At 41.3% G+C, this 144,179-nt stretch overlaps 2 protein-coding genes across 2 annotated transcripts; one reads left to right on the top strand and one right to left on the bottom strand.

Annotated features, from left to right (window-relative positions):
* The first annotated feature begins 46,062 nt into the window (after positions 1-46,062).
* NRSN1 (neurensin 1) lies at positions 46,063-54,324 on the top strand. The gene is made up of 3 exons (XM_065629232.1): positions 46,063-46,247; positions 51,541-51,738; positions 52,773-54,324. Exons 2-3 carry the CDS (start codon positions 51,550-51,552, stop codon positions 53,169-53,171), a joined length of 588 nt encoding a protein of 195 aa, XP_065485304.1. The 5' UTR covers positions 46,063-46,247; positions 51,541-51,549; the 3' UTR covers positions 53,172-54,324.
* A 17,179-nt stretch (positions 54,325-71,503) lies between these two features.
* On the bottom strand, positions 71,504-139,010 carry DCDC2 (doublecortin domain containing 2). Its single transcript, XM_065629625.1, has 12 exons — positions 138,718-139,010; positions 133,803-133,854; positions 123,177-123,179; positions 122,874-122,888; positions 117,413-117,489; positions 117,154-117,285; positions 112,469-112,615; positions 111,280-111,334; positions 108,600-108,801; positions 90,945-91,045; positions 72,848-73,195; positions 71,504-71,611 (listed from the first exon to the last, which is right to left on the bottom strand). The coding sequence occupies exons 1-12, from the start codon at positions 139,008-139,010 to the stop codon at positions 71,504-71,506; spliced, it is 1,533 nt and encodes a 510-aa protein (XP_065485697.1).
* Between the last annotated feature and the right edge of the window lie 5,169 nt (positions 139,011-144,179).

Here is a 144,179-nt window from a genome sequence, read left to right as displayed (position 1 = left end):
AAACTTTAAAAAGTAGCATCCAAGCCCATCAGGTTTTCACCTCCCTAGCCAAGAAAGGTAAAAAACTGTGGAAGATTCCCTCACAAGGCAAAAAAATGTCTTAAAAGACTGAGACAGACATTTTCAACTTCAGAAGGATGAACCAATTCTACCTAAAGAACTGTAACAAGACATCCAAAATTCAGGCAACTAACACAAGAGTCATGAAATCCTGAACTAAACATGTGGAGGTCTGGTTTAAGCCATGATAATACCTCTTCAGTGCTATCATCTACCCAATGCAAGGTCTCTCACACAATATATCATCTAAACCACTATCTTTATGCTGCCATTTACAGAATGGGAATGGGAATACCTTATCGGTTCTCTTATAGAGCTAGTGACTAAAACTGATTACACTTTTGTTAACATAATGATGCTAGTAGATTGGGCTGGGACCAAAAAAAGGACAATTGCGTAAACCTAATAGAAGTCAGTGCTAGCCAACATGCTTAAAAAGATACCATCCAAAAAAAGATTAGTAAGAAAATCCTGAAGTCTGTTTATTGCAACTACTTCTCAAAAAATTGCTGCTAATTAATGATTCAAACTGAAACTGAACATCCAATATGCATTTAATTGAACAACATAGTGAGATTATCTCCCTGACTCATCTGGACAGAGCTGTTAAAGAGCAATGCCCCCTACACCAACCTCCAAAAAAAACCCAAACCAAAACAAAACAAAACCCACCACCACCAAAAAAAACCCCACCTCCTAAAGAAAAAACAGATCTAAGATACGCTATAATATAGGAAAAGAGTTGAGGTCTTGATAAAAAATGAATCCATTCTGGAAACACAAATGAAGAAAATAGGTAATAAACCACATACTTGAAAATGAACAAGAAATGTGTAAAAAGTGGAATAATTCAGAAAATAACAAAACAGAGAATCATAGAATCACAGATTCATAGAATAGCTTCAAGCATCGTCTAGTCCAGAAACCCTGCAATGTACCAAATGAGACCATATGCTGAAAAAGCTGCAGGAGATGACACACTGGTGGGTCAGTGCAGTGCAGTGGGTGGCACTGCTGTCTGTGGGGATCAGCTTGACTCTCCAGGAGTGTGTGTAAAGGTTGCTGATGATTTTTTCAAGGAATTCTGCAGGCATTTAGTGAAAAGGAAACTTGTTGCTGACGATGCTGATGTGGGCGAGGAGTTGGCTGGCCGGGTGGCCATCCGACACTAAAAGGCAACTGCCGCTCTTGAAGAGTCCCTACGCGCCTGGAAGATCGCTGCAGAGAAGGGCTGAAGACATCTTGCGTTTTGTATGCCCACCTGAGAATGGCGTTTTCATGAAATTACTGGTGACATCATGAAGATAGAAAGGAACTTTATTAAAAAAAATAACAAAAGAAACCATGAAACACAGCTAAATCCTCCTGTTTGAGTTACACCCGAAAATGAAAAACTGGTAGCCAATGCATTTGAAGACCCTGTTTTCCTGTTTGCAAAGGGTCCTACAAGGCCAAGGAATGCAGAAAGAGCATGTCCTGAAAGAATTAGCTGGAGCTGTACTATTGGCATTCCCGTACCGTGGGGGATCCCAGTACGGGAATGCAATCCTGCCCATTGGGAACCACCATTTGAAAAGGATGAGAAGGTCCTTGAATGCATCCCAAGAAGGGCAGCAAAGCTGGGGAAGGGGCGGGAAGACGTGTCCTGCGGGGAGCGGCTGAGGACACTGGGTTTGTCTGGTGTGGAGAGAAGGAGGCTGAGGGAGGGTCACCTCACTGCTCTCTCCAGCTTCCTGAGGAGGGCAAGTGGAGAGCGAGGTGCTGAACGCTTCTCCCCGGCACCCAGTGCCGGGACAGGTGGCAGTGGCTCAAAGCTGTGTCTGTCAGGGAAGGTTCTGTCTTGACATGAGGAAACTTTTCTTTACTGAGTGGGTGGTCAAGCCCTGGAACAAGCTTCCTGGAGAGGTGGTGGAGGCTGCATGCCTGTCACTGTTTAAGAAGCACTTGCACAACACCCTCAATACCATGCTTTAACTTTAGGTCAGACCTGAACTAGTCAGGCGGTTGGACTTGACGGTAGATGTAAGTCCTTTCTCTTCTCTTCTTGGCCAGGCTCTGGGTACAGCTGCTGGGCCTCCCTGTCAATTCGTCTGTGCATTCTGATTGTTAAAGGAAGGGCACTATTTGTAAACTATATTAAGGTTCTTGAATGCAGGAGAACCCCAACTTTCAGCCTATCCTCATAGGAGAGGCATTGCAGCCCTTTACCATTTTGTTGGCCCTTGTCTTGATATTCTCCAACGGGTCGATTTCTGTCCTGTACTGAGGGATATGGGAACTGAAATGGTTAAGAATAGAAGTCTGTATCTTGAAGATGTTATTTGAAGTGCTTAGCAGAAAAATATTACAGCTTTTAAATTTAGATACCATCTTTCAAACAATCTTTTCTTATGCTCTGCAGTGCTTCTGATTGGAAAAGTTATCATGCTATAATGAATCTAACCATCTTATTTCTTCTATTAATAATGGACCCATAATACTCCCAAAAATAATTGGACTAGTGTTTTAGCTTCAAGTCTTGTACTATTACCAGTTGTTAACAGTAATGAGAATTTAACAGTTTACTTAGTATTAACATGAATACTCAAAGAAAATCTTTCTAACATACTGTTAAGTTTTATCAGGTATTAGGTGATTATCGTTCATTTCCAACTGTGATCAGCTGAGGCAATATTTTGGACCTGATTTATCAGAGGGAGAGGGTTTTAACCACTATATACTAAAAATCTGTTTTTAAATAGAGTCTGGTATCATTTACCTAGACTGCACTAAGCCAAACAAATCTCATTAAGGTTATCAGAATTTATATGTCTTCCATATCTAATCGTAGACCAAATCCTTACTAGCAAAAGGATTAAAACTTACTCTTCACATACTTGTTACCTAGACAAGTAAAAATGGTTCAGCAATGCTACCCGAAAACCAGATGTTGCAATAAGGCTTAAGTCAGCATTTGTGCAGCTTTAACATACAACAGTAAACCAAGTCATCCATCTACCTTAACATGAATTAACCTTTAATTAGCCATGAAATATATATATCCACAGTAGATTTCCGTTTTGCTGCCTTTCTTATAGGCAGTGTCACTCTCTCCAAGTCCTGTTCTTCCTTTGAATAACTGAATGCTTTATACCATACATCCGATCTGAGCAATGAGAAAATGTCTTTGAATGTCTTTATTTGCAATACACTTAATTAAGTCTAATAGTTTACATAGAAGCACCACTTTCCGGTGGATTTTTTAGTTTCTTAAGCACCCACAGGCATTTCAGGTTTGTATTTATTCAGAGCTCCTACACAAACAATCTGACATTGGCTGTGATTTTGAGTGTCACGCTTTGCTTGTTTGCTATAGCTTTATAAAAGCCCTGATTAAAGGCTCGTTATAAAAATGTTCCATGTGATTATTTTTCCCCTACCAGCTCTAGTAGACAAGATTCTTTACTCCCAGGTACTGTAACTACATTCCTCTGCAGCTATGCCTGCTAAAACACTACTCAACTGCACGTGATTTTACATATACAATCCACACAATGAACATTAAAAGCAGACTTCATTTCTACCACCTCTCAAGAAATAAGGGTTTAGGTCAGCCAAGAATTCTGATGGAAGCGGAATGACTCTTTTCATATTACCCATTTGTGCCTACATAGTACTTAAAATTCCACTTTCTGCATATTGGGAAATAATCATTCTACTTTAATGCTCCTATACTTAAAAAAAAAAAAAAAAAGAAAGAAAAAAAACCCAGCACACCATACTGACAGATCAAGATTGTTTATTCTGAAACAGTAAAAACCTTCTTTAAGAAGATTTAAGGGCATTTTTTATATCATGAGAAAAAGCAATTAAAGGTTTCTTTTCTCTTTTTAGCCTGAGGAGATGTAATTTGCTGTTCCCATTCTGACATAAAGTACATGTCTCTTGGAGGCAGCATGAAAATTTCCAAGAACTCATTTGTTGAAGAATACATTTTTTGTGTTTACTAGGTGCTTTAGCTAATGGAAAAATAAGTTCAGAACAGTGAAATTTAATTTTGTAATCAATGATCTATCACATCTATTCCTTTGAAGAAACTTATGCCTCAGAAGAACTTAAATACTCAGAAAAGTAAGGCAAATTAAACACCTAAGTTTTGAGGTACAATTTCACTCTGAAGATTTACAGAAGCTTATCTGTTATCTCATTTTTTTCATCAGTAAATACTAAAGTACTTAACAAAAGAGATCAGCCCTATTAACATCAACTTCAATATGGAGAAATTGAAATACACCATTTTGTCCAACGCATCAAGAGACTGACAGTCCCTACGCAAGCTATCATGTTGCATTCTTCCTTGCTTAGCTTTACTGGTTATAAGCTTGATACAAACTGCATCAACAGAGATGCTACATGCAAGAACTATGTGGAAGTCAACTGTGCCTCAAGCTTGTGGCACACTAGAATCATACCTTTTTGGATCAAGTTTATACCATTTCTGTAAAACCTAGTAAAGTTAGCTTCTAGTGTTGTCTTGACAGTTAACAGAAGACTGCATACAAACTCCTGCATCTGTTAACAAAGAAAAAATATCTGATTTTGTGCTGGCCAAAGTGTATTCATCCTTCATATTCTGGCATTGGGTCTAATGCCAACAGGAAATGCATGGCCAGTGCTTCATGTTTGTACATGCCCATGACAGTGCAATGTCAGGCACCTCTCAGGAGACACCTTTGCCTTTTCAATTGCTACAAATGTACAGGCACCTATAAACAAATGGCAACAGATGTCACCAAAGGATGCATTTATGCAATTGCTTGCAACATTACATGGTTTAATGCTCTCGAGAAAAGCTTTTATATCACCTTGAGGTTAGAGAATGAATTAAACACTATAAAAGTTAATTGCTGAGGAGTATCTAGCACTTCTTGCCTGTATAAATGTGTATTACACTCACAAAATGTTTCCAAGTAGAAACATCTTGATTTCTGTGGGGAAAGAGCTACTGAGGAATCGTCAATAAGCAAGCTTCTCCTGGTAACCTAAAAACATTTATGTGCATCAGCCAGTTCAATTGCCAGTCTTCACAGCACAAAATACAAGCTACCTTGGGAGTGTGGCAAGATTAAGCAGTTTGCAATACTTGTCAAACATTTCTTGACAAAATACTTCAACACTGATAACATTTTGTAATAGAAAACAAAGGCAAAAACCATCATCACATTATCTAAAATGCACTGTCTCATAAATTTCAGCTCCGAGAGCCATGACCTATTCTGTTTATTTCAGAAAGGACCATTAGGATAGTCTGTTGGAAAAAGCCTCATTTCATCCAAGTTACTCTGCAAACCATGTCCCTGATGTTCACAAACATGAATGAATCCTGACACAGTCTGAGCAAGAGCGCTGCATTCTCAGGCTGGTTGTATGGGAGCAACAGACTTCCAGTGCTCCTCTTCAGTCTAGGACCCAAGAGTGAGACAGCCTCCCGTTCTCCACCCAGTCTGTCTTTGTGCTCGGGATTGCCCCAACCCATGTGCAAGACCTTGCACTTGGCCTTGTTGAACTTCATGAGGTTTGCATGGGCCCAGCTCTCAAGCCTGTCAAGGTCCCTCTGGATGGTATCCCTTCCCTCCAGTGTGTCAATCACACCACACAGCTTGGTGTCAGCAGCAAACTTACTGAAGGCACACTCAGTCCCACTCTCCATGTCACTGAAGATGTCAAGCAGTGCGAGTCCCAATACCAATCCGTGAGGAACACCACTTGTCACTGGTCTCCACTTGGACATAGAGCCATGTATCACAAGTCTTTGAGTGTGACCATCCAGCCAACTCCCTATCCACTAAGTGGTCCATCCATCAAATCCATGTCTCTCCAATTTAGAGAAAAGGATATCACAGAATCACAGAATGTTAGAGATTGGAAGGGACCTCAAAAGATCATCTAGTCCAATCCCCCTGCCAGAGCAGGAACACTTAGGTGAGGTTACACAGGAAGGCATCCAGGCGGGTTTTGAATGTCTGCAGAGAAGGAGAATCCACAACCTCCCTGGGCAGCCTGTTCCAGTGTTCCGTCACCCTCACTGTGAAGAAGTTTCTTCTCACATTTAAGTGGAACCTCTTGTGTTCCAGCTTGAACCCATTACCCCTTGTCTTACTGTTGGTTGTCACCGAGAAGGGCCTGGGTCCATCCTCGTGACACCCACCCTTTATATATTTATAAATATTGATGAGGTCACCCCTCAGTCTCCTCTTCTCCAAGCTAAAGAGCCCCAGCTCCCTCAGCCTTTCCTCATAAGAGAGATGCTCCACTCCCTTAATCATCTTTGTGGCCCTACGCTGGACTCTCTGCAGCAGTTCCCTGTCCTTCTTGAACTGAGGGGCCCAGAACTGGACACAATATTCCAGATGAGGTCTCACCAGGGCAGAGTAGAGGGGAAGGAGAACTTCTCTCGACCTACTAACCACCCCCCTTCTAATACACCCCAGGATGCCATTGGCCTTCTTGGCCACGAGGGCACAGTGCTGGCTCATGGTCATCCTGCTGTCCACCAGGACCCCCAGGTCCCTTTCCCCTACACTGCTCTCTAATGGGTCATTCCCCAACCTATACTGGAACCTGGGGTTGTTCCTGCTCAGATGTAAGACTCCACATTTTCCCTTGTTATATTTCATTAAATTTTTCCCCGCCCAACTCTCCAGCCTGTCCAGATCTCGCTGGATGGCAGCACAGCCCTCTGGCGTGTCAGCCACTCCTCCCAGCTTGGTGTCATCAGCAAACTTGCTGACAGTGCACTCTATTCCCTCATCCAAGTCATTGATGAATATATTGAATAGTATTGGTCCCAGAACTGACCCTTGAGGCACTCCACTAGATACAGGCCTCCAACCAGACTCCACCCCATTGACCACGACTCTCTGGCTTCTCTCCTTCAGCCAGTTTGCAGTCCACCTCACTACCCGATCATCCAGTCCACACTTCCTCAGTTTTGCCATGAGGATGCTGTGGGAGACTGTGTCAAATGTTTTGCTGAAGTCAAGGTAGACCACACCCACTGCTCTGCCATCATCAATCCACCTTGTTACATCTTCATAAAAGGCTATGAGGTTGGTCAAACACGACTTCCCCTTGGTGAAGCCATGTTGACTGCCCCTGATGACCCTCTTATCCTTGATATGTCTTAAGATGACACCAAGGATAAGGTGTTCCCTCACTTTCCCAGGGATGGAGGTGAGGCTGGCCGGTCTATAGTTACCTGGGTCCTCCTTCTTGCCCTTTTTGAAGACCGGAGTGACATTTGCTTTCCTCCAGTCCTCAGGCACCACTCCCGTTTCCCAAGATGTGGCAAAGATGATGGAGAGCGGTCCAGCAATGACTTCAGCCAGCTCCCTCAGCACCCGCGGGTGCATCCTGTCTGGACCCATGGATTTATGGATGTCCAGATTGCTTAACTGGTCCCTAACCCAGTCCTCATCAACTGAGGCAAACTCCTCCATTGCCCTGCCTTCCTCTGGGGCCTCAGTGGTACGGGGCTCCTCAGGACAGCCTCCGGCAGAGTAGACAGAGACAAAGAAGGCATTCAGTAACTCTGCCTTCTCTGTATCTTCTGTCACCAGGGCACTCACCCTATTCATCAGTGGGCCTACATTGCCTCTAGTGTTAGTTTTATCTGCCATGTATTTGAAGAAGCTCTTCCTGTTGTCCTTGACCCCTCTCGCCAGGTTTAACTCTAAGGAGGCCTTAGCTTTCCTAGTTGCCTCCCTACATCCTTTAACAACAGCCTTATATTCTTCCCAAGTGGCCAGCCCCTCCTTCCATGATTTGTAAACTCTCCTCTTCCACTTGAGCTTACCCAGCAGTTCCCTGTTTAACCACGCAGGTCTCCTGGCTCCCTTCCTTGACTTCCTGCGCATCGGGATGCACTGATCTTGAGCTTGGTAGAAGCAGTCCCTGAATGCTGACCAACTATCTTGGGCCTCTTTACCTTCAAGCAGCCTTGCCCACGAGATTTCCCCCAGCAATTGTCTGAACAGGCCAAGGTTGGCCCTGCTGAAGTCCAGGGTTGCAATTCTGCTTGCTATTCTGCTCCCGCCACATGAGATTCTGTACTCTATACATTGTAGTTGCTCTCTCACATAATGAGCAACTCCACCACCACGCTTGGCTGGCCTGTCTTTCCTGAAAAGGACGCAGCCATCCATGACCACATTCCAGTCATGTGAGCTGTCCCACCATGTCTCTGTTAATGCCACCAGATCATAATCTCCTGACTGAACGCAGGTTTCTAACTCCTCCTGCTTATTCCCCATGCTGCGTGCATTGGTGTACAGGCACTTCAGGGAGTGAGCCGAGTACACCGATTTCACCCTAGGGCTATGGGGGGCCTCCCGGTCTTTATTGATTCCAGCATGCTGCCCCACTGATGCAAGCCCAGCTACAACCCCATCCCCCTTCAAATCTAGTTTAAAGCCCTCCAAATGAGCCCTGCTAATTCCTGTGCCAGCATCCTTTTACCCCTGTGGGATAAACCTTTCCCATGTATCACTGTCCGGACTGGTGTCTTATAAAACCAGCCGTTATCAAAGAACCCAAAGCTCTGCCTGTAGCACCAGTCCCAAAGCCAATCATTTACAGACTTAATTTTTCTATTCCATCCCACATCATCACCCAGAAATGGAAAGAGGGAAGAGAAGATAACTTGAGCCCCAGACTCTTTCACCATTCGTCCCCAGGCCTTGAAATCTTTCTTCATTTCCCTCAGACTACGGGATGCTGCTTCCTCCCCATCTGTCTGGAAGATCAGCAGCGGGTAGTAGTCCGTTGGGTGCACCAGGTTGGGGAGCGCCCTGGTGATGTCCCTGGTCTGGGCTCCAGGTAGACTACAAACTTCCCGATGATGAGGGTCAGCTCTGCATATCAGGCCCTCTGTCCCTCTCAGAAGGGAATTGCCTACCACAATTACCCTTCTTTCTTTTTTATCGGAGGCAGTCTTGAGTCGTGGAGTCAATCGCCTCTTCCTATGTAACCTTGTAGGAGTCCTTTGCACCACATCCTCACCTACCTCTTCTTCAATATCCAGGGCCTCAAACCTATTATGGAGGAACACCTGGGGAAGCAAAGCAGGTAGGGAGGGGATTGCCCATGACGCCTAACTGGAACTTGCTTCCAACCCTCCTCAGCTGTTTGGCCCCCTACCTCTGCCCGACAGCGACAGGTCAGGGGCTCTCTCAGGTCTTCCCTCTCTGCCAGACAGGGCAGGGGGTCCATCACCTTTTGGGGAGTTCCCCCTTGGGGCCTTTCTGCCTGGCACGCCAGGGAGTTACTCCACCAGTCGATCTCCCTTTCACACTCCCTGATGGACCTCAGTGTCTCAATCTCCTCCTTAAGTTTTGCAACCATGACGAGCAGATCTTGCACCTGCTCGCACCTCACGCAGGCTGAATGCTCATCTCCCTCCCCCAGCAGCAGCAGGCTCTGGCACTCCCTGCAGCCGGACACCTGGACAGCCACGGTTCGAGGCAGTTGCTCCGAGTCGACACAGTCTTTTTGAGGCAAGCTCTCTTCCTGGAGGAGACCATAGTCGGCAGCAGTCTGGGACACTAGCAGTAGTTGAGAGGGTCTAACAAGCGAGGAGTGATAATCTCTGCGCCCTACTGCACAAGCTACACCACCCGCTGCTGCAGCACAGTGTGGGTGATACTCACCCGTGTCACAAGCTGGTTGCCTCTCCCAGCGCCCGGTGGGCAGCGACGGGTCGCTGCCCTCCCTGAAGCTTTTCCAAGGCGAGGGGCGGGGGTGTGATCACCGTCACCGTGGCAATGCCCACGCCACGTCAGCCGCTCTCCCAAGGGCTGCCGGGGGCTGCCGGGTCCCGAAACCGAAACCCACCCACACACTTCTCCTTACCTCGAGATCGCTCTGACGGCTCCGGCCGAGCTGGTTCCGATCAGCTGATCTCGACGACTGAGAACAGTGTCAAATACTTTGCACAAGTCCAGGTAGATGACATCAGTTGCTCTTCCCTTATCCACCAACACTGTAACCCCATCATAGAAGGCCACCAAATTTATCAGGCACGATTTGCCCTCAGCAAAGCCATGTTGGCTGTGACCAATCACCTCCTTATTTCCCCTGTGCCTTTAAGTAGTTTCCAGGAAGATCTGCTCCATGATCTTGCACAGAGGTGAGACTGACCATCCCCTAGTTCCCCAAGTCTTCCTTTTTCCCCACTTTAAAAATGGGATTATTCACTTGTCAGTGAAGACAGGCAAAAAAGTCATTGAGTACCTCAAGCTCTTCCATATCCCAGGTAATCAGGTCTCCCTTTTCCTTCTTCCAGAGAGTGCCCACATTCTCCCTAGCCTTCCTTTTATCGCTGATGTACCTATAGAAACTTTTCTTGTTGCCCTGGATATCTGTGGCCAGATTTCATTCTATCAGGGCTTTAGCTTTCCTAACCCAATATCTGGCTGCTCAGAAAAGTTCTCTGTACTCCCCCCAGGCTACCTGTCCTTGCTTCTACCCTCGGTAGGCTTCTTTTTGTTTTTTGAGTTTGTCCAAAAGGTCCTTGTTCATCCATGCAGGCCTTCTGGTGGTTTTGCCTGACTTCCTCTTTGTTGGGATGCGTCACTCCTGAGATTGGAGGAGGTGTTCCTTGACTATTAACCAGCTCTCTTGGGCCCCCCTTCCCTCCAGGGCTTTATCCCATGGTACTGTACCAAGAAGATCCCTAAAGAGACCAAAGTCTGTTCTCCTGAAGTCCAGGGTAGTGAGGTTGGTGTGTGTCCTCCTCGCTGCCCTAAGGATCTTGAACTCCACTCATTTCATGGTCACTGCAGCCAAGACTGCCCTTGAGCTTCACATTCCCCATCAGCCCCTCCTTGTTGGTGAGAACAAAGTCCAGCATCTGTCCTCATTGGCTTCTCTATCACTTGGAGAAGGAGGCTATCATCAACACATTCCAGGAACATCCTGTATTGCATATGCGCTGCTGTGTTGTCCCTCCAACAGATATTGGGGTGATTGAAATCCCCCATGAGGACCAGGGCTTGTGAATGTAAGGCTGTTTCTCTCTGTTTATGGAAGGCCTCATTTGCTCAGTCTTCCTGGTCAGGCAGCCTGGAGCAGACCCCACTATAATTTCACCTGTCCCTGCCCTCACTTTAATCCTGACCCATAAACTCTCAGCTCCTCATCCATCCCCAGGTGGAGCTCCATGCACTCCAGCCAGACACTGACATGGAGGGCGACACTTCCTCCTTTTCCTTCCTAAAGAGCCTGTATCCTTCCATTCCAACACTCCAGTCACAGGAGCCATCCCACCATATCTCCACAGCTTAAATGCTCCATCAATTTCACCTTTTTTACCCATGTTATATATGGAAAGTCTCAGCTCCTGCCTGTCACATAGCTGCTGAATAATCAGCTCCTTACCAAGCAGGCTGTGGATGGATAGCAATGAAACCACTTTATGAATGTGACAAAGAGGTTTAAACAGACAAAATATTAATTTAAAGTATCATGTTTTTTCTTCAGCAGAAGACTACCTAGCCTGCATTATATGAGCCATCACCCAATTTTACCTTTTCTGTTGCAGTGATGGGGAGGCAATTTGCCGCTTCTGCTAGCATATCTCCAAATCAGAAATGAATAAACAGAGCTGTGAGGACGCAGTTAGTTGAACCTTCACCCATAATTTCACTGAGATTGACAGGAAATTTTGAAACCTGCTTTGACAGTCTGATCTGTTTTCTCTGTGCTCATAAAAATGCCGGACACCGTGCATGTGTGCCGGACACTGCACAGTGAGGAAGCAGGCAGCAGAGCTGACAAGATGCTCCTTCCCCAGGCACATCACGGTGGTATATGACAATCTTCAGCCAAGCACAGGATGAAGAAAAAGGAAGCCACAAAAGCCAAAGAAGAAACACCCCAGCAAATTACTCTGACTGCAAGGTGGCAGCTCCCAAAGATCACAGGAACAACAAAATGTGTCTGCTGGTACCTGGGAACCACTCATTCATCCAGCACAACGCATTTAAGGCTCTTATCAGTAAGAACACAGTAACTCCCATTTTTGCTAGGTAATGACTTCCTAAAAGGACAAAAAAACCCCAAACTTTTCCTGCTTATTTTTAAATCCACCCCTTTTTTTTTTCTTTAATAAAAAATACTTGAGAGATTAACATGGGAGATGCCTTACAAGAGAGCTGTTTTCAGGATCATTGCTCTGCTAATGGCACCTCTTCCCCAGCAGAACTGTTTGCTAAAAACAGTGGCTGCAAACGGTTTTAGACAAACAAGCTGTATATTTTTGCCACGCTTTGCCAGACTAGAATTCAATCCAAGTATGCTGTCAAAGGAAGGCTGATGGCAGGCAACTAACTCATTCCCTGTTCCAGGCTGTTTGCTTCCAACAAGCTCATTTCACAGGATAGTTAACAGAGCCTCTCATGATAGGGATGACTGCTCAAAGCACTTAGGGTGATGTTGTTTTAACACCAAATCTATATTGAGGTGGCTGACATGAGTAGTGGAATACAATGCTTGAAATTTAACATAGTTCCTAAGAAAAAAAATTGGCTTACAAATGTTAGTGCAGTGGAACAAGACACAAAATCTTATATCAACATTCCTCTTTTTCTCAAAGTCCAATTATATCTCTTGCTGCTGTGGCTATTTCACAAATATGATGCTTTCACACAGCATTTTGTTTACAGCAAATGCAACTACACTTGCAGATTAATTTGCTGGGAAAAGATTTGACATCCAAGATTAGCTAGTGTTCTTCCAATTCTTCTGGTCCTTGCATATGTAACACGTTTTCAGTGATATTTATGTGGTGTAAGGTTATTCCACTTTATTTCCTTGCAGAGAAACCACCTGAAAGGGATAAAATAAATCACTTGATGTCATCGGTTCAATGCATATGTCCTGATTTTATGTAGTATGTAATTTATATAATAAATATTTATTATATAAGGAAATTAAAGATTATACGCATCTACCACAGTGAAGATTTTTTAAGCATTAATGATGAAAACAGGAGATAGTTCATACAGAAGTCTCGAATAAAGAACTTTACCCTCTTGTTATCAAAAGTGCTTTTATCTTTGGACTATCACATTTGAACTTGTCCCAGCTAACTGCACAACTATTTCTGAAAATCTACTCTTTCCTGTCATAAAGGTTCTTTAACTAATGTTCATTACTGTTTGGGTCCTGTAAATGCTTTTCCAGGTCAGTAGGTATCTAAACAGAACAGAACACTCATGTGCAGTTTGTCCTTATTATCAGAAGTCACAAGTCCTGTGATGGTTGATTCATGAACCATACCTTTAATAGCACAAAAAAATATTAGCTTGGTTAATATGGTTCTAAGTCCTTTCTGCAGTCTTTATTTTAACAAAGATATACACACACAAACACATGTCACTTGGTCAACAGAGAATGAGTCATTTGCTGTTACGTTGCTCACACTTTCACCCTCTACTTCTGTTAGGCATTAAAAAGTATTAAGAGCATACAGATTGCATTGAAGGTCAAGATCAATTTTAACTCATACTTTGTGTCCTTGTTTTGGCTAGGATAGGGTTAGTTTTCTTCCTAGTAACTAGTATAGTGCTGTGTTTTGATTTAGTATGAAAACAACATTGATAACACACTGATGTTTTAGTTGTTGCTGAGCAGTCAAGAACTTTCCAGCTTCTCATACAGGCCTGCCAACAAGAAGATGGGGAGAGAACAAAAGGTTGGGAGGAGAACACAGCTGGGACGGCTGACCCCAAATGGCCAAAGATATATTCAATACTGTTGGAGAATGAATTGCCTTGGCTTGTTGGATGTGCTGCTGCTTGTACAACTTGTCTAACACATACCATATCATGTCATGCTCAGTATATATTTTGGGGGGCAAAGAAGGAATGGGGGAATGTAATGGTGTAAGCAACCATTACACCTGATGTAGCCCAGCTTTCCTGGAGGTAGCTGAACACCTGCCTGCTGATGGTAAGTGGTGAATGAATTCCTTGTTTTGCTTTGCTTGTGCACACTGCTTTTGCTTTACTTATTGAATAGTCTTTATCTCAACACACGAGTTCTCACTTTTACTTTTCTTATTCTCTGCCCCATCCCACTGGGGGTGAGTGAGCAAGCAGCTGTGCGGTGCTTAGTTGCCAGCTGGAGTCAAACCACAACACATAGCTTTTTGTTGGGAGAAACAACTGAATTGTACCATCACTACAGCATCTGTGCGTCAAATGAAAGTGTACATTAAGTACACAAACATTAGATCTATAATTTGCAATTCCCTGTAACTGTTTTTCATCCCAGTTCTAACCAGTAGAAAGGAATGAAAAAAAGAAAGGCTGCACTCAGATCTGTTGTGTCAAATTCTGCGAAAAACATCAACGTGGGTAAAAAAAGTGGAGGAGGAAAAAAAAAAAGTGTGGGGGATTAAATGTATACACAGTCATGAGAAGACTTGGTCATGATAAGTGATCAATGTGTATCCAATTAGATGCAAGTTAGTTGGTCTGTTAGATGGAAAAGAAAAACCTGCATACAGACATTCAGAATACTTCTACCTTATGTCAGGGTCAAAACATAACTATGGAAGAATGTCAGCTCTCACATAAGTTATTAAGAAGCAACTCTAAAATGTCTAGAAGACTGCAAATTTTTCCTCCTCCACCTCAGATCAAATTAAGGTAATGGTACTAAAATCATGTTGAACCACTTCCAATGCTTAGATTAGCAAAACAATGAAGACATGCCTACATTTTAAAAAAAAAATCATTGCATCAGTTATGTTGGAATATTAAAGTGCTCCACGGCCATCAGCCTGAGCTTCTGTCACAGCTACTTCATGGCAATATAGGAACTGAATCACAAAGCATCTGGGGGAAAGCAGAGTCCCAAAACAGCCTGTGATTCATCCTGCAGCATCCTGTTACTTCGGGGGGCGAGTACTATTACCAGCACTCATGACAGTGAGCAAGCCTGACTTGTCAACCTGATTTTTTCCAACTCTGAACTCAGAAACCTGCAAGAAATCTTATTCATGGTTACAATGCTCATGGGCTTAGAGACCAGTAAAACTAATACAGGAACTGTTGGAGTTTTGCAACAGTGGTCACCAGAACTAAGTGAAGCATACAGTGTATTTATTGTTTAATTTTTATGTTATCTGGTTAGCTTGGGTCAGTGCCCAGAGGAACCTGAGGGACCACTTCAAGATGCTTGATATAACACCCTTAATTATTTTATTTTAAGGATCAAAATGAACTTCAGCATCAAAACAATATTTCTGTCCATGCTTCAGGAGTAGCAGCCGAGGCAGTCATGTCTTCCTTAGTGCAACGACCATCTTCCATGCTGTATTTCTTGAATGCACCAGGTTGTCAGATTGAAGAAATGAAAATAACTATATGAAGAAAAAAGCCTTTTCCTGTAAACAGTTTAAAGCTTTACAGATAACTCACCACCACCATATCACTACTGCCCTCCTTGTATTTTGCAGTGAAATTGAGACAAGTAAGCCTTTCAACAGACAAAAAGGGACTTATGAAGTTGGTTTGAAGCTCCAGTAGGACTATAAAGAAGTCTCTCTAGGGGAGAGGAAAAAAAAAAAAGTAATAGACATTTGAAAGGAATACATCTCCCAGACTGATAGCCTTTCTTCACAAGTGGAGACTGCAGGACAACTTAGGTACATCAGCCATTTGCCACTGCTGTTTGCTTTCCGAATTTCTTCTTTAGGCAGCCTGCGAGTGACAGAAAACATGAACTACAGATCGTCACTTTGTAACGGAAAAGAACATAGGAAGCAGCAGCAGTACCTGGTTCCCTTTCCTCTGCCCACTGGAACAAGTCAAGGCATGACCTTGATGTTGCCAATTTGTAATTATTACTCCAAAAGTTTATGTCTACACACTCAATACAAGACATGAAAATGAAGAAGTGGTCCAGGGTGTGAAGCTCAACTACCAAGCTACTCACAACTGGGCTGAGTGGATCTGAGAATCCTTCAGAGCCAGCATCAATGATCACAGATGCACAAGCACAACACAATTTGAAGAGATTTGTGTTTAATCACATGCCTTGGAACTGATAAAATAGAAAGGACCAGAGAAAGAAATAAAGCTGGTCTGCAGACAAACAGATTTCAGCCTATCTGTATGTCTGTCTATAACTCTAGAAGGTGGTGCTTTTCTGTGCTGTTGAAACTGTCATTGAATTGATTGCCTCAGTTGCTAAGGAAACCAAAAGGATTATTCTAATGGATACTATTTAGGATACTGAAAAGCTTAGAAAATAAAATTGTTTAACATGAAAAGTGTGGAGTCACAAGTTAGTTAAAAGCCACCTTGAGTCTTAGCACAGAAAAGAGAACTAGATAGGAGGTTTTCTTCTCTTTTTTTTTTTTTTTTGTTGTTGTTGTTGGTCAGATACTTATAGTTTTATGCACTCCAACTGGTTTGGCCATCAGCATCACTTCATAGTAATTTTTCTGGGTTTATTTCCAAACACAGAAGTTCTAATTCTAAGCAGTGTAGTCCAAGCTTTTTAAAAGCATCGCATATGCTGCAAAATAGGATTTGACTCTGGGAATGCTCTCCAAAATTTAGAATTTTAAATTCAAAAGGCATTTGATTTAAGGTGCTTCCACCTTTGCTCTTATGAACTGTAAGTTATGGAAGATTCTCTTAACAGATGTGGCAGACCTCATAAACCAAACCTACATGACATAAATACACCTTCAGGAGCTTATGTTTCTATTAAAAAAAAATTACACAAACATCTAAATTAAAAGGTGACAGATTTCCTAAAAATGTAAGCAAGCATCAGGGAACTGTATTTTTCCCTTTCCCACAAGCTATATGTTCACCGCATGAGTCATATCTCAAAAGCAACCAGACAAGTCTGAACTTATACCAGTGAAGGATCAAACTCCAGGCACATATTTGCTTACAGAAGGCTTGAGGAGTTATTTCTGCACCAGAGTCATAGATGACCCATAGTCAGACACCTCGTTGCCATGGAAATCTCACACCACCACCCTCTGCCTTGCTGCCATCCAAGATGCCCTCCTTGCGATCCCTGCCTGCCACAGCTCCCATGGGCCCCTCCAACAGCAGCTGCACATTTAACCCTGCCTGGCACTTCCAGTTGTAGGACAATCCAGAAGGTGAATCTTTAGGCTTAGGATACTTGACTGAAAGTCATCCGTCACCTGACATTTTCATGCCCACAGAAGCCTCTAAAGTTGTGTCTTGTTGCTTAATTAGTGTTACACAGAAATAATTACAGAAACTAGTGCTCTTCTGTGCCAGGTATGGGGCCTGGTGAGATAGAAGAAAGTCCCAGCCAATTAACAAGAATTTATTCCCAGGAGAAGGAAAGAGAAACAATATCCTCAACATCCTACAGCTGCTTGTTCTCACGGGAGAGCCATTTATAGAGGCAATTCAGTGACAGAGCTCATAAGGTGCATCCAAAATAAAAAGAGAGAGTTGAAAGGAACAAGAAAGCACACACTCAATGAATCACACAATCTCTCAAGTTGGAAGGGGCCCATAAGGACTGAGTGCAACTCCCTGCTCTCACAAACCGTGTGACTAAGAGCACTGTCCAGACGCTCATTGAACTCTGACAGGCTTGGTGCTGTGACCACTTCCCTGGGGAGCCTGTTCCAGTGACTGACCACCCGCTCAGTGAAGAACCTTTTCCTAATGCACAGAATCCACAAATAATGGTTTGGGTTGGAAGGGACCTTCAAAGGTCATCTAGTCCAACCATCCTGCAGTGAGCAGGGACATCTTCAACAAGATCAGGTCCCTCAGAGCCCCATCCAGCCTGGCCATGAACATTTCCAGGGATGGTGCATCTACCACCTCTCTGGGCAACCTGTGCCAGTGTTTCATCACACTCATTGTAAAACATTTCTTGCCCATGTCTAGCCTGAATCTCCCCTCCTTTAGTTTAAAACCATTACCTCTTGTCCTATCGCAACAGACCCTGCTAAAAAGTCTGTCCCCATCTTTCTTACAGGCCCCTTTACCTATTAAAAGGTTGCAAAATAAAGTATCTCCAGAGCCTTCTCCAGGCTGAACAACTCCAACTCTCTCAGCCTGTCCTCATACCAGAGGTGTTCCAGCCCTCTGATCATTTTTGTGGCCTCCTCTGGCCCCTCTCCAACACATCCATTTCCTTCTTCTGTTAGGGCCCCCAGAGCTGAATGCAGTGCTACGGGAGTGTCTCACCAGAGCAGAGGGGCAGAATCACCCCCCTTAACCTGCAGGGCATGCTCCTTTTGATGCAGTCCAAGATACAGTTGGCTTTTTGGGCTGCAAGCACACATTGCCAGCTCATGTCCAGTGTTTCACCCACCAGTACCCCCAAGTCCTTCTCCACAGGGTTACTCTCAATCCTTTCATCCCCCAGCCTGTACTGATACCAGGGATTGCCCTGACCCAGGTGCAGGACCCTTGCACTTGGCCTTCACATGGGCCCCACTTCTCAAGTGGGCTCATATGAACCCAATAGGAGGGATGGTTTCCAGATTTCCATTGGGAACCTCAGAGAGCCATTTTGGCCTCCACTGGTGGCCACAGTCTACAGAGCCTGAACATGCTCACCATGAAGCTCTGCACCACCAACAGTCCTACCACTCAATGTTAAGTAGCACAGAGCAGCCTAATATTGCTTTCTCTCAGGAGAACTATTCTACACACCATCATTGCTGGCTGGCTAAGTACTTTCTACACATTATCCCAATCCAAAGCATTGGGAGGACTTTAGATGGTTTCTGCATTGTCTCTGCAGGTGCACGTATTTGAGTAATGGGGAATAATTATTCCTTTTTTGTTGCACCTGTGCCTCTACTCTAGACTCTTTAGTCCAGTATCATAGGTCTTATTTATACATAAGCTATTGTTGCTCTTTCCCAATGTAGCAGATAGGAACAAGAGCCTAAAATAAAAGTCATAAAACATAAGATTCAGCAGCTCCACTGGAAGAAATATGGGACAAGAGGCCATTGTACCATCCACACAGATACAGAACTTTAAAATCACATCTAGAGCACTTCCATTGGCATGGCCTGGTTGCAGACATTGGCCTTTGGTGATATTGAAAACATTCTAAAAATAATTGAATAATCTTAGTGATTATTCTCCAGACAAACACACAATTCCATTTCCAGAAAGATATCTTAATTTCATCCAGACTGTGAGCATTAAAACTGCAACCTACCAAGATATACATATTTGAAGCAATTTCAGTATGAGACAATTAGCGTCACTGCTTAAGTCAAGGAAAACTAATGACATTTTCAAGTTGGCTCTAAGAAAAGTACTTGAAGAAAATGCCTGCCCACTACTGCCCAGTGCTGCTGTTCACCTTTCAGTCTCTGTGGCCTCAGGAGTGAAAGCTAAAAACAGCGATCCTGACACTTTTACAGCTTGTAAAATCTAAATAGCTTTCTTCCTGGTTGAAACTGAAGAATTTTTTATTATTATTATTATTAGTCCCAGCACTGAAGATTAGCCACTCCAATTAAGGCTTCAACAAGAAGTAATGTGTCCCTTCAGGGAATACACTGACATTTTAAATTAAGAAACATTCCTGCTAACAAGCCTATAAATCTTCCCAATTAACTGTATTCTCCACTAGTTTATGAGTCTTCTGTTCAATTTGACAATCCTAATCTCCCAAGGGGAGCAGGGAAGAATGAGACCTCCATCAAATCTGCTTTCCATTTCTTGCAGCAGAACGGGATACAGACGCCCTCACTAACTACATTTTTTTCCTGATGCATCTGAGCCAAACAGCACCTCAAAAGACAGGAGAAACCTGCTTGTGCCAGATATCACTTGGTCTCACAACCCTTAAGGAGGGATCTGATAATCAGAAGGCTGTAAGTGCAGCATTTGACCACCCTAAGCAAAGCTTTACACAGGCAGCACATTCCCTGCATTCTGTCTATTATATTCTGACCTCAAACCATATGCTGATACCTCATTTTGTTGATCCATCCTTATTGAGGGGCTGAAAAGCCTGGGTACTTTTCATTGCCATCAGGTGCAAAGGTTTTTTAGTCAGCCAATAGCCCCCGTGACATATTCCTCACTCTCCATAAAGCAGCTCTGTGTCAGCACCTCTAGACACACATTGCCAAGTGACCATCCCAAAAGAGTACTTTGCACAATTCTCCTCCACAGATTATTCTTTTTCTAACAAAAGTTTTCATGGAACACAGTCGAGGTCTGTCTTAGGAAGCAGTGTCACACAACAGTGCTTGATTATGCCAGGGGAGGTGGGGTGGAGGAGAAAACCAGCACATCTGTCAGCAATATTACAATAAGTTTAACTTTTCTTTCTGTAACATAGATGGGTTTATTCCCTTTCAATATGTCAAGAGTGTAGCTGAAAAGAACAGCTAAGCAGGAGAAAGAAAAGAGCCATCTGAAAGAGTGATAAACAGTGAAGTACACAAGCAAAGAAGAGGGAAAAAATAAAGCCAGAGTATATGTAGAAAGCCCTGCCTTTTTTTTGAAAGACAGCTGTCAAAAGCTATCATCCTGAGTCAGATGAAACAAGCAGGGGTACTGCCTGACACACCTTAAAAACACAGCCAGTTGAAACACCACTTTGGCCGAGTGCGATAAGTCAGAGTGTAAGATGCAGTCATTAGTCTAGAGCACAACAACATGTCTTGATGTATGATGTCAGGTACAAAAAGAGAAGTGTCTCACAGCTCCCCAAGGAAGGTGGTTAGCACAGAAATGGCAGAATGGTTCTCTGCCACAATATAGCTTGTCACGCTGCTCTGTTAAAAGGAATGGGTGATGATGTTGCCAACCAACACCTTTACTTTGTTGATTTGCTTTTGGGGTTGTTGATTTTTTGTTGTTGTTTGGTGTTTTGTTTATTTGTTTTATTTTTTAGGATTCCAGAATAAAGCAGTGTCGTGGTTTGATTGCGGGGTGACAATAAAACCATGGCAGATGTATTGTTAACCTCCTCTCCCTCTCCTTTCCCCTCCAGCCCCTCCCTCTCCCCACTTCCCACTAAGGACAGGCAATTGGGAGGGAAAGAAGGACAGAGAGAAGAGAGTTGGAAAAAATTAAAAACGTTTTACTAATGCTACTAATAAAAATAGAGAAAATAATACAAAATATACAAAACCAATCTTGAAAGTCCCGGCAGCTGCTCCGGCAGATGTGGGGCCGGCACCCGAAGTCCTGGACCGGACTCTGCAGCCAGCCGGAACTGGATTCAGTCTGTCACTAGTCCTCAGTTCGCAGGGACGACTCACAAGGTCCTCTCCTAATGTTGGCCACAAGGAAAAAAGGGAATGAGATCCTCATGATCCCCCACTTTTATATGAAGTATCACGTGAATGGGATGGAATACTTTAGTTGGTCAATTTTCAGTTCACCTCCTGCTTGCACATCTCGCGGGATGCATCATTATCAATGACCTTGCATTCCACTGCTATGTCTACCAAAACATGTACCTAACTTTCAGGAAAACTGCAGTTAGTAAGAAGGCTTTAGCTGACAGGGAAATTCACTAAAAGAGAAACTTGTTTTTAACAAACCCAGGACAAGAAGTCAATAAGCTACTGTTAGGGAAGATGTGTACGAGGTTCAAATCTTTATGTCTGAGAGCACTCAAGAGAAAGTCATGCTGACTCCCTTAGCCCTACACCCTGGAATGCTACAGGCACTGTCCTGTATATTCAATCATTCATCTGCAAGTAACAGCATCTCTTAGCAAGCCATAAGCTTTGCACCCTACTATTTTGTTTGACTCCATGAGCTTCACATTCTCTTTTGTGTCTGGATTTCTCCTGCTGCACAGAGGCAAAGAGCTAATGTTGTTCTTCCACTACCAAAGCTGAAGCAATCAACTAACATTTAGACAACTCATGCATGAAACTTGCTCCTCAGGTACAAGATGACCTTAGAGAGACTCCTTACTCTATACAAACACTTGTATCTGTACAGTCCTGCAGTCTGTGGCTGTAACCCACTTTCTCACCTATTTAATCTGAGCCATGCACCAAGGCAGATGACTGCTCTGTGCCACCCCACCACACACACATGCTGGTGACAAGCATCCAGGGTGAGAGATTAACCACAGAGGCAGAAAAAACAGAATGGGACAGAAAAGAAACATGAAGCATTTAAAGCGACAAACATGCAGCAAGAGAGACACAAAAGACGAAGGCAACACAAGTGACAGTGCCTGCCAATACTGTCATGATGAAATCAAGATAACAGCATATGTATATATATAAGTACATATATACATACTCGATATTCTAACATAGTGTAGACATCCGCTTCCCAGCACCAATACCCAACATCACCCACACAAATTCCCCAGGGTCAGAGCAGCACAACCGCACACCAACCACAATGATGCCACAATAGTACACATCTTGCAGAGGTGACTGCACCATGCAGACACAAGCCCTGAGCCCGCATTGTCACCATACCTGTTCAGGGGGATTTGCCTTTACTGTGGTCATTTTCAGTGCAGAGCCACAGTACCACAAACTTGGCTCACAGAGCATCACATTTTGCCAGCGTTTGTTAACTCTGCAGTCTCATCTGCATTCTCCTTTTCTACCCATCTCCGGACCTTCTTCTGTGAGCAGCCCAGACCCTTTGCTACCATGGGAAGACTTTGCTAGGCTTTCCTTGGGTGCAAACTCTGCCAGTAGTAGTACAAATGCATGCAACCATTAATTTAAATTCTTTTATACTCATTAGAATAAATAATGATATCTTGAAAACCTGTCCCAGGAAATAAATCCTTTAGTATTTACATGTTGTTCTTCAAGTTGCATGTCTTCACAGCTCTAATCATATTTTGAGCCAGAACAGCCAGGAAGTTGAGAAAACAGATCGTGAGAGGTAAGGATTATCAAGACAGGCAAAAAGTGATGCTCATGAAACAGCATGCTCTGGAACTAGAAGCTGCTAGCACCTCTCCTGGCGCACAACACAGAAAGCACTAGTGTATTGACCCTCAGGTACAAGCATACAGGAGCAAACCAAACATTTCAAAGACATTTGAAAAATAAAATATTGCTGATTTAAAAGAAAAATAAACCAAAATAATTTCCACAAAGTTATTGTCCTGGGCAAAACTGAGGTGGGGGGCTATGGAGAGATGGAAAAAAAATACAATACACCACAGGTCCCCCCACTGAGAATGCAGCAAATCACTGCCTCTCTTAAGCATAATATGAAGCTGAGTTTCTGCAGTGCGACCTTTGCAAACCAAATAGCATTAGTCTATCACAATTTAAGGCAGCCCTGTGCTGCTAGATCTAGGGTGACTGCAGCTGACCTCAGACTATGAAGTGAGAAGAAGACATCCGTTCCCAAGAAGCTCAAGGTTGCTAGAAAGGCAGGTAGTAAAAGAGATGAGTACTTCTGCAAACCCTTTAATCCACATTCTCAATCTAGTAGGTCTTAAGACTATCTGTAGATCAGGGTTGTGCTGAGGAGCACCTGTATTTAGAAGATCCTGGACACACAGTGGTAGAGACATAAACATTAAGATCTCTCTCTCAAAGACAACTAAAAAAAAAAATCTCATTCCAGTAACAACAGAAATGCACCACCAGCTAAGTGGGTCTGTGTTTATAAAACCTCTAATGCTCAATTAGGTCTGTTTATCACCCTGCATAATTGTTGATCTTAATGCAGCTTCTTCTATTGATCACACTGCAGCACCTGCTATTGCTGCTGTGTAAAAATTTGTACAGTGATAGAAACCTTTCCACATATGAACTTAAATGAGAGCATTTGCCTCATTAGTCAGGAAACACTGTCATGCTCCAATTAATTCAGAAGATACAGAAAATGGATAACATATGGCTCCACTCTTACAGAATCAGTTAAAGAAAAAGAAAAAAAAACCAACACAAACAAGTTTGCTTGTATTTCTACTACTAAAAGAATATCTCTACATATGCTAAGCATTTACCACCTCTCCTAGAGGTACAGACAGCATCTTTTATAGGTACAGTTCACTCTGATGTTGAACACAGTGAAATCTCAGACCCAGAGGCAGACCATGTATGATTCATTACTAGTTAAAACAACTATGGCCATTATAAATCCAAATAGGAAAAAAAAAAGAAGAATTCAGAATATAGGTTTCTAATTAATCACTACAGTGATTACAATACCAAGAGTTGTTTCATTAACCAAACACAATGCAAAGATTCAGTAACATTCCAGCATATTTGTCCTTCATAAAAACAAACCAAGAAAAAACACATAAGAGATTTAACATCTTCAGCAAGACATGTCTGGAAACTACTTCTCGGGTCAGAGTCCTACCTCCTCTTGCTAAATTTTAAGCTTCATTTAAATAAGTAAATGAAGACCAAAAAAGCACTTTCAAAGCAATTGCAGTCTGGGTTAAGTTTTGGAAGTGTAGGTTTGCAAGTGTGGTTTTCAAAACACTAATTTTGTCTGCATAGGGAAATCAAGAATACTAAAGTCTGTACAGACTCTGGACAATTGCTTTGTGAGACATTACCCAACATCCAGTGGCCAGGGTGAAACACGGGTTCCCACCACTCCCTCATGCAAGAGGGAGGGAGCCGTGGTACATTGCAGAAATGCTTTGCACCCGCCCAACAGGGGAGAGAGGCAGCAGGGGCACGGCACACCTTCCTCTCAATGGCTAAACCAATTGGACACTAAATTAGCTTAAGACCACGTCTTTTGAGAAGGTTCTCCCATTTTCCTCTTGTCAAGCACCCTTGTCTTGGTCTGAAGAGGAATCATAAAAGTGTCACTTTCTCACTCCTTGCATATGCTCTCAGACACACCTGGGCTCTTTTCTCTTTCCATGCATTTTTATGACCATTGAGGACTGCAAGTTGATCTCAATATTCATTGTTATACAAGGGATGATGAGCATATGTACCAGGAAAAACAAGAAGCAATAAAGCAGTAAGAGTGGAAGTAAAAGCAGCAAACCAAAAAGAAGCACTTCACATGAGAAGTTTTCAGTTCTCCTGAAATCTTGAGAGAAACAACTCCATCTTACACCAGCAAGTATGAACCTTGCTACACCAACAGTTCATACCTTCATACCTTTCAAGGCAAAGGTGTTCACTTGCCCAGTTTCCCTTAGACTGAAATGTAGCAAAAAAAAAACCACAACACACACACCTTCTTTGCCCCAGCACGCAGAGAACTGTACCAACATGTTTAACAGGAAGGCGCACTAAATCTTACTATTTCTTGCAAAAACCCTGACAAGTAAACATGAATGATATGTTGATCTCCTTTGGCACATTAAGATGCCACTATAAAGCTTCCAACTAGAAGAGCAATCTTCTCTCCCTCCTCCTTTCCTCAAAATAAATTAGAGAAAAGCTGTGAAAGGAAGTACTGACTCAATTTCATCAGGAAAGCATTGCACTTGTCCACACTGACTAGCTCCTGATATAGAAATTTTAACAAGAAAGGCAGCAGGTCACAAATATTTCTTGTCAAGAGTGAAAAAAAAAATGCTACACTGAAGGATGCAAAAGTTCTGAGATTTTACATTAAAATCTTAAGAAATACTGTTTTAATCTAAAAGTTTAAAGCAAGAGTGCTGTATTATTAAGTTTCTGAAATCAATTCACCATTGCCTTGGGGCTTGTTTATTAAGTTACAGAAGTGCAAGATAGATATAAAACGTCATTATAAAATGTTACCAAATCTTATGTTAATTTGCATAGAAACCAAAGTACCACAAGGAATCAGGTAGGGCATAAGTGACATGATGAACAAATTCAGGATTCTCTACCCTAAACAAAAGGAAGCTTAATTTAGGCTGGAGAGAAGTGGAAGAATGCAAGCTCATGTGTGCAGTATGCTTAAGAGTTAGTGTAAGAATAGTAATACTGAATATAAAGTAAAAAGGAGTATTTACACTTTATACACACACTTTTTCTTGGCATTCAAAGAGACATACCATTAGTTTTCTCACTTTCACACTTCTATGCTTCCCTTTCTAGGGAATGAGAAGTATTGATATTTTTAACATATTTTTAATGGCTGTTTTTAATAATTAATAATTTTTAATATTTTTAACATATCCAAAAAGAGCTTAGAAAACTACAACTCTGAGTCTTACAAAATGACTTTTTTCCCATTAACATTTATCAGGCCTTTGGCAGTAGGCCAACTGCCACTCATGAAAAGCCAGTAGACAGTCAAGTACTCAAGTAGTCACAACAAATAAGGCCCACTTTGCTCACATGGCAAGGTTTATGAGCTGCTCAGAAGGAAAACAGAAGCCAGTACACCACTCAGGTTTCTTCATTGTGAACAAAAAGAAGGTGGTTGAAGAATGAACGTACACAAGGAGGATGAAGGATTGTCTCCTGTCACCTCTTTCCCACACAACACACTTACCAAAAATCCTCCCAATATATCATCTCCGAATCTCATTCCAGCTTTTCCTCACATGCACCTCCCACGCTGGCAGGTGCTTCCAGCGTTCTCCTCTGGACAGATCATGTTCTTCATAGCAACTCAAAACAAAGGTGCTCAAGAAGGAAACACTAACAGTAGCTCTCATTCCTGGCACATCACAAAAGAGCAGTCTGATTCTGAGTCAGGTAACAAAGATGGAAGTGGAAAAGATAAAGGCAGAAGAGATACTGATTAAGACAGACAGGGTCAGTTTCAAACTGCAACTTGGGTCACAGGAACTTCTACCCTTGAAAATGAGCACATCAGAAATCCTAGTCAGATGCCTCAATCCTCCCATTACACCCAACCACATGAGGATCACTTGCAACTAAGGAAATCACCAAGGTCTATGGTCATAAGGTTTCTACATCTTATATCCCAAATACTAACAAAACTATGTGGGATTTAAGTTATATTGGGAAATCAACACTGCATAGCAGCACCAGGATCAAAGGAACATGCAAGAAGCTTCATAGTTGTTTGGGGGCTGGTTTTTGTTTTGTTTGGAGGGGGTTTTTTTTGGTTCGTTGGTTGGTTTGTTTTTTGTTTGGGGGTTTTTTTGGTTGGGTTTTTTTTTGGGGGGGGGGGGGCGGGGGGAGGAAGGGTGGTGGGGTTTTGTTGTTGGGGTTATGTTGTTGTTTTGTTCATTGCTTTTGTTTTTTAAATATTCTTCCTCAAATGTGCTGTCCTCATCTCAGCCAAGACAACTGCTCACATCAGTGAGGCTGCCAGGGTATTGCAGTATTTCCAAGATGATATGCTCCATGCTGCACACAAATGTGATTTTATGTATATATATATATAGGCAGCATGCTCCTAAAGGAGTGTGTTACGGATACATGCTCATTCTGTGTTTTCTATGGAAAACGACAGGGGGTTTGGTTGTTGTGGGGGTCTTTTTTGGTTTCGTTTGTTTGGATTTTTTTTGTTGGGAGTATCGGTGGCGGTTGGGTTTTTTTTTGTGGTGGTGGTTTGGTGGTTTTTGTTGGTTTTGTTTGGTTGTTTTTTTGCAGTCTAGCACTATGAACTTAAGAATCACAAGCTCCTATTTATTAAGATGACAGCCATAGATTTGCTCTTAGGCTTGAAGCATTATTTCTTCCCATCCTCCATAGTTGCAGCAGCCATACACTGAATATTTCTGTGCCATACACCACCATTACAGCTTCACAACTCCTTCAGTTACAAGACCATCCTGACCCCTAACACAATTACCACTGTTCCTCTTTTTCTGCCTCCTTTTTCCCATCATTGTTTTCCGTTCAGTATGAATTTCCTTCCATCAGTGCCCATGGTAACATCCATAGAAATAGCAGCAGGCTAGACAGTGGCCATGAACAGCTCCCTAAGCATGGAAACCTGCCAAAATTAACACAAATAATATGTGCCACAGAAACAAAAAGTAAAACAGCACTTCTTATACTCTTGCACATTCTTGACACATTGTGGTTGCCAGAGCAATTTGTGAACATTGTGAACCACCTGTCTGACCTTTTTACATTCATAAGCACATGGATGCACCTTACTGGCATGTTCAGAAATTCTAGGACTAAAAATTCAAATAAATATATACCTTCAAATTAGCCATCAAAAATACTTGAGTCACTATGCTGTCAAATGTGCTATTGTGATAAAGATGTACCACAGTCTGCCTCATGCTGAAAGAAATGCTGGAACTGTTTTACATTGGAAAATTTTGAAGATGCACATTGAATATTGAATATTATCAGCAATTAGGGATATGGCTTTTGGGCATGGGGGGGTTGGCTGTATTCCTTTAAGTAACTTTTTCTTATGAGATTGTGATGGGAGGGTGACAAAATCATATCGCAAAAAATTAATGATGATAGCCTGGAATCCTGCAGTGATTTCTTCAAAAATAATCACCAATTGCCTCCCAGAGTATCTGTTTACTGAGAACACCAAATGATTAAGCTTACAGTGGTGAATCAGAATGAGTAGCAGACCCAGGCTTACTTGGAAAGCTATTAAATTGTATTAAGACCAGAAGATGTTGAATACAATAAAATACAGATATGCACGCTGTTAGAAGGTTCCACACACAGACTTTCAACATGCAGCAGCGAAGTGGTCCATCAAGACCTGCACAGGAATCAAGTCCAGATCTATATGTACTTTAAAGCACAAAGGCACAAGAAAGTCCATGCCCAGCTGCCATGCGATGCTCAACTACTCAGTTTTTCTTCTCTTTCAATCAAAATAGCTTATGCCTCAGAGCACAGAGGTTAACAATCAAGTTCAGATCCTCAGCTGACATTTAACAGTCCTTGCCTTTGGGTTACATATTTTCATTTGAATGCTTTCCACTATTACTTGGGATGCTTGGACAACTGTAAAAGTGCTTCTCCTTTCCATATTCCTGTCAATTTACAGGCTATAAACCTGAGGATGCAGCAAGCCTTGCACAAAAGTTTCTAACATGTAGACTTGCTAGTAGCTATATTTCAGCATTTCTTTATACAGGACTGCTTACTAGAACATGAAGATGATTACCATAATCAGTAATACCATTGATAATCCTGTGACAGAGTCAATCAGGCTTTATACTCCTGCAAAATCACAGGACTGTTTTGCTTGGTTGGCTATTCAGTATTCCCAGGTATTTTTCCTCAGAGCCATTCCTAACAGCCTCCAACTCACTGAGGAGGCCTAAATACAACTTAGACTTCATTCACCGTTACTATTAATACAACTGTGTGAAAAAGCCCAAGCACAGGCATCCTAACCATACCACCCCCTCAACTGGCAAGCTTAACATACACCACACTGGTTTCCTCTAAATGCCCAATGAGTTAAGCACCACCATCCTAGGAATAACTGTAGAATCAGTAGTATGAAGTGAACTGCAAAAAGTGGTATTTCTGTAGCTTCTAGCACTTTACTAATTACTATCTGGGTAAGAGAGCTGAACCTTTTCACATAGGTTGATGTTACTGCAGCAATTTGGCTAATGTAGCCTAAAGACTCAAAGAACATGATATTTCTTTATGACTTAAAAGGGGGGTTAATATCCAAGTACAAGTTAAAGGATATAATTAAAATCTCACTTTCATGCTTTTCTAAGAAACTAGTCTCTTATGATTTTGAAGAACAAAACCTAACCAGGGAGATGAGATAGATTTTCACTAAGTAACAAAGCTGGAACATCAAGACAGAAATTAATTCTGTATGCTACCATACCCAAGAACAGAAAGTAGCAATAAATGGAAACTGAGAATGTCACTGTAGGGCTTGAGAGAGAAGACCTTATGATTATATTTTTCAAAACTAGCAATGGAACTGAAAATTATCCTAATGATTTAAATATTAAAAAAAAAAAACCACCACACACACACCACCACACCACAGAAAAAGTACTGTTCTCTCTGGGTTTCTGTAAAAACCATATCCTTGGAATGAGACTCAGTGGTTATGGAAGATTCCTCCTTGATATTCCTTCTCAAAAGCAGTTGGGAGTTCAATGTAACTCCTAAAAGAATTTATTTTGTATCTGTATATATAATGGCAAATATATAAACTAGATAGCAATTTTTGAACACCTGGACTTGGATTTTATGTACTAGTTTATGTAAACCAAGTGAATTACAAGTTCTTGATATATGTGTGTAGCTTGCAATCTGCCTTTTCATCAGGTTTAGGCTGTATGCATTTGTTTTAGTTTTAGGAAGCTGTCCACTTAACCTTGAACCCAAGGAACAGCTATCACACGGATAATTGCTTTTTGTTACTTTCTTAATTTTCTTTCCAGTGAATACAGCAGGAGTGAGTGCCCCTTTGACTTTCAAAATTCAAAATTCCAAGTTAACATCTTTCCTGTTTCCGCCCTTTCCTGTTAACACCTTTTCCATTAAAAGCATCTTTGATGGAAACAGTCAGGGTTGAGGCTGACTCAGGTACACATAAGACCAGTGAATCACCCAGAACACAGACTACCAGCACAAGTGACTTTGATGAAGGATGTGCACACTTCTCACTGTACAGTTGAACTGTGCTGCAAACTGCCAGGGATGGAGACAGCATGGTTCGTGCTACAGAAAGTGAGAGTATTGCTATATGAGAGAGAAAGCTTAAATCCAGTATCACCACAGTTCAGACTAAGCTATGGCTACTCTTACCATGGCCTTTGGAACAGCATTCCAACTTGAAGTACCCATAGCACCCACTGTCACCACAACATCCATCACTTGATTTTTGGCATCTTTTATCTCAAAGGCATCCCAGCTGCATGCCCACAAAAGCAGTGCCTCACATTTCCTTCGCTGAGGAAAACTACATTCTCACTTAACTTTCAAAGCTTGTTGCTTAAATGTGTATTCACAGTGACTGAGATAGTGCACAGTCAGATTCTGGTGCCAATCCTAAATTTTTAAAAGGGCATAGCTCTGTATCCACTTGCACTTAATAGAGGAAGGACAGTAATTTTACTACCTGTTTGTGAAGTGGGAAGCTTATAGCATATAAAGCAGATGAGCAAGCATGACTTTTGAGGGTACTGGTGGGATACAACCTTCTGTCAGTGAATTTGTTCAAGGCCTGCTTCCAGATTTCACTTATGTTGTTCAGTGGTCTCATAGATAAGGACCAAAGCGAGGTACAACTCCCTGCTTCACAGGGGCTCAGCATGCACGCAGTCATGGAGTGCTCTCAGAACATCATCCATCATTTTCCAGGTCCAGTGAGCACCAAAAGCCTCACATATTACACAGTGAAACCATGTGCAACTTTGTTTCTTATGCTAGATGTTTCTAAGCTCCAAATGAGAAGCCTGTGCATTTTTAATTCCTGCATGACAAAGCCTACCCAACCTCACTGGAAGGAGATGCACAAAGACAGACTCTGCAGAGGTGAAGGAACAGAGACATTTCGAAGAAATCCTTCCCTCATATAGAACATGCACTTGTAAGAAATCAGTATAAGGAAAGAATCTAGTTCAAACTCTTCACATATGGAGATCTGTGAAAAACTACAAAAGCCTTGCATCTAGCTTCAGATTCCTCCCAAGCCCTCTCCACACAGCAAGCAGTTTGCAGAATTGCAAACCATTCACTCTGTGTATGAAATAAGTAATCTTCTGGTGCAGAGGGGCTGAGAGGGCTGGCAAGATTTACATAGAAGTGCTGAGCAAGTTGAATGCATGTAATGAAATGCAGAGGTTATGTGGTATTAGGAGGGCATTGGTGATGTTGATTATAGCTGTTAATGAGGCAATGGGAAAAAATAGAAGAGAAGCAAAGGTCACAAGCTTTAAATATTAAAATGATTGAATATCAACTCAAGAAAACCTTTGCAGTGAGCATCAAAATGATCTCACTGCAGGAGAGATGACTCTAAAAGCTGACTAATCAGCAGAGGAGGATGATCATCTTATAGCTAACTGGGTATTTTCAAAACCAGTCATTTGAACAGGAGCTGTGGCATCCTTGACAAATCTGCTAACATCCACTGTGAGAAGCAAGTGAGAAAATATTTTCAGAAGGCACCTATGAAGTGTGAGAATTAGTGGATATTAACTTTTATATACACCACAGTTCATACATCAGTTTATACTAGTACATGGGACTGAGAACTTCAGATCAGACATGTTTAGGCACCAGTCCCACAGAAAGGACAGCATCTGATGAGGGGGATCTCAAGGGGCTAGAGCAGCCTGTTGAAATATTCAGCTCTTTATGAATTCTATTTTCAGAAAACATAGGAACAATATATGCTCAAATTCAGTGCTCTTCAGTCATTGTTTTAAAGCCTTGAAGGCCCCATGCTCAGATTTCTCAGGGGTATTTTAAGTATTTAAATCCCATTATCATGCAGGGGCTTTCACAGATCAGCACCTCAGCATGTAATTCAGGGGATTTTCAAGTATGCCTTTCTCCCATTGGTTCCTGTGGGAGTCAGTCATTTGGAAAAAAAAAAAAGTAGGACAGGAATAATTATAGAATAAAACCTGACAGAGGTGGTTTATCTTAAGGAATTTCTTTGGCATAACAATTTTAAGAACAGCTATATTTAACAGTATGGCTGAATTCAGAGTTAAAACAAAAATAGTCCCTATTACTCAAGAGACATTCTTGCTGTGCAGTATGTCCTGTTCTCTGCAATGTTAGCAGGCAGCTGATTATCTTCATTTTTGTAGGGGTCTTGAAATCTTATGCCCCATCTTCAGTTACTTTTTTTAAACAGAGCACAATTCCTGTATACGCCCTCTGAAGGGCATATCTCAGTAAAACTAAAAGCTTTCAACCTCTGAATCTTCAAACACACTCTTTCTGGACATTTCAAAACTAAACAAGAATTCAACAATGCCTCAACATTGCCAAGAGAAACATCATCTTGTATATAATTATCCTGTTTAGAAGCTCTGGAATGGTATTTCCTTCATGCAATAGCATCATATTGATGATTAGTTACATTTGTAGTTTCTCTTAGCTCTTTTCCAGATCTGTAGTAATGTCTGAACACAACAAAACCTGAATAGGAGGGGTGCTAGTCCACAGTGTTTAGATATTCTCCCCTCATGTATCTAGGGGAGAAAAAAATGTTAACACAACACAGTATATGCATTTTCAAAAGAACCCCACATTTATTGTATGTTATCACAAGATTTATAAATGGGTATGCCTGTAAATGTATTTGCCCCCATCACCAAAAATTCAAACATGCAGAACCCAAGAACAGAGACCAAAGATAGAGGAAAGCAGTGAGAAATGCCACATTGTGACCTCACTACCTGAGGAAGGTGTTAATGTCTAACGGAAGACATCTCTGTAGGAATCCAGTTAGCTCTTAAAATGCAATTTAACTTCCCAGCAGCCTGGACCAGATAATTTACAATTTCAATAGTTCCAGGATTCAGACAAAGTCCTGGTACAATTAAGCAATTTCTTGATTAGCAATTAATTTAACAAGCACAGGTGACATGGAAGACAATACAGAAGTGTAGGCTTTTGAAAAGTGAATCAATTGAGGAGTTAATTATTTTATTAATTTATGTAGTGAGTTGTGCTTAGCTCTACTGAGCCAGACCAGGAACCCTTTGCAAGTATCTTGAGGGAAAGGTGATCCCCTTTGTGTGACTGGTAAAGTAGTCAAATATGCAAATGCCTCAAGTGACAAATTGTCCTCTGGCTGTATGGCCAATACTTCAAACACAAAATGCGGTTGGAGCCATTCAAGGCTTCTTCCAATACACCCCGACCACGAGTTCTGTTCTCTCCCAGCACAGCTGACTGACAAGCTCTTCTAGGCTCAGAACCAAGAGAAAGTCAAGTTCCTTCAGATTCAGACAGAAGATCTAGATGTGAACACAGGAGGGGCAGAAAGGGGACATCACTGAAGAGATGACTCTGGAGCATGAACCTGGAATTTCATCACCATCTCCCACGGCCATGTCTGGACTAGCAAACCAGGCAGGGTGCAGGTATGAGCACTGTCTCATGACACCACTTGTTGGCACACTGCCCAACCCCATTCTAGCCCATGTCACCCAATGCAAGGACATGGTCACAGAGCACGCTTCTCATGTGCAGCATGGATGGTGGGGAAAAGTGGTGACAGATATGCATGTAGCTCTACAGACAGAAGCCATGCCATGTTGCCCTCAAAACCACAGTAAGGGGCCTGGCCCATTGTATTTACTGATAGATATGTAACTTATAGAAGTACTGAGAACTGCAGAAACAATTGCTTCTGTTTCTAAGAGATGCCAAGTACTAATAAAAACTGTAACAGCTTCCTTGGTCTAAAAAAAGCCTAACATTCATTTATTTTTGGGATGGATGAGTCAGCAGATAGGAAAGGCAATTCCCAAATATAGTTCCTTATGCCAGAGGACATAGCAAGAAGAAACTGCAGTCAGGCCTCCTGCCTCACACAGATCACAGCAATACATTGCTTGTGATGGGCCCCATCAGTCAAACCACATTGCCCATCGCCAGCTCTTCCTTAAAATGTCCCTGAAGCATTCCAACAGTGAGCAGAAGAAAACAGTATTTTGATTGATACGAGGTGAGGAGGTGACTTCCACAGCAGGTAGTTGGGAAAGTTTCTGACACACTTAAGACTATGTGGGTTGCCCAGTTGGAACAAGAACAGTGAACAAACATGTAGCTCTCTGTATTGTCACATTCCACCTGATTTTAGGTGGATTTCTTACTAAAAAGCATATTCCCTGGATCATTTTGATCTCTCCCTGGCAAAGGCTTCTTAAACGGGCACTCCAGACAAGGTACTTATTATATATACTACCCAGCATCAACACCAAGTGCTGAAATTTTTGTTAAACTACAGGTCTGTCCTAACTGTTGGCTGTATTTTAGTACTGTGAGAGTTAACAATCCCATAGCAGTCTAATAGCCAGTCTCTGACTTTTTCAGAAGCAATACTCAGAAAATCCACACATCTTGAAACACAAGCCTCTCTACAAGATGAAAATTACTGCAATGCAATTCAAATTTCATAGAATTCCTGGTTTTATGACCACAGGTGCCAGAAGATGAAACTCACACCTCAGATAACGTAGATGAAGCTGCCAGCCACATTCCACTCCCTAATTCATTGCCTGGTCTAGGAACATAAAAATCTTGAGGTATTTCCATGAATTTCAAAAGGATTTGAGCCTTCAATTTTGGCCGTTGTTTCTCATTCCTTCAGGATAAAGTTTATACCTTTCCATAAAGCTGTACAGCTGCTAATATGTAATGAGAAATCACTAGAGTATACAAATGCAAACAACCAGACAGTTTAGTAAATTATAGGTTGATTCAGACCTCCAAATCCATGGGCCTGAAACTCTTTGCCAGATATCAAGTTACTTAGTCTCTATCACTGCCTCTCTATTTATCTTATCTCAATCAAAATATACCAGACACTGAGCATATTTATATGCCAAATGATTGTGCTGCAGAAGGATGGAGTGGGTTTTTGAAGGACATGTGCTAAGATACCCAAAAAGCTAAGAAATAAGAACTCATAGCTGCATCTTTTTCCAGTTTGTTCTCCCAAGTCACCAAGTACATTATCTGTAGCTATTTGTTGAGCTAATTATCTACTGTGAGGTATGAACACATCTTTGGCAAGACATCCTCCTTCTTGGGAAGTACATTAATTACCTCAGTATCACCCAAGGTTCAGGATGTTCTCTGGTGAAAAAACAGTGAGTATGAGAACCCCCTACCTCAAAAAACAGGCCCTTAATAAATGAAGCAATCAAAACAGTTCTCAGACCAAAAGCCAAGAACAACAGGTTCTTTTTTTCCCCCATAGTAACAGAGCACAGCACCCAATATCTCTCACAAAATACATTTAAGGTCTGCTAAGTAAAAAATACAAACCAACTGGTAACATGTTCTAGAGACAGAAGACACCAGAAGTCTATAAAATATCTGGTCCAATTAAACAATAACTGATAGCAAAATCTGGTTTGTCTTGACACTAATGGATTTAAATAAAGTTTTTTCCTAATTTACCTTATCGTTTCCAAGATCAAGATCACAGATAATAATGTGGTGTAAGAGAAGACTGCCCACACATTAAAAAAGCTAACAGATACACATAACAAAGAGCAAGCTCCTTGCTGGCCTTTCTATATCAACTTTTCCCTCATTGACTAGAACATAGCAGAAATATGATTAATACACAAGCAGAATAAGAGTCAAAACAAATTGGATCTCAAGAGAAGAAAACATAGCAGAAGCAGATGGAAGCAACAGTAAACATTAAAGATTCTGGCAAGACCCAGTTCTCTCCTCCAGGATTTGTGAAGAAATATTTATTCAGAATTAAGCCTATGTACATAACGGTCAACTTAAAACACAAACGTTATCTCTTCAGAAGTACCATTGTCAAGTGCACAAACCCAACATAGAAGCACACAAAATTATAGCCAACTCACACAACTAGCAGATGAGCTTCCTTCCACCCAGCAGTCTCAGAGACAACACTTGTTCTTGAAAGTAACTTTACTCTTTTGCAACACGCAATTTAAGCCAAGGCTTGTGAAGCTAATTAGCGGCCATTACACACACCAAAGAATGGAAAGAACTAGTACCAACTGTCTCACACTCACTACTTGGCAGATCTATAGCCCTTCTACTGACTTCACCAGGAAGGAAGTAGACCTTGTCATCCCCTTATAGCCCAGGCAACAGGTGTGAGTCAACCTGATTATAATGCCCTCCTGAAGCTGGGTTTAAATAGGCTAATAGATTAAATACCTATTAACTGGAAGTCAAAGAGCACAAGAGTGTTAATCAGGCATTCAGGAGGCCCTTAAGCCATTGTGGCAGCAGGCTTTAATTGGGTTTTCTGTCCAGCCAATTCCTCCTTTGTGATTTATCATGAAGAAACTAAAGTCTTATTTTGAAATGCTAATTCATTATCTAGCACAAGCTTGATTAAAAAAAAAAAAAAAAAAAATCACCAAAACCCTACTCTGGGTAACACAAAAGGTCTGGAGACTGAAGAAACTACCTAATCTCTCTGACAAAGAAAGTCTGGAAGACCTCCTCACACCACTTTATCTCTGTATAGTAATTCTAAATGCTTTATGGTAACCTGCCTAGGTACAGTAGGTATTAGAGGCACCTGAAAATGCCCCTGGCCTAAGGCTTGAAGGAATGTGAGACTGAGAAGTGGTACAAAGCTATTCTTTCACATAACTGTATTGAAATTGCATTTGGATGCCATTGCTACAGCAGCCAAGTAGAAAGTCAAACATCTTGGCAAAGCACTTTTATCACTCCCACCCATACAATTAAGGTTCATACAAAGAGAGCCTCGGATTTTATTCCATACAGCCATCTAAGCTGAGGAAGCACTTACTGCTGATTCAGTGAAATGTGAACTCTCTTGACATTCTAGGGAATTTTGCCATTGACTTCAATGAAGCTACACTATTGCCCAACAGGTGATAAGAAGTGTTACTCTCTTTTAAGATAATACTGAAAAGCACAAAAGTGTCTTCTCATCTTTGGCGTGATTCAGGTTATATGATTTCAGATGACTTATGAATGGAGCCTGTTATTTCTTGGGGACTAAGGCATCTTCCAAAAAGACTACCAATCTTGATTAAGAAACAGAATGAAGAAGAATCCAGCAAACTCCTAGTCAAATTGTTAAAAGAATTAGTTAGCCTTACAGTTAGAATAATGTTCCTCATTTCTAGCCTGCATTAGCACTGCATTAGTTTTGAATCCCTTTATCACAATACTTTATTTTCTCTTAGATTACAGTCATTAACTACCAGAAATTGCCTCTACTACAATAGCCACAGTATTGATTACAGAAATGAAAATGCTATAAATCAACTAAAAACCCTTCCCTATAAAAGCCATAGTCTAGTTCAATGTCATTAAACAAATTATGACCGAGATGCACCTTTACAACGGCAAGACCATCTAACCACTGGAATAAGTAACCAAGAAAGTCATTACCCCCACTACAACTACAACTGGAGAAATGAAGGGTTCATTGGTTTGGCTGCAAGATACAAACATTTATTTTGGTCTGACACAAAATGAGAGGTTTTGTTTCACTTTGGGACTATTCCATTTCTTTGTGTCACCTTTTCTCCCTCTGTCTTGGTCATTATTAAAATGACTATTTTAAATGGAAGAGTCAAAGGATTAAGTTTCAAAATAGAAATATTTTGACATGTCAAATGTCACTTGAAACACTTCATTTTGAATAGTGCTTTATCAAAATTTTTTTTCAAAATCTTTCCTTTCTCCTTCCATTTTTTGTTTTCCCCAGTGAATCAAATTTAAAAAACCCTTCCTTTTCCCAGCTGCCCAGAAACTCTTTTTTTTCAGTCAATTTACAATCCGTCAAAATAAAATTATATGTTCTACTTATGTAATAGGTAAAACTAATTCCAAAAGTTGGAACAGAATTATTGTCCTTGGTTACGAGAGATGTTGAATAGAAAATTATAATGGCATCTTTCAGTCTTGAAATTGATAACATAAACAAAGAGAATTGGAGATTTTTCTTTGAATGTCGGTATATCTATCATGAATGGAAGATGATAGATTTTCCACTTCTAGCTGTAGAGCATTAGGATTGCATTCAAAATCCCTAAAGCTGCCTAAGTAAAAAGGTATAGCTGGTGATCCACTGAAAGTTCCAAGCTGTGTCAGTACCCACCTAACCATGTCAGTGACATCATGACCATCTTAGCACCAAGCAAAAAAATATTGGGACATTAACAAATTGTAGAGTATGAAGTGGCAAAAAAATACATTTATTAATGTCCTCAGATTAAAAAAACAACAAAAAACCCCACAAAACAAACCAAACCACTCAAATGTATTATTTAGGCAACTACATCTCATCGATTTCTAAGGATTTAGCTCTCTTCAATGAGATCCCTGAATAAGTAGATCCCAGAGCAGATTTAAAGATCTGGGCCTTAATCTTCAATCTTTGCTGCACAAAACACCTGGAGCAAGCAGTTGTCCTGAGCATGTTATTAAACAAGGATGCAGAAGTAACCAGTGACTTCCCAGTGAAAAATTCATTCTGCAGAGATACCTGGAATGAGATTCCCTTTCACAGTGAATTAAGACCATAACCCATTGCAGCTGTTGCCAAAAGCAAAAGTGGATCCAAAAAGCAGCAAGGCTCCTAATTTCACTCGGGAAGGTTCATTAATGGCTGTTAAACACAAAGAGGTGGCTATGACTCCCTCTAGTCTCTATGTCCCTAAGCTGCAGGCTGTCAGAAGCTGGAAGCTTAGAGAACCTCATGCAATTGCCCTGTTTTTATAATCCTTCCACATGCACTCACAACTGGCCACCATCAGACACAGGTGGCTAGAGGGACACAGGACTGCCCAGTACTCATAACTGACCCCTGACTTCAAAGGAATTACTCCACTTTCAACCCTTAGGCGGCCAGCAGATAACAGCATATTACACGGAGCAAGCAAACAGCAGGAAGGAGACAGTGAAACAGATTTTATTAGGGAACATGTGCTATTTCCTCAAGAAGTCTGCACACAACTGTTATTCTACTCTGTTCAGATAAAGAATGATTATTACACTCTCTTTGTAAGCGAAACAACAGTAGTCAAGTGCAGGTAATTCACCCATGGGGAGCAACAAAAACCAATGAAATCTTTTTGGCGGCAATGCAGAAACAACTCTAGAAAAGGTCCTCTGCTGAGTTAGCTCTACCAAGCGGAGAGCACCACACTCCCAGCGAAATACAGTTATAGAAATCAAAAGGGTTTAAAAACACTATAGGCACAAGCAGAATATCTACATCAATCTATTCGTCTTTGTGACATCTTCACAAAGGCAGCAATATTTTAAATGTCCCCCATGCAAGTCCAAGGATAACGTCAAAAGCATGGTATTCACATTGGAACCTTGCTGGTTTATGCATCAGGAAGCACACGGTTACTCTTCTCATTCTCTGGTGTCCACAAGAGTGGGACTGGGCTGCCTATGATTGTTGCCTATTTACTTTGGAACATCATCAATTAATTAAGGTGGACAATGTCACCACAGAACTTCAATTATTTTTTAGTTCCAAAATAATAGACTGTGTTCCGCTCTCTTGAGAGTACCTGCCTGTAATCCCACTGGTGCCATGGCCTCCGAAAGTGCCTCAGGGTCAAAGGCAGAACAGCAATTTACTGGACTGGTTAAAAAGAATATAACATTTCCCTTGTGTCTCTGTTCAAACAAGTTGGACAGATTTGACACATTTATTTTGTCGTAACATCTACAAATCATGTGAACAATTAATGCATGCTCTCCTCAGTTTGGGGTTTTTCCTTCCAAATAGAGGTTAAAAGTTCCAGAGAGCCTTGTAGTAACACCGACACTGTCTTTGGGTTGCAGTTGGATACGAGTTCTTTTGACAGTAAATATGCAGTTGGCTGCAAAAGCTGAGACAGCATTCACCTAATCCTTCTCACTGCTCTCAGGGAAGCAATTATTTGGAGAGACGCTTTCATCACTAAAATTCAGCAGTGTTTTCTGAACAAGAAATATGGATTAACAGACAATCAAGACAGCCTGGCAACTGGCACTTGATGTAGTGGCTAATTACATTACAAATACAGTGTGTTTACACTGCTTTAGACAACAAAAACAAGTAACTCTCTGAAACAGAAGATGCTTCTGCACAGATGTTTGTAGAGCATCCTCCAGACAACATGGTTCCCGTCTGATAACCGCCATTCGCAGACACTGCCAGTATACATGGGCAATAACAACATCATGGTGTTGTCCTTCCCACCTTCGGCCTTATAATCAAAATATGCCTTTTAAAACTCCATTAACATTGATTACACTGTATTTGTGTACTACCTGCACTCTGCTGTGTCGTTAACATTTGGATTACACATAAAGGTATATGAGAGACCAATCACAGTGTAATTGCATTATAAATTTACAATGACTACATCATAAAAGCCATCCAGTTTATCAAAAGCTGACAGGAAGCAGTATAATGATTTCTGGGATAGTGATCAGCCAGACAAAATGTTAAGACTCTAGGGCATTTTGAGAGCAGCTATTAATGTTGCCCTCATGACCTTCAGCAATCATTGGTTGAGGTCAAGTTTTCAGATGCTCCCATTTTCATGCAGGCACCAAAACACCAAAGAACTTGGCACGTGGCATGTGCAGCATCTCTAGCACCCTCACACATGGGAACAGAAAGCACAGGCATGCAAGAGTTACCGAAAGATGCTTTGGTTCACACACTTTCCCTCACAGGTGCAGAAGGCAGGAACACAGCAGAGAGAGAAATTCATCTGACTTGGCCTAAGCCACTCGGGCACAGTAACTCATGCACGTGGCAGCCACAGCTCAGCACACCTGGAACCTCGTCCCTGGCTGTCTGTCCCACCGGGAGCTCAACACTCTGGGAACTCCGCTCTTGATGGGGGTGCTCAGCACTCGAATGTACCTTATACCATGTCTCCTCTCAAGAAAACTGAATTTCTTAGACTGATTCTGAATCGTTTCCCCCCGCCTGCCCTTGACTTTGAATTATGCTTCCCTTGAGAAACCAAATTTTATAGATTAACCCAAGCTCCTAGGCACTGATCTTCACAGGCAATGTATTTTAAAACAACACAGCCGTCTAGCGGTAGTAGTAGCTGCTGCAAATAAAATACTCACTGCTGCACACTTTTGCTGTCCAGTGCTTGACACTTCTAGAAAATGGTGGTTTTGACATTTTGCCGTTTCATTTGGATATAAATTAAGGCTTTTTGCCTTTAACTCCTGCAGACACACTGTGTCTGCAAAGGTCTTTTGGAGACAACCTGGTGTAAGAGCAAGGAATTTTCTTATTAAAGTCTGGAAACACAAATGTGATGAACGGAGACAGTCTCTGGGTGAAGATGGGTCACCACAATACTTCCAATTCTTCCTTCCTAACCCCCTTTTTCCGGCATCCCCTCACAGGCAAATGTTTACTCCTTCATACGAACTCCCTGTCGTTGCCACATTTTCAATCACTTGTCTATGTGTTTTGGATTAGATAGATCCCAAATATTCCCTTGTATCATAATATTCAAATTCACCAGGACCAGCAAGGATGAAAAAGTGAAATAACAATTCCTACCACATATATTTTCAGGGTAAGAAAGAAAAAAAGCATGTAGATTCATGATTTTGACTGTGAAGGAAGTATATTCTCTGTTTCTGGCTCAGGGGACAAGGACAAATGTATATACAAAAATGGTGATGGCAGATTATGATAAATTATCACAATCATTTTTGCTAGCTAGAATGTTCTGAAGAAAGCACTGGGAAATATAACAATATTTCAAAAACAAGTAGCCAAGCACAGATTTCTAGACAATACCAACAGGAAAATCACCTTGGATGAAACAGGAATGGAGCAGCTGGCAGTGTCTGCCTAGAATCTGAAAAAAGTACTCCTTCCATTCATAAGCCACCTTCTGCATCAGAAGTTTTGAAAAACAAAAATATACCCTCTCTGGCTACTTGATTCAAGCCAGTATGCAGAGCAAATAGCAACAGCTGCCTCCCTCAGAACCGGCCTGTCTCACCAGATATCTCTCCAAAAGTAGCTGGAAGAAGACATCATTCTCATTTCAGGCAGGAGAAAGGCAGGCAAGAACCCAATGTGTTTGCAAAGGTATTCACATCTTTTAAGCTAGCACGTTGAATCCGCACTTGTGACAGCCATGGATTTCTCCTCCAGGTTCTGCTGTCAGAAAATAGTGTGGATAGCAGGCATCGTAAGAGAAGCGTCTGCTCTGAAAGTCCCAAGGGAAGGGACGAGAAACTGCCACCTTCCCCCTCACAGACTCCTCTAGTCATTTTGAACTGCCACAGTGGCAGCACAAAGAGCACCAGGAAAGCACTACAGACCTGAACTGACCTCTGCCTTTTTGCCCCATTCCTCTCCACTATTTCTGTCCACTTAGAATGTCCGCCTGAATGGCAGTGACAGTTTCTGGAGGAGACTCAAAGCCAGAGGCAGGGCAGATGACAGCTACTAGCTCCTACTCCTTGTGGCCCCCTTCAGCCACTTCTGCAGTGGAAGGAGCTCTTCCACCTCTATCTTGCTGCCCTTTAAAGTGTAGAAGATGGGTGGGATCACCTTTAGATGCCCAAGCTGCTCTTTGTGGTTCCAAGTCAACAGAAGGTTTTCCAGGATAGTGGGAATGTTATGGACCTTGCTCTCCAGGTGGTGAGCCAGGCACTAGGAAAGAAAGGACAGACAGCCGTGTCAATAATGTCATTACCACAGAACTATTCAGGCCACAGCTTTCTGCAACACATGAAACAAAACAAAACAAAACATAACAAAACAAAAAAAAAGAGCCTTTGGAAGCTTGCCATCACCATTAAGCAAAAAGGGACAGACATCTGCAGCTCATGAACATGAGTCTCATACCAATTGCTGCATTTTGCTACAAGAGAAATGTGTTTTCTAAAAGCTGTAATTCTTCCTATTCAGCACAGGCTCCCTGAAGCTAAGTAAGCTGGCTGATATAATCACTTCACCTCTCAGCAAGAGAGAAGCCTGTAAAATCTATGGCAACCAACACCACCACCTTCAGAAGTTCTTGACAATATATGACAATACATGGTTGCTCACTACTGTCTATCACAAACCTTTAGCACAGCAGGTGGAAGATAAGGAAAGCACTAGGCTTGGGTTCCCTCTCCACAAAGGAAAAAAAATCAAGAACATTTATGGCTTGAGGTACAATACTATGCTTGCTCTCCATGACACTCCCAGCTGAAGCCTTCAGCATAAACACAATCTAAATTTCATTAAAGCTGAGAACTGAGGAAAAAGTAAAATCTGGAAATCCCTTAATATAACAGCAGATCACATCATGAGTCACATCATGACCTACAGGTCCCGGTATTCTAAAATATCTTTGCATTGATGTTACCAATTTCAAGGTCAAACAAGACATTTACGTTCTTCTGTTCAACACCCCTCATAACCAAGCTCAGCTGTACTTCAAGAACAGCTCTGATCTCAGACTGAGTTTACAGTTTTTCTAATGCACTAAAACTGCACTGAAAGCCATTTCTGAGATTATCAACCTTCCAGGTTGTTAATTTGGAGTTTACAGATAACTTTTAGCATTACTGCAAATGTCCCCATTGCTACAATACTAATTTGTCTTGGTTCGCTGAGCATATCAATTCTGTGTCAACAAACAAAACCATACCGGGCCAACACAGGTATTTCATATTCCTTTTATTTATTCCCTTTGTCAGTAGGTAACTAATCAAAGGAAGCTAGCTTTGTGAGTAGAGAGAAGACAGCTCATGTATTTTAATTGCTTTTTTTATAGAAAACATCTTCCCGATCTGGGATAAAGCAGCATTCAATCCTAACTGTGATACTACATGTAAATCTGGTGTTAGTCTTACAGGACAATCAATCAGGAAATCTCTTTAAAGACTGATACTCCATCTTGCTTTTCAGTCATTTATCACTTCACTGTATTTTCCTGGTTTTTCACAAATAATTGTCAGTTTATTGCCTTGTTAGTTGCCTTGGGCTGGGGTATGCCAGTGCTACTCACTGAATAGCACACCGCTGTGGAAGTAGCTCTGCTCACGTCAGGAGAACCACTTCTGGCATCACTCATTACTTGAAACAAGAAAGGCTTAACAGCTTTGGAAGGACAGGATGAAATCCTTTGAAACCAGCATTTCTTCCTCCAAATGTAGTCCCTTACTTGCTCTTTTTAATAGCTTTTTTAATGATTTCTAGTTTCCAATTGCCCAAATTTACTGTTGTCATCAGATGCAGGGTTTTTTCAAAGGAGCTTGGGCATTGCTATTAATTAAACCACCATTAATCTCACCTTCTTCATATACTATATCAATTTAAGCACATTAAAAACACCTAGGTTTTCCTTTGGCTAATGCTACCCCATTTTGCTTTAATGCACCTTCATTTTTTCTGCATGCAGCAGTACTCTATTTTTGTGTGTATTTCAGTACAGGGCATTAAAATGACTCTTCAGCATTCTTGCCCTTTACATTCTCATTATTTTCTCAGAGGAACTGCACATCGCCTCTTCGTGGGATACCTTTTAGCATCCCCAGCTCTTAATGCCTTGTTATACTAACTCTTCCCTCACTAGCTTCCTTAATTCTCCAAACTTGCTTACTTGAAATCCTTTCCCACTGAACAATGAACCTGTTGGTATTAGGGCAGACTCAAGACATCAATGACAGGCTGGGAGAGGTGGGGTTGTTCAGCCTGGAGAAGAGAAGGCTCTGGGGAGACCTTGTTGCGGCCTTTCAGTACTTCCAAGTGGTCTATTAAGAAAGATGGGGACAGACTTTTTAGCAAGGTCTGTTGTGATAAGACAAGGGGTTTTAAATTAAAAGAGGGGAGATTTAGACTAGATAGAGATTTTTACAATGAGGGTGGTAAAACACTGGCACAGGTTGCCCAGAGAGGTGGTAGATGCCCCATCCGTGGCAACATTCAAGGCCAGGCTGGACGGGGCTCTGAGCAACCTGATCTGGTTGAAGATGTCCCTGCTCATGGCAGGGGGGTTGGACTAGATGACCTTTGAAGGTCCTTTCCAACCAAAACTATTCTATGATTGTGTGATTCTATGAATGCTTTGCCCTCAGCCTCACTCTGTTTCTCTTAGAAGTCCAGCTGGGTCTCCTGATGACCAATTTATTTCCCGAAACCCCAAATCTCCGTGTCTTATTCTTCATAGCTCATGTATCACTTATCATGATTCTGTCCACTCAGGTATATAAATTAACGGAGCATTCAGCCTCACCACGTTTCAGTGCTGATTAAAAGGGTGGAGGGCTGGGCTGGCCATTAGTCCTGCCCCAAGGCCCCTCCTGCTCCCGCCACCCAGGGAGGACACCGCGGTGACCTTGCTGGGCACCTGGGCAGGGGCGCGGTGCCCCTGCAGGCCTGTCCGGCCCGGGGACTGCCCCCAGCCTCCGCCCGAGCCGCCACCTCCGGGCGGGGGCGGCGGGCCGAGCGCGGCCCAGCGCCCCTCGGCGCCCGGCGGCGGCTCAGTGCGCAGGCACGGAGCGGGAGCGAGCGGCGCTCCGGGCCGTACATAATACGTGGTGTCTGGGGCCGGCGCGGCGCAGAGCGGAGATGGGACCGGGGCGGGAGAGCCGCAGCTAGCGCCGCCGCGGTTGCTCAGCCGGTCGAGGGGAGCGGCAGGAGGGACAGGTAACCCCGGAGCCGCCGCTCCCAGCAAACTTGGGCTCGGCAGTTCGGTGGGGGCGGCGGGCGGGGGAGGCTCCCGTGGCCGTCGGCGCTCTCACGGGGGGCGTACGGCGCGGAGCTTCCCGCTGGGGAGGTGGCGCTGGGGCACCGGCCGCCCGGCGCGGGGAGAGCGGTACAGCGGGGGTCGCGGGCTTCGCCCCCCGGCCGTGGGGCTGGGGGTTGCGGCCCTCCCGGGGCGGGCGGGGGCCGTGCTGCCCCGCCGCCGGCGGGAAGGGGCTGCACCGCCGCGCTGCGCTAGGGGGCGCCGCGGCCGGGCGCTGCGGGGCCGGGGCAGGGTGCGCGGGGGCCGGGGCAGGGTGCGCGGGGGCCGGGCCGGGCCGTACGCTCGTCCGCCCTCGGGGAGGCCGGGCCGCCGGCGGTCTGCTGGGCGGGCCGGGATGTCCGCCGAGGTGCGGGCGCTGCGGAGTTCGTCCGCTTCGCCCGGGGGAACGGGCGATCGCGAGTGTGTCGTGCCCGGCCGGCGGGGGGATCCCGCTCCGGCCTGTGCGGCCATTGGCCCGAGGGGCCGCGACCTGGGGGCTGGGAAGCGACCGGGGCCGCCGCCGCCCCGGGACAGGAGGCCCCGGCCTGTGACCCCGCGGGGCCTGGTCCCCCCGCGTAGGAGGAGGCCCTGCTCGCTCCCCCGAGACCTGGAGTTTCCCCCAGAAGCAACTGGGCACCCCAGGCGTCCTCGGGGGACGGTGGCAGCTGCCGGCCCCACTCCCCCAACCCCGTGTGCAGCAGCCAGGGCCGTGTGAGGGCTCGCGTAGACTTGGGTGGACTGGGCCAGGCCAGGGGCCCCTTGACCCAACCTCTGGCCTGGAAAAGTGCTGGGCAGAGGTATGACACGTAGTCGAGGCATCAGAAAGGTCATTTTGGAGATCGCTGTCGGAGACCAATTATTTATTCCAGTATTTGTGCTTCACAGGGTCTCGCCTCCTCTAGGTAAAGAAAGGGAACGTGGTCCTCTGAACAGAAGGGTCAAAGTGTGTAAATCTGGAGAGAGGGACTTAACCTGAGTGAACCCATTGGCATTTGTGCCTTACATTTGGTGGCTGTGTGGTGTCACGGAGTAATGGTGCATACTTATTTGCTTTATCCTGCCTTTCAGATGCCAGTTCCTTACATTATTTTTAAAGTGTTCAACCCTTCAACAAGAAAGCAAAGTAGTTGGCAAATTTATGGGGTAATTTTTCTTGGAGCATGGTCATCTTTTTGTCTGCCTGTTCACCAGTCCAGTCACATCTCCCCAGATCAGTGGAGAATAGTGAAGCTCAAAGTAAACAGGACAGCTTTTGCCATGGAAACAAAAGTTGCTAGGGGATGGATTGCTACTACGCAGTGGTGTGCTCTGAAGCTGTGATCATACATCCCACGTGTTCCTAGGCACCTCAGGTTTAGGCACTGAAAAACTTTTAATGATTAAACCACTTCCTGCAGCCTGAATGCATGTCCTACGCTTGCACATAATACAGATTTGGGTAACAGTGACTCTCTTTTTAGCAAAAGTTTCCCAACGTTGCAGCATGTGGTTTCTCAGCCGTGGAAGTGAGACATGCAAAACCTCGTCAACACTCAAGAGGTCATAGCTATTGCAGTATTTATTCATTCAATGTAAATTGAAGGTGGAACATGTGTGTCCTTCTTGTTTATGGAGAACTGTTTTCTCCCACTATGCTCTTAACGGTTCTGGTTCCTCTGCCCCATCTGTAAGTAGCAGGAACAACATTATGTTTACATTGGAGCTGAGAAAAGAGACCACCTTAGGCCAAATTACCAAGCTGCTTCAATGAGTCATGTAGGGCTGGGAAGCCTTCTCTCTAAGGGACAAGATATTTTGCAAAAGATAGGAGATTACTTATGATAAGTGGAAGAGTCTGAGCATAAAGAATGTTCAGTAGTACTAATAATATGCAGTGCTTGAAAAGAATTAATGATGCTGACAGTCTTTTTTTTTTCCCCTTCTGTTTTAAAAGGTCATACTACTTGATGCTATCAAAACTCTTTCAAGCAAAAGATCATTATTTTGTTTTGCATTCTGCCTCCCAAGCTCTTATTTATCATTTTGCTCATACTCCTGACCAAAACTATCAAAATTTTAGATTGCTAAAGAAATATAATCTATTTGTAATATAAGTGATTTCAGGCTGTGTGGTGGTTCTAGGCAATTCTTCATGAAGCTGTTAGAAACACCATACCCTCCTTTCTCTCTCGACTAAACCTACAGACAGTGAAGGCAAGATAGTGTTTATACAGATTTCTGTCACGTTACATTGAGTTTTCTTAGTTGCAGTGAACTACAGTTGCTGGTTCAGACACAGCAATGTGCTCAACCTGCTTTCTGAATCCTGGAGAAACCAAAGCAGCTCTAAAATTGTCTCCTAGGGGCAGCTGGAATAATGCAAGTGAGCTTTGGCAGGCCACGTTATCTGGTCATGTTAGGTCTGGTCCTTCCCCGCGTTGACCTTATGGAGTGACACGTGGGGAAAATAGCTCCCTTTTGCTCATTATGTGATGCTAAATATGCTTGCCTGAAAGATTTAAGTTGGCAAGGAGTTTAGCATAATTTCTTTATGGAGATAAGGTTGGTGCGAGAGTAAAGATCTAAGTAAGGACCTGAGGGAACATGTCACAGAATCACAGAATGGATGAGGTTGGAAGGGACCTCTGGAGATCATCTAGTCCAACCTACCTGCTAAAGCAGGTACACCTAGATTAGACCTAGTAGGCGTCTCTGCAGACCTTTGGTTGGCTTCTTTCTTCTCGTGCCCATGGGGGAGATGGAGTGCTTGCTTACTCATAACCAAAAGACATGTTGAGGGATATGAATGTAAACTGTTTTTATCATGGAGGTCCAGGCTGTGTGACCCCGAGTGTAGGAGCTGGGGCAGCTGTGGTGAATTGCACCATTGCTTCATCCTGCCCTTTCACCCTATGGTATTTTTATGGGTGTTTTTATGAGAACTCTTCAGTGCTTGTCCTGTGGAAGATGACAGGTAGCTATTGAAGAAATGGTGGCAGTGAGATAAGAGGACTTCTTTCCCTCTCTTTTCAGGCTCATAAGGGAATAAGCAGCGGAAGTGGAGACTCCCAAGGGTAACAAAAAGAGCTCTTCTGCAAAACAACAGACAGACTCCAAAAGTAGAATAACTTTCAGCATTTCCCCACAAAAGTTCAGACTGTATACTTATAGCCATACAACATTTTTTTTTTTGTACCTCAAAAAGTAATAGCATTCAAAAGCTGATAGCATTGTAAAAGAGCATAACAAACTAATTTTATCTCAATATGGTAACTGTTGTGGGAAACATGAGTATTAGCAACATAACAACTTGACACAGGGTGGCCCAGGTGCCAGGCTCTCCCTGCTCACCTGGTGAGCAGCTGGTGCTGCCCAGGAGGTTCCTGCTGTCTCAAGGTCTCTGTCCACCTGCCTGTTTCACTGCCTTCCTGGGAAGGCCCACATGTTGAGCACACCCCCGAGGGCACCCATGCTGTACCACCAGCAGAGAGCAAACCCCTCCACGGAGTAGGAGAACATTTATTTGATTTCCTAACACTTTACAGTGGCTGAAGTGGAAAAGGGAAGCCTGCAGGGAATGCAAAGGCAGCTCTGGTTCAAAGCAGGGGCTACTGCCAGAGGCTGCACCTGGCACTACCCCTGCAGCTCTGCAAAGCTCAGCTGCCAGCACTGTTCTCCTCCCTCCTGGAGGGAGCTTTGGCCCTTGTTGGGGACCCCTGCATTGTGCAGGCCTCCTCTGCCACCCTGTTCTGGCTTCTTTGAGGGCCTTGAAGCCTCATCACGAGTTGCAAGAGAGAGACTTGCAACTATAAGATGTTGAGATCATGAAATCCCAAACTAAATACATATTAAATAGACAAAATAAATAAAACCCAAGATTATTGGTCTTTATAAAGAGGCAAAAGCAAAATCCCGTCTATCCTTGAGCCAAGAATGGAACCAGATTCAAAAAAGCTGTAAGATCACTATCATACCAGTGGTGATTTCGGAGCCAGCCATGAGGTTCATTCAGGCTGTTGCCATTCCCCATCAATACTTCTGGCTTTTACTTAATTTAAATCCAGCAGTATTTGTTTTTCTTGCATGCTCAGTTATTTTCTACCCAGAAAGATCACCCATTCCTGAAGGGCAAAGGGCTGCAAAATTGGGAGGTCCTAGCTGCCATGAGGATGTCAAAACTTCCTTACTTTCTTCCCTCAAAGTAAAATTGCCATGGCAATCAGATGAACTGCTTGAATCTGATATAAATTGAGCTGTGACATTCAGATGCAAGTACTGATTAACAGTTCCCTTTGGACTAGGACTTTTTGAACTTCTTTAAAAAGAAGTCAGTCAGCTTAAGTAGCATTGACCTGTTGCTCAAGTTTTTTTAGTGGCTGGTATTACTTTAATGAATTCAGTAGCATTGCACTTGTGCAAGCAAGGTCAGGCCTGGAACCTGCACAGTTAAATACAAATTTTGTGTGCTAGGGGAACTTCCATGAAGTGGAAAGAATAGGGAACATTGTCGGTAGTTTTCATAGCAGTCAACATTCCGATTTAATTAACGGCAGCAGGAGCCTAGTTATTGACTTCTCCACGGGAGCAGTGGTTTGCCAGAAGTTTGGTATTTCCGTTTCACTCTCTTCAGTGAGCAGATTGGTGCTGTTATGGTATTCAGTCTTCTTAATTTTTAATTATCCATATATCTACAGTTTCAATCTGTCTAGGGCTTACTTTGCCTCTGCTTCTCGTGGCTATGAATGTTGTATCTGTGCTTAGGTTTACAGCTGAAAAGTTTGGGCAAAAACATAAAAATGTTACCCAGCTGTTTGGAAAGTTCCTAAGGTTGCAAACTCTGGTTAACTGATAGAAGCAGAGTCTGCATGGGAGGCAACATGAGCCCTTGAGGGATGCTGGCTTTTGTTACCTGATATATTCTGCTTTTTTTCAATCTCCATAGAACCACAGTAGTATGCTAGTGTGAAAGATGGGGAGCAAGCAGCCTGCGTACGGGAGGGAATGTTCCCTGCAGCACCTTTAGGCTGTGCTGCGCCAAGATGCAGGGTGCCTTGGGTTCCCTTGAGCTGAGTCACCGCGTGCAACTCTACCAGGGTCATCTCTTGGTTTGGAAAAAAGTGAAGGAAAGGTCTCTCCTAGGCTACTTTTCTTCATGTCATCCAGAGAGTTTGTAGCCAGCTTTGCTCTCCTGCCACGTCAATAACAATCCACTTTGCGCGAAACCTCTCATTGCAGGTAGGAAGGATGAGCTCCTATGCTGACATCTGCGGGTCCAAGCACACACAGGGCAGCACCGAGGGAGGGTACCAACGCTACGGAGTTCGGTCCTACCTGCATCAGTTTTATGAGGACTGCACAGCTTCAATTTGGGAGTATGAGGATGATTTTCAGATCCAGAGATCGCCTAGCAGGTGGAGCTCTGCATTCTGGAAGGTACTGCCCGTTGCTGTTTACTGGAAAGCGTAACTCCCGTTTCAGGACTTTCCCATATAACTAATGGGTTTAGGTGTTCATCCAGGAAGACCTGTTACTCAGTTTTCCCTGAGATGACTGAATAACCATCTGCCTGAAAGCAGGGTGCTTTTACCAAGATACATGAGCTTCCAAGGGAGTCTTGGGGTTTCTGGATCCTTTAGTTTCTCTGTCGCAAGGAGCCATGTCACTCAACCATCAAAGTCTTGTCCAGGAAACCCCACCCATAGCTTGAAAGTGTAGTTTACCTCTTCTCTGCACCTACAATAGTCCTGCCAGATTATTGGGAATAGGATTGGTAGGCTAATGGGAGTAACTCTGAGACTGTGTGACCTACGGATCAAGAAAACCACACCATCTCCATTAAGGTCAGTGAACTTGACAGAACTGGAGAACACCAGAGGTTGGAAGGGGCCTGTGAGACCACCTAATCCAACCCCTCTGCTTTGATGGTAGGGCCATTCTGTGTGAGCCAAAATTTGCTCTTATACTTGAAATGTGCTAGAAATGTTCTGTGATCTGTTCACAGCAACAGCAACTTGCTTCTAATCCCTGCAAAAGGATGACATTTCATGGAGTAAAAGCAAGTGGTGAATATGACACAGACTATCAGCAGGGACTGAATTGGTGGGGTTAACCACCACCTAAAGTTAAAGGGATAATAAGTCACACAGCAGTGGGGTTATCCTGTGTTCCTCTCTGTGATGGAGCCTTTGGACATGAAATGCTATTTAGACGTATAGCTACATATTCCGTTGTTTCCAGAAATGTCAATACTGAATTATATGAGTTGTAAGAAGACAGTTTCTCCGTATATTCTAGTTCTAGTGAGGCCACATATGATCTAAAAGAAAAAATACCAGCCTTCCCCTAGAAAAGAGAACTGTACCTGCAAGACACTGTGAAAGCTAAATGCCTCCTAGGACATCTTACCAACTAAAAACTGGAAAGGCATATTAATTGGTTTTTTGTTTGTTTCTTTGTTTGTTTTCCAGGTCGGACTCATCTCTGGGACGGCTTTTATGCTGATAGGTTTAACGGTTCTTGTAGTGGGTTTTCTTGTGCCACCAAAAATCGAAGCTCTCGGGAAAGATGATTTTGTTGTGGTGGATACCCGTGCCATTCGGTTTAATGGGTCCCTTGATATATGCAAACTGGTAGGAGCAATCTTGTTTTGTGTTGGAGGGTCCACCGTGGCAGCGTGTCTGCTGATGTCTGCTTTTGCTAAAAGTTATTCCAAAGAGGAAAAGTACCTGCAGCAAAGATTTAAAGAGAGAATAGCTGATATAAAATCCCATGCAAACCCAGTCACAAAAGCGCCAGCACCGGGAGAATCAAAGATACCTGTCACTTTGTCCAAAGTTCAAAATGTCCAACCTTTATCTGAAACCTGACCCTTTCCTCAGGTTTTGTTTCTCACTTGTAGATCACTTTAACTGGAAAATACCAGCTGTCGTTGGCATATGTGCTAGTCAATTACAACATCAAGTGCTGTGCTATACAAACACACAGCTGATGGGGAACCTGCTCCAATACAAATTTAGGATTGGGAAAAGGGAAATTATGTGATTAGACCTGTGACCAACATATTCAGTGTATTTGAACATTTTAATCTGTGGTGAACCAGTAAGTCCTTGCAATGATGATTAGGTGTTTAGCTTATCAGATTGCATCCCTGGAAAACATAGGGTGCATTTATGACAGCTCTACCAGGAGCAGCCTACATCCCACTACTTAAAGTTTAGATGAGTTGGCTTTTTGTTTAATTTTCTTCTTGCCTTTAAAGTACTGTTTAGTCTTTTACTGCCTGGTTCTGCTGTCTGGGAAGCCAAGATTCTGCCCTTGTAATTTGCACTTGTCCTCCTGTCACATGCTATAGTCTGTATCAAAGTAATACTGCACAGGTAAAACATCCGTGACAGTGAGTGCCCTTAATTTGATCCTGGCACATGTCACTTCCCAGCGATGTTACTTTCTGGGAAAAGGAAGTTATCCTTGATCCTGAGTTACAATTAACTTGTGCAAAACTGCCACTTTTGTCTTGGTCATTGCCATGTTAACAAAAAATACAAAATAAAAGAATTCATATGGTAGGAGGAGCTTCATACTTGGGTATCGACTTTGGTTTGATATTGTTTCTTTCATTATATTGTATTATGTTTGTAGCTCATACAAAATGTTTTAGTTTTGGCTAGGTATGAATTACTAAATGTAGTTTGACATGCCCAGGCCCCATATTCTGTCAGTACCATGTTAGATGACCTTAATATATTTACCTAAAGACATTTTGAAATGCTGTTTATATTTTTATAGAGGATAGAAAGAGTTATGCTTAACCAGATACATTTGTGTAAATGCTTACCTGAAGACGTGTCCTTTCATGTAAACCCTTAATTATTTTCCCACCCAGGGCAATTATTTCACTGTCTTCATCTATGGATTTAAATTAAAATGTGTAAAGAAAGATGTGACATTTGTACTCTCTGACAATATGTGACACCTTATAGTTCTGTCTATTTTTTTGAATGGATTGAATAAAATTCTAGGCGTGAGCCAACCATGGATTTTGTGAAAAGTCTCTTTCTAGTCAAACAGGCTTCTCTGTAAATTTAATATTTTGGTTTGAAAGGAGAAATTAGCAGTTGAAACTCACTGGTCTCTTAATGCAGTCTGTGTTTTCAGCTTTCATAGGTGAGGAAGTCACTTTGGTGCTGAATCAAAAAGATTCCAGCACACTAATGACAGTACATGGTAGGAACTGTGCTGTTCCCTTGCTGATAAAACATTTTGTGGTCTGTGAGTCGGTTCATATTTCCACAACTTAAATAATCCAGAACATATGTGTTTGGAAGTTTCAGCTGAATCTGCAATAATTATCGTGGCTGACAACAGCATCAGAAGTAAAATTTTCTTCTGCAAAGAAAGTGCCCAGCTTAGCAATGCGATTCCAGTGTCTGAACATTAGCACTGAAAAGATGCACGCAGTTACAGAGAGCGAAATGGAGTAGGTTTTGGTGCATCTGACAATTCACTGGCACCCATATATTAGAAAGGCAAAACACATTGGACCCGATGCTTAAAAATAAGATTGTGATCTGGAGGGAGAAGCAGATGAAGTAGTGTTAAGGAGGAAAACATGAGAAGACTGGTAAGGTGAGGAGCTGGGTATTATTTGTAAAGAAAGCTAGCCAGAACGGGGGTGAGGGGCAGCGGTTACAAGGCACACAGCAGGACTGGGGTCTGGGGACAGGCTGTCACCACTGGCCTTCATTAGTTACTCCAGGTGAAGAGAGTCCTCGGCGCCTTCTTTGCAGGCTGGGAGGAGCTTTGTTTACTGCCATTAGCTTTCACTGCTGTCTGGCTATTGGTGCGTGGGCGGCAGAGAGTCAAGCTGTCCTGACCTTTTCAGTGGGGAGTTTTTAATTAAAAATTGTCCATGGAAGAAATGTGACATTTTAAGTTTTACAGTGAAGTTCACTGAAGGAGATGGGAGTGAGAGCTCCTGTAGCTATTACTAAGTCTCTTCTCTCCACCTACCTTTCATTAATGCTGTACTAGATGCTTGACTGAAAATTCAGCTGGAAAAGAAAGCATAGCTTAGGCTTGTTTACCTGAAGTAGCTGTATGGGTATACGGTTCTCCTGAAAACACAGCCGACGTGTAGATACGCACGTGCGAGTGTTGCTGAATATTTGCCCAGAGGACAACTGACCCAGCACATAATGAATTGAGCTGATCCAGGCACTGGGCGTTTGGTCCCACTGCGCATCACTCTTGCGGAACTGAACATGCTTTTGACAGAGAGAGTGAGTCATGCATGGCATTACCCAGGTGTCAGGGAGAAAGAAAAAGCCTCCAGGATCTTGCTGAAGCTCCCTGGGATAGGAAATGCATTTGGGATTCAGCAGCAGCAAAGCTGGTAATGCTGTGGTGGCTAATGTTGCCACACACATTCCACCTCATTAAACCCTTGTTTCAGTTGCTTAAGAGCTTTTCCAGAATTAAGAACTCCGGAGGCTGCAATCCCTCACAGCAGAGAATCAGTGCTGCACATGGCTTTTGTGAAAATACTGAGCAGAAAATTATTCTGTTACTATTAAGAAGCCACATGCTGGAAAGTTTTAAGGTGTGAAACATTTTCAAGATCCATTTCCTTGTAATGTTTTAACACCGTCATCCTTTGGTGCAGGAACTGAAGCATCAGCAAAGCAGTGGTGGAGATGTGCTTTTTGCTGTTCCCATGGAAAATGCCTGTGACACAGTCTCTTGCTGGGAAGCAGTGAGGGGCAGCAAGGCACTCTGGGCAGTTCCTGGCGAGGCTGAGGGCAATCTGTCCCTGCGCATATCTTTTGCCTAACATACATCTTTTTCCCTTTTCCCATCCCCACCAAATTGCAGAGCAGGCTTCACTCTGGGACCACCCTCCTGGCACATTAACAGATTCCCTAGTGCAAATAAAATATGGCTTGAGCAGCCAAGCTTTTCTTTTTCCAACCCTCTGACCCATCCACTCAAGTGGCTTCTTTCGGTTTCTTCATGCTCACCTTATTTCTAGCCTCTCTTTTAGCCTCATTTGGCTTAAAATTACAATGCAACCCCTCTTGGCCCAATACCGTTTTCTCTGCAATTGTGAAAGAAATAACATTTTTCATTCTGCGTGGTAATCAGTGACTTCATTTTTGTTAATACATGCAGTCCTGAAGGTTAGGTCTGCTTCCTCTACCACTGCACAGAACAGGCTTCTCTTCAGCATCTGTTCTGTCCTCCCCCCTCCAGGCTGTCTTGACCCCTCTGTTTTCCATTTGTTCCCAGTGCACAGTGAATCATAGGCAAAGGCAGAAATGCAGAAACGTCCCCTCCTCCCAAGCTGCCTGAAAGCAGATTTAATTTCCAGTTTATGCTACGGCCTTAGTCTGCCATTTCCAAGTATGAGACTGTTAATCATGCGGAAGCGCAAGCAAACAGCTCTTCATGAACACAGCAACAGCAAAGTGGGGAGGCTGCAGCGTCCTGACCAGCCGCCAGCAGACAGAGCGAGCTTTGGCAGGAGGAGAGCAGCAGCAGAACCTGCACACCAGGGAGGCTCTTTAGCCCCCAAGGACATGAAATCCAAGGCAGACAGCAAAAGGCTGCAAGAGTGTTGGATGCACTTTACCAGCAGGTTTCTATCAGAGCAACAATTTTGGTAAAATAAAGGTATTAGCACTTTGGTTCATTCAGCATTGATGGGTCATCATGCCATTACACAGCAGGCTGCCCTCTCGGCGCGCTGCACATCAGGAGCAGCGAGACAATACGATGCTCTCTGTGCAGGTTTTGGAGGTGCAGCCTCGCTCCCTCCTTGTCCCACCACTGCCACGGCTCAAAGCAGCAGCGTCTCTAATAGAGCATTACCCTGCGCTGACCGTTTGGCATTAATGCCCACACATTGCTTACAGAAGCAATGTTTAGGTTTTGCCAGATCATCCCCATGGCACAGTTTGTCTCCAAGGAACATCATCACAAATGGGGAGACCCATGTAGCCTCCTCCTGTTTCCGATATTTAGAGACCATGTGTGCTCCTTCTAGAGCCTTCCAAGCTCTGGGCAAACAATCCATCCACACCCCGATTTTCTCCAGCTCTTATCTGGATGCACGGCAGACCACACAGCATGTGTTTCCTGCATCAGCTCACTTGGTATACATTAAGCAGGGCAAAGCTCAGTTTTGCTGTCAAATAATTTACAGAGGGACTGTTACGAAAATAATCTCTGCATATTAACAGTAGGTCAGGCAAATAGCCCTGCAGACAGATGAGACTGCATCAAGTGACGACTTCTATTGTTTTGACTAATCATTTGCAGCTGTTTTTTGCAGGCTTACTTTTCCACAATTTACCATTCATGGGTTTTTGCAACTAAAGATGGGACATCTTTTTAAACACTGCTAATAAGCTAGTCAATTTAACAATGTACGAGATACGCTGCTCCAGCAATTTCAGCCTCCAGCCTCGTGAATTCAGGCCATTGCCCAGCTAAGGCACCTCCCAGTCTGAGGCCAGGAGGGTGCCTGTTCGGCTGGCGAGAAGTTTTTCTGGAATGTCATTATTTGCCCACGTCTGCTCGCCTGATGACTTCAGCATCTTCTGCCTTTTCTCTCCCTGCCTCCTTCAGGAACCTCAAGCCCTGACATTTCCTTCCTAAGCCTCTGCTCTATTTTTGGGACAGCAGCAGGGGTGAGGCGAGAGGAACCTCTGCCCCAGGCACATCTTGGAGGGGCTGCAAAATGTGCCTGCCTGAAATGGCAGCACAGGGGAGCCAGATGGAGGAGAGAGACAAGCGGGAAGCAGTCTCTGGAGGAGATCTGGCAAAATGCAGCATTTCAAGCATCAATATTTGTCATCTGTTAGTGAAGATCAGATAAGATAGTGAATACTGAAAGCACAGAAAAAACTTGCTGCAGGTCTAAAACCTGTGACTAGAACAACATAAATATGGTGGCTAAAATCTTACTGGAAGTAGATATTAAAAAACAACAAACAACAACTTTTAACATCGATATTCTCTTCACTACAGATGGTTAGACAAGCATGAGGACCTTATTCTTGGACGAACGCATTGTTACCAGCTTGAGAACACATTTTTCCCTTTAATATACTATAACAAACAAATCTCTTCTGACAGCTCTTGCTCAGACTGGGTTCAGCTCTCACCTGACCCCTTGCAAAGGGATTTCTCCTGAAACCAGAGCAAGTTTATGCCAAGAAAAAAACATTGACTTCAAAGACTGCTGAACAATTTGCCACCATCTCCAAGAAGCACAGGTTGTCAGAGAGGCCCCCCAGGATCCACCACATACAGGCTGGCTGTCTCTCTGGCGCACAGCTTTTTAAGACCACAACCAAGTTGGTTCATCTGCACCTCCCCTTGCAAAGCAGAGGTGACTGAGCTAGCCCAGAACACACACACCCCATCAACACAAAGCAGAGCAGAGGCTGGCACTGGGACCCGGTGTAGCCACAGGAGCCAGTGCCACCTCTTTTCAGCTCTGTTCTGTAGCTGAGCTCTGAGGGTAGTGGCAGCTCCAGCATTTTTCCAAAACCGCCGTAGAAGCCACATGAACTTCGACAGCCAAGGTCTCAGGCTTCCCCGGGGGTAAGAGATGACCATCTCTTGGAGAACTTGTGACATGGGCTGTGGTAAGAGCTTTGTCCCTTGGAATGAACACCTGTTAAAGAGATGTGATTGCAGTGCAGGTAACCAGCCCCTGTGTAGGTCAAAATCACAGCAGGATGGACTGCAGCTAGTTTGTGCCGACCTCCAGACAATTATGTAACTGTTGGAAAGCGATAGGTTGAGTTAGTTGGTTTAAACATGTCTTGTTTACTCTTCACTGGCGCGGCCTCAGCTGGAGCACTGCATGCAGTTCTGGGCGCCACAGTATGAAAAAAGATATAAAGCTACTGGAGAGTGTCCAGAAGAGGACTACAAAGTTGGTGAAGGGTTTGGAGAGGAAGCCATAGCAGGAGTGGCTAAAGTCACTTGGTTTGTTCAGCCTGGAGAAGAGGCAACCTCATCGCAGTCTACAGCTTCCTCACAAGGGGAGCAGGAGGGGCAGGCGCTGGTCTCTTCTCTTTGGCAACCAAAGACAAAAGCCGAGGGAATGGCAGGAAGATGTGCCAGGGGAGGTTTAGGTTGGACATGAGGAAAAGGTTCTTCCCCCAGAGGGTGGTGGAGCACTGGAACAGGCTCCCCAGGGAGGTGTCACGGCCCCAAGCCTGACAGTGTTCAAGAAGAGACTGGACAAGGCCTCAGACACATGGTGTGAACTGTGGGGTTGTCCTGTGCAGGGACAGGAGTTGGACTCAATGACTCACTTTTGGGTCCCTTCCAACTCAGGACATTCTATGATTCTGTGAGTCTATGATTGTGTTCAACCACGTGCTTAAGTGAGCTGCCATCAAATCTTTGCCCTGACATGGAGTGTTCCCTGGGTCCCCTGCCCCACTGTCATTCCTCCAGCTCTGGGAACTGCCCTCTGAGGAATGCCCCAGCATTGCCTTCTGAACCAAACTGCTCTTTCTCCAGACACCACACATCATACAAGCTTAGCCTTATGTATGACAGGAAAGCGTCCTCTAGATCATGCAGAATTTCCCCTGCCTGAATCAATAGCATAAACCAAAAGCCTCGGCATAAAAGTAGCTCCACAGCCAATATCCAGATCATTTTCTCTCTGCAGACGTGCATGGCATTCATGTTGAGAGGTCTAAGATATCCAGTTGTTGGGTATGTGTGGAGGACTATGGTGGGTCCGTGGATTCCCTGATGGAGGGCATGGAAACAGAGATCAGCCTTGGAGATATTAAGGCCTACCCGTGAGAAAGATGGGAGTAAAGGAGTATCCAGAGATATTAAGGTGTACCCGTGAGAGAGAAGGGAGTAGAAGAGTAACATTGATGATAGCAAAATTAGCCAATGAGATGTTACTGCTGTAACTTGTAACCAACAGTGAAGAGACACATGAATTGTTAAAACTGTATAAAAATGCACTTGTGGCAATAAATGGCATCTACTACTTTCATCCTGGAAGAACTTGGTCTATGTCGTTTGTCCGTCTCAACCGCAACATGTATGCTTCCAAGTGTATCCAAATAGGCTGCCTGCCAGCAACCCAGCAGGCAGGCATACACAAAGCCATTTCCAAACCACTCTTCAAGAGCAGTGTAGACCAGACCACTGAGTCCTCACCCTCAAAACACCCAGGTATGGATTGCATAGTTGTTGGGTTAGAAGAACATCAGAGCACACACCAAACTATCTCCAGATCTGCTCTGCAAGGACGTCACTGGCTGTGTCTCCGGTGTGGGTCACACGTGCATTCAGGCACACGCACAGGCCTCAGGCATTAGCAGGGGGTAGGAACCAGAGGTGTCAAAAACTACAACTTGTATCCCACAGGAATTAATGTAGCACAGGCTCCTTGCTCATAAGCAGGGGCGAGCAGCAAAAGGGTCAGAGCTGCTGGGAGCACCATGTGCCAGGGAAATGAGCCATGGGTGGATGGAGCTGAATGCCCACAGGTACACATGCTGCTGAGCCCCTGACATGTACGTTGCTCCTTTTGGCATGGGAGCCCTGACAGGGAAGTGATATGCATTGTCCTTTTCGTTTGCTCGTGGGAGCAACAGGCTTCCAGAAAAGCAGGCATTTGCGTGCCAGTAGAGGCAAACATGGCTGGGTCAAGCAGCACCGCATGATCTCCTTCCCTTGCCCCCCAGCCAGGCACCTGCCCACTGTCCCAGCAGCCAAGTTCAGGGGCACTTTGCAGCACAGGGGCTCTTCCTGTTGCAGAGCTGTAGTTGTACAGCTGAGCATGGATAGGTGTTCATAAGTGAGAAAAATCCTCACACTAACCGTAATACCTCTGAGGTGAACCATCCCGCGTCCTCCAAAATCTCACCTTTTGTGCAAAAAAACTCTCTGCTTCAGTTTGTCCTTGGAAACTCGCACTTCAGACGGCTCTGGCAGGGAAAGGCTCTAATCCATGTGAGTGGGTGTGATGCTACTGCAGCAGACAGCTGCACACGTAGACCTATCTGCAAGCATTCGATGTGCCTGAGGGCAAGGTCCCCAACCAGAAGCACCCAAGAAGTTTATCTACCCTACCTTCCTTGTCCTGGGACGAGCCACTTCTAACAACACAGTCAGCATGCTTTGAATGACAAACCCTTTGGTCATCTTGAATTAGGCCTTGTGTTGCGTGGAAAGGAGAAATAGCCTTCATCCACTTACCTTTCTCTGCAGGAGACTACTTTTAAACAGTGAATGCAAATCCCAGCTCTTGGCTTACTAAGTTAATTCCTATTTGGTGCTAACTCTGAGGGGCAGTAGGAGCAATAAGAAAATGGCAGGGGAAGGTGTAAAGTTCAGGTTTCTCTGCAGACACCAGCTTTGCACTAACAATTTCTAAGTGAGAATTAACATGGAGCACAGACAGGTATTATTTTTAGAAATATATTTTCTCACAACCAAACTAGAAGAAGCAAATACAGCAGAGAAGTAGAAGGATGTAGGGATGGTATGGGGTAATGAAACCATGACCCATGGCAGTAGTGGAAATGAGGGCAACTTCTGCATGAGGTTGCCAAATTGGGTATCTGAAGCACAGCAGCAGCATGACTGCTCATGTCTGACACTACCCCTTCACCACTGAGGCAGAGAAGTTTAAATCAGCTCTCTACTGAAACGAGAAGTCCTTCCCACCTGAGACAAGCAGAAAAATCTACACATCACAGATCTGAAGATATTTTCTTCCCTCAAGGGCACAAAGGCAAAGGGATAGTACCCATCCCCTAAGACAGGGATGTCAAACTCATTTTCACCAGGTGCCGTATCAGCCTCGCGGTTGCCTGTACAACCATGGTTGACTGTACAGTTCTAAAATTACATTCAGCCCTTTGAAGGCAACCACAAGGCTGACGTGGCCACCAGTGAAAATGAGTTTGACACCGCTGCCCTAAGTACTCACTAACAAAATAGCCATTCCCTCCTACCTCAAGCACTGACTTTGTGGTCTCCTAATTCCCAGTTCCTTGCTTCTGTGACATTCAACTGGGTCTTCTATGAAGCTGCTTCAGCTGGAGACCGGAGTACTTATCCCCAACAAGGCTGGCCATTCCCAGCCTCTCAAGCAGGAGCAGGTGTCCCAAAGGCTCCCACCAGCTTATCTCCTCCTAAACACAATTCCCCTGCACCAGGAAAGTGAGCCAAGGTCACGAGTAAGGGGCATAGCTCCACAGGAGGTACAGCTATAGTAGGGGTGAGGTCTGCAGGGTGAAGTGGCCCCTTCTGCCCCAGAATGAGGGGAAGCCAGGCGGGCTGCTCCCAGCAGTACCAGCCATGTTGTCAGAGTCACTGTGTCACAGGTTTTACCTGGGAAGAAGCCAGATCAGCCACCAGTGTGCAACAGGTATGTTCACAGTGTGGCCAAGTCTTGCTCACCTGCAGGAGAAAAGAGGGTTGGAAGCAGTTTTCCTAATGACTAAAATAAATGATGTAATCTTAGTGGTTTTCAGTATCTTGACAGGATCTGTCCTACCAGATAAGGCATTAGGTTTGGAGTATGAGCTTCTAGCAATACTTTTTCATGCTGTGGAGTTGAACAGATTTTGAAAGAGGAGGAAACTCAAATGTTTTCATATTTAAAAGTGACAAGCTGAACTTTTTTTCTGGTTTCTGATATAGGTAGTATGAGAAAGAAGTGAGAAGGAATGGCCTTAAAAAGATTTGAAAGCAATGCAGTGAGTCTTAGGAAATGTTGTTTCTCTTAAACTCTTCTTGTAAAACGTTTTGTTCAATGTCTCAACAGTCTTCCATGATGGGGAAAACATGATTTTACTGTGAAAGGTGAGGCTTGAAGTGTCTTAGACTTAGGGCTAAGCATCACTCTCATTGGCAGTTTATGATGCAAGCACCAACTTGATCTGTAACACCCACGTTGACTCTGGCTCCCTTCCTGAGCGCAGCCCACCAGAGGATGCTCCTCGTTCCACTGCAGTCTCCACAGCCCTCACACCTGAAGCTGACCCAGTGACTGCAGAAAAGCTTGGGCTGGTGGTGCTGGAGCCCTCCTCTGTGTTTCGTTGGCACCTTCCCCTTTATCTGAGCTGCTACAAATCGATGACTTCCTATTCTGTGCCTAACTTTTTCCCACACCCCTCAGTGGGGCTCATATGCCTGATGTTCCTCTGGGAAAAGGCTGAAAGAGAAGAAAACCCCAAACCACAGGTAGCACAGTGAGGAAGAAAACCACATAACTCCATAAATATGTACCTTTTGTTAACAAAAGCATCCTGCCACTTTTCAGTACAGGTTTTGATTTACATGCCACCTTTGCAAGCTGTTCTTTATTTTACACTTGTTTAAAAAGTGCTTAACTTCATGGCAGGGGCACCTAGGGAGTTGCTTTCAGTGCTCCTTTTCTTCCTCTCTGAACAAACAGGAGGAATTAAGGCTGTGCTGAGGGGGGAATGACAGAGACCACCATTCCTTCAGCACCACTGGAAGTTGTTACAGGGTAAACAGTGCTTTTCTATCCTGTTACTTAGGCTTTATTTCATGCTGTTACTGCCTTTCGCAACACCAGCCAAAGTTTCTCCTTCTTGTGAAAGTCAGTTTCTCCAAAGTGTTGAGGGGAAGAGGAAAGATTTTTATATGGATCCCAAGCGGACGTTATCCTTCCATATCATCTAATTTTAGGTTCGTTCTTAAGCCGCCTCTTCCATTAAGAGTGACTCAGCCAGAATCTCAGATATTTTGTATCATCCTCTGGAGGGCAATTTTTCTCCAGTCATGACCTGGAGAGCCTGGAGGACTGGAGCCAGAATAGCCACGGAGGCCAAAGCCATTAAGTGCAGCTGTTCGATGACCTGGCTGGTGCTTTTTTTGCACATCTGGAAGAAACAGGGCAGGACCACCCTCCCGAAAATCACCAGTGTTGAGGCTGTAACTTGGATGTTCAGGAGAGTAATTTAAGTTTTTTCAGGTTTTATTTTGGAGTATTGAAAAAAAGCAAATGCTTTCAAAAAATTACTGTACAGAGGGAGCTTGACTTGACCTGCTGCACCTTTGTGCCAGCACAAAGGCTAGGGACCGGAAAATGACAGTGAGCATCCAGGCAAACAATTCTTACAGAAGAAAGATCTGACTGGTTTTTACATTGAAATGCATGGACAATAATCAGAGTTGACAGCATAAATAGTATGCATGAGACCTGTGCTTTTGAAAATCTGTTAACCATCACCACAAATCTGTGCATTCCTGATATACAGAACTGTGAATCATTTTATTGAGAATTAGATTCCCTCTAGTTTATACCAAACAAGGGATTTTGAAACCTTTTAGGATTAGGGAGTAGAAGGTCTCAACTAATAAAACCTGTCTTTTGAATTAAATTTTGGTCCCACTGAGGACAAGGCAAAAGTATAATTGAATTAGGGATTAATTTATAAAATCACAAATATTAAAGCCAAGTACCATCACAGCTGCAGGTGACTGCAAGAAAAATATAAACATTTAAAGGCATTCCTAGTAACCACATAGGTTTTATGAAGTCTGCATACTGTTTCAAAATGCCCCTTTGTTTAAATCAGATGTTCCCCGCACTGTAGCTAATACTAAAGTCTTTTGAAAGTTTTGGTATCACATGCTGTAGTAAAGATTTGTACTTTCTTTCTTAAATTTTCCAAATTCTTTCCAGTTCCTTATGACCCATGTAGCTCCCAGTCAGTCCTAGGCTGCTACTTCCATTTTACTTCAGGGTTTCAAGCATTCTGAGCTTGGCTCAACAAAGCACCAAAGTATACACATAATTTAAAAAGAGTTGTGTCACCCTTTTTATGAGGTTATTACTAGATTGAGCTATATTTTCTTGTATAATTATAGCAAATTTCAGCTACGATCAATAATATTTTTCCCATCAGTGATAAAAAGATTAGATTATTATATTTGCATACTATTTATGTGTGCAGTGTGTGTGAACATACAGCAAACGCATTCAGTTGCAGTGTTCACGCACATGCCTGTGAGTTGATGCATACAAATATGCACATGATCAATAATCTAAAGATAGTGGACAGCTTCCCTGTTCATTGCCATGTCTAAAGCACTTCTTGTGAGTAAAACATAGACTGAAGGCTATCAGCCACCCAAAACAACACATCCTTGAGCTGCATCCCGTTAAATCATTCTGATTATCACTACTTAATAAATACACCCTTCCTCAGAGTACTGCATTTTGTACTTATATTTATTATCTAATGGCTATTTTAATGTACCTTTGGAATAATTAATCAAAATACGCAAGCAACAATCCTTTCCCTATGTTTTCAAGTAATCAGAATACTTACACTTATTCTTTTTTTCTTCTGCACACAAGTTTATTTTGCTTTACTTTAGATGAGACTGAGTGGGGATATTTTCTTTATTTTCACTCATTTCTTTCCGGAAATTAACTTTATTTTGCCTCTGATATGTCAAAGCACCAAAGCATTAGATAAAAATTAATGAATACTGCAGTCCTATGGGATTTAAGCATATGCTTTCATGCTTTGCTTAAATGAGGAATTTCAGGAGAGAGACATCTAGAAGTTTTGGTGGTTTTCTCAAGTATTGCCAGTGAACTGATAAAACCCATGTTATTTGCTGAGTATCAGCCGAACGGTATATACATACCAATACTCTAGTCCTAACCTGAATGATAACATTAAAAAACATGGGCAAGTTTAACTGTGCTGTTATTCTTTGATTTATAACTATGTAACAGCTAAATTGTCAGCATATTTTCTTTCGCAGTCACAATATGAAAATGATCAAATCTGATTCGTTTTGTGGGGGGTTTTTTAAGTTCTAATTAGTTCTATCTATTGACTTCAGCAGGGCCAACTGACTTCAGTAGGGCCAGCTTTGGCTTTTTCAAACAATTGCTGGGGAAAATCCCATGGGCAAGGCTGCTTGAAGGTAAAGGGGCCCAAGACAGTTGGTCAGCATTCAGGGACTGCTTCTACCAAGCTCAAGATCAGTGCATCCCAACAAGTAGGAAGTCAAGGAGGGGAGCCAGGAGACCTGCGTGGTTAAACAGGGAACTGCTGGGCAAACTCAAGTGGAAGAAGAGAGTTTACAAATCATGGAAGGAGGGGCTGGCCACTTGGGAAGAATATAAGGCTGTTGTCAGAGGATGTAGGGAGGCAACTAGGAAAGCTAAGGCCTCCTTAGAGTTAAACCTGGCGAGAGGGGTCAAGGACAACAGAAAGAGCTTCTTCAAATACATGGCAGATAAAACTAACACCAGAGGCAATGTAGGCCCACTGATGAATGGGGTGGGTGCCCTGGTGACAGAAGATACAGAGAAGGCAGAATTACTGAATGCCTTCTTTGTCTCTGTCTACTCTGCCGGAGGCTGTCCTGAGGAGCCCTGTACCCCTGAGGCCCCAGAGGAAGGCAGGGCAATGGAGGAGTTTGCCTCAGTTGATGAGGACTGGGTTAGAGACCAGTTAAGCAATCTGGACATCCATAAATCCATGGGTCCAGATGGGATGCACCCGCGGGTGCTGAGGGAGCTGGCTGAAGTCATTGCTGGACCGCTCTCCATCATCCTTGCCAAGTCGTGGGAAACGGGAGAGGTGCCTGAGGACTGGAGGAAAGCAAATGTCACTCCGGTCTTCAAAAAGGGCAAGAAGGAGGACCCAGGCAACTATAGACCAGTCAGCCTCACCTCCATCCCTGGGAAAGTGATGGAACACTTTATCCTTGGTGCCATCTTAAGACACATCAAGGATAAGAGGGTCATCAGGGGCAGTCAACATGGCTTCACCAAGGGGAAGTCATGCTTGACCAACCTCGTAGCCTTTTATGAGGACATAACCAGGTGGATTGATGATGGCAGAGCAGTGGATGTGGTCTACCTTGACTTCAGTAAAGCATTTGACACCGTCTCCCACAGCATCCTCACGGCTAAATTGAGGAAGTGTGGACTGGACGATCGGGTAGTGAGGTGGACTGGGAACTGTCTGAAGGAAAGAAGCCAGAGAGTCGTGGTCAAGGGGGTGGAGTCTGGTTGGAGGCCTGTATCTAGTGGAGTGCCTCAAGGGTCAGTTCTGGGACCAATACTATTCAATATATCCATCAACGACTTGGATGAGGGAATTGAGTGCACTATCAGCAAGTTTGCTGATGACACCAAGCTGGGAGGAGTGGCTGACATGCCAGAGGGCTGTGCTGCCATCCAGCGAGATCTGGACAGGCTGGAGAGTTGGGCAGGGAAAAATTTAATGAAATATAACAAGGGAAAATGTAGAGTCTTACATCTGAGCAGGGACAACCCCAGGTTCCAGTATACGACCTATTAGAGAGCAGTGTAGGGGAAAGGGACCTGGGGGTCCTGGTGGACAGCAGGATGACCATGAGCCAGCACTGTGCCCTTTTAGCCAAGAAGGCCAATGGCATCCTGGGGCGTATTAGAAGGGGGGTGGTTAGTAGGTCGAGAGAGGTTCTCCTCCCCCTCTACTCTGCCCTGGTGAGACCTCATCTGGAATATTGTGTCCAGTTCTGGGCCCCTCAGTTCAAGAAGGACAGGGAACTGCTGGAGAGAGTCCAGCGCAGGGCCACCAAGATGATGAAGGGAGTGGAGCATCTCCCTTATGAGGAAAGGCTGAGGGAGCTGGGTCTCTTTAGCTTGGAGAAGAGGAGACTGAGGGGTGACCTCATTAATGTTTATAAATATATAAAGGGTGAGTGTCACGAGGATGGAGCCAGGCTCTTCTCGGTGACAACCAACAGTAAGACAAGGGGTAATGGGTTCGAGCTGGAACACAAGAGGTTCTACTTAAATTTGAGAACAAACTTCTTCTCATTGAGGGTGATGGAACACTGGAACAGGCTGCCCAGGGAGGTTGTGGAGTCTTCTTCTCTGGAGACATTCAAAACCCGCCTGGACGCCTTCCTGTGTAACCTCACCTAGGTGTTCCTGCTCTGACAGGGGGATTGGACTAGATGATCTTTTGAGGTCCCTTCCAATCCCTGACATTCTGTGATTCTGTGATTCTGTGATGGGAGTATCCTATCGGCTGAAAACTCATGAGGTTTATAAAGTCAGTCACCCAAAGACAGACTTAAAGTCAAACACGACTAGATATGAGACAAAACACAGGAATATCTGTATGCTAGTTCTCTTTAATAGCAAATAATTTTTAAAAATAAGACCAAAACAAGAAAGCAATTCTTAAAAAACCCTCAGAACTGTTGCATATAAGCTTAATAAAATAACATTATATAAGCTTAACAAAATAATGTATTTCTCATGTAAAACTGAGTTCAGCCATCACACACAGCAAATCCAGACAGAAAAGCTATTAGCAACACCACCTGTATGCTTTTTGTTTAATTTCTATGTTAACAGCAGAATTATTTGTTATGCATAAACTAATTTCTCTATATAAAAGAACCTGATACAAAATTCATTATTTCAGTGTTGTAAAGGTGGATGATAAAATGGTTATATCTCTATGTCCAAAATGTCTGATTTGCTGTTCTGAAGCCATATATCCCATCTTTCTTACAAGAAAACAGAGGGGGAAACATTTTAAAGGCCGAATAACATTCATAAGGATTTCATGTTCCCATGAAAGAAAATTATAATATTGCACTTCCCTAGAATTTAGTTCAAGCATTTAAATTACTCTTAAGTAAGTCTCTAAGCATGGAAAACACTGAACATTTGAGGAAAAGTTAATAAATGACAGAAGCTGTTGGCAGACAGAAGCTATAAATAGAAACCAAAGGGAGAAAAGTATAACCATACAAATCCCTCAGTTTCTTCTAAATATTATTTCTAGGTACAGCATTTTGAAGTAAATGTTCTCCAAATTAAATATATCTAACAGATAATTTTGGGCGTCAATTTAACTTCAGGCTTTTGAGGATGAAGAAAACATCAGAGATGGTTCAAGTCTTAATCTGCAATAGGATGACAGGAAGTCGGGTCCTGTATTTGGTTCACTGTTAACTTCTAGCCAAGAGCCCATCCACAGTAATGTCAGTACAAGATTACTGTGATTTGTCTTGATTCAGGAACACATTTAAGCCCATGTTTACTGGTGAGTATATGAGCTTTTCAGCTCTAAGTGAGCAAAAAGGCAGCATTAGCCATCTCCCTTAGTCAGCTTTGCACTGAAGGTTCAGCGGGTAACTTCCCCTAAGCTCCCCGAGGAGACAGAGCTGCCTTCTCCAGCTGCTTAAGTATTGTTTGATGGGTTTCGATGTTGCTGCATATGCTATTCCAGTGCAAGATTAACTATAAAGGTACCTAGAGGAATCTTTATAGTAATTCTGTGTCATTTTTCCTCTCTAGCACATAGTTATTTTATTCATTTTGTTGGGAGGGGCTGGGGGGAGTGTTGTTTTTTGACTTCTGCTTAACTTTAAGTATTTTCTTAAATCCCAGTGAAATCAAAAGTATTTGAGCACAGGTTTAACTGCTGTATCAAATAAAAGACACACACATACTTGCTTAAGAGCTTGGCTAAATTAGGAGCTTATTTTGAACTGTAATATGTAATAATATGTAATAAAATGTAATAATATTCCCTCAGGTCTTTGTCAGTTCAACAAAGGACACACGAATCATAGACAATTCACAGATGCCACAGGGAAATCATTCTAACCCTGTTCCCATGGTTTTTAACATTATGAGTTCTATATCTACATTGCCAATACCCAGAAACTTGCTGAAGAATCTCTATATATTTCTACTCTTTTGGAAAAATATATTTCATAGTTACTAGAAAAAGTGAATATGTTTATATGAGTTTCAGTCATGCCAGGTGGTTTTTCACATTTCTCCAACAGTGCTTCAGGTTCAATTTGTTCATAAATGTATTTTTTGTATTAATGGCAAGAAATCAGCAAAAATTACATTTAATTTCTCATAGTAATAATTTACCAGCATTAACGGTAAGGAAACCCACTATTCTTTTTGTATACTTAATGAAATTATGCTCAGGGCTCTATTTCTATGAACTACAAATTATTCCCATTACTAACAGAGAAACAGTAAGAGAAATAGGATTGGTGTCATTAAGAGAACTAATACTGTGGGTCAATGCCTTATTTACTAATGCAAATTAAGCCACAGCCTATCAGGAGCCACTTTGCTCGAACGGCTGAGGATGCACTTCTAACCATTTAGGCTGAGTAAAGGATTCATAAATGCAGAAATTGTTCCCGACTTTTACAGAAAACTGGTGGGCTCATCCTAACATGTTTCATATTAAAATGGCTCCATTGGTAACAATGGATTCATGGCAATTTCAGTCTGAATCCAGGCCTATTCATTTTTTTTCTTTAATACAATAAATTTCACATAGATTGAATTACAAATCCATTCAAACTCAACTAATTTGAAACTAATCTGCTACATACTCTTCCTTTACTTTTTTCATTATGATAACAATTCACTGTTTAGTGAATTGATGCAGGACAAACAGCAAAACTTCTTGCTGTAGATGGGAACAAGCTGCAGTATTGTAGGCTGTCTACATACATTCATAGTGCTACATTAGTGCTATTTATGAATGTAAAAATGAATGATCCTAATTAATATATTGAAAATCTAGTATTTTATAACATTACGACTAACACCTCATTATAGAACACCATTTTTGTGGGCATAGGTCCATTAAGTGAGCAACATATTCTAATTACGTCTTAATGTTATGCCTGGAAATCACATATGTCATGTGGAATTTAAAGGAAAAACTGCATATGTCCTCATTAAAAGTCAAAAATTGTTTCTCTTTTCTGAACGAATCTGCAAAACAGTTTTGCTATCAAATTTGGGTGGTTTTTTTTTTTCCTTTTTTCTGGAACAATGTCATTTTGGTGGTTATTCTACTACTGCTAACCATTTTATATCACAGAATAGTTAATTTATTTCTAATACTACTATACAGTACTCTTGTATTTTCCCCCTCAAATTCTGCTGGAAAGTATCACCTTGTAAAAATATTTTGATGTTCCTTTAGTAGCTATTTATGTTTGGTTTATATATCATTCCATATTGCATTATCATCTCGAGACTCAATATGTACTCAACTTATCTTCCTATTACAAGTTATCAATCACAAAAATAACATGCTTTATATTTAAAGGATTATAATCTTTCATTTTCTGCTCATTACATTTTCTCTGTCTAAGCAACTGCAGCATAGTCACTGCTCTGGTCATTTTTTTCACTTTCCTGTGGGCTGGTGATTGTCACCCTTGGATTTGTGGACATTTTTTCAAGATGGGAATCAACCTAGAGAAAAAGAACAGGTACTGTTGACTTCATCAGGGAACAAAGATTTCACTTCGTTTCAATACAGTGTTAGCTCTTCATACTAAAATTTCCACAGGGGATTCTTCATGTCAAAAAATATTTTCTGAGAGTGATCACATTAACATTTTTATTCACATTATATACCTTCCAAAGGAGAAAGTACTCAAATTAGAGTTTCCCCCCCAAGTTTTTTCATCAAACATCCAGTTACCCACATAGCCATTTAAAGTGAATGCTCACTCATTTTCTCCACTTCCATAAATAATTTCAGCTTTTCTAAAAACAAACAAAAAATCAATATATCAAGCATAGAATAAATGCGGGGCCCAAGAAAACATCACATTACTCAGCTCTCTAAATTGAAAAATGTTCTCATACAGAAACAGAAGAAAGCCTAGCTGGAAGGTGCAAGCAACGATGCCCAGTGTCACAAGAAGCAGAGGATGAGTTTGGTTTTCAGCAGCCGATAGGCAGGGAATATGCAGCAAGTTGTTCTGCTTCTGACACTCAAGAATCTCACTCTTCCCAGATCTGGATTCTCCTCATCAATCAAAACACTTAATTTCCCACATTTTGTTTGCTGGTCAGTTCATCTGACACTCAGGGTAGTCCAGTTGATTTTTCTGAGCTACATCCCTCCATCTAAGCCAGCAGCACATTATCGTGTCTCCTAAATTAATTGGATATTTGCTTTTAAACCAACTAAAGCCTCTTGCTTTGAAGATCTTGTTCATCTCCACTGTCTTTTCCAATTTCTAAGAAACGGAAATGAAACTTCCACAAAGCAAAGGCAAGAGCCCTTTATGAAATGCAACTTCTGTGAAAGTCAACTTATCAAAATAATGAGGCACTGTGGTTTCATGAACACACCCTTCTGCTCTGTCCTAAAGGACAACGTAGTGTGGAAATATACAATGATTATTCTTTTCTGGAAATTACAAGTTTGTTTGTTTGTTCTTTCAAAATTCGGCATACTCATGAAAGCAGGAGATGCAGATTCATCAAATAGTGAGAAACATCTGCTTTCTCAGTTGGACAACATATAATGTAATGACAGATGTAACTGATCTATACAGATGGAAAACAGCTTTTCCCACAAACTGAAGTTCTCGTAAATGCCCTCAGGACTTATCAGGAGTGAGCTACTTAGAGACTAGCTGAGAAGAATGAATAACAGTAACTTAAGAACAATAAACTGAAAGAATAAACACTCACCTGGTTCTGGCTGTCAGGATCCTCTTCTTTTATTTCGTCTTCAGGCTGAAGATCACCTTGGTAGTTCAAGTGCTCCATTCCCTCACCATGTTCTTCATTTTTCTTGGCGTTTAAATGGATAAGTTCCTCTTCCTCTGCTTGGTCAACAGTCTCTGTTGCTTCTGCTTCATCGTCATAATTCCCATTTAATTTCTTCTTGTTTTCTTCCACTTCATTTCTTTCTTTAACAGTTGCCCCACGTTCCTCTGCATTCACTTCTGGATATTCTTCCTCTCCTTTATATGTCTCCTCTTCCCTGTCATTTTCCTCTTCTGCATTTTCTTCTTCATCTACAGTTTCTGCTGGCCTCTGGTGAAAGGAAAAGCAGCAGCATTATGAGACATTTTTATTCAGAATGCACCGTGCAATTCTGAAACGTGACAGACATCAAAATCACGATTACATCATTACTGGGGACTAAGTGTGATAATTTGAGGTTTGTCTACATGGACAGAAAACAATTCTTCTGTATGAACATCCCATAATGCACTCTTATTCTACATTAAAAAAATGTGTTAGTGAGATTTAAATGTATTACACTGGGTTAATCCATTTGACCTTATTCATAACGACTGCAATGAGCTAGATTTAATTTATACAGCAGTAGCTACTTTGTTTCAGCTATTCCAGTTTCTCTGACATTCTAGCATGTAGTACATACCTGTTTATAAAATCCTGTCACAATAAAAGATCATACGTCACTGGCCCACAAACTGCTCCCCAAGAAGCATTTTACCTATCGACCAGGCCACACCATGCCAATCGGTCCTATTGTGCAGCCTGTCTTCTTTGCATCCACAGAAAAGTAGCAAGACGGATGAGGCAGATCTACTGGTCACTTCCATCACAACATCTGTCTTCCCAAAGACCCCTCTATAGGATGGCATGGTCAGGATTTGTTTGATATTTAGCCATTAATTTTTCCTACACAGAGTCAAACCAGCAGACTGGAGGAAAAGGATCTTGTCCCATATTGAAGAAGAGTAAGCAGAAACTCACTATAGATAAAGCTGCTAGCAGCACCGTTTCATGACAACCTGGAAGAGCATGGAGGGTGTTGGTCTCTTCTCCCAAGTTGCAAGTGATAGGACAAGAGGAAATGGCCTCAAGTTGTGCCAGGGGAGGTTCAGATTGGATATTAGGAAAAATTTCTTCACGGAAAGGGTTGTCAGGCATTGGAACAGGCTGTCCAGGGAAGTGGTGGAGTCACCATCCCTGGAGGTGTTTAAAAGGCATTTAGACAAGGTTCTTAGGGACACGGTTTAGTGCTAGAGTGAGGTTATGGTTGGACTCCATGATCCTGACAGTCTCTTCCAACCAAAACGATTCTATGATTCTACATACTATCTAGTTGTAATTTGTCTTCCAGTTTCAGCTTTGAAGATTCACCTGATTATGCAGTGAACCAATGCCCCTGCTGTCAAGGTGACTTACGTACTTGTGCTAAGGTTTGAAAGAAAATAAAGAGAAAAAATATCCCATAGGAGTGACAGGGTGTCTGCCTCCCACACAGCCTCATCAGACTCTAAATCTAAAGCAAACAAGCTAAGAGCAATAGATTATCTCTTAATCAAAAGCGTTTGGAATTTTACTATCATTAGCAGCTCCTTTATGCAGGCAGCTATCTGCTACAGACCTCTAAGTTATGTCTTCTAAAAATCTCTTTTCCTCACTAATACTAACATTTAAAAAAGAAATCATCACATTCAACATATTACTAAAAACCAAGTCAGCAATAACAACAACTGATTGAAGCCTCTTGATGAAACACCTTGCTTTTGCTACGGTATCCAAGTAGCAACATAAGACAATTATGCCAGTGCACAATACCGCATTCAGGCAGCTTCAAAAAGGACAAGTTATTGCATTGTAATAATCCATAGAATGACAAATTACTAGAAATATTACATGGTTACCTGACCAGATAAATTATGGCTCCATAAGTAATTTTTGAAGTACAGTGGTGTCCGTGTATTTTTCATTTGATTCTTCCTGACTCACTATCATCTGGTAACATCAAACTGGCCTTATTTCCACCAAAATATAAATTAAACAAGCCAAGTCTTTACAGATTACTTCAAAGAAGTCACTATCCAAAGCAAACTTGAGCCAACTTTGGTAACCTCCAGCACACAAAGAGAGCAAAGAATCTGTAGATCCATAAATTCTCAGAAGTTACCTGCTAGTCTTACACACATGACCTACTAATTTCTTTTCAGTCTGCTAAGGAAACTTGCAGCTCTAGATCCCGACCAGAAACAGGAAAGGGTGGGACAAATTAAATGCACCAGACACTGCTAGCTAAAATTAAGTGGTTTTGCATAATGACACCTGCTTACTATGACATTACAAATGACAAATGAAGAGAGGGTGAGAAAAGAAGAAAAACAAACCCAGTCTTTCTCAGTTTACTGTTGTAGTCATCCAAGATAATATTATTTCCAGCATTTTGTTACTGCCTGGTAGTGGGTACTATCAGAGGAAAATACCTGCCCTTGCCTGAACTGCTTTAGTATGGTGGCTCACTTCAGACTGCAGAAGAAGGTGTGGAGACCTTACACCGTGGTGTAAATGTATGTATCCTAATACATACGCTTTTACTGGTTTCATTTATGTGGAAGCTGCCTTTGGCACGGAAGCACAATGGACTTCTGAGGGGCAGTAACTTCTTAAGGTACTGTGCTAGCCAGACTCACGAGACCTTATCTGTCTAAAATAAGTGTGGACGCAAATTTTTTAAGAGTGAAAACTGAGTGACATAGAAGATACACACAGCATATAGAACCATACCCAGAAACTCACTGTAAGCTCATAGGGAACTGGCATGAAATAACATTCAGATTTCAACTAATTTAACTGGGCCAGTCAAGCTAAATTGCCTGAAAAATAATAGTAAAAAACAAGATCAGTAAAATAAATCCCATCAGTGCAAGTATAAAGTTTTTATAGTCACTGAAAATTTCAAGATAGCTGAGCATTTTACTGCAATGGTTATTACCACTACAGACAAAATAAAAAGTCATGTTTACAGCTAATAATCAGAAAGCAAAATGCATTCTTCGCTTAATCTCATTTCAAGCTGCATTATATTAGAACGGATATTTCAGACAAGTTAAAATCAGCATTGATCCAGAGGAAAAGACTTTCCACAAGGTAATCTAAAATGCAGTATGGTTCCCACTGCATGCAGAGTCACGGAGTCACATTTGAAATGCGAATATGACCACAGATTATGTATTTCAGAATGCACAGCAGACCTAAAACAGGACTGTAGGGAGGGAACTGATGGCTAAAATCACCCATCAAATCATACATTGCTCTTTACATAAAAAATGTGATACTTTCTACCGAGATCTTATTGATCTACTAGCTATGCATAAATTAGCATTTTCTATTTTAAGTACACCTTCTTCACTGAGAGAGAGATATACTTAGTAAAAGTTAGATTTTTCATATTTAGGGAAAAAGAATCTTTATGTGCATATATATTAATACACACAGTAAGGAAAATAGAAAAAGGGAGAAAACCAGAGTTTTTTATGGTCCAGAGCCTGTAAATGCTGTACATGCTTAACTTTACCTCTTGAACAGTTCCAGTGATTTCAGTGAACCTGAAATAGTGAGCTAGAGCCCACACTGAAGTGCTTGCTGGGTCTGGGTATAATTCAAAGTCCCATGGAGCCAATGGGATTGAATTTGATACACTCCAGCCGTCTGTCCACCTACAACTGTACAAAATGCCTATTACGTTTACATCAAAGTTACTGCAAACTGTGTTCTCTCAGTCAGGATAAATCAGGATGGGCATACTGAAAGGCAAAACAAGTACCTACATGTTCTTGCAGAAATTATCAGACTCATTTCTAGAAGTCAGCAATGATCTTGTATACTTAGGGAAAAGCAGTCACATTTCACATCATAATTTTTAGCTTTTCATCAGTCATCTTTTAAACAACCAGAATACTCCCAGTAAGAGGTTCCTATACATGGACTGCATTGGCTGGATATCCAAGACAGATGTGGGACTCTGCTGCTCCTCTTTGCATCCCAGAAGTCAGAGTTTGGCTTTCAGCCAGTGTGTTGGCTCACAGGAAGTCATACAAGTACATCGCATTTGGGATTCCTGTAAAAGCTCAGGGTACCTCAAATCCAGAGAACCAGATGTATCTTCAGGCCTGAGTGACTGAGGTCTCTCACCACTTTGTAACACAACTAAATGAACACGAGCATCAAATATTAATATCAGCATGTCAACATGAGAGATTGCAGGATCGTAACAGAGAACAAGGGGCACTTCAAAAACTCAGGCTGGAAGCACGCAGCCAGTTGTAGCCCAGGGTAACTGAACACACATACTGTAATGAACTACAGAAGTGTCCCTGTGTTACTTTAGTCCTGTGTCCACATCACAAAAAACAGCAGCACAACTTGAATCTGATGGCAATAAACCTAAGACCAGAGAGGCAAGACGTTATTAGATTCTTATTCCTTGAGGTAATTTTCATAGAGAAGTAAGCTGCTTCTAAGTCAGAGGACTTTTCTGGTGACTGTGATGGATTATCTTAATTGAATCATAGAATGGTTTGGGTTGGAACAGACCTTAAAGATCATCTAGTTCAAACCCCCATGTCATGTGCAGGGACACCTTCCACTAGACCAGGTTGCTCAAAGCCCCATCCAACCTGGCCTTGAACACTTCCAGGGATGGGGCATCCGCAGCTTCTCTGGGCAGCCTGTTCCAGTGCCTCACCACTCTCATAGTGAAGAATTACTTCCTTATGTCTCTTCCAAATCTACCCTCTTTCAGTTTAAAGCCATTACTCCTTGTCCTATAGCTACATGCCCTTGTAAAAAGTGCCTTCCCTATCCACTAAGTGGTCCATCCATCGAATCCATGTTTCTCCAGTTTAGAGACAGTGATGTCATGCAGAACAGTGTTGAATGCTTTGCACAAGTCCAGGTAGATGATGTCAGTTGCTCTTCTGTTATCCAACAATGCTGCAACTCCATCACAGAAGGCCACCAAATTTGTCAGGCATAATTTGCCCTTAGTGAAGCCGTGGTGGCTGTCACCAATCACCTCCTTAGCATAGTTTCCAGGAGGATCTTCTCCATGATCTTTGCTGGGCACAGAGGTTAGACTGATGGGCCTGTAGTTCCCCAGCTCTTCCTTTTCCCCCTTTTTTAAAATTAGGGTTATGTTTCCCTTTTTCCAGTCAGTGGGAACTTCAGCAGACCGCCAAGACTTCTCAAATACAATGGATGGTGGCTTAACAACTCCATCCACCAGTTCCCTCAGGACATGTGGATGTATCTCATCAGGCCCCATGGACTTGTGCACCTTCATGTTCCTTAGATGGTCTCAAACCTGATCTTCTCCTACAGTGGGAGGTTCTTCATTCTCCCAGTCCTTGCCTTTGCCTTCTGTGAATTGGGCAGTGTGGACAGAGCACTTGCTGGTGAAGGAAGGCAAAAAAGATGCTGAGTACCTCAAACTTCTCCATATCACAAGTAACCAGGCCTCCTGTTTCCTTCCAGAGAGGGCCCACATTTCACCTAGTCTTCCTTTTATCACCCACGTACCCCTAGAAGCTTTTCTTGTCGCACTTTATGTCCCTGGCCAGAGTTAATTCTATCAGGGCTTTAGCTTTCCTAACACCACCCCTGGATATTTGGACAATTTCTCTGTATTCCTCTCAGGCCACATATCTTTGCTTCCACCCTCGTAGGCTTCCTTTTTTTGTGTTAGAGTTTGTCCAAGAGCTCCTTGTTCACCCATGCAGGCCTTCTGGCATTTTTTCCTGACTTCCTCTTTGTTGGGATGCATCTCTCGTGAGGCTGGAGGAAGCGATCCCTGAATATTAACCAGCTCTCTTGGGCCCCTCTTCCCTCTAGGCCTTTATCTCATGGTACTCTACCAAGCAGATCCCTGAAGAGGGGATCTCCTGAAGTTCAGGGTAGTGAGCTTGCTGTGTACACTCCTCACTGCTCTGAGGATCTTGAACTCCACTATTTCATGGTGATTGCAGCCAAAGCTGCCCTTGAGCTTCACATTCCCCACCAGCCCCTCCTTGTTGGTGAGAACAAGGTCCAGCACAGCACCTCTGCCTGTTGGCTTCTCTATCACTTGAAGAAGGAAGTTATCACCAATGCATTCCAGGAACCTCCTGGATTGCATATGCCCTGCTGTGTTGCCCATCCCATAGATATTGGGATGACTGAAGTCCCCCAAGAGGACCGTGACTTCTTTGCTTGTCATGGACTAGCAATAAACAGACTCACTGACAAAAGACCATATTCAACCAAAGGCACATAGAACAACTAAAGTGATTCTCAACTTCATGCTGGAAACATAGACCCAGCTCGCCTTCCCAACTTAGTAGCAGGTTGATGAGGAACAGAGTGAATTTCATTTTGCATTCAAGAAGTATGATTGCTTGATGGTATTTTTAATCTCAGCAAAAACAAAGTGTCTAAAAAAGAAAGACGTATTCTAATTACACTCATCATGCTATCATTCATTAAGAGCTACATTACCAAATGCCATCATCATTCAAAAGTAATAAGTCAGGACATCTTCAGACATTGAAGCATAATGTAACCTCTCACAAGGTTTGTACATGACTGATACTAGAATATTGAAAAGTGCAGTATCACAAATCATTTAAGGCAGAAATTATTTTATACCATTAATGTAAAACATAATTTTGCTTTATTGAAGCCATTTGGAAATGTTTATTTGGCTAATGGTCACAACAGACAAACAATAAGGTAGACAACAAAAATCTTAATGGTTGCAAATACCGACATGAATACATCTCAGAAATGCAGCATCAGGAACACTTCACTTTGATTGCACCAAACCTCTCCAGAACAGAGCTGCCCTTGCTCCTACCCAGTCAGGAATGCTTTGTAGCTGCACTGCACAGATTCCAACAGCAAAACATTTTGTTCTCAAACCAGATAGGGTTGCTAAGTGACAGCAGCCTTCTTCTCTTCCACATCATTTACAAAACCCAGGCTCTTAAAAACAAACAAATGAATAGTTAAGGGTTCATCAGTCTTACACTTCCCACATAGTAAATACGCGGTTGTTCCTGACAGCAAAAAAGTCTTTCCCCCCATAACATTTAAACACCAACCTTCTTAAATGCTGAATGCTTTTTTTTTTTTTTTTTTTTACAACAAATGCAGCACCTGAATCCAATCCACAGTCTAATTTTTCGTAAGATAATAGAACACAGAAGTCTAACTGGAATGAATGGAAACTATGTAACCTGAAGTGCAGAAAAAAAGAGCTTTTCAAACTCCATTCCTCAGTTTCATTGTGTGGCAACTGGAAGTCTGCAGAATTCCTTAATTATAAGACGGCCATGGCAGAGAAGAAAAAATCTGATCAGATCTTTATTTTTCTAAGAGGTACCTAAGTCAACAATATTTTTCTCCATCTATTTCACTGACAATCATGTCTAGTTTTTTCCATAACATTTTCCATGTATTCCTTAAAATTTGCCTAACCCTCACACCCTACAATACAGTACAATCTGTTGAGCATCCCTGCAGACAATGACAAGGCTGGTAAGTATCTAAAAAGAAGCACTACTGAGGCTGCAAAAATACAGAAATTATTTTTTTTGCCAGAAATAGACTCTTCTACAGTGAATGAAAAATGTTAAGCAATTTAAGAAATTGTCTGCTCTAGGATTGCCAGATTTTTTCAAGACAGGTGCACAGAGAGAGAGAAAAATTTTTTCAAAGTGGTGTCAACACTAGTTTTTCAACAGAACTGCATTTGCAGGCTTCACTCAGAAGTGAAGGCCCTCCAGCAGTTGGCCAAATAAGCCTTTAAAAAAAAGATCACACCTTGCTGCTATAACTTCAGAAATCAGTCATCCAATGCAGAAACCAAAGGAAGATCCCTCTTCTCATTCTGAGTTGCAAGGAACCAACCAGAATAAGTTCCCCTACCTCATACAGACAAACAGTAAAAAAATTAAGTGTAAATAAGTGGAGCTGAAAGAAGAACACGCAGGGAAAAACCTTATCTGCTGGTTTGTCAGCACTCAAAATCCAGAATGCTTAAATTGCAGCTGCATCATTTGTAGCAAAATTGGAGCATAAAAAGCTCTGCATGTGTTCTTTCCAAATGCCATTTTGAAATCCTTACTGATGTAGTGCAAAATATTTCTTCAAGAAAAGTTCTGGCCTTTTTAATCAGGGAATGTCTTTTTGCGCAGTCAGCCTGTTTTAATGGTGATTCAATGCAAACCTTAACATTTTATTTTCAGCAATAAGGAAGATAAACATTTTATTATGTTCACTGAAAGGTGCAAATTTGCTGCCACTGATGATACACTCCAGAGCACCTTGGGGTGATACACAGTCCCACATCGCAGCCCAGGAAATGGGAAATAATGAGTACCATCAGGACTGCATTAATCAGTGAACATGTCTGTAATAATGGAAAGCAACTGGCTACTGAAAGAACCAGGAGTGTCAACATCTACAAAAGAAACCCAAATCAGTGCCCATTAGACAAATTTATCATCCAGTAATTTTTACACACTGTGGAATAATTACTGAGGGGGCAAATTACTGAAACTAATTATTGAAGGCAAGCTTACTGAGAGTAAAGTTATATCCACATTCTCAGCACACAAGGCATCTGCTCAGCACACAAGGAATCTGCTCTGCGATGGTTCCCCCTCCGAACCTGGCCTGCATCCTTAGACATTCACACACAAGGGGAGCTCAGTATGCTGGCACTAAGGAAAATGGAGGGTGGAGCGGTGTGGAGATACCACAGCCACGCTCTATGTGCACGGCAGGTACAGACCTAGATGGTACTGTGCATATATTTGCTGTCAAGTAAGAGATAACACACTATTCCATCCAAAATGCTGATTGCTGAGCTAGCAGTTGTGGCAAAACCTGTCCTGTGGATGAACCTTGCTCATTATAATTTCATTATAAGACCAAAACACACCTCCATGCCAAAAGCTACCCACCTTCCTTCCCAGCAGAGCGTGTTCTCTGAATTATTTTAAGTCTATACCTTTAAAATCGAAGCAAGATAATTTTACACCAATCAGTAACAAAGGCATGTATGACTAGAGTCACTCAAGCTCCACCTAAACATAGAAAATAGTATAAAATACCCTAACAACAGGGGAAAGTTAGAGAAGACATCATCACTGAGAAGTCAAGAAGACAGCACCACAGACTCGTGGGATCAGTCAATAGGCTGGACCTGTCTTCCCCACCCATAGGGACGCCTTTGGGTAAGACTCACAGACTCGCTTATACCCAGTATTTCCCTGGGAAACTTAGACTTCAGGCTTGTATTTGTAATCACATTAGTAGCACTACATAGTCATCTTAGAATATATATATGGTACTAAAGTGTATTTTTGCAGACAGTGTATTTTATCAACAGCAATCTAAAAGAACTTGAACCTGTTGCTTTAATAAACCTCATCATCTGTGGATTTGGTTGTGAGAATCTCTCGCTGCATGTGCTCAGACTTATAGTACATATTATACTATTTGTGAATCTGTGTAAGCACACAAGTTCAATGATCACAACCTGACTTTGCACTATTGGTGGTTCCATAACTGTGTGAATTCAACATAACACTAGACTGGCTGTTGAGCATGATTTGATTTATAGTGCTGGCTTGAGGTCATTTTGGTTTAATTTGGCATCACTCAGAAGCTAAGCTTAGCTGGCCCAGCCCCCAGTAATATCTGAGGACAAGCTGGAAAGCAAGGGAGTTTAGTTTCTGCCAGATTAACCCTTTTAACACAACACAAATGAACACAGAGAGAGGGAGATGGGGGTGATGAATCTGGAGGGGCAAAAAAAGAAACAAACAAACAAAACAAAACAAGAAAACACAACTGAAGATTCATTCTACACCACTTACATCTTAATAACCATTATCATATACCCCATGGCAATGTAGGCTGGCACAGCAACATGCCTGAATTCCTCATAGAGATCATGCACTGAACAACTCCATATCTCGTATATCTCATGCTTACTCCACCTCCCAAGGTCTCAGTGTGGAAGAAAAATAACTATGCTTATGGAAATAGACAAACTAATGCAAACTTGCAGTGTTATTTCAATATTATTACTACCAACTGCTGTTTCTGTATTTTACAAAGTATATAAAAGAAAAAGTAGTAGCTTGTTCTACAAACTTTACAAGTCAGAAAATTTTCTCTCTCAGAAAGTCACATCAAATATATTTATATTACTAACAGCAAACGTCAAGTAACACACTTAAGTACCACTTCAAGTAAGGAACCCCTATCGTTTTGCTGCCTTCCTGCAAAGAACTGCTATAAACCCACCTTGTTTCCTTGCTATTTGCACAACCAATTTCATAGTCTGTCATCAGTTCCCACAGATGTTGACATGGTGATGTAAATAACCAACCCGGAGTAAGTCTGCATGTCAAAAGAAGAAACTATCCATTTTGTAATTCGAAGCTGAAGTCTGGTACAGAATATAGAACAGAAGGGTTTGGTTTGGTTTTAGGCAAAACACTGATTTTTCCTCCTTGATGTTCCATTACAACTGTCAGTTAGTCTGGAGTAAAGCAAGTCCTGTTCTTTTAATGTGTTCTCAGGTGGCAGGCAGCATTTTACAGAACAGGACATAAGCGGGTATCTAGCCAGTATTACTCTAAGTTTAGTTATGGGCTAATGTGGCATTTGTACAACCATGTGTTTCAAATGGCAAGACAAAAAAGGTGCATAAAAAAGAAAAAAGACTAAGTTCTATCTTCACCATCTTATTTGTGTGGCTGATGGAAATCATAGGATATCAGAAGTGTCAGCATTCTAGTGAAAGCTGGCATGTAAATATTTATGCATCATGTGAGATAGTCAAACCCTGGCTGGCTGTCCTTTTCCATGTTTCTAGCAATAATAGAAACTGCAGTTCAGATAAGAAAAAACTATAAAGCTTCACATCACAGAATTTTAAATGATTTAAAATGGACATTAACAAGAACATGTAAAATGCTAAACGCTTCCAAGGTCTGAGCAACCTCAGTTATCTGGGAATAAAAAGTACTCAGTGTTACTCAGACAGACCTGCTTTGTTGTCAGATTACCTAGGAAACTATACATGAACTTTTAAAGTGTGAAACAAACCATATCTTGAGTTGCAATACATTTTGGTGTTTTGTCTGGCTTTTCTGAAAATATGAAAATCAGATCATTAATAGTGTGCATGACTGATTTCCACCCCTGGCTTCAAACACACTTGCTTCCAGTTCTTTCTCCAGGTAGCGACATCAGTTGATAGCGACTGAAAAATCTGAGGAAAATGCATGGACCTTGGTATATGAGCTTAGAGGTATCAAGCAAGTCCCTAGTGTTGCAAGCTTGCCAGCACAACCAATGTTCACTGGCAACTGCACCAACAACTGCAACTACCACTGTCAAGTACAGAAGTGGCAGTGCACAGTTAGCAATTCTCCCCTCTCTGGTGACAGTCACCATATTCTGGCTGAGGCAAACTGGTGAGACCCACTGGCAGAGCTGTTGCCTGGAGCATCTCCATGGAGAACTAAGGCTGCTGTCTCCAGTGCTTTTGGATTTCATATGAATTGCAGTCAACCTAAAAACTAAGACCTGACAACCCAATTTACACTGTCAAATGCTTTACATTACCCAAAGGATTTCTTTATACACCTTTGGAGGCCAATAAACAGGCTAATCATTTCTTAATTTGATTATTGTACTGTCAAGACCAGTGTAGGATATACTTCAGGATGTCATAAGAAACAAAGATGAGGATGACAGTTCTTCCCCAATGTCAGCACTATAAGTACAACCCAACACATACTAATTATCACAACACATCATAAGGACAACTGCAATTAACAGGGCTGATGAGCCCAATGGTTGCCTATTTCAATCACCTGATTCACACATCTTCAAGAATAATGTCTATAAAATAGCTGAGTAACACTCCTTCCAATTAAAGTGAATAAATCATTGAGAATGAACTTCTTAGAAACAGCAGCTTAAAATAAAATACAGAAATAGGGATTTTTTTTTTAGATGGGTATGGTGCCGTTCTTCAAAACGGCTACAGCAGCAACTTCATATCTGGCTTTTGTTAATGTACAGCTTGGTATTGCAGGCAGAAATTAAAACAAAGTGTAAGCTAATAAAACTTCTGTCTATTTTCTCCTCAGACATTTTTTAAAGGTAGAAGACAAACAAAATGTATATGCCTAGTATTCTTTTACCCAATTAAAATAAATTGGGAAAAAAAAAATCAACCAGCTAAATATAGGACTGAAATAATCAAAGATGAACAAATACAGAATCATGGAAAAATTACGTTGGAAGAGAAGTCCAGAGCAGTGGTCTCCAAGCTGTTTTATTGTACAACCCTACCAGTAAAAAAATTCTGAGCACATACTGCCAGTATAGAATCATAGAATAGTTTGTGTTGGAAGGGACCTTCAAAGGTCATCTAGTCCAACCCCCCTGCAATGAGCAGGGACATGTTCAACTGGATCAGGTTGCTCAGAGCCCTGTCCAGCCTGGCCTTGAATGTTGCCAGGGATGGAGCATCTACCACCTCTCTGGGCAACCTATGCCAGTGTTTTACCACCCTTATTGTAAAATATCTCTTCCTTTATCTAGTTTAAATCTCCCCTCTTTTAAACCATTACCCCTTGTCCTATCACAACAGGCTCTGCTAAAAATTCTGTCCTCATCTTTCCTATAAGACCCCTTTAAGTACTGAAAGGCTGCAATAAGGTCTCCCCAGAGCCTTCTCTTCTCCAGGCTGAACAACCCCAACTCTCTCAGTCTGTCCTCAGAGGACAGGTGTTCCAGACCTGTGATCATTTTGGTGGCCTCCTCTGGACCCTCTCCAACAGGTCCAGGTCCTTCTTACGTCGGGGGCTCCAGAGCTGGATGCAGGACTCCAGGTGGGGTCTCACCAGAGCAGAGTAGCGGGGCGGAATCACCTCCCTCGACCTGCTGGCCACGCTCCTTTTAACGCAGCCCAAGATAGGATTGGCCTTCTGGGCTGCAAGTGCACATTGCCAGCTCACGTCATCTTTCATCCACCAGTACCCCCAATCCTCCTCTGCAGGGCTGCTCTCAGTCCCTTCGTCTCCCGGCCTGTATTGATAGCTGGGCTTGCCTCGACTCAGGTGCAGGATCTTGCACTTGGCCTTGTTGAACCTCATGAGCTTCTTCACATGGGCCCACTTCTTGACCTTGTTTAGATCCCCCTGGATGGCATAACATCCTTCCAGCATGTCAACCACACCTCTCAGCTTGGTATTGTCCACAAACTTGCTGAGGGTGCACCGGATCCTACTGTCTATGTTGTTGATGAAAATATTAAATAGTACCGGTCCCAATACAGAACCCTGAGAGACACCACTCATCACTGAACTCCATCTGGCCATTAGGCCATGGCCACTACCCTCTAGATGTAACAATCCAACTGATTCTATGATTCTGTGATTCCTCATCCACCGAATAGTCTATCCATCAAATTAATCTCTCTCCAATTTAGAGAGAAGGATGTTGGGGGGCATCATGTCAAAGGCCTTACTAAAGTCCAGACAGACGATATCCGTTGCTCTTTCCTTGTCCACTGATATAGTCTCTCCATCATAGAAGTACATGTATATTTACTTATTTATAAGTATATATACATGTACTATCGAAGTTCTAACATTTTCTTCCTGCACCCAATGGATTGTCTTTCATATCCCTTGGGCTGTGCACACTCCACTTCGGAGACAACTGCTCTAGAAATCATCTAGGCCAGTGCCCTCCTGGGCCAACTTGAAAGTAAAAATTGGTTGTTTGAGGCCCTGTCCAGCTGTTTTAAAAATCCCTGAAGATCCCTCACCCTCTCTGGACATGGAAGTGCTTACACATACCACTGTTGAAAACATTTTTCTTATGTCCAATTAGTATTTTCTTTGCTGTAAATTCTGACCATTGCGTCATCCTATCACTGTGCAACACAAAGGCTGGCTCTGTCCGCCCTGTAGCTCCATCTGTAGCTGAAGAAAGCAGTTTGATCTGCCTTCCCTTGCTTAGCCTGTAAGATGAAACAAGCCTAGTTCCCTAAGCTTCTCCTTGTGTCATAGGCTCTAGCCCCCTAAATGTTTTAGTGTGTTGCTGTGCTGGACTCTGTCCTGTTTGTAAATACCTCTCTTGTACTGGAAAGAACTCAAAACTGGACAAAATACTCTAGATGCAGCCTCAGAGGTGCCAAGTCAAGGGAGATAATCCATTCTCTTGATGTGCTGACTGTGCTCTTACGAATGCAGCCCAGCATGCACAGTCAACCTTCATCACCAAAAGGGAGCACTGCTGACTCACTGTCAACCTGCTGGCCACAAGAGCTGCATGGCCTCTCCTGCAGAGTTGCTCTTTAGCCTACCCATGCCGCCTGTACCAACGCAGTTATCCTGTCCCAGGTACCCCACTTCATATTTCTCTCTGTTGAACTTCATGAAGCTCCAGCCAGTTCATTCCTTCAAGCTGTTCAGATCACTCTGAAAGGCAGCCGTGCATATCACCTGAAAATGACAGTTTAGCTTTACCACTGAGCCTGGATAATGCTGTATCCCGTGCCATTATCCATGTTACTGATGGACATATTAAAAAATATCAGACCCAGTATCAAACTCTGAGGACCACCATCCATAAATAGGTGCCAGTTAAATTTCAACCAAACGACCTTTTAAGTCCCACCAAACCAGTCAGTTTTTCATGCACCTTGTAGGCCACAAATCCAGTCCCTACCTTCCTTAAGGATATCTTCCTCCCCATACCTAACACACTCCTTCCAGTTTCTCCTGCAAATAGAAAAGTCTACACTGAAAACAAGATAAATGGCAATAACTGTTCTCCCTTCATCCACAGAGCCAGTTATTTAATCACTGAGGCAAAGACTTCGGTTAAGTATGATTTGCCCATAGTAAATCCATTTTGGCTATTGCAAATCACATGCATCAGCTTCTACTTCTTGACAAGCTTTGGCTTTCCCAATTTCATCCCTGCCTGCCCAGGCAATGTCTCTATACTGCTCCTTAGCAGTCCATCCTTCTTCTATCTACCACACTCCATCTCTTTTAGTATAAAGTCAGGAGTCTTCTGTTCATACTGGTCTCCTGCTATGCCTGCTTATTTTCTTGCACGTGGGGATAGTTCTTGTACTTTGAGGAAGATATTCTTGGAGATTAACCAGATCTCCTGTGTTCCTCTGCACTTCAAGGCAGTCTCACACAGGATCCTGCTTGACAGTTTGCCAAACAAGCCCTAGTCTACTCTCCTGAATTCCAGGATTTTTTTGTTGTTGTTATTTGCCAACCCCACTTCCTTCAGGGTCTTAAACCCTAACATCTCATGGCTACTGCAACTGAGGCTGCCACTGAGTATCGCAACCCCAACCAGTTCTTCTTTATTCATAAGTAGCAAATTCAGCAGAATGCCTCTCCTAATCAACGGGAGAGGTGCCTGAGAACTGGAGGAAACCAAATGTCACTCCAGTCTTCAAAAACGACAAGAAGGAGGACCCGGGTAACTATAGACCAGTCAGCCTCACCTCCATCCCTGGAAAGGTGATAGAACAACTTATCCTTGGTGCCATCTCAAGGCATATCAAGGATAAGACGGTCATTAGGGGCAGTCAATATGGCTTCACCAAGGGGAAGTCGTGCTTGACCAACCTCATAGCCTTTTATGAGGACATAACCAGGTGCAAAGATGATGGCAGAGCGGTGGATGTGGTCTATCTTGATTTCAGTAAAGCATTTGACACAGTCTCCCACAACATCCTCGCTGCTAAACTGAGGAAGTGTGGTCTGGACGATGGGGTAGTGAGGTGGACTGTGAACTGTCTGAAGGAAAGAAGCCAGAGAGTTGTGGTCAATGGGGCAGAGTCTAGTTGGAGACCTGTATCTAGTGGAGTGCCTCAAGGGTCAGTACTGGGACCAGTACTATTCAATATATTCATCAATGACTTGGATGAGGGAATAGAGTGCACTGTCAGCAAATTTGCCGATGACACCAAACTGGGAGAAGTGGCTGACACGCCAGAAGGCTGTGCTGCCATCCAGCGAGACCTGGACAGGCTGGAGAGTTGGGCAGGGAAAAATTTAATGAAATATAATAAGGGAAAATGTAGAGTCTTGCATCTGAGCAGGAACAACCCCAGGTTCCAGTATAGGTTGGGGAACGACCTATTAGAGAGCAGTGTAGGGGAAAGGGACCTGGGGGTCCTGCTGGACAGCAGGATGACCATGAGCCAGCACTGTGCCCTTGTGGCCAAGAAGGCCAATGGCATCCTGGGATGTATTAGAAGGGGAGTGGTTAGTAGGTCGAGAGAGGTTCTCCTCCCCCTCTACTCTGCCCTGGTGAGACCTCATCTGGAATATTGTGTCCACCCCTGGGTCCCTCAGTTCAAGAAGGACAGGGAACTGCTTGAGCGAGTCTAGCGCAGAGCCACAAAGATGATTAAGGGAGTGGAGCATCTCCCTTACGAGGAAAGGCTGAGGGAGCTGGGGCTCTTTAGCTTGGAGAAGAGGAGACTGGCGGGTGACCTCATTAATGTTTATAAATATGTAAAGAGTGAGTGTCACGAGGATGGAGCCAGGCTCTTCTTGGTGACAACCAATGATAGGACAAGGGGCAATGGGTACAAACTGGAACACAGGAGGTTCCACTTAAATTTGAGAAGAAACTTCTTCTCATTGAGGGTGATGGAACACTGGAACAGGCTGCCCAGGAAGGTTGTGGAGTCTTCTTCTCTGGAGACATTCAAAACCCACCTGGATGCCTTCCTGTGTAACCTCATCCAGGTGTTCCTGCTCTGACAGGGGGATTGGACTAGATGATCTTTCGAGGTCCCTTCCAATCCCTAACATTCTGTGATTCTGTAACTCTCCCACTACCTACATCAGAAAATTGCCTCCAACACACTTCAGAAATCTCCCAGCTTGTTTGTGCCCTGGATATTTAAAGTGTATTTACAAACAACTATTTTTAATTCCCTCTCTCCCATTTGTTTACAATCTCACATTCACAACAGTTCCTCAGCATTGAGCTGACCACCAGGAAGGCAGAAAAATGCTCAAGAATTCCTCATGTTGTTGAGATGATTTTTAGCCTGAGAAATCTATTGGATATTCTGTGATACCTTACACTGTAGCATGGATCAGAAGTATTATATTGTGGCCCAGGTGGCTGTCCCCAAGCCACTATCAACACACACCAAAAGCACAATGTAACACCTTGTGGACTGGACACAAAGTTGAACAAGCTGGCAAATTCCTACAAACACATAAAATGAAAAAGAGGATTGTCTTGTGAGCAATACACTAGCAGAAAAAAAAAAAAAGTTAAGTTTTCAGCAAATAATTTAAGCAGTTCTACTCTCCAGTTCATCAGAATAAACTTCAACTTACCTATTTACTGTATTATTTCAGTTCACAGGAGTTTCTTTTAAAAATAAATCAAAGTAAAGCAAAGGAGATATAATCTTATGTTTAGTTATCAAGACCTAGTTATTGCACATAAGTCTTAGAATGAAAGTTGGCTAAGTTCCTTGTTGCTCCAACAGAAGAAAGTGCTGGCAGCTTTAATAAAAATCAGATAAATCCACACCTGTTTGTGGTACAGGACTACAGGAATTCTGACCTTGACTCTGTGCCATAGTCCCTTTACATTGCTCCACCAGTACAAAGGGACTGTAATCCAGATGGATCTATTTAGCAGCTAGGGAGTCCTGATTCACTTAAGCCCTATAAGAGCTCTCAGTGCAGTTCCCAAGTTTATGTACAATGAAAAGGTAACTGATATTTGACACATTAACAGAAAAAGAAGTTTTGCTAAAGCTCCTATAAAAGAAGCCATACCCTTGAGCTGTTACAATCAACCCCACAGAATTACGCTGTACACCTGAAAGAAACTGGCGAAAGAAAAACAATACACAGCCTGTGATCCTTACAAAAAAAAAAAAAGCGCCACTTATTTCAAGCTCAATCAATACCTGGTCCAGTGGAACTTCTACACGAGTGTCTTCATCTTCCTGTACTTCAGCTGCCCCCCACATTTCAGACAGTTCTTCTCTGGCTTTGTAAACATCTTCACCTACAATGGGAAAGATACAGAGTGGAAGGAAGTGAAGCCCAATTGTGGCACCCGGCGGCACAACTGCTGAACTGCAGTCGGGTTTCTGAGCTGGCTCACCATTCCCTATACTGTTCTTATAACGAAGTTTTCAGTCTCCCATTATTGTCAATTTATTTTCCTTTCCTTTTTAATAAGAAATACTTACATGCTGCACGATTTGGGGACAGGAAACAGACACTAAACAAAGCCCTGGATCTGCAGTTCCTTTAACTCTGGCAAAGGACAGGAGTAAATCCTAACTAAATACATGACAACGTATTACTTCTATTGCTACAGTCAATGATAGTACCCTCTAGTAATTAGCATTACAATGCACATCTAGCAAAAACCTCAGGCTCTGAATCAACAACAAACATAGTGATCCAGGAAAGGAGTAAAAGATTCACAGAAACAGTTGGGATTAATGCTACTCCCCACCTTTGAGTATGTGCAAGTAGAACTATAGCTGAAACTTCACATCCCCATTAAAAAGCACATACTCCTAGGGAACAAGGTTAATGGTTACAATGGTATTCAATTTTGCAAAGATTTTATACCGTTTAGTTTGAGTAATTTTTTTCCCCCAAGTGTAAGTAATAACTAGGCGTCTTAGAGGTTTTTAATGTTGGTCTTTCTGTATCAGCTAACTAGGAAAGTTAAGATTGATACATACAGAAAATAAACAATTTCCAAGTGACACACATTCCTCTCTCCCTTCCCCCCAAACTGAAAACAGCCCAGAAATTAAAAGCACAGGTTACTCCAAATCATCTCACTCTCCCTCCATCTATCTAGGAAAGACAGATCGTCCTATGTTGATGTGTTCATATCCCACATAGTAAGTAATTACAATAAGATGAAAAAATACTTGTGCTGTTTTGGATTGCCTCTTAATTCTTCATAAAAGGATGTGAACTTGATAATATCAGCTGACCATACAAATTGATCTACGTTGCTGGACAATGTTAAATTAAAAGCCCTAGCGAGGCACTGAACCATTCTGTGAAACATTGAGAAAGAGGAAAAAGAATGTGTAAAAAGACAAGACTTAGAGAAATCTGGAGACCACCTGCATAAAAAGTTGGTATTTACTACTGTGGATATTAGTTTTCCAGTTACTTCCTCATAATTATGGGAGCCAAGGAAAGAGTTTACACTAGGAACAAAATTCTGAGGCCTACCATACCACTGCAAATAGCTGACTTGAGGCGAGATGCCAGCTCATCCAGATGGTCTTAGATGTCCACTGACAGGCCACTGACCAGAGCACCAGAAATGAAAGCTGTTCTCACAGTTTGAAATGAAGAGGCAGAAATGAGGAAGTCTATGGAACATCACAATGATATTCCAGAGTGGTAGTGCTGGCTGCATCTTAGGAGCGAGATTTTCTGAGCTCGACTACCTGAGCATCAGTTTCGCTGGAACCTCCCTACCTCCCCAAAAGATCCATATTACTTGTCCTCTGAAAGTACTGGTGTTGGAAATACCACAGGGTTCTTAGCATCTTTGGTTGGATTCTTATCCTGAACCTCTCGCTCATCTTAAAAAAGGTCCCACCTTCATACTTAGCATGGAAAGAATAATTTTCTTTTCTTAATTTCCTTTCTCTGTGTGGATTATTAAATATAATGCATCTGTTGTAGTACGTTCCATTGAAATCAACTAAGGACATCCGATATTTGCTGGCAGTATGGTAAATCTTGGACAATCCACGTGTACATATTTCATTACAGTAGACCTCTTTGCCAAGACAGGGTTTTTTGACAAATTCAGCAATAAAAACATGGAGTGGTTGAGAATAGTAACAAAATGCATCTGCATGGGTATTACTTGTACTTTTTCAAATAATCAATGCACTTCACATTTCCCATTTTTCTGAGCTCTCTAAGGAACAGAAGGTTCTGTTTCTCTTGTCTGATATTATCTTCACTGCCTCTTACCATAGACATTTGATTTAGATATACATCACTGCCATATTCTGAGAGGAAAATGTATTATGTTCCTTGAAAGCCATCATGAAAACTCTCTTAGCCGAAGGCCTTCCCTTAAGTATGTTAAGAAAATAAAATCTTGTCCTAGATTCCTCAGCTCACTGAACTATAAAAAAAAAAATCTAATCAGTGTCTGAGAGAACTGCATTTAATACCACCATTTAGACTCTATAATAACACCTTTGCCTTCAAGATCCTCAAGTCTTTCAACCAAAATGGGGATTGTGTGGCCTCTAGAGGTAGAAGGACTTTGATGCAGAGGTAATTCTCATCAGGTTTGTCTCTGGTGGGGCAAAAGAAGTACAAGGGAGACAAACATGTGTTGGCCCTGGAGGCCAAATCCACAAAATTAATCTCAAGAGTTGAGGGTTCTCAATTTTAAAGCACTTCTCTCTAGATGAGCAGATCAGTCTCGGGGCTATGCTGAATAACCCAGCAACTAAACTCCACAGAGGGAGACAGATATGCAATTATTTTCAAAACCCTTAATCATGAAACCAGGAGAGAGTGAGGGAGACAGAGGAAGACAAGAGGTTTCTATCCAGGTCATGCAATGGAATTTCGTATTCAAAAGAGTGTACCCAAAAGGCTAGTAACAGGGACATTTCAATAAGCAAAACCTGAAATCCCCACAGGATTTCCTCCAAGAACTTTCTAACAGGTGACTGCTCAGAAAGCTGGTCATAAATGAAAACAGATTAGTTGAAAAGAGCTCTGCAGAACCTCCCAGCATCTCTCAAGGATACCACTGTTCATTGCCTTGCACAGAAAGCACTCCAAGTGAAATGGCATTCGTGCTCTTCCACAGAATGGAAGATGCCAAAATTAGATGTCAGGCTGCAATGGGAAAGCATAGCCACCACAGAAGTCATCCAAAAACTTCAAGGACAGTGTTTTCAGACAAAATGGGAAATTATCCCATTTTTAGAACAGCTATATTCTTCAAAGAAAACAAGTAGTTAAAAAATAGCGTATTTCAAATGCATACAACACAAAAGATCATTAGCTGGTTTCTGAAAGGATGGCAGGAAAGATTTGTTGTCAGAAAAGGGAAATAAAAAATTATTTAAGGAAAGAAGAAAATTGACAACGAAAGGGAAATTAATTATTTACCTCTGCACAAACATCAGAGTATGGAAGACAAATGTCCAAAACACATGTACCATTAATAGTTACAGAAGGAAGAAAAACACTTAGGTCTGAAACATGCCAAAACAGGCAAGGAAAAAAATAACACTAACTGAAAAATGGGAAGGTTGTAACACTTGAAGAAAAAAAAAAAAATCCAAACAAAATGGCAAGGAATGAAATTAGTCTTACATAGGACACATACTCTCATCTTTTGGTAGCAAAAGTGAAAAGAAATACAAAAATTGTAAAATACTTTACAAAAAATTAACCTGATTAAATGGAACATTAAGAAAGTAGCTTAAAATTTAAAACATTACTAGTGTTGTTACTCCAGCTAGAAATATCTACACTTTTTGCATGTAAATTTACAAATATCTGGAGGAGGGCCGTTGAGTGAAAGGCCAACATATCACTTGCTTATGTGATTCTGTGTCAAGATCTTGTCAGTAGGAATTTGCAGACCACAATAATCACTTTTATCAGTGTTGTGAGTTACTCAGCACTGCCCAAGCAAATGTGTTAGGTTGAGTAATTTTGCCTCATATTTAATAGGTAATATTTCAGAAACGCTTTTTGGTTTAGGAAAAAAAAGGCACAAAAACCATCTTATTGATGCAATACTTCACATCACTGTCTCTGAATCATTAGTCATTTTCTACACACTTCTCTTAAGGGAGGAAAAAACCAAGAAGGCATTTTAGAAAATGCTACAAACTACACAAAAAATCACTTTTGCAAGCCTTCATTCTATATTGTTATGGGCTTCTGTTGGAATCTCTGCCCAAGTTAGAAATAAGTAGTGTATCTTACTGAAGGAGAATTCCTAGCACTTCCATTAGATGGAACATTTATGCCTACCCCAAATGGTTCATAAAATACTGCAGATTAAACATGCTCCTATGATGTTCTGTGCCTCAAACTGAGAATTGGCCACAGTCAGGGTCATGGTAATGTTGGGGCAGAAGAGCTCTAAAAGGGGATAAGAAAGGAAGGTAGGTCTGAGCCTTACCGCTAAGATGTGGCATACTCTACCCATTTGCTCCAAGTTGAGTAGAATATGATGGCAGCAAAGGATTCAAGGGCTCTTTGAGCTCCAAAATATCTTCCAACAGCTTTGCTGACAAGTATAAATCAGAGGATTTATTTCAGTTAGGTTCTCAGTTCACCATGCCACAGTAAGTGCTGCTTCTGTCAACAGGCCAAGCAAAATATTATTGAGAGTCTCCTGCTCTTCTGTGAGGATGTTTTACCATGGTGTCTAGACAACCAGAAGAGACTGGAATTTTTCACATTCTGCCAGTCACTGTGTTGAAACAGACTGTCTTGAGCTAAAAATCACCACTATTTTTATACCCTACACAAAGAGAAGTGAGGTAACCTAAACAGACATCCCTCATTATTTCTGATTATTTTAAAGGAGGGTCAAGTTCAGTAATTTAGAGAAGAAAGGGAAAGAACCTGCAGAAGGGCAAGAACAGAAAACAAGAGGGAAAAGGCATTCACAAGAGGAGCGGCCAACTGGAGAGGATATGCAGAGGCTGAAGGATATGGACACAAAGAAAGATGAGGAAGGATGGGTGGAAAATAAGGAAAAAAATGGGGTCCAGCACAGTGGCAGGAAGGCAAAAGAATGGGATACATGCAGTGGAAGACTAGAAGCCTGAAAGAATGAGAGGAGAGGAAAGAACAAGCCAGCAGCTACCCATGACAATTTACGCTTCTTAAAGGAATCTTCTTTCAGAAAAGCCTGAGAACAGGAATGTCGTTTTACTAGTACCTATCTGCAATTGAATTTCTATGTTCAGATACTCCCACACATACTCATTTGTGACAGAGGTGCAGCAAAATGCAGCAATGAAAAAATGCTCATTATTGTCAGGCAAGTATTTTTCTTGCTGTCTTATTTATTCCTACAACGAACAATATTTAGTAAAACTCTGGTCAGTGGCTCTATGTTCTGGGGAAAGAACTCTTACAGTGTTTTTTGGCTTCAGGGTGGAGGAATGAATGAAAACTGCAACCACAAGTGCTTTCCTATGGAGCTTCTTCAAAAGTTATGAACTATCTCACCTCTTCTCCAGCTCCATAATCCCACAGCAAGAAAGACTGATGAACTCTCAAAAGGATTCAGACTGCCCAAAGCTCTTAATTCCCCAAAGCCTTGTGAGGGTTCTCAGGAAAGGGAACACTTGAAGCCTGACAACAGCTCTACCGAAGAGAGGTAGGCAGTGTCTCAAAAAACAGTGAACCAACTCAACCTGCCCTAAGCAAAATCAAATGATACAGCTGTTGAAACACCAGCACCTACTTTATGGCTAACCTCCACACCTAGCAGCAATGCAGCCACACAAACAATATAAACAAGACAACATTTTCATCAGAGAAAAAAAAAAAAAAGTCATGAAATTAATTACATAAGGGAGGATGTTTTCTGAAGGCTTGGCTCTTTGGAAATCATGTCCAGAGGCTATGGGTAGGAGAAAGGCAGAGTGGTGAGGTTAGGATCAGAACCTTAGAAAGGATGATGACTGACACACAGAGTGTGGGGCTTCTCATTTTGTACTTGGCCAAGGTCTGTTACATAAGGTAAGTGGTTCAGTCCTCAGGTGGTTTCACCAAAGATAAGAAAAGGTGGTACTGTATTCCTACAGTACTTTTTCACCTCTGGGACTTTGTTGTAAAAGGACAAATAAAAACAATAAAATTTAAGACCAGGTTAAGACTGCTGTAAAGTTATGCTTCTTGCAGAACAGCTCTTAACAGCCAAGGATCTTCATCTTCAGAGTCACCTGCTCTGTCCTGTCCCCTTAGCCATGCCAGCTATGCTGGCTTTGAAGACCCTGAGAATTCTTTTGTGTGAAAAGGAGTCCACTGACCATCCAGGGGAATTTCCTAGAAATTTTATACTTCTGGCTAATCTCCTGATAGGTACAGAACAGTTTAATTACCAGCAACAGCAAATCTATAAATGCCCAATACATTTTGATTAAAAACATTTCAACTGATACATGTTGCCAGTTGTCTCAATACGCAGATGTTCAGTGTATCATGTAGTCATTCAATATGTACAGGAAGAAGCAATGAATTGGTGCATATATATAATTGAGCAGACCTTGCCTAAAGTGCAAAGATAATTTTTTGTCTGATGCCATTCAGTATTTCAGCTGGAATCCTTTTGTACACTTTGATAAACAAGAAAATTATATGACTTTATTAAACAGTAATTGAGTTATACATTGAACTAACTCACAAGAAATCTACATATTTTAAATAATTAAGCATAGAAATTAATGGCTCTTGTGTAAGCTCCTTTCCTAACCAGCATTAACTGTAAAACATTTATTGCAGCACAAATTACAGTACTGTACAGTCATTAATGCATTTCAAATTTTAAACTGATTGATGTTTAGCAGTAGGGATAAAAAAATCATTGTAATAATAGTCTGCCCTGAATATTTTATGGAAATCAGAGGCATTTACTAACTGCAAGCTCTGTATGCAAGCAAGAAAGTTAATGTGACTATAAAAAAAAACATTAATGTGACTTACCACAGAGGCTGCCTCATAAAAATGCTAAGTCAAATTAAAAACAAAATGTGAAAAATCTGTGGCTCATTAAATTGGGTAGATTGCTATGAGGAATAGGGAGGACGTGCATTTATGCTTGCCTACAACATAATTTTATTTTCTGGTTGTTGGTTTGGTTTTGCTTTTGCTTTTGGTTTTTGTAATTTCAAAGTATCACTGTTGTACAATGCCTATTTCCAAGAAAAATCCACTGCATTGGTGATAGGTTTGCATGTGTGTGTGTGCGCCTGTAACTTCTGTCATCAAAAAGTAATGGAATTAAAAAGAAACTGGTAGCAATATACATATGAAACTGTTGGGAATATTACAAAAATACGTATTTTTTCCTTCAGCTGATAATATTGCAGCCTCAAGCTTCTAAGCAATTAGTTCGTCTCTTCAGAAAATACTGAATTTCTAATAAGATTTCACACCATTGTAGATTGGTGACATCTAACTGCCTCAACAGGCACTGCAAAAGGTGCTTCTAGATGTTGACCTTGTATGCGGCAGTCTATTGGTAGGAAATGCAGTAACGCTAGTGCAAAGGCAAAGCTGCCTTAGCTGCGACAGCTCATTTATCTTTATACACAAACAGCTATGAAAATAAAGGACTGCATGTCATCATACAAGGTTTTTTCTTCTTTTGCCCTACTTTGGTCATTCACTTCATTTATTCTTCACATTTTTAAGCATCTAATTTATTCATTTATTTAAATGACAGATCATTAGGACCATTTGCATTCTGAAATTAACCAATCAGCTCCTATTCAGCCACATCTTTTTTAATTCCATGCCTGTTCCAAAACTCAGCCTTCTCTTGGGTACAGCTGGGTCCTAAGGGCTAAACTGTGACAAAGCAAATGCAAAAGTCCTGAAACATCTGTCCTGGTCCAGTCACTCCTAACTGAGCATCAGTACACCTACACTTCATCCTGCAGTGAGTTAAGCAACGGCTCTCCTGGTGCAAAGTACCATTTGCCCATTTAATGTTTTGCAAAGCATTCATTGTACTAAAAGCAAACAAAGAAACTCACCATGTGCTCAAAGAAAGAGGCTGCAAGGTCTACCATCATCCTTGTTCCCCACTGGCATTAGTGTATTCTGGCTCCCATGATTCAGCACTCTAACAATACACACTAACAGCAACAAGGGTTCTCATTTCTTACTATAGATTGCGATTTTATCTCCTATTATGTGAGGAATAAACTTACAGGTCCTGTAAAATCTCTACATACAAGGAACAAGATGATCTTCCATTCTTCAGCGCACTCCTTGTCTGCTTTGACAACACACAGTGATACGATCTATGTGTCTATGTTTTAAATACAGAGTTTTTTAATCCTAAAAGTTGTCAGAAAAAAAAAATGGACAACAGTTTTAGCTCACAATGCACAGCTGATATTCAGCAGTTTGGGTTTATACTCTTTGGCAAGTTCATAATTTTCTTGAAAGCAATTCAGAGCACAATAGCAGGAGTGCTGCCATACCTGATATTCTGTGCAGCTTTCCCTTTAATTAAGGGTTGGCCTTTTTCTTCCTTTTTTAGCCAATAGCAAAACCAAGACATTGAAATTATCATAAACTTCTAAGACCTCACATTACTCAAATCTAGATCTGAAAAACTATGAAGTGGCTCATCCCATCTCCAGTATAGTACTTTTCCAAATCATAGCAAGAACTCAAAATTCACATTCTATTATCTCTAGAACTTATTTTATAGTTTGGGTGGGGAGGTTACACTGCAAGCTGTGCAACGACAATTAAACTACTGTATTTGAATGGAATACGTTTTAAAGTGAGGGTGCTCCCTTACAAGAATTTTCTACTATGCTTCTGAATTTGCTGCCTTCCTGTTCAACTTCTTACAATATACTGTTTACAGAATGTGGTGCAAACCAAAAAATACATAGATTTAGGATTTGAGTTTGTTTGTTTAAACCTTAAACCAAGATCCTGATAATTAAATGTGCCTTTGTTGTCAGTTTCGTAAGTCCAAATTCTGCTGAAACGGTTGCACTAGTCTAGGCTCTAAACCACCTCATAGTCTACTGGATTTGTTCTAAGTGGTGAATTTAAATCTTACAGAAAGAGCTTTCAACATTAAGAAATACTTTAATCATCTCAATTTGAGAGGATTATGACATGGATCAGTTATAGTATGAATGGCATGCTGGTGACATTCTCAGTGTATTAAAACAAAACATCCAAAGTAAATACACGGCTAGCCCAACTAAACTCTGTTGAAAGATTAAGTTAAGCTTTAAACAGGCTATGAGTATAATTCTTCAGATGTTAAGTCCCAGAAAACAATCTCTTTCAAACAGTCTGGGACCCAAAATAGAGAAGATTCCACATAACTGCTAAGTTGGCAGGGACAAGGACAGCAAAGAATATGGGATATATTTTCAACTATGAATATTTTCCTTTTATCTGTTTCAGTACTCTCAAAAATGTGCATGTGCAAACTCACCATACAGTTTACTGGTTTCATATTAAAATAAATTAGCCCACATCAGTGAGAGATAAATGCAGCCAACTAGAATGCCAAGAGTGTTTTTCTGTTGTCCATCAGGAAAAAAAAAAAAAAAAAAAAAAATCATAAGATGGCGATAAGTGCTTCCCTTACCCAATCCAAAGCCTTTGAATTTGAAGGAATTTTTTTGAATAAACCTGCAAAGCCAACTGAGGAACTGCAATAAGCCTTCGGAGTAGACAGCGGAACTATGCTGATCAAAACAGTACTTGGGAGCAATCATTATCAATGTGTTCCTGGAGTTGGCTTCTAGCTCTCCATCAAAAATCCATCTCCATTTCAAAATAAGACTCCTCACTCCAAAATAAAACTGAAAATATCATAATTCAAGCAGTAATAATATACATGGTACATCCAATACTTCAGCATCTGGTATCTGCTAGATTTCTAATTTCACCGTCAACTGAGAGAATGGGCATCTCCAGACACACTTGTCTGTCTTTTATGGCTGGAGCCTAGAAGCCCAGTTTGAATTAATCCTCTAACCCTCATATAGTAGGAGGTAGGCAAGATGCATCCTGCCCTCAACAGATTTCCAAGAGCAGCTGGGATCTGAAAGTGTATCACAGTCAAGAAACAGGATTTATTGCATCTTTCTTGTTGCCATCGGGAAAGATACTGAAATAGCCTCTCCAAACATACAGCCTTTTCTGAACTTCTATTCATGTCTTCTGAATGGACAAGGCAAAGGCGAGGCCAAGTACACTACAGCTGGAGTCTTTGCAAATAATCCTCTTTTAGTCCGTGCTATGCAGAGTTTGAATGCTATTAGCCCGAGCAGCACTTTGGCTAACAGCCATAATGCAGACAGACAACAGACATGCCAAGAAGTCCGGTGTGCTTGTGCCTGCTTACAGCTTGGCATTTGTGGGCAAAGGTAGGAAGAGAACAAAAGCGCCACTTGCACACTTCCCTCTCAGTTTTTGTTCCTCAAACATATGTTTGAAGCACTCTTCAAAACACAGAAGCAAACTGGGAAGAAAGCAGCAATGCTCCTTTCCACTAACTGAATCTACCTGAAATATCACAGCTAATCAACTGTATGGTACTAGTTGCCTCCCTAAGAGGGATGCTTCATCTCATACAGTCATCTCCAGGTGAAACAGAAGGGCCTTAACATAGAATAAACCACCCCCATGACCAGCTTTTAAAGCCTTGCTGTCATCCACTTCAGTCTCACTAGTGACCCAGAGGCTGCAGGAATCCATCTCACCCAGAGACCAGCTGACAAACCAGGACTGAGTTAAGGAAAGATCCTATTGACAGGGAGATATTTCACAGTGCTGAGACCATATGCATTAGGAGAAGAGGAAGAGTTTGGACTAATACACAGAGCAACAGCCTATATTCCGCCCTTTCAAGTTGGACTGGATGTTAACACAGGTCTTCAGTATACGAAGAGGTACTGAAAATAACAGGTGAAGAAAAACAGTATTGTTAGAAAAAGACATGTACCCTCATCTGCCCTCTGGATCCTAACATGCTATACCAATAGTATAGGCTCCTTTTGCACCCAAAGGGGAACATGATGGGTCCTCAGCAGGCATGTACGTAAAGCATGTAAGCACAGGAGAAATACCAACATGCACACGAAATGTCTGAGTGCCAGTGTAAGCCACAGTCACTTATTTGCATTCTGAAACCCAGAGGCTCAGTACCTTTAACACTAATTTCTATTAAGCTTTTTTGTTAAAATTAAACAACTGTTCTTTCATTATTAAACAAAATTTGTCCAGGGTTTGTGTCTTGGTTTTATTTCCTTTTAACTGAATCAAAGATTCTTGTTCCACAGTTGTAGCACAGTATTCACATTAGCTTGTAATGAATACTTAAAATGAAAAAAACACCCACCACAATGTTCTTTGCTCTGTTGAGTTCTTGTCACACTTCTATTATATTAATACAAAAGACAATAGAATTGCTATTTTTGCTCTAAAGTCATAGTCCATAAATCAACCATCGGAAGTACACACAAGAACTTTTTAAAGAGCATTGGGACATACATTTAATTGATATGTTCAAAAGGATAACTTTGTATTAGTCAGAAAAAAAGTTATATTTCACACTCACATAATGACTTGGAGGTAAAAACAACTCCAAAAGAAAGCCACAAAGTTATGAATTACAACTTGAATAAAGTTTAAAGAAAACTCTTCAAGCTATGAAGTTATATATATATATATATATATATATATGTATATAGTGATATTCACTATTCTTTATGTCTACATATCACAACATCTTACTGATGTTTTAATGACCTCTGCTGTATGATCAGATGAGATTTTTCAGAAAACTGGCTTCATCAGTGTTTTTCTAAATCTTTATCACTGAAGTAGCACCCTATAAAGTATGTCAGTTCACCATTTACCTACCCTTCTGCATTGTTTTCACTTTACCAACATTAACCAGATATCATACCTTCTAGATGGTCATTTAGCTTTCTGCCTAGAAACTTCGACATTTTTAGAAACTATGAATATACAACAAATTCTTCACCAGTAAATCTTGCAATCCCACCAAACACCCTTTTATTCAGCACTTTTATTATTATTTGTTTTGCCATATTGATACAAACAATTCTAGCAATGAGGAAAAAAATAATTATTTCCTCAGAAACAGGTTTATTTCCTTAGAAAGAAGTTAGATGCTCTCTACCTATTACACCCCTCATGCTTAATGAAAGTTACAATTACAAGAGAATCTGAATAACAAGAGAGTCTGAAAAGTTCCAAAATATTATTCACTATGAATTTTCTTTAAAAAAAGAAAGATAAAAAATGTATACATACACTATTAATAGCTTCAGCTTCACAGATGGGCAATCAGCAATGAAACAGGTATGAAAGTGTCACAGCACCCTACAGTATAAACCAGAAAGCTGCTGAAGGGCAACTGGTTCAGCCATTAGCAAGCAGTAAAACTCTCCCTGATGCACCACCTCAACAGTATGGAAAGCATGGCAGACAGTGGTGACTCCCTACAGCGGCGGTATCCAACTCATTTTCACAAGGGGCCCCATCAGCCTTGCGGTTGCCTTCAAAGCGCCAGATGTAACTTTAGGACTGTATGAATGTAGGGGCAGTTACATTTATACAGTTCTAAAATTACATTTGGCCCTTTGAAGGCAACCGTGAGGCTGATGGGGCCCCCCGTGAAAATGAGTTTGACACCCCTGTCCTACAGGGTGTCCCCCAAGGATAAAAAAAGACAAATAGAAATGGAGTTGGGAACTTCTTCTGCAGATCATCTTCTTTACTAGGAGCTCTCCATGGGGTTAATCAGAGCAAAGGTTGTCAAAGACAGTCTGGCTTGGGTGACAAAGCCTTCCCTGCAGCAGGACCATGACCACTGCAGGACACAGGTACAAGAAGTGGGCTTAGCTTAGAGATTTGCTTGAAGACCTGCCCACTCAGGATACTGATTTCTGCAAAGTGCATAAATGAAGTTTATAATGGCAGGCTGAAATCCAACCTCAGTAGCAGCCCTGTTTGGGAACACTTAGACCAGAACAATGGCAACATTGTTGCTTGACATACAGGAAGTCGGAAATAGCACCAGGCAGGCCACCTGATGAATCTGGTGCCCCAAATGACGTAACTGAACACATATTTTCCAAAGAACACTGCACATTATGATCTTCACACTTTCTGTTCTTATTTCAAGATGTACTCCATGGAAACAAGAGATGGGCAATCAGGTTAAACCCAAGCAGCCTACTGAGCCACAAACAACAGGCTCTAGGATAGGATCATGTTAGGTCATTTGGGTATTACAATAGTTTCAGTTTTTGCATATTTCTAACATTTACTTCCTTCCTGCTTCATTGGTATGCTAGAGGTCACCTGAGTATGTCAAAAGCGGCAGTCAGAGAAGCCAGTCACAACCTGGTCTGCTTGAAAGAGGCAAACTGGTTGGTTTGTTTGGTCAGCAAGGAAACATGGTAGTGAGACTTCACCACTGTGAACTTTTTTTCTGTTAGAGAAAGGTCAAAACTGAGCCAGGTGACTCTCCTATGACACACCATAAAAACAATGCCAATGCTTATGAGGGCAGAATGTTTCAGGCTTTGCTTATTTCAACTCATCTACTTCTTTCTCAGATCCCCCATTGACAGAGTTGTAGTCAGTGGGACTGTAAAGCTGATTTGACTGCTGAGGCTCTCCAGTGAAAGCTTTTCGAGGGGACTACTCTGCTACCTACCTCTGTCCTAAAATGTACATCAGCCAGCTAAGAACTTCCACTTCCCATCTGCAGACAGATAATTTGGTGGAAATACTTAATCAGGCTCCTGTGATATATTTAACTCAATAGATAGTCCCACAGGTGACAAATACTCAGTTAATGAGAAATAAAGAAACAAACTTGATAGCAAAACAATCTATTAAGTCACAAAATAATAAGCTTTTGGCAGTAAGCTGACCATCATCCCAAATCACACAGCAGTTCAGTCTCTTCAAATAATAACAGACAGAAATACAGTGTAATGCTGACCTCTGCAACCCTACATTTATATGGTCCACTGGCTTTCTGTCTGGGCAGCCTTTGTCACAGAGGGTTGTCAGGGCAGGAGGACACTGAAGCTGCAGCACTCCACACTGACAGCTCACAGCTCCTACAGCCTGCCTGGCCTGTGCTTCAGGTCACTCCATCTTCAGGTGTGACCAGAAAAAACACCTGGGAGACAACTGCATAGAAGATGACCCTTTGGGGTCAGTATAGCACATTTTCTTTGAACTACTTCACTACAAGCTACTTATGTTTTGACTACAGTGGAGCTCCCACGCATGGCCAGACATGAGCGAAAAGACCTTTAGTCTGATTTTTCAAGAGTTGTCCTCCTTTCCTGAATTTTGCCTGCAAGTGCCACAGTCTCTCACGGGCAGACAAATATTGGCGAAAAAGTGCAAAAGCAATTTAAGAAGCCTTCATATCCCACATGGAGAAGGTTATTTCCTAGTGCTTTCAACTCTCCAGAGGGAAGCCTCCTGTTCATTTACATGGGAATGAACAATAAAAAGGAATATACAGTGACATATTTTGGTTACCAAACACAGCATGGTTTGTTAACTCCTGTTTTACATACCTAGGATTCAATTAAAAAAAAAAAGTCTGCACACATAAAACCTGGAAAAGTTATGAGTAACCTACAACCTACTGTTAGTATATTACTTGAGAATAGTTCCAGCTGTACAACTATCATCACACTAATAATTTTAAAAAAAAATTAGAAAAGAAATGCTGTCTCCAGAGATTCTAAAAGGGTACACTTCGACAACCGTAACTAAGTCTAGACATTTCCTATATCTCTGAAAGGCACTGTTGCATCCTAGGGAAATGTGTATACTAAATGCATTGAAGCATTCAATTTCAAAGTAATTGAGTAGTGTTAGGTACTACTAACAATCTTATACGTGCGTTTTAGTGCTTAATGTTAATGATGAAATACTTTTTTTTTTTTTTTTGAACACAGCACCTCAAATGCCATTCACTTATAGAAGGACATTTCTGCTTCTGTTTAAATGGTGGCACACACCTCTTGCCTCAGCAGGTCAAAAGAAACCTCAGATGTTTTGCCAACAGCATCAGCCCTTGTCAAAATGTTGAGCACATCTACCAGTCTGTTAGACCTCAGCCTATTCAGAAAATAAACCAAATACAGAGGCTGAATTACGCTCTCTTACAATGAGATACACCTATTTCAGAATATGCTTCAGATATATTGCTTGGCTGATATGACTAAATCTGTTGCAGCAAGCACAGCTGTACCTCTTTCAGAGAGGAAAAAATCTAAACCAAACAAATAAAACTCTGTGGATTGATCTGGATGAACAAATATTGGGGAATGTCACTGGGAAAGATAAGTCTGCAGATATTCACAAGTCTGTAGTTGTCACTGTGGTTGTCCTAAAGACTTTCAAGACCATGAGATGGTTTGTTTTCATGCTTGGCAAAAGAAAACAATTATCACTGGCTCATCTCCACCTCAACAGAGATACACTTGAGAGCAGGGATTGCACCCCAGCAGAAATCCATTACAGGGCTCTGGATTTCTCATTCCATACTGTTGTCTGAATTCAGCTTAGAGATTTCATCTCCCTCAGCAACTGCCTGCATGACCAGCTAGGTCTACCTAGACTTGCAGAACAGTACACTCATCAAATCGCCCATTCCCACTTCTGCTAGCAGATCTTCATACATGGAGGACAAATAGAGGTGCACAGAAAGAACTGGGAGCTTCTCCCAACATACACTTTAGCTCAAACCAGAGAATTAGCTGCCTTGAACAGCTTCTCCTAGTTAGGCAAGACTCACAAAGCATGGAAAAGCTGAAGTGAGAAGTAAGCAGTCATTTCTGCTTAGTGGATTTCCAACCATTTCTGTCAGCAGGTGGAGCACCAATAGCACTAAATATGGAGAGGTGAATATCTCCCTATACTTGTCTGCTGTCTAGCAAATTAAGAGTCACTGCCTGCTGAAAGGACAGGGAAACTATTGCTGCTTTTAGCACTCTTCCCTCCACTGAGAAATGAAAGCAAGCAATTGGGAACCTCTGAAAGTGTAACTCAAGGCTGACACAGGGAAATTTCTCTCAAGCAAGAGGAGTCCATTTCCTTCCAGGAAACATCTGTAGAACTTTTACTCATAAAAACCCTCAGGCCAGAAAAAGATACCATATAGAAAATCACTATAATGGCACTATACCTATCAGAAAAAGTTATGTGGCTTGACTGTTCTTAATGTAAGAGGTCTGACTGAGATCTGTCTCATCATCAGTAGAGGTTCAGAGCAGTTCAGTACTCTGAACAGGAGACTAGATCAAAACATGTAGGTTTTTAGCTCTATATAAAGAATTCCGTAACGGCATTTCCCAACAGAAGTCAACACATCTGTTTCAAAATAAAGAAAACATATCAAAGATTAAAGGTATCCAGGATGGACAACTGCCTAAATGTAAAAGCCCTTCCTTGCATTCTTTATGTCTTACATAATGATTCTGAGCCTTCAAAAATGGTAAGTGAAGCATGCAAGGCCCCCTCTGAGAGGTCAGCTCTGGTAGTCTCTCTCTCATACGTTCTTAGCATGCACCACTCAATCTGTAAGAAGTAGTGATAGGCCATGACGACTTCCAGAAGAAGAATATATTCAGTCATTTCACAAGTTATAAAGGGCAAATGTTTCCAGTCACTTTCATCATAATATAATCATGTTTCTTCAATAAGAAAAAAAACCTTGACCAAAAGAGAGTTGTCTAAAATTACGTCCATTTATCAGCAAAAGGATAGAATGGTATTTGAATCAAGACTAAAATAAACCTGAAATTCAACAAGCCAACTCTTGAAAACATAATTAGATTACAAAAGCATATATTTCATTGATCTTTTAAAACTCAAATTTATAAAACTGCTCCTGACTCAAAGTAAATTTACAGCTCAAGATTCTAGACAAATAGAGGTACAAAACTGTGCTGTTGGATGACATATACTGAAGTTTTAGACTGATTTTTTTATTGCAAAATTATTAACATTTAAACAGCAGTGAGAATATGTATCAGATGCTATGAAAAGTATAATTTATTTCTCCTGGCAGATATTAATTCGTCTGTATTAATGACTTCTGGAACTATTACTAATGAGGAAAATTAGCCATCTCTGCATGGCAGCAATATCCGTGAGGGGACAGTCTTCTAGCCATTAAAAAAGTAGGAGGAGGGGGAAGACCACACTGTAAGTGAAGAAAAGCATTTTTTCAAGGAGAATATTTATGACTAAATTTCTAAATTGCTGCCACAGCACAGTGGGGGAGAAATTCTAGAAGCGCCTCCAGCAGCTCTTCTGTATGATTAGACTCAGCAGGTATCAGCTAACTGGAGTTCATACCTGTGTTGTTCCCCCAGGGTCTATTCATTTTGTTATACAGAACCAGGCAGCTAACCAGGGATCCACAGGGACACCATGGTGTCCTCTGACCAGACCACCTCCTTTTCTTCACTTTTCTGCAGGGCGGAACAGTGGGAAAATGGTCAAGATATGTTTTCTGCTTTTGTCAAAAGCATAAAGATAGGACTGTATTAGTTTAACTTCCAAGTCCAACTTCCAAAAATCATATACAGCCTTCTGTGGCATGTAAATGAAGTCAGGAACGTAACGGCTATGCATAGGTACATTTCTTAAGCAGAAAGAACGTCTGTAAATTCAGTTAGCCAGAGTAAATGGACAATTCAAGAACTATACAAGCATATTATTTCACTATTTTAACTGAAGATCAAAAGCCACTATGCTACAATAGTGTTTATTTCAGTACTGACCATTATCTTGAAGGACTCCTGTGGAAGCTGTTACTCTCATTGTCTGTTTCACTTTTGTAGAGTTGTTAGAAAAGTGTCGTCTGGACACAGAACCATCTGGGTTCTGGGTTTTTTTGTCTTTTCCTTTGGGAAGCTGAGGTGAAGAACTGTTTTCTCCAGGGTCACTGGATCCAACAGTAGATTTAGACTGCCGATCGCTTCCCTGAAAAGAAGCGTACATAATTTCCACTGATGAAAATTACAGAGTTTGGTTTTTAAATCTCAATATTATTTCAACCTTTTCGTACTAAGGATTGGTATGAGGTGTTAAAGAAGCATATTGATTTTCAATCAGTACAGTTAATGATGTCTTTAACTATCCAGAAAACTGTAACTATCTCATCAGCTTACTATATGATCCAACTGATTAAATGCTCCTCAACAACTCTCGGAAAAAAATAACACATTTATTTTAAGGAAATAATGTTTCATTTGATGAAAAGAATGGCTAGGTGAATCTACACATGCATGCATATGATATAGTTATATCTCATATATACATGTGTGGAAAGTCACAAAATGTAACATACATAACTTGTGCATAATTCATTGTCTATTTAAATGAGACATGGGCATTAATCTAAGGGTCCAAAGCAGCTGGAAGAGGATGACAGTCTTCATGCGGCAGTAACACTGACTGCCAAGTGGACAGGAAGAAAGAGGTCTGCCAACACATCACCTCTGAATCATCACCAAGGGCATCAGCCACTTCCTCTGCTTGATCTGTGGTGTATCTAGAAACAACCGGAAACCTGGTCCTTATTTTTACATCTTTGAGGTGTGTACGATCCTGGGTGTACTATCCAGAGATTTTATTATTTATACACCTTTTTTTCAGTCAAAATCTGTTCACAATCAACAGCATAAAAACCTGAACACTATACAGCAGCCCTTTAGGGTGCTGTTTATATCGTTCTAGGCTGCATAAAGACTTAACCAATTGAACACCCTCATTGTTGCCTCTCATTAGAGGCTGTCAGCGTCCTACTTTTGCCAGTTAACATCGTGTGTAGTTTCTTCCTAATCTAGATCTTGCAAAGCACTCCATATAACAATGAAACACTCAAGCAGACGGGGCAGAAAACCTGAACAGTACCTGGAACTGTTCACCTTATCACGGACTTAACTGAATCACAGATTAACATACTCTACTTTGTTGTTTTGCTTAGTGTGGCTGCATGAACAATTCATGCCATTTTAGAACTTGCCCACCAGAAAGGCCTTTCATTCTGCAATGGTCATGGACAATTCTTTTCACCTCACTGCTAAAGGTAATACTATATAAAATTAAACTCTTTAAAAAAAAAAAAAAAAAGCCCTGAATAAATTCCCGCATCTCTTTAAAAAGTCCTGCATACATGATTACATTTTTATGTGATTCTTCCAGTTTTCACATGTTCAGTAGAAATTAGCTCTATTTAAAATATCTTACTTAAACAGTATCTAGCTTTTACCATCTAATCCTCCATTTATCTACAAATACCATCAAATCTACCTCTTATCCTTTCTCTATAAAGAGAAAGGAAGGCACAGCAGTATTTCAGTCTCTTCAAATTCAAACTGGAGACTGTTACTCCCAAAAAATAATAGTAAAAAAGTCTAGATATCGAATTGAAGCAAACAACTGCATGGTTTATGCAACTTCAAGTGTTGCATTAGATATTTAAGAGCAATAGGGCATATCCCTGCCTCCTTAAGTTTTGACACTTGTTATGAATGTTACAATCCCAATGGAATAAAAGTGAATATCAAATAATTTTCTGTGTATGCTATTAAGTAATAGAAGAGGCAAGAAGTTAAAACTGTTAATAAGTTATTTTTACAAATGCTAGAATTGCAAAGCTCACATTTTAAAAACAAACACTACCTGAAAGTATGTTCCTTACTGAGCTTTATCTTCGACTGAATTTCAACAGAATGGAACAGAGACTTGTATTTGTATTGTTTATTATGTTTAGAGGTTTTTTGTTTTGTAAACAGCGTATGGACATGATCAATTACCACAATTATAATGACAGACTGTGAGCCTGACTCTGCTGTCTTGTACTTTTACAGTAAACTGCACTTGTACAGAATCAGTGCAAACAGATACTTGTATTCTGATTTGGCACTGTTTTAAATTTACAGTGGACTTATTTTGTACACATATAAATAACTGAACACTATACAAAGCAGTGGAGGCTCAAGCTCTGTATTTAGTGGTTAGCTAGGACAAAACACATCAGATAGGAAACTGGTTTAGGGCTCTATTCAGACCCAGCATACAGAAACACCATTTCCTTAAGACGTTTTGTAAAAGGTTCTGTGTTTTTCCTTTAGGTGCAAAATTTGAATAAATAATTAAACAAATACACAAATATAGCTGACCGGGTTTATGTGAAAGACCTCAAGGTAGCAGCTGATCTTTGCTATGGAAGGTTTTATAAAAAATAAAGCAGCCACTACTGCAAAAATGTTTTCTCAGATTTCTTTTGTTTAATTGACACTGCAAATAGCTACAGATTCATCAAGCTTTAATAAGCATACCATCAGGTGGCTGTGGATTTTTTCTCTTCTGATTTAATTAAAACCCAAAGGACTTTCCATCTGCCAGCATCAAGCAAGATTAGAAACAATCTCTTTTATCACACTTGATACTTACACTGCCTTTAGACTTTCGAGATCCCACAATCGGAGGGAGTACAGAGCCTTTGGACCTGCAGCAATAAGCCACATCTTAGAACTGTGTACACTGTCACTATCATAGACACTATGTATCTATAACCAAGTTGGATAACACCAAGTCAGCTACAGCAACAGAGTTAATTGTTTTATGCATTGCATGTTTTTACTAAGAATCACTAATTTCTGTTTACTAGACTACATCAAAATGCATAATCATTCACTTATTGAAACAAATGCACTACATTTCCCCACAATGCACACTTTATATACCAAAAATTTGCAGAGCAGCATTCAGCAAATTACTGTGTGAAAGATCCTTACAACTCTTATAATGAAAAGTTTCAGCAATTTCAACAACTCTGTTTACATCAATTGATCCACATAGCTTTTCACTGTTCTTAAATGCATTTTTTTGCAAATGTTGTTTCCCAAAATATTTTCAAGTTATTTACATTGTCTACAGTTGCTCACTTAAAAAACAAAAACCAAAAACAAACAAACAAACCAACCCCCCACACACAAAAAAACCCAAAAACCAAACCAACCCCAGTTTATATACAGAATATGGGAAAAATTATCTAACATACACCAATTTGAGAGACAATTTTCCATTTCTGTCAATTTATTTCAACAAAATGGCTCCCAGTTTTCATGTTTTCCATAGATACCAAAAGCCCAAGTTTCTCCTTACAGACACCCAGTTTAGGACTCTATTTAATGTGATAATTCTGGCCTACAAAAAAATAGACCCAAACATAAAGCATTCTTAAAGGAGTACATATTCCACAAAACATTACCAAACAAGTATAGATCTAGCCTGGTTTAGCTGCACCTAGTCTCATTCAGCTGTACATGTTTATATGAGGGGGGAGGAGGGAGGGGAAGCCAAGTCAAAATAATCCTTTCTTCCTTTCTCTGACATTAATGTTGTGATACATGATCAATGGTATGTTTACGAGATGAGAGAGTCTTCTGAATTTCCATTTTCTCGTTTTTTGTTATCTCAACTTTCTCCAAAGTTGTCTATGAAGTTTTGCATCCATGCTAATTCATCCACCCATCCCTCATTCTTCAAATGATGATTTTGTACTGTACTTGTGGTACCTAGTAAACAAACTGACACACACAAGCCTGTGAGAATTATATCACACACCTATAGAACTTACCCCTGTGGCCTTCTTATTGTAGATTTGCTAAACAGCAGATCACCATACGGCAACTTCTTAAATTTTTCTCTACCCACTGCAACATATATTTGCCCATTCTCCAAGTCTGACCCATTCTGAACGAGTTTTCCATCTAAAGTGTAAAGTCTGAAAAATATGAAAATGCTTAATATAATAAGCCTTAACATTCAGTTAGGTGTATTAAGAGTGCTGAAAGCTACATAAACCTAAACTCACTAAATCATGTTGAATTTCCAGATTTGAAACCAAATAAAGTACAGTGAATGTCATACAATGATCAGTCGCTACATAAAAAACAAAGGACAAGACAGAACAAAATAATGACGTAAATCACACTTTTATATTATATAAAACTAATGAAGTATGAAGCACTATGACAGATGAAATACTCTCATAATTTCTAAAATGAAATAAATTTCTTTGTACTTAGAAGGTCTTCAATACCTTTCCCATGACACCTTGGAAGGCATCTATTCCATGAGCTCCTGACCCCTCTCATACCAAGTTCTACCTCCCATCTGTGCTTTGGGCACTATGCAGTAATCTGGGAAGAACAGGGCATTCACGGCCCCATGACTGGAAACCCAGGACTTGTCCACCTAATCCAGACCAAGCTGATAATATTGCACTTATATTGCATAGATCAGAAGGCTGGAACATGGCTATAGCTGGTAGAGTAAGGCTGGAAGTAGCAGGAAATACAATAATACATTATAAAAAGACATTGTGTTTCTCAGCCATCTACAATACCAATAATTAATATGTCTATAACATCAGGTAGATTTTTACCACAATAATTTTTAGTACTCCTTACAGAGAAGAAAGAAATTCATTAGGGACTTGAGCAGAGGAGGTCAATATATTATTTCTATGCTATTCCAATCACTTCACTGTTGCATTTGTGATTTTATTTAAGGATGGTCCAAACAATGAGGAAGGAGGTAACATTTGATAATAAATAAACTCTTTCTTATGAAGCATATTCCAAAACTCAACAATATCTATATTTAATTAAAAAGTCAAAATTAACAGTTTTGCATTTAGGTCTTAAACACATGAATGTTGAATGGCCATCTTATTTGCCTTTCTAGAAGCCTTCTACAGCAGCTACTACATGTGTTATTCATAAATTTCAACACAATGCAAGGAGATATCAAATGATATATACACCTATGAAATTAACCTTTTAGGAAGAATATCAATAGCCTGCCTTGAGAACAACCCTGACTTACAAAGTGCAAAAATTTTCAATTTAATAGAGAAAAAGTTGCTTCTTAAGTTCATACACACAATGGCACAACCTTGAATAAACAAAGAAAAAAGAAAGGATGCAGCTTATAGAACCAGGAATCACAGAATAGCTGTGGTTGGGCATGATCTCTGGAGACAGTCTAGTTCAACCACCCTCTGCAGAGCATGAGCAACTAGAGTAAGTTGCTCAGGGCGGTGTCCAGGCATGTTTTGAGCAACTGCAAGGATGGAGAATCCACAACCTCTCAGTGCAATCTGTGTTTAATGACCCTTACAGTAAAAATTTTAAGTTTTTGTCTTCTATTCAAGCAGAATTTCCTGTATTTCAGTTTATGCTAATTGCCTCTTGTCCTGTCACTGGGCACCACTGAGAAGAGCTTGGCTGCTGTTTCTTCACTCCTTCCCACCAGGTATTTATACACATTAACAAGATCCCCCTGATCCTTCTCTTCCCCAGGCTGCAGAGTTCCAGCTCTCCCAGCGCTCCTCACGTGACTGGTATCTTCAAGACCTTCATCTTCATGGCCCTTTGCTGTGCTTGCTCCAGTCTGTCCATGTCTTATATTCCACCCATGAAAGCACCTTGATTTTCTAGGTGCCTCCTGCCATAAAGAAGTACCTTGGTTTTCTAAATGCAAAGACCGGAAGTTCTCAAAGGTGACACTGCAGCTTTTTAAAATCTTGATCATGTTGCTGCTTCCTTGTGAAGAGGTATGATAATCCTGAAGCACCCCCTTGGTATTACTCATATTTACTTCTTAGTGCAAACATTTCACAGGCATGCCAGCAATTCAAAGAGCAATTTATATTTCACTGCCACAGACATCAGTTACACACAAACAATGAAAATAAAGCAAGCAATCTAAAACTCAGCAAGAGTCCTATTTCCGAATTAATCTCACTATGTTTTGCTGAATTACATTTTGCTTTGGGGAACTCAGGGGAAAAAATGGCAAACCAATGTAAGTTAAAGAACTGTTTTATGTATTTGTATGGTGCTGCAGGCATACAGGGGTAACTATACACATGACTATGGGTTTTTGTAACGGATCTTTCCCTTTACTTGCGTTTTAATGTTATATTTGATGGACAAAAGTTGTTTGCTTAATATAATTCACCAAAATGTTATGGATTATCTGGTAATCTCTAGTTGTATTTTTCACCCTGAAAATAATAACCACAATAACTGAATCAAACATAATCAGTCACTGAAAATGAAAGTGAAATTAAAAATGCATTTTAAAAAAATGGAACTTCAAACAAATAACTATTGATTAACAAGCATCACACAAGTTTTGTGACAGCTACTTCTGAAGCCTTCTACCCACCCACCTGGCCACAACCACTCAAAGACCAGCTGGGTTCTCTCTGGCTAGTATTATGCAACAGAGATGTCCTTGTGATCACTTCTTCTGGTCACTGGGGGATGACCTAGGGCTTGTCCTTTGGGATGTCAGTGGACTTCCTTTTTCCCTCCTGAACCCAAGCCAAAAAGTGGCAGCCAAATCAAAGCAAGCATACAGGGTGAGAAAGGAGACAGCAGAGACACTACTTGCAGGACCAATATTCCTAAATTCCCAGTTGTCGATGCACCAGGTACCTGCCCATCAGGTTGCTGTACCTCATCCCCAGGCACAGCCTCTCATATTTCTTACTTACATCCCTATTCTGACGGGGATGATCAATGGGTTTTTTTAAAGCCACATATGAGACTGCATAAGACTTGGCAGCATTGTATGTCTTTTAATAACACGGAAAAGAAAAACTGTCATATACATAATGCAGGTTCTTGTAATTCTATTTATCCTTCTTTAACGAGAAGTTATCTTTTCCCAGCATCAATGGTCTTACAGGACCTCCCCTAATGCTAACATAGTTTCAGTAAACCTCAGCAATTAATATGTAACTTATTAAAGAACACCAATCACCTTACTAATGTATTTAATGTGTATTCCTAGCATTTTAAGGAAAAGAAAATGAAAAGCAGGTTAATAGAAAACCAGAAAAAGGAAAACATTAAATAATTCAAAATGTCATGTACATTATCTTATTTTTAAAGGATTAAAACTGAGCACCGAAGGGAACTTCTCAAAAGCAATCCTGGCTATGTATGGAATGATTTATGCTTTCATGTACATCATTCCGTTTCACCAAGAAGTGACATCAAATAACGAGAATAGAATGCAAGAGGTGTTTAAATTGCTAAACGACCTGAGAACAGAAAGAATTGGTATGTTGTGAACAGCTGTTACTTTGCTTACTTCTGAGTTACACTAGCTGAGAGTCAGACCCAGAAAACTGCAACACATATGTAGGTTTACTTTACTGCAAGTAAAAGTGCTAAACAGCCAGACAATAGGAGCAAAGAAATGCAGGGCTGAGAGGAAAAATCAGATGAGAGCTAACAGTCAACAGACAGCATTACTTAAATCTTTTATCGTCTGTATCAGCTCTGAGAAAGCAATCAGAAAAACTGAAAGCCTACCTTACCATTGATTTGAGAAAGATTTTTGCAAGCTTAGCCTCAGATGATATTGTGTAAGCTGTGAAGAATGATTTTCCACAAGAGGCCCTTTCACATCTGAGGAACGGATTTCTGTAATGTGCTTTGCATGGGGCAACACTGGAATGTCAGTAATTTGCCAGTATACACCTTGGCAGCCCATTTACACTGCAGTGTTCGCAATGCAAACCACATATATCATTTTGCTCTAAAACTTGCAACTACCAAATCCTATTTCAGACAGCTTATTTTACATTGTAAAAGCCTTAAGGGACTGAAACTTACCTATCCAAGAGGCCAATCCCTATTCCCAGAATACCACAACAACTCAGACCAGCTCAGACACTGGAACTGGCAAATCCCCAGCTACAGCTTTGTCCTTGGCTCTTATTAGGAGGCTGAGCTGGCTGAATATAAGGTACACCCTAGTCATAGCATAGGTCTTCAAAACCCAAACAATATGTAATATTTTCCTTGAAATGGTTTGCCCAAGTGAATTAACAGAACTATCGAAATAAGAAGATAACATGGATCGCATCTGTTATTCCACATTCCAAACATCTTCACCAACTTGACCATACTCATTTAATTCTGACATGTAACTTAATTATTAATACTAAATATATTATATTATTATTGTATTATTACATGCCTGCTAACTAAATATTTAATAAAAAAATAACAGTTGAAACAAATTGAGGTTTTTCTTTTTTTAAATAGCAGTTGAAATGAAACCTGAAGCTTACTTGGAGTCAACATATTTCCATTTTGTGGCTCTCTAATGTATTTTAATTTTCTTACAGTGGAATCTCCCATGAATCAAGAATGATCCTTTATATCTACCTATGGAGTTTTAAAAACATATCTACGTGTATCAAATGTAACTTGCAAATATTCATGTCCCTGATACCTGTGAACAGCTCCACTTCTGAGGGTAACTTTTCCTGTAACCATTTCAAGAATACGATCCCAGTGATTCAGTGTTTTCCTGGGAATGAGGAGGCGTGCTACAGGGCTAATTAGGTCTCCATTTGCAATAAGGCTGAAATAAAGCAAAGTAAAATAATTTGGAGGAGCATTTTAAACAAAAATCATCTGAGGTTAGGACACCACCACTACCACCACCCTGCCCCCAAAACGGTAGTTCACTAACTGAAAATTCTACTTACAAAATCGTGTAGGGCTCCTGGAGTTGTTTTCGAAACCGTGCTGACACAGTGATTCTACTGTGAGTAACCGGCTTGACCTGCAAGGACACAAAGAATTAGAAATTACTCATTCTTCACTCTGGGAACAAGTTTGCGCTGACCACCACCAGCAAGGGGAGCAACATGTCTGCAGAAAGAATTTCCTGTTTTTAAAACATGCATTTTATTCCATTCCAGCTTCACCTACTAACAGACCATACATAATTACTGCTGCAGGTTTATATACATCTTGAATAATAACCACAGCATAGTGTATCAAAGTGCAGCACAGCACAATATATGTTTTCCACTGAGAGGTGAGAATTGTATGGACATCTTTGGTATTGTTGTTCCCAGAGACCCAAAGCAACACTTTCAGATGCCGTTCTTGCTTTCTTACTCTTTACTGCTCATAACCATGGCTCAGACAATTAAACTATCTTCTCTTTATAACAATAAATGCCATCTCTAGATCTCTCTGCTATTATATAGTAAGTACTTTTGCTTGTCTTTACATCCACATCCACCAGTGATTTATAAAGGTTGCTGAATACTGTGTCCATTTAGGGCAATGATTCACAAGTGAGGTGAACTGCAAATTTCTGGCTCTCAGAATAAAACATAGGCTACTTAACTCCCAACATTATTTCCTGTACTCTTGAACAGACACTGTATTGAGAGCAATCAGGTGGCTCAACATTAATGCCATTATACTGAACAGAAAGTTACACAATACCACCTAGCTAAGACTCCCTATTGTACTTAAAACACACTTTCAAATTTAAAAAAAAAAGATAAATCCAAACCTCAAAATCATTAGGAATATTTTTTAAATTATCCATAATTAGCAAATCAAAATAAGGTGTTAAACCCCCCAAAACATTTGAAAGTCATAGTACATGCATTAACAAGTTGTCGATATTTCTAAAAAGTTCCTTAAAAGCTTGATGAAGGATTCAATAGCTGGCATGCACAAACATGCTTTCAAACAGATGTAAAAACTTTATTTAAATTAGCAATGTTCCAGTCACTGTGTAAAGCAGCCTAATGGCATGATGTGTTGCAGCTTTATCACACTCTGTGCTAATAACTTAACCAATACTTCTCATTTAACTTATGGAAAATGGTTTTGGCTCCAGCGCTTTAAGTCTTTGCTTGGATTTTCACACAATTTCATTTAGCATTCGACAGGACTGCTTTCCAGATCTTTCTCTTGTATATACTGAAAAAAGCAAAAGAGGTGCTCAAACTATTAGATATTCCAAACTGGCTAAAATTATTATTAAAATAATCAAATCTGACTTCCCACATAACCCAAAGAACATCACACAGCAAATTCTACACCAAGCAAATAAATTCTGGAGCTAAGATAGCTCTCATGGGGAAAAAGCAACCAACAAAGCAAAAGCAAAACTGGCATTCCTTGAAAAACAGCAACAGGTAAATCTGTTGAACAAAATCTTTTCTTAATGTCTGCTAAAAAAGAATATCTATTCTGAATTCAACTCAGTTTTGGCTTCCTGCCTTTCTCAAAGGCCCTTGTAAGCAGCATAGCCCTCCCAATCTTCCCTTTTCTGACAGACTCACAAGACATGAAAGCCTGTGCTGGTCACGGACAGAGAAAGGCAGAATTAGCCCTTGCACAGCAGCATGATGAAACAGAACCACCCAGCAGCAGTAGTGGCATAGTGATCTGAAGCTCAGTGCAAAGGGATATTTTGGCCAGAGAATTCTACAAGAGGAGAGACAGCAATAAAGATATTACTACCGCTTTGTGCCAGCAGTGCTCATGGACCAGACTAGGAAGCAGGCTCCCAGAACGGCTGGGGATCTTCCCTTTATGCAAGTTACTGGGCAGTATATTTACTCCTTACTATCTGTTTCACAGATACATGTTTTTCTTGGCCTCATACAATGGGAAATTTTGTACTAGACTGTACATAAACTATATATTAATGCAAGGGTGTCAAACTCAGTTTCACCATGGGCCACATTAGCCTCACAGTTGCCTTCAAAGAGCTGAATGTAATTTTCTGACTGTATAAATGTAGGAGTAGTCACTCACATACTTGCTGTTAATTCCAGTGTGCTCTGAATTAGGTGAAAGATTCACACCTGCTACTACAGGCTTGGAAAGAGAGTAAGGGGTTGTTATCATACAGCTCATTAGGGGAGGTAGCAAAATTTGTGGAGACTGCCAAATAATTTAGGAGTTCAGCCATCATTGCAGAAACATTTAAAACTAATTTTTCAGAGCATAACTGGTTGTTTATATCAGCAAAATTTGAGCTGAAAGTTTACTGAGTCTCTAGGAAGAAGAAGAAAACATGCCTTAAACTGCAACATCTGAAAACATTTCTATTGCTGCTATCAGCCATTAAGGGTTATTTCCCCAATGTAAGCAATCTAATAGCTTTAGAATACAGAAAAATAAGGTAACTTTCTAAAGAGTATGCTACTGAAGGCTGAGGCAATACTGATTTACTTCCGTAGCATCAGGTCCAAACATTTAGGCTCCAAACACAAGTTGCATCCAAAATGGGAATGACCTAACTTTGGCTGCCCTTATACCTTTCTGCACAGCTGCTGGGTTACCAGGCTAACCCCCTATAGAGTATTCAATACATAACTAGTAAGCCTTATATCAACTTTTTCTAAAACTTGATTCATCATCTATTTCTGATGCTCACTTATGCTGTTGATACCAATGCTCAAGCTCCCACACACTACTAACAGTCCAAACTCAGTTCTCTAATCCAGTCTGTAACACTCAGGTTGCAATGATCCACACTTTACTGGAACTAGTTAGAAGGTATTAGCTAAGTTTAAAGGAGCGCTTTAAGGTAGTCCCAGGTGTGCCCAATTATTTCGTTGTTCCTGCAAGCTGATGAAACCATTACTGTTGATGTAGGCTCCTCAGAAGGCCATCATGTTATTTCATGCAGCCCAGTCACCAGGCCCCTGAGAAAACAAGCAACCTGGTAGATGTTAAGAGCTCATTTATTATTCAGAGGATTGTATTCTTGCCAATAACAGATACTGTGGCATCAGCTTGCAAGTCTGTCTTCTGGGTTACTCTCTCAAAAGTTCAGTAATATTTCTGTCACCCTTCTGTTACCTAACAAGTTGGCCCTATTCTTAAACAAGCAAAATGCAGGGTACTGTAAGATGGAAGCAGCTTGGACAGAGACTTAATATTTGTCTTTTATACCTAAACATAGCCTAAACTAGAACAAAATACAATCTTTCGTTGTTTTGTTAAGCGTGTTTAAATCAAACGTACCTCCTATATTAAAAGGTGAAAAGAATACGCTAGTCTAATATTACATTTGCTAATGTAACACCACGAGAATCAGTGCATGGCAACACTAAGATGACTATGACACTATTAAAACACCCACAAGTATTTAGTACAGTGCGTAGACAAAACTTCAGTTTCTGGGAGCTTGGAACAGAGTAGCCCGGACTAAATTAAGCAGGTGTTAGACCACCGTGGCACAGAACTCTCTGAAGAGTTTTTTGCCACACATGACATGAACAGCATACTGCAAGTGTACTACAAGCATACGGCATCTTTTCTTGGGGTCCACATGCTCTTAGGCAGATGTTTAGGCTATTTCTGTTTGTCTAGAAGAGAAGCGATAACTAAGGATTTTGGGGCTGCCTGTCTCCTGAAGGTTCATTTTACAGCTGATCTGCTTCAGGGACCAAAAGAAAGATAAACATCCAGGACACAGGGACACTCTGACGGTGCAAATGAGAGAGAGGAAAGGATAAAATAAATACATAGATCGTAAGAAATTTTTGAAAAACAGAAGGAAGTGGCTGCACAGAGGTGCTGCAAATATGCTGTGTACAACACCTTTAATTTTGAAGCTGGCAAGCATGCAGACATGCAAGCAACTACATATAGTATAATATAGTATTCCAACAATGCATAATGTATGTTCTGGCTACAGCATAGCATACCAAGCTCTCCAAGTATAGCAGCACAAAAACTCAGCACAAGCAACCCTAGCCTGCTCTGAAGCCACATTTTTAAACACCATTCTTCTACTTCACCTGACTGTCCTGTTCTCTTTTTTTTTTTTTGGCACAGTCTTCATGTTCCTACCTCACAGAGTTTAGAACAACTTCCACCTGACCAATATTAAACTATTTATGGTTATGAAAAGCAAGCAACATAATTTCAATATACAGAAGTATACATTAATAAAAGACCAAGTACTCAGCCACTGTAAATCAATCTAGTTCCTCTGAGGTATATGGAGTTATGTCAAATCACCCCAGTGGAAGACCTGATCCAGGATTTAATTAAAGAATATATGGTTCTGCTGCTGTTTGCTTGTGGGAGGTATCACAGTGCTGCAGCCTCTAGAGTAGCCTGACATCTCTGGCACTGCAGGGTTACATATTAACAACTATGTGGTCTTGGGTGAAAGTTTGTGCTTATATTATGAGACCAGCATCACTAGCCCCCTAAACCCTTTATTTTGTTTTAATTTCACCAGCCACATTCTCAACTGATGTAAATCAGCACTTTCCCATTTATGTCAGCAATTGAAAGCATATTTCCGTTAATCAATGGTCTGGTCTCATTATGATTTTATCTTTAAATTTTGTACATTTTCAGTTTGTTTTAACAGACCCATTCAAGGGCAGCTTCCATATCCTACTAACAAATGTTGCCAACATTTCATAATTTGTGATGAGATATTTATCTGAGTACATACAGTAGCAACACAAGGCATTTAGAAGAGGGAGGAGAAATTCAGTTGAAACTCAGAAGGCACTTTAAGTAAACTGGAGGCAACCAATCAAATGAGAATTTTCAAGGCAACAAGAGCTAAACACAGTTGGAAATACACCATGGGGTCGCAGACATTCAAAACCACCATAATGTTTACCTTTCTATTCTACAAAGAATTTGTTATTTCCCACACTGCCTCTTATACCAATAGCATGCGGATCTTTTTTTGCTTCAGAGGGAAGTGAAATAACTTTGCAAAGCACCTTGCAGAGTTTGGGAAAAAACAAAGCAGCTAAACTCAATACAGGCTACATTCTGGGAGTGGGGACTGATCTGCAGTGTTTGAGATCTCTGTAAACACTCGAATTTCAGAATACATTCTACAGAGAGTCTCTTAGAGCCCAGTTTTCACCTTTAGTTGTAATTCACTGTGGTTGAGTTTGTGTTGCTGAATGTTAGCAGCAGCTGAGCGTCTCCTAACATCCCTCTGAAAACATAAAGCCAAGAGATAGACCAGGATCTAACTGACACATGGCAAAAAAATCCACACTCCCACAGCTGCTTTATAATAAAATTCGATACATTTTTCCCTTACACTAAAAATATATTAAATAGTCACAAAATTTAACAAACACAGATGAAACACTTAGCAAACATATACAACACATTGCACAATCTACTTCAGGTACTTACATCTTCCACTGTTGACTGTTGGCCAAAAAAAAAAAAAAAAGTCAGCAGCCAAACCATTACCACAGGTATATGATCACATGTACACATGAGAAAAATAGTTGTTATAAGAAAACCATTTGGAATTAGTGTGTGCATACTCACTTGTGTATACATGTATATAATGTGTGTGTGTATACACATATACATCAATGTATTATAATTTTCATACAAAAATTCCCATTATGTTCATGTTCAGCTGACCACATGAAAGACTGAAGATCAGCTAAAAACATGTTATTCCTTTTTAGAACACTACGGATGGACTTGCTCATGCAATGCTTCTAACTCAAATAAGTATTACATTGGGAAAAGAACATTACATATATGGCATTACAGGGAAATCATAATTGAGAATGGCTATTAATGTAAGGACTCTCAGCAACCCACACATTGGTTTGAAATACACAGATAAAAAACAATGGTTTTCACTTCTTTCTTCAGAAATGTGTTTATCAGTAAAATGTAAAAAACAATACCTAAAAGGGAGATGTTGCAAAATTATGTGTATTTGTTTCAGTTGGTGTGAGCCCATTTGCTGATCCACATGCATTAAGTTTTTGCTTCTATGAAGGCTACTTTGTACTTTTCACACTTACTATTAAAATATTGACTAGAAACTCAGTCAGACCCCACAAACTACCCAGCCTCCTGTTGGCTACTTGGGACTTGAAAGAGGCACGTGACACTTCAGAGAATCAGTCCTTGTCTATGAGAAAAGTACACAGTTCATTAAATAGTATTTTAATTGACCCCTGAACATACCATGCTGCATATTTAGTTTCTAAAAAGGTTACTTTTATGTACTTGAGAATAGTTTCAAATAGAAACATGTCATTCTTAGCTTTAATTTTCCTTCCAGTGTATATTAAATAATGAGAGATATGCTAAACACAGACGTCTGGCAGCACTTTCATAGGCTGCCATGAAGACAGAGGCTAGTTATCCATAGCTAAGAAATAGTATGGCTATCAGACTTATTTCCTTTTCTTACCAGAAGTGGCCCCCTTCAAAGGGGGCAACTGAACAACTGCTAGATTTACAGGTTTACACATATTTATAAAGCCATACGAGACAGCAACAAAACAACAGTCAAAAAATGTAATTTCCCTGAACCAAACGCTCTGTGCTGGTTCGATTTAAACAGGTTTAAGAGCTGGCCTTCTTATTGCTGTATTAAGGTAGTCTTGGGTGCTACGAACATCTCACTCATTACCTACGTCACTTTATAACTAACCTTTTGAATTTTTAAATATTTCAACACAATGTCACATTCCAAATTTATCAGCTCAGGCAATGAGCCATGGCTTTGCCAGTTTGTTACAATGGCCTGTTTGTTAATCAGTGTGCCCACGAAAATTGAGAACAAATATTTGCATTCCCCAAGGGTAGAACTAGGGTCAAAAGAACCAAAATCCCATTTATACACACCATCACCACCGTGTGATGTGAAAGAAAGGAATGTTCAAGGTTCAGTGATCAAAAGCAAATTAGAACAGTAAGTTTTCTAAAGCTATTACAGCATAGGAAATACTTTATCTTATCTATTTCATAGAAACATGACATTTTAAAATGGGTATTTTTATACACTTTGATGAAAGATTCAGAACAAACTCACTGATGTGTTTGGTGAGTACAAAACCATTTCAGTTATCCTACACAGTAATTAACCTGGATAATCTATATTTGCCTGGCTACTTTGCACTGCTAGATGGTACAGTGGATAGTACAAAACAGCCTTCAGCAAGAGTCTACTCACCTTTCTGCTGATGTGGATACAAAGCATCAAACTGCTATTAACTGAGCATATCTCCAAGCTTACATAAATAGGTCACAACACTGTGGCAGTACACAAACTTCTCAGCCCACATAAAGCATAAATAAGCCAGAAGCAAACTATGCCAGAACAAACTGATTCAGGGAGCCTTCTAGACTGCAAAACTCCTACAAAATTCCCAAAGCATTTAAAGCCACTCTGTTCACCTCCAAGGTAAATCACCCTCCTTTTCAGCTGTGGTAAGTGTAATGAAGTTCATATCCCCTGTGCATCTGGGGATAAGTCTCACTCCATCTTGCTAAGCCCTGGAAAGAAAAATGTTTCTCTTGGGATCTCTCATAGTTTTGGGGCATTGGACAGACCTTCAGCTGGGATAAATCAGACAATGGCACGACCCTATCTGCCCAGGCATTTAGCCTGTGCAGTGGCCCCAAACAGATCCTATCTGTATTGCTTCTGAATCCCAAGAATAGCTCCTATTTTTTCTGATTTGCGTGACGCTATACCCTACACTGCTTACAACACACACAATGATGGCACCAATAATGCAGATTTTATTCAAGCAAAATAGATCCTGATACTCATTTCTGCCACTGACATAATACTGCGAATTCTGAACATTTTTGCCTCTCATAATTTGTGTATTTTCAAATTCCTTAGACCCATTTAAACCAAAAGAAAGTCTCTGGCCTTTGTGGCTCATCAGAAGGGCCTGAACCTGTGAATAGTGACAGCTGAAGATCAAAAAGCAACCACCAAAAACCTTTTTTTTTTCCATCATTTTTAATCAAAGGTAAAAGTTGTTAATATTTCCATTTCATTTTAGTATGCAGCAACAAGTTTTAAATGAGACTAACATGCCTCATTAAAAACTTCAATACTGGTATCTCTTGCCTTCCTCCCACCCTCCTCACAGACCAGAAAGAGCAGTTACCCTACAGAACAAGGCAGATATGTTAATCGAGGAGGAAACCGACTTCCAAGTTTCATACCAAACTCAATACAAACCATAAAATTCTCCAGTGGCATGAACCAAAGCCTCTAAATCCACTAAATCCATTTGTAAGCAAGCTGTTAATTAAAATACCAAAATTACACAATTCAGGTATACAGAACCATATAAAGATAAAACTTATTAATTCACAGGCCTAATTAGAAAAAAAGGACATAGCTTATGTTTCAACTGGATGTCTAGTCAGTTCTTCTCTGATTCCTCCTGGTATTAGATGATGAACACTCAGGAAGAGTATCTGCTTTGTATGTCGTCTTGTGCTAATTAAGTTGCCAGGATACTAAATACCAAACAATAACATATAAAATTTAACTATTAAAGATGTTGCTCAGGAGATTAAAGATGTATTTCACATTTTTTAATCTTTGTGCTTTGATAGTCTTATTCCTTGAACTACACATACTATTCCTAACTAATTCAGCATCAGAAAATGAGAAATTCCTTACTCAGTCTGTGACACTAGCAGTAGAAGAAATGAAACTGGTCAGATATGGAGTAGCAAGAGTTAAGTTTTGCACATTGGCACAGAATATGAAGTAGACCTTTATACACAATTTGTTTCCAGACATAAAAATATTCTATGTGCAGTAATTTTGGATTATTCAAATTATGTTTGTTTCTTTCCAATTCTTAGGAAAGAATTAGGAAATAATATCCTGTGAAAATAGATTATTTTGACATCAAATGGCTGTAATTTGCACATGCTGGCATAATTTCTAATATCTTTTCAGGCACACTCTTATCCTCACAAAACTACCTCCTGTACAGAGAAAATGTGAATAAACAACTTCTATCTGACAGCTGAAAGTTAAAGTGAATCAAAAGTACACTCATTGAAAAAATGACAACTTTTTTCTCATGATTACACCTGTACATTATTTGTCATATATGATAAATGCTACATTTGAAGTAAACAATAATTATAAATACTGGGATTTTTCATGAGAATGTACTTGGAAAAAAAAGCAAGTACATTAGGGACAAGGTATATCCAGCATAAATATATCAAAATCATTTGTGAAATCAAGACAACATTATAAACTTCCAAAATTCAATTTTTACAAATTAATCAGATCATATCATTGCTGACAGATGAGTGGTGACTCCACTGCCTAACAAAAAAGATGCACTTAAAGGATGAAGATGAAACAATTGCCATAAATGATACTAAAACAATCAAATTTTACACTACGGAGGAACAGAGAGAAACAGAGAAATGGCAGGTCCTCAAAATACTTTTCATAGAATCATAGAATAGTTTTGATAGGAAGGGACCTTCAAAGGTCATCTAGTCCAACCCCCTGCCATGAGCAGGGACATCTTCAACAAGATCAGGTTGCTCAGAGCCTGGCCTTGAATGTCTCAAGGGATGGGGCATCTACCACCTCGCTGGGCAACCTGTTCTAGTATTTTACCACCCTCTTACAGCAACACCTTAGATGCCATTCTGGAAAATTCTGATGGTAAGTTCAGATCTCACAACTCTCAAGCACTGTATTTTAAACCTCACAACCCCCTGACACGGTGCCTGCCTCTTCTGTCAGCACTGGACAACTAGGGAGCCTTTCCTGACCCAGGATCCCACCAAGAATGCAGTGGCTGACTGACCCAGGTTGTGATCTGCCGATTAGCTATGTCTGACCCACAAGACCTCGCAGGAGTGGCGGCACTAAGTTGATATGCTGCAGCTGGTGACCACCAGTAGAAGGCACATTCTGCCAGTCACAGTTTCATGCTGCAGTCAGGCTTCATTACAGGAACAGACACATTCTCTGAAGTTCCCTAGCTAGCAAGCACACTCTACTCAATGTCCTAGCACATGTCTGTGTCATCCAGTGTGTGACCAGTGTGAGGACTGACAGGCACTGGATCAGAAAAAGTTTCAAAATGTTCAAACATTCATTTAAATCATTGCCATTATCCAGTATTTTCACTAGAGAGAGATGTTCTGGGGTTTCACTCAGATGCAAATATTCAGGTCGCACATGCACAAAAGTTTTGAGGGATCTTTTCCAATCCTTTGAAGAATCATTAGTAAAAATATTGATTATTCCATCCTAGAATACTCCTCCAAATATGACCACATCTAAACCACCTGACAAAAGAAGCAGCTGCAACTGAAATAGCCTTACGGAACAATAAAATAGGTTTATGTAAAACAGTGAAAAAAAGTGACGAATGATTGGAAAAATGTGACCAGGACACAACTACTACATGTGAGGCAACAGAACTGCAGAGGGTACAGTCTGAACATAGAACGAACATAGAGCTGGAAAGTAAGGACAAGACCTGATAGGTGGTGGGCAGAGAGTCCCTAGTGCATCCCTTGCACCAGGGCCCCTGACACCCATCACTGAATTCAACAGTCCCAGAGGCACACACAGCCACTTGTAATGCCAAATGACAGCTCTCCAGAATGAACCCACCACCCAAAGAAATTGGGTAAAGTGACCCTTCCTCAATCAGTCACTCACTTGCCTACAACCAGCCAGCTCTTACAATGTCCATTTTCATACTGCCCTACAATAGTTCCTAGTTGATGGGTAATAATGTTGTAAACACACAGTAAGTAGGCAAATGTTTTAAAATTGTGGACCAGGATGTTTACATTGCTTAAACATCACAGAAAACATGGTGAACCTAAGAAAAGGAGTCTACATCATCATCTCTCTATAGTGTAGAGCTAACTCTTGATGTGCCTTATGCAGGGTAAGACATGTAAGTAGAGCTTTCTTAAATAACTTTATAAATGTTTTTCTAGAATATAAGTCAGTAAAAAAATCCGAGTGGAACACAAATGGCAATGAATTTTGAGCAGCACAAAAATTACTTGTGTCAGAGCTTGCTACATAATCACCTTGTCCTAGAAGCCCAGTAAAAAGAGTGCAGACAAAAAACTCTCAATGTTTTTACTACCCTAAAAAAAATCTGTCTGCTATCAACCAAGGGCAAATCCATCTAAATGGTCAGTAAAGCAGCTTAATGCAGGTCTACTATGAACTTTTGATAATAGATGCTGTTTCATACAGACACTATAACCTTCCTTTTTTCTTTTGGTTGCAAGAGACTGGTTCTTCAATATCAAAATACATCTGCTTTTCTTAGGCGCCTGCAATTCTTTGCTTTTACATTAACGCACTGCAGAATCTGTTTACTTCAGTGTGTTAAAAAAAAAAACTGTTGGTAATAAGAAGCCAGAGAAGAAAGGAGGTTTCACCTGAACACATTTTTCTGAAACAAAGAGAATTTAAAACAAACAGTTGCCCACAGGAGTTGCAAACACAAAAGCTCAGGTAATTCTTCAGCAGCTTACCCAGCCCCAATGACAAGTAAAATTCATCTTTTTGAGTGCACAGGGAGAGATCATCTAGATCAGAGATAGTGCCTAGAAAAACATAAATGTCCATACTTTACACATTATAATTGGAAAATAACATTCAGTACCTTTTACAAACAATTAAGTTTATAACAAACAAATGGTAACTATGTTGGTCCATACTTCCTCAAGAGATTGTTAAATTCCTCAAGCACATCATTTAAAATGTATTTGTACTTGCAGATCGTCTTCAGTACAAAAGGGATCTCTCTTGCAGAACAAGCAGCTCAGTTGCCAAAACAAGTGATGGACGGAAACATACCTGAGGAATAGCTTGCATGAAGGCTTTCGCTTGGGTCTGGATGAAATCTTTTTACTACTTTCCCTACCAGTAATGTAACCGTAAAATGTTTTAGGACATTATTACAGTGTGAGGGCTCTGCCAGAGGATTTAAAATAGCCAGGAGCACAGCTGCCATCTGCTGAAACTGACACACAATTTTCCCGTGTTTCTGGGACAAGTATGTTCTTTCACTCTTACTGCTGTCCCTGGCTGAAAGAGGGAGAAGGCAAAAATCTGAACTTACTCTCTGCTCCCACTTTTCCCTCAAAAAGTCTAACCTAAGATGGTACGTGACAATTCTGAGGGATTAGCTTGTTGCAGAAGCCAGCAAACAGGAATTAAAAAATCAGACTTTTCCTAGGAAACTTGTTCCAGCCTTCCATGCAAAACAACTACCACAATGCAACAGTGCAAGAAACCTGTCAGCACCTATCTGCTGGGATAAACAGCAAAACAGAAGGGAAAGAGTATTGCCCTATCAGTTAAATGCTTGAGCCAGACACGAATTTGCTCATACAGGCAGCCTCTCTCCAATGCTGCTGCTCACTGCTTTTAGCTCTGATTAGATCTTTCTTTTGCCTTTCTTCATAATCCACAGGTCACCCTTCTGACCATCATGCACACCCCTAGTCAAGTGAATTTGCAGCACTGTGAAAACAGTGAGCAGCACAGTGGCCTGGTGTTACAGCAGTGTGAGAACTCAGGGGCTTTTCCTAAACTGTTACGCTGCTGCTATTGCTAAGGAGAGCAAAATACAAACAGGCAAGGAAGTCCTCAATACATATAACAGCAGATTAAGTGACTAGAGACACAGATGTGGCTTTAAAATCCCACCAGCTCTGACAGCATGCAGCAGGGGATAACTTGTGAGGTTGTGCTTGACAATTGTTCAAATATTACTGCATCAAGATCATCTCACAAACCACGGAACTGAAATCAGGTATTCATATGAAACTGAACAAATTGCAGACTGATGTTCTGAGGTGAAAAGGATCTTGCAGGCCTTTCCCATTCTAAACTCCTTCCTTTCTTCTGACAATTATCATTTTTCTCTTGAACTATTCTCTTCATCACATGCATAAGTACAACAGTCTGAAAAAGGTTTGCAAAAGCAAAAATGATATCAAGACATCTATCTTTGAAATTCAGTGACTGTTTAAGTACTGCAACCACCACTGGTATTTTTGCATAACCAATAGCATCCCATCTCCTTCCGGGCCCTGGGAATGGCTCAAAGTCTACTGAATAGATGAACACTGAACTACAGACATCACATGTAATGGCACTACCAGAACTCCTGCTACTTACAAACATTTAATAAGCGTTCTGTATCATTTTCATGCACTTTGCTTCTATCATAAATTATATGATCCTGCAGTAAGATTTCAGCATGGCCCTCCCTCACTCATCATCCTATACTGACAGTGGTCTATACAAAAAACTTCACCCAGAAGAACAGGGCTGTAAGTTCGAGCCCATATTTGGGATAGGTTAGTCAATAAAAATACCTATTTTCCATCAGCTAAGCATTTGGCCCATTTATTTCAGTTGTTTGAAGGCCTTAGACTGGTAAACTAGATTTTAAGAAACCAGACACTGGATTAAAGGAATCTATCATTGCTATCAGAAATACTGATAATGAGATGATTTAATTGAAGACCACCTTGAAACCTGTTTTTTTAAAAGACCCAACTCTGATTGATACCCAAACTATTCCAACCCATCTTACAGACAATCACATCTATTTGCATATTCTGCTTCTCACATTAAATAGATAGTATTTAATGAAGTACATAACATTATATAATTGGTTCATTGTTGCGTTGTAACAACACATTTACATTAAGACCACCTTGATGAAATCTTCCCTAAAGCTCCTCTTGTCAGTTGTAGAGGACACATAGAGAACACAGGCGCTTACTAGCTGTTAGCTTCAAACGTGTCAGGCAAAGCAAGGTGCACTTTACAGGCCAACAGGATCACAGTACTTGAGAGGTTCCAGCTAAAACTAAACCAGAGCATAACAGAGAGAAATAATATTGGTCTTGTTAGTGACAGAACCTGTTCCTAAATGTTAAATCTCAACACCTTACAAGAGTGGACAATAAATGATTTCATTAGATGAGTTCCCAGAATACATGAGGTGGAGAACTGAGAACTTCCCTTCAGATTCACAGATTCCAGTAAAGAAGAGAAACTTATTTCTGATGGACTACTTAGTCTGTCTTGTCACTCCACGAGAAAAGTGAGAAGAGAGTTTAGTAAGAAATTAATGCTTTATACTTCCCATCTATTCTTCTTTCTGAATGTACACCACCGTATTTACACTGTATCTTGAACATGATTTTTTCTTGTTTAATTCTAGTTTGACGCGTATTTTCTAGTTATATGCAAATTTAAAGTAATTGAGATGCTGCCTTCAAAAAACATTAAAGTACTCCCAAAAGCAGATGTCAAACATTTGGCAGTTTACCTAACACCAAAGAAAACCTACAGCTGCATACAAATGCACAGTGTACAGCTGCTGCATAACATTTTCTTCCTTTTGCCTCCCTCCTCACTAACCGGAATTGGAAATAGATATTTGTAATTGTTTTACTGGAGAAAAATCTGCACCAAGAAACACTCATCAGATAGGAAATGCCAAATTAAGTGTGCTTCATACAGCCAGAATTGATACCCTTGTACCTAAGCATGATGTTATCATCCTTAATCACTGAAGATGAATTCCTCAAATACTGTTTCTGTGCTACCTTTTTAAAGCTTTCAGATCCTTCATACAAACTATACAGGTACAGAAAAACTGTCTTCACGACCAGGCCAGCAGCAATGTGCTTCCAAAACTTGGTCTAGGGCAAGTGAGCTCTAATAGCTCCAAGACCATCTCTCCTGCCATAGGCAACAAAAAATCCTGCACCAATTTGGAACACACAAGCAGCACTCAGGAGTACTGTGGCACAAGGCCATTTATTGCGCTGATTGCTCACCCTCGAGGCCATGGTCAGAGCAAGGCCAGCTGCCAGGTGCAAAAGATGGGTGGGATGCAATTCCCAGGAGCACGCTTGAAGAACAATCTTTGCTGTCTCCAGGCTCTGGCTAACAGCAACACTACTGAGGTCATGAGAATGGGTTGACATCCAGAGCATTAATGTGGGAACCCCACAAATTATATCATGTTCTGAAAACATTTTGGTGTTTGAGGGAGGAGAAGAAGAGAAAGAAGGGAAGCAAGTAGAAAGGGAAGGAAGGCAAGGGAGAGGAGAAAGAGGCAAGAAAGGAAAGGAAGAAGAAGAGAAAGAAAGAAGCTAATGAAGTACAGCAGGTTAGTACTTCAGCACCAGCACAAAGAGAGCAGGAATTGCCCTGACAAAGATCAGTCTGAAAACACACCTTGATGTTAGCCTGGAGTTGTCTATGAGGCCCACCAGAACACTAGAAACTTGGACCTGACCCACAAATTTCTCTGTACCTGCATAACTCCACAGTAACCTTCCTACTGAAGTCACTGAGACAATTCACAAATCACACCTTGCTGTGCTCGCAGGACTGAGCCATAAATTTCCTTCTTTAGCAATGTTGTCATTCATATACACACTGATTTTTTTCTTCTTCTAATGAAACAAACAAGGTGGATTTCACTTCTGAAATTCAATGTAAAATAATGCCTCATGAAAGCAAAATACCTTTGTGGGCTAACATCAAAGACCGCTACAAGGCTCCATGGAAAAACATGATTTTTTGGTTCACTGATGCAAATCCAGAACAATCAAGGAGAATAAAAATGTAGCAATACTGCTGCCCCTCCTGGTCCTAAAACACATCTAGGTTTTTGATTTCTAAGTGAATGCCTGAAAAAAAGTGAAAACACAACTTGGCTCCTCACATCATTCTAACAGAAATATATTTAGGCGTTCTGTCATTATACCCCAAAAGTTCATTCCTAGGACTAAATTATTAGGGCATGAAAACAATTGTGTTATTCATAAGCCCAGATAAAAATCTGTAGACTATTACTAGGTTTCATCTCATTTTTATGACCCCTCTCCCCAAATAAATCAATCACAAAGTTAAACTCAACCTGGGGAGTTAAGCTCTCCACAGAGACTATGGAGATTGCAAACATAAGTCAAATAGGAAGAAAGAAAGCTGAGATAATGGATGGTTTATACTGGTTTACTTCAAAGCCAATGAAGACAACAGGAGGAGATTTTCTTTGCTGAAAGTTTTCAACTGGATGTGGCAATTCAGAAAGCTGAGAGGAAGATGATCAGTGCATCATGCTCAGAGCAACCAGAGTAATCATCATGGAAATAATATGTTCAGAATGGTAGATAACAGTATTATTATTAAACATAGTAAATATATTCAAAAAAATCAGGCATAAATGCAGGAATATCACTAACATTAACTGAAAGTTTACTTCTTAAATATTTCAGACATCCTACCTCATTATTGACTTCAGCAGGTTTCTTCTTTGTTTCTCCAATGTCCAAATAGCTGTGGAAGGAAAACAGTTTTGATTATTTACAGAAGCAGCTAACTTACACAATACATACATTTCTACACTTTTTTCATACACGAAGCTTTTAAAATTTATCATGCCTCAAAGTAACATAAAAAGTAACTAATTCAAGATTTTAATGAAGAAGTGTTAATATAAATCTGCAGACTAGCCCTCTGGGCTAATATAAAAGACAGGAGAGAACCAACCATCTACCTTCAAGTCACTGGTGATTAGAACAGACTATCAACAACCCCCTTGTCAGAAAGAAGTTCACATGCTACTGTGAGGTAGATCAATAAATCTCAGCATGATGTCAACTTACCATATTTCGAAGTCACCATTTTGCTTCTTAGTTCCTCACAGTAAATCTCTGACAAATTTGAAGCTTTCATCCGTACCAAGTTTAATCCAGGGCAGCAGCTAAAGTTTAAAAGGATCTACACCACTTGTGTTTCAATAGGATGTGGATATATCTGAACACTGTACATACTGGTTTCTCATGGTTGTGATGAACCAATAGCATCTTCAGAATTATTTTATGAATAGACAAAATACAAGCCTCAACTGGACAAGAAAGCAAAATATATCTATTTGAACAATACTGCTCTCCATCAGAGAGTACATATTGCCACAAACACCACATTAACACAAAAGTGTTAGTTAAAGACACAGCAATGGACTAGCTGTATGTTGCCTTTCCAAAAAAAGGGAATTAAATAAGCCTTCAAGCATGAGTAACCCACAGACTGACAAACGGGCAACTGTCCAGGCACCCAGATTACACTAACTCCTGTCCTTTGTCAGCACACCAAGAGCCATAAGAGCAGCTCTTCTCAGGAATGCAGCTCTCAGAAGCTGCTTGCACTGCAAAACGTTTCTAGTTCTCAGTGCTGTAGAAAGAGACACCTTCATGGGCAGTTGTAACTGAGCACAGAAGAACTTTTCAGCACCTTCTGCCAAGAGCTAAACATGAGAACAAGAACAGCTGTGGTACCTATTCTATGCCAGGAGCACCTAATCCAACAGCAAGTGATCAGCATTTGTCATGGGTTCTCCCTATTACCACTTTCAGTGGGAAACCACAGGTGCTTTGACAGGCTTTTAAGACCAGGAGACCCTACCTGAGAATGGCAGGTATACCTGATGGCAAGCATTAGTGCAGGCTCACCAAAAGACCTCAGAGCTCACAATACATCTGCAGCCCTTCAGTAATGTCACACTCTGTAGTTAATGACTGGGTTAAGATTTATTTGCTAGAGGAAACTTTTCTGCCTACCAAAACTTGAGACCTGGATGAAAGTGTAGAAGGAAAGGAAAGGAAAGGTAAAGGAGAAAGGGGATCATTAATTCTTTGAAGGAATGGTGGTCGCTTCTCAAGGTGTCATAGAATGGTCACGAAGATTTCAAGGCTTCAGTGTGCAGGGACAGTAAGATACAGCAAGGCTTCCAGGTAATGCTTGAAAGTGTATGCCAATGCTTTATAAAAGGTAAATTTAGCAACACAGGACAATGTTGAAAAACAAAGTGTCTAAGCCTCTTGTTTAAAACCAAACAAAAACAACATTTGCAAGCTTCTCCATGTAAAAAGGAAAGAGTTCTCCTGAGACCAAACCAAAGAAGTCCTAAGGCCTACAAGACTGCAAAGAAATAAATGCCTCAGACAAAATAGTTCCAACAGCCTGTAACAACAGCTGCTGACTGTGGTTCTTGTTTTCTGGGCATCTGTGAATTACTCCAAGGAGAACTAAAAGAAGTAACAAAGAAAAGCAAATATATTGTCAAAGGCTTAAATTCACTATGCAGAGGTCTGGGCATTCAACTGTCAAATTTCAGAGATCTACAAATCTGAAAAGGTCTAAATAGGGCCAAAAGCTTTTCTTGGGACAAGGGCGCGCAAAAAAATCCCAGACCAAAAATTTTACAAAAGTATTCACACTTCCTAGAAAGCAGAAATATTTCCACCCAATGACTATCCAAGCCAGTGATGAAACTACAGTCTTGTTTAAAGAGACATTGATGGAGAGAGGACAATCTACCATACATTAATGAGCTCATATACAAGTAAATGGGCAAAGAAAGGAGGAGGGTAGGGTAGCACCTGAAAAAAAGCTAAAAATTGAAACCAGCTGCAGCATATAGTTTTCTTTTAGGAAGCTAAGACTCATGGAAGAACTCCAAAGGGCCACAGGCCTGCATGTGGATTCTCACAACTGCAACTACAATATACCAACGTTCCTCACCGCATATACACCAAAAAAGCATGTATTCATTTAGCACAGCTGTAAATGACAAAACCAGCTAGGAAGCTTGCTATATATTACAAAAATTCCCGACACTGGCTAATAATTCTTCCATTAAAGAAAATCTCTGCATACTTTTCTAAAAGCAGAATTTTTAAATGTCAATTACTTTATTTTTATGTTAAAAATGAAACATATCAGCAGTTTAGATTGACTGTATACCCTCAGAGGTATCTATCTCAAGAGGTTAAGATTCAGGGCTTGGAATGACAGAGCTTCATGTGCTAAAGCCAAATGCAATTTAGTCTAGAATTCACCACAGAGAGGTGAGAAAAAGATTCGATTCTCAGTGTAAGTCATCTGAGAAGAAACAAATGCGCTGCTTGATTCGATTCTCAGTGTAAGTCATCTGAGAAGAAACAAATGCGCTGCTTGATTCGATTCTCAGTGTAAGTCATCTGAGAAGAAACAAATGCGCTGCTTGAAGAAGAGTGATGACACTTTCAGCTCTGCTTCTCCTTGAATACTCTCTCCTTTCCATTACGCTCCCACACATCGGTGCCACAAGCCTCAATTTCAAAGTACAGCCCTGCATAGTCTGTCACAGCAATGAATGTGTCCAACAAGCATCACTGCAAGAAAATTTTTAAAAATGTATAGATTTCTTGCTGGTATCAGACCAGACTCAGATCCTTTAGAGCAGATGCTTTGGTCTCCCACAGCTGCAACTGCTTTGTCTTTGCCTGTGACATATCTAGAAATATATGCTCTTTTCTTTAATTCCTTCAATTCCTTTCAGAAAACTGTCTCTTTCAATTAACTCCTCCTCTCCTCTGACTTTTCTGGCTAATACGTCTCCATACTTGTCATTCTGTCTACAACCTACTTAAGAATAAGATCAACATTAAGCCCTTCAGAGTGTCTTAAATAATGTTTGTAAAAGCACTGCTATAATTTACAAAACTATATAAAGAAATACTAATAGTGAAGAACTCCGACTCTGAACACAGAAATGGAAAAGATTTCAAGTCATTCTTTTCATCCTCCTTGTGGCACAGCACTATGGCATACTATCATGGGATATATAAACCAGCCTGCTTTTACCAAGTCCTTCAGGTTAGCTTTTCTTAAAGTATGTTCTTTGTTGACCTTAAATACTTTGGTATTTTGTTGCATGTTGCAACCATAAAGCTCTGAAAAGCTCTCACCGTAAAGTTGTGACCATAAAACACAACATGACAATAAGAAATCCTTCTTCCACCCAAAATAAATCCAGAGTGACCAATTCTCTACATAGGGCATGCTAATGCCAAACACTTACTTACTTTTAGCCTGTCTGTCAAACATAAAACACATTTAGGGAGGTGAAACATTATGTGCTGATAACTAACAACTTTTAGCCACCCACGGAATCACAGGAATTCACATCAAAAAGATATGGTAGATCTTGAGAGTTGAACACTGCATTTGACATGGAAGAGAGCATAGAGGGAAAGGGGATTTATATTCAGCCTGTCATACATATTTCTCTCTAGTTTTGCCACTGAAGTGCAAGAAGCTTCAATAAATCTTCAGGAGCAGACAGTGACAAAAACGGTAAGAGTGCTGATAGAGATCCTCTTCATTACATAGAGAGTTTTGCCCTGAAACATAATGAGCTCTCATGAAAAATGTGTCCTCAACTATACACAACCAAGATGAACAAGGTCCTCTAAAACTGATAGCTTAGCATACACATTTCCAACCACCTCCAGAATTAATTAATTAATTTTGAGATTATTTTTTTTTAATTCAAGGGTAGAAAAAATGCCCACAAAGACTGAACAAAATGTGTAATTAGGCAATTGAGACCCTGAAATCCACTGCCAGAACTAATAACCATTACTGATCACGTATAGAACCACTCAGGAAACACACCAAAAAGCCCAGATCTCCTCCATGATATTCTCTCAGTTACTCACTAGAAAACAGAGAAATTGTGAGCTTAATTCTTGGTGTCCAGGTAGGGAAAAGCAAGCAGTCATATTTTAAATAAAAGGAGGGACCAGTTACTCTTGTCGTAAAAAGGCTATAAACCTGCCCAAAATGAACCAATGTGATGGAGAGATGGAAAGCTGCATAGAATATCTTAGACTTTTTAAAAATGAGCAAGAAAGGAAGTGTTGGGAATTAAATTCCCAGGCACATCAACTTCACAGCAGGACTGTCAACACTCCACCTTTCTACAGCTTTCTCCCTGTTAACACTGGGCACAAATACTGACACTCACCGCACAATTAGCACACGCATCACAACAACATGCCACTGTCGCATGTCCTTTGGGTTAAAGGGCTGTTTCTCCTTTTCTACCGTCACGTCAAGGAGATGGCACTATGCAACTGATGGTAACAGCAGCCTCTCTGTGGCTTGCTTCTAAAGCTCTTTTGCGGTTTTATCCATTAGAACTACCTTTCATTTTGCCTTGGGTCACAGCCTTTAAGTCCTTTTTGTGCAATACCTAATAAAAAGGAAGGGGAGGGGTGCTGGGGGTCCTCTGAAGAACTGACACAGTGCCAAATCCCCAAATGCTGATATTTAAGCTCTATACAAATCTTACATTACTTTTTAGCCACTCACTTCAGTTTCTTGAAGGCTTCCCTGCCACCAGCAACATACTGCTCTCCACTCTGAAGCTCCTCCAGCTGCCGGACACGATGCCCGCCCCGGGGGGTATAGATGTTACGCACCGCTCCAAAGGGTGCCTTCACCCCACCCGTCACCTCTTTCAGGAAGACCTCGAAGTTCGACACTTTCTTCTCATTGATGACAATGCGGCGCCCCGGGAAGAAAGGGTCCCCGTTGCGATACACCAGCACGCTCTTCACTGTCGGCTGCGAGAGCCACGACCCCTTCGTGCCAGCGCTCGTCATGCTCGGTGGCTTCGGACCTCCTGCACAGCCCAGGGCGACCCACCGCGCTGCCCGCACCTGTTTAGTCTGGAGAGGGTTCCCGCCTGAGCACCCCTCTCACCTCAGCCCTGACAACTCCCTCCCGGGGGTGAAGCGCCCACACCCGCGCCGGGGCGCCGGGGCCCACCTCCGGGGAGGCAGAGGAGGGACTTGGAGCCTCCCCGGGGCTTGCGGCGCAGCCCTGCTCAGCCCTTCAGCGAGCGGCGCCTCCTGGCAACCAGCTCTTGCTGCTCCCCAGCGCCTGGGGTGGTCAATGCCAATTACCCTAACCCAGGGGAAAAAAAATAGAAAACAACGACAACATTGCATGGAACGGGTTCCAAACAGCAGGAAGTGCTTTGGGCCCATGGCCTCCCAGGGTCTTTATCCTCCGCTTTTGCCTTCAAGGAAAGCGGCTCTGCCGCTACGGCCCGGGTTTCCTCGGGAAACTTGATGCCGCCTGTGGTTGTGCTCACCCTCCCCCCTGCCCAGTGCGGACACCGACAGACCCAGAGCCACCGGCCATGCCAGGGGCAGGACAGCCCAGGGGCCAGCACAAAACACGGCTGAATTATTCACCAGGCGATGGCTGGGGGAAGGAGGACAAGGAGACGTCGCGCCCAGAGGCGGGGAGAGGGACGCGGGGGCCGCGGAGGCAGAGGGAACCCGACCAAGGGCTCCGCACCTGAGCCAAGGAGGGAAGTCCCCGCTCTGCCTCCTCCTTCCCGGCGGCCGAGGCGCTGCCTACCGCCGCCTCTCCCCTGCAGCGCGCCGGGGATCCCCGCCACAGGGGAACGGCCGACCGGCTGCGCTGCCCTGCGAGGGGAGCGGCGGCGGCGACCGAGCGTTGAGGCGGCCCAGCGCTCCCACGGAGCGGGCGCGGGCGGGGCGGGGCGGGGCTGCCGTGGCGGGCAGCCGCAGGGCGGCCGTTACTCACCGGTAACGGTCCGCAGCGGGGCCGCCCGTCACACGGTGCCGGCGAGGACGGGGGTCACCGCCCGCCGGTCCGGCCCCTGAGGGGCTCTGGCCCCGCTGCTGTGTCGGAGGAGAAGGCTGCTTGCAAAACATGTATTTCATTCACATCTGGCCAGCTTTTCTTGGGTTTTCTTACTAAAGGCTCAGCGTTTGCCTTCTCGAGAATAAAACAGGCTTTTACCAGACCTTCCAGATGAAGGTCATGAACCTGCTAGGCAGCTGTCCCGGGGTGGAGGCACGGACAAGGCACAGCTCTTACCAAAAAGCAATTTCTACAACGTGGGTGACTGCTTCAGGCGCTCTGCCCAGGCTTCTCTTCCGTATTGCTTTGCTGATTCTGATAGACACTTTCTCCACTGCAGGTTTAGTTATTTGGTGCGTGATTTTGTCTTTGGTTCATTATTAACATCTAACGATTACCATTTCTGGTCCGTGTATTAATACAAAGCAAAAGAACTACTGAAAAATCATACCAATTAGTATTTTTTCTGTTCTTACTTTCCTTCTTGTCAGTTACTAAAAGTCCCACCTGAAAACTGGATCTTTGCACCAGGTCGCCTGTTGCCATTGCTGTTTACATTTGCTGCAACTCAGAAATAAAGCTGGGCCATGATCTTGCAGGGGAAAAAAATTATCAGTGGGGTTAACATTAGGCTCTTGGACTACACAAATGAATCACATCTATGTATGGGCAATTGATGTCTCTAAATGTCTTTTTGCGATGATATGTAAATGTTACAGGCACTGTTTGGGTGCCTTTCCCCCATCCTCCAATCTGAATGGGCAAAATTTGCTAGTAACACAAAACTAAACTGTATTCCCCCAGTATTTGGGTAAGTTTATTTAGTTATTTGCATTCCTGAAATATTTAAAAGCTTTTCAGTACTCCTGTCATTCTTTGGTTGAGTGAGTCTGTTATCATTTGTTCTCTTAAGAATCCAGGATCTATCACAAGAGCTAATATAATTTCTGCTGAGCTAGCCCAAACCTGCAGTTCGGTCTGGATAATTTCAGTTAATAGGACTCAGAGGTGACTTGCCCCACTAAACCAAGCTCAAATTCAAAATACACCGTGAACAGTAGCCTGATAAATGAAAATAATATCCTTGTGTACCATTTATTTTTAACAAAAATATATCAACAGAATAAAACAGAAGAACAATAGACAAAAATGTAAAATAACCCATTTGTGGTTCAAAGAACATAATGTAAAGACAAATCAGGTTAATGATGCACTCTTTCCTAAGTCAATTTCTGTAATTCTACATAGTAGATATGGTATAGTGTATATAAAAAATATATTAATATACATATTAGGGACCAGATCCAGCCTCTACCATCATCAAAAGACTCCCTTAGAGTTCACAGATAAGTGTATCAGATCGTGAAATCATCCCAATACCATTCTCATCTTAAGCTATTTTAAAAACTTGGTAAACAAATGACCCACTTGAATCTATATTTTCCTTGATAATTCTCAGCCAAACATCTCCAGACTGTCCAATATTTGGGAAGTGTCTTTGCATGTTGCATTATCAGAACAGTAGATTTTTTTTTAAATCTCAGATTGTTAAAAATTTTTTAAAAATCAATCAAGTGTGCATCTTATGGGCTTATTCAATTAACAGACGAATCTCTGATGTGTCCAAACAAACCTTGACTACAGATAAGTTTACTGAAAACCTTGTAGGTATGCTTGGGACATGACTTTTGGCTATACTTTTTAATGCTGTCTGCTTTGCACTTTCCAGGAAGCTGCATAATAAAATAGAGAGACTTTGATTCCACTGGATTTTTGCCACACCTTTGGTACAAGGAGCCATAAAACCTGAGAGAGAAAAAAAAATAAACAGAAAATGCCTTAAATTCAAACATGAATTCCTTCAACAGCCCCTTTTCCTCTCTGATTGTCGCAAGACTAAAACTGGTCTAGACCTTCCTACCTGGAACTGTTTAGTGTACAGTAATGATTGTTCTTCCAAATGGATTTCAACATAGTGATGGAAGGAATTTTTCTTTCCTTTTATCTTACCTCCTCTGAGGGGAAAATTACCCCCCTGCTGTGAGTTACAACAGAGCTGTTAACCATTACAAAAAGAGCAATTTCAGGGTGAGGGAAGTCAAATATGCTACTGTTATTGGTTAACAGTTAAATTTCTCTACTTGATGCTGGTTTTCTTCTAAATAATAAAGGGAAGAACCAAGCATATTACCATCCTCGAATTAATACTGTTTAACATTGATCTATTGCAACCCGACATGAAAATTTGTATTGAAAATATGTTATGTGTAAAAACAAAAAATTATGAGCTTCACATGATTCTGCAGTCAGGTAGTGATATGTCAACTATCCACAATTTTGTGCCAGATTCCACCACTTTTGGTGATCTTATACCTAATTTGCAATCAGACAACATCTTTGCCATAGGAATAAGCCACTGAATATTTTAATCGTGCCCCTTTTTTGACACTTGTACTACTCCAAAATACTCTCGGTCTTTGCCTATGGCCACGCTAGTTACAATCACATTTGCGGATTGCAATAAAATACTTCTTAAGTGGTACCAGATCATTGCTAGCCTTAAAGCAGCCTAGAACTGGTAGGCAAAATCTTTATCCAAAACTGGGAGCACATTAGAAATGCTTTGAAGGATTGTAATGCAGAGTTTTGCCCATAGTTTAACCTTTACATAGCTAATAGCTGTGCCTCTAGAGACTTCATCGTTCAAATTAGGTTGCTTGCATTTCTGCCCTCTGTTGCTTTACTTGTGCTGCCCTGAAATCTCACCATTTTCTTACTCTTAGGACAAGACCTTCAAATTCAGCCCCTGAAAAGCAACCAGCCTGCCTACAGAGGGCTACAGAGCCCGTGATTTCACAGCAGCCTTTTCAGAACACAACATTTTATTTTCTTCAGTAATAGGAACAAAGCAAAACAAAACCAGAGTGTTTCCAATACAGTATGAAGTCAGCATGTTTTCCATCTTGCCTAAGTACAACCACTGTTGGAAAGCTAAGAAGAGCTTGAACACTTCAGCCCATGATAGCAGGACTTTCATCCATGAGAATCTGATCCTTCCAGCCTTTCCAGGTGCTGACCTCTTATCCCTACTATTGTTTCAGTTTCTAAGCTATCTCCTATCGTGTTTGCAACAGTAACGAGCCAAGCTGCTGAACCCTCTGACACGATTAAGAAAAATGCAGAGAGACAAGTAATCTCTTTATGATGGAGTAATATCAGACCTCTTATATTACATGAGGTTGATGCATGAGACCATGTCAGTCAGGTTGAGTGTCAGGATCACATGATGGACCTGAGGTCATGTAACAAGCACACATTGGGGGATGTGATGAGAGCAGAGCCATGGCATAGTGACAAAGCATCAAACAGAGTCCCTCTTTCTGCATCAAAATGCCTTGAGGTCTCTGCCATCCCAGGACCAGGAATGATTTTGCAGCTTGTTGCATGTCCCTGACAACAAGGCTCAGTGACAGCAAAACATGAACATGAAGACAGGAACACGTCCTAGTGCTGAAGACCATCAGAATGTACAGAAGGGGTAAGAATAAAGTTTCTAAACCTGGGGAACAAAATTCAACATATTCTATTGCACACAGTGCTGAGAATCACACTTAATACCTACAACTTGGTGCAGCTTATCTAAAAATCACACTAAGCAATATCCGCAACTTTCTTCCCTGGTATAATTCTGGGGTAATGGGACTGTTTGCTTTGACAGTTTAAAGTACATAAATACAGGGTGGTTCAATGCTTTCACACACTAAGTGGAATAAACAAAATACCGATGCACTGATGCAGTTGTAAATTTTAAAAACCATGTCATAGCAATTTCACTTGAAAAATTGCCAGATCAAAAACTCCTTAGAATTCAGGATTCAATATTTTTGCTAAAAAAAAAAAAAAAAAAGTGTTAGACAATCACAGTTTAAGCTACAGCTTTTTATGATACTGGTCTTTTCTAGCAATATTCTTGAGACAGCTAAGGTGATAAAGGGTTACATAGGGAAAAGGCTTTGGCAGATCCTTAGAGGCACATGAGGAAATGGTTCTCCATGAAGAAACAAAATCCAGGTGGTTAGCTTAAGTAGGGAAAAAGTTGGAAAATACCTTTCATGTGGTCTTGTACAGAGTAATGAAAGTGACGTCATCCTTTC

Source organism: Caloenas nicobarica, chromosome 2, assembly GCF_036013445.1.
Source record: "Caloenas nicobarica isolate bCalNic1 chromosome 2, bCalNic1.hap1, whole genome shotgun sequence".
NCBI classification, from domain to species: Eukaryota; Metazoa; Chordata; class Aves; order Columbiformes; family Columbidae; genus Caloenas; species Caloenas nicobarica.
The sequence above is the reverse complement of the archived record's forward strand: the minus strand, read 5'-3'. Positions and strand labels throughout refer to the sequence as shown.

What these genes read in the sequence shown, in the direction of transcription:
- DCDC2 (XM_065629625.1), bottom strand. Translation starts at nt 139,010, where the DNA reads ATGACGAGCGCTGGCACGAAGGGGTCGTGGCTCTCGCAGCCGACAGTG. An exon ending in GAAGCCTTCAAGAAACTGAA is followed by an intron (nt 133,855 to 138,717) that starts GTGAGTGGCTAA and finishes TTCCTTCCACAG; the next exon opens with CTATTTGGACATTGGAGAAA. An exon ending in TAGAAGTTCCACTGGACCAG is followed by an intron (nt 73,196 to 90,944) that starts GTATTGATTGAG and finishes TCCTTTCACCAG; the next exon opens with AGGCCAGCAGAAACTGTAGA.
- NRSN1 (XM_065629232.1), top strand. Translation starts at nt 51,550, where the DNA reads ATGAGCTCCTATGCTGACATCTGCGGGTCCAAGCACACACAGGGCAGC. An exon ending in GGAGCTCTGCATTCTGGAAG is followed by an intron (nt 51,739 to 52,772) that starts GTACTGCCCGTT and finishes TTTGTTTTCCAG; the next exon opens with GTCGGACTCATCTCTGGGAC.